Source organism: Bubalus bubalis, chromosome 12 (assembly GCF_019923935.1).
Source record: "Bubalus bubalis isolate 160015118507 breed Murrah chromosome 12, NDDB_SH_1, whole genome shotgun sequence".
NCBI classification, from domain to species: Eukaryota; Metazoa; Chordata; class Mammalia; order Artiodactyla; family Bovidae; genus Bubalus; species Bubalus bubalis.
In genome coordinates, this window is record NC_059168.1 from 102,892,167 (window position 1) to 103,032,709 (window position 140,543).

Consider the following 140,543-nt stretch of genomic DNA (forward strand, 5'->3'; position numbering starts at 1 on the left):
GTTAAGAGTTCTTGCTTCGTTTTCCCTCCAGAACATAACGTTTTGATGGTTATGCCAATCCTTCCCGTTGGTGAGTTAAACTGGGTGCCGCACCAATGTGCCTGCTGCCACCAGCCTGACTCAGCAGGTGACCGGCCTCCACCGCCATGCAGCTGTCTCGATTGACAATCTGGCTCCGTCTACAGGCACGCCTTGTTCGGTTGTGCCCTGGCTTTATTTTGCTTCTCGGACACTGGGCTTTTCACAAACTGAAGGTCTGTGGCAACCGTGTGTCCAACAAGTTCACTGGTACCATTTTTCCAGTGGCATTATTTTTTAATTAAGGTATTCCAGCCCTCAAAGGGCTCCTGTGCTGACCGGGTGGCACAGCATCTCAGAGAGGTTTGCACTGGGCAAGCAGCGAGCCTCGCTCTAATAGTCTGGACGCTCAGGGGGCTCCCAGCCTTCCCGCTGAGTGCTGTCATGGTGGTTTTTAGATCGTGAAATCACCCGTCACTGCGTCAGAAATAGAAACGGCCAAAACATAGCTGCCCAAGTGTGTGAGCCCACATCCCCCTCCTCCCTGACTCAAGACCAAGACGCTATTCACATCCAGGGTTTTCCGGAAGGGGACTCTGGCAACCAGAATGCTCTCTGGCATGCTTGCGACCATTACAGAACAACTCCGCAGAACCGTACTCCCAGAAGGACCCGACATCATTTTGCGGGAGTCACTAAAACAACAGCTGGAAGTCTGTCCTTGGAGACCACACTAGAAAGAGCCAGGGCTAGACTCTTGGTGGGCCCAGAACAAACGTGTGAGTCGATGGCATACAGGCACACTTTTTACATGAGGTGTGCAGTGAGAGGCTGTGGCTTCCTTTGTCCTAAATTCTGACATGGAGATACTAGACCGTGCAAAGGATAGAGTTTCCTGAGGCAGCCTGAGTCACACGGACAGATGTCTTGGCCTGCCTTACAGACTCGAGAAGCTTAAAGAGATAGGCAAAGACTAGCCCTCTGAGGAACCTACAAAGGGTGCTTCACCTCAACAAACTTTAAAAAATGGCCCTCTCCCCGACCTGCCCGCGTAATCCACGTAAAGGCCGAGGATAGCAAGGGGTGCATGGACCAGCTGGGCCAAGCCACACTATTTTAAGTGATTCCAACCACGGTGAGGGGGTGCGGGGGCGCACCAGTGGCCAGAGCCAGGCGCCGGCCCCCATGCCAGCCCCAGAAAAGGGCTCCAAGCAGCCGGCTCTGCAAGGTCAGGGGAAGGCGCTTCTCCCGGCGGGTCTCTCTCTACCTTCTTGGGCACTAACTCCCAGCTCCGGGAACCTCGCCGCGACAGCAAGCGCGGATGGATGGATTCTGGAACCGCAGGAGGCCCCGTTCCGGCGGCGACTTGGCCTCTCCCAGCCCGCGTCCCCGACGCGCCCCGGCCTCCCGGGATGTCTTGAGGGGAGTTAGACCAGAAGGTAGAGAATAAAGCGCCCGGTCCGGAGCCCCAGCGTCCAGCGGGAGTCGGGGGCGGCGGGAGAAAGAGGGAGGCCTGGAGCTGTGGCCGGCCTTACGTGCTTGAGGCAGCGCTCCTTGAGCTTCTCCACCGAGGTGTCCTCGGTCGCCTCCTCCAGCCACTCGGCGCCATCGGACGCGCAGACGTGCAGCCGCAGCACCTTGCCCGCAAAGATCTTCTCCTCCTGCACGAACATCTCGCCGCCGCCGCCGCCTTCGCCCGGGCCTGGGGCCTGCGCCCGCCGCCCGGTCCCTGAAGGTCACCAGGGCGGGCGGGCCGGGGGCGGGGCCAGGCCGCCCGCGCACTCCCTCGCTGGCCGCCGCCGCCCCGCCCCCGGCTCTCCCGTCGGCAGGCCGCCCGCCACTCGCCCCACCGCCAGCCCGCCCGAGCGGTCCCCCTCGCCCCGCCGCCGATCCACCGGGGGCGCGCTGTCGCCGCCGCGCCGGAAGTGCGTCACAGGGCATGACCCGGAGCACGCCGGGAGATGTGGTTCTCCTGCGGCTGCCTCGCCGTCGCTGTCGCCGCCGCGCCAAATGTGCGTCACTGGCCGCGACCCGAGCGCGCCGGGAGTTGTAGTTCTCGGGGGCCGCTTCCTTCGTCCCGTACCTGCCTGCGCTGTGGGTCGGGGGCCGCCGGCCACGCGGGAGCCGTGCATTTACGAGTCTGTTTTGAGATGGGTCTCAGTGTAAAATGCACACTGAATCTTAAAGAGTTGGCAGGAAAAGAGCACGAAAAATACCTCAACAATGTTTATATATTGACAGTGAGTCGGTGAAAGTCGCTCAGTCGTGTCCAACTCCTTGCGACCCCATGGACTATAGGGTCCATGGAATTCTCCAGGCCAGAATACTGGAGTGGGCAGCCTTTCCCTTCTCCAGGGGATCTTCCCAACCCAGGAATCTAACCCAGGTCTCCGGCATTGCAGGCGGATTCTTTACCAGCTGAGCCACCAGGGAAGCCCTTATATATTGACTACGTGTTGGAATAATAGAATGGATTATGTAAAATATGTTGGCACTGTTTATTTTTACTTTTTAAAGCTGTGGCTGCTAGATTTTAGGTTGTCTATGTGGCTGCTGTTGTTTCTTTAGGACCTTATTGCACTAAAGCAGAGTCTCTGCTTGTGGTTCCCAGACCAGCAGCACCTGGGAGCTTGTTAGAAGTGCAGTTTCTCCTGCCCTACCCCTATGCCCCTGTCAGGGACTCTGGGGTGGGGCCCAGCACTCAGGCTGCAGAGCCATAGAGGTGCCTTCAGACAGGCATGTGAGCACCACAGGGAAGAAACATGACCAGTGGACTCAGTACACTCATTTCCGTGGGGGTGACAGATATCAGTATGCACTCTGCAGTTCAGGCTAGACCTGGACCATGTGACTGACCTGCACTCTCCCATCTTGTCCATTCAAGGATCTTTGCTGAGCAGAGATGAATCCAATGCCGTCCCTATTCTCGGAGGCTGGTGATCTAAATGGGGAGGTGGTTCCAGCATCTCTCCCGTTTTAGACACATTGTTTCCCTCTGTGATCATTCTGCTTGTGTGTGAATTCCTTTTATTCAGTTTACCATTTACCAATAGCCTCCATGAGCCAGACCCTCCGCTGGGGTCTAGTCGCGGTTAAGGCATGAGACCGAACTATCGCCCCGGGAGTGGGCTCCTCATGCAGGCCGTGCAAGTGCCATCCACGGTGCAGACGCGGTCTCACGAGACAGGAGACAGCGGGGGCCAGCGGGGCCTGCGGGTAGCCCAGGGGAGCTTATGGGACACAGCGGCATCAGAGGGCTGAGGAGGCAAAGTGGAGGACACCAGGATGGGCTTCCCGGGAAGCATGCTGGAAGGGAAGGGATTGGTGGGGAGCGGCTGGGGCGGCACCTGGAACCAGGTCAGAAGAAGCCCCCCTGAAGCATCTGGTCTTTGTCCTGAGGCCCTGGGGAGCCGTGGTGCAGATGCTAGTGATTGAATGGCGGGAGGACAGACGAGGCCTGGAGGCAGGAGAAAGCCCAAAGCTCCCGCGTGTGGCAGAGGAGGGGCTGGGGACTCTGAACTGGGGTGGGAAGACAGGCAGGAGGCCTGGAGGCAGGAGAAAGCCCAAAGCTCCTGCGTGCTGGCAGAGGAGGGGCTGGGGGCTCTGAACCCGGCCGGGAAGACAGAGGCAGGAGGGGGTGAGGTGAGCCTCTGATCGGGGGGTGAGGCGGGGTGGGGTGTCAGCTGTGAGCGAGAACAGAATGAAGAATGACAGGAATCACTTCCAATTGGGTGACAGGGTGCACGGCCAAGGGCTCCCCTGGGGGCTCAGTTGTTAAAGAGCCCACACGCCGACTCAGGGGACGTAAGGGACGTGGGTGTGATCCCTGGTTCGGGAAGATGCCCTGGAGGCGGAACATCGCTATGCATTCCAGTCTTCTTGCCTGGAACATACCATAGACAGAGGAGCCTGGCGGGCTACAGTCCCTGCGGTCACAAAGAGTTGGGCACGACTGAGCGACCGAGCAGCAGCAGCTGCAGGGCCCGGCTGCACCCCCACCTGGAGGGGGCCAAGCAAGGGGCGGAGCTCAGGCCTGCACATGCTGACCCAGAGGTGCGGGGGCCTCCAGGTGCAGGTGGCCGGGGCAGTCGAGTGTGGAACTGGAGTCAGGGACAGCTGTCATTGTGGGGGCAGGGACTGAGACTGTGCTGCCGCCCGCCCCCACCTTGTCCCCACTTTACACAGAGGAGTCCACGGAGAAAACTGGAGGAAAAGGGTCCCACAGAGTTCTGAATGTAGCCCCATGGACTCCAGAGTGGGGATTTCCAGGAGAAAAATGAAAACCCGGAGGGGAACTGGAGCTGCCACTCGTGGGCTCGGAGAGACTGGAGTGGGTATAGCTATGACTCTGGGGGCGATGGGGGTGCCTCGGCAAGAGGGTGTCCCAGCCCTTACCAGAACAGCGGCCTCTGCGGCTCCAGAGTCATCCTTTGGGGTTTTTTGCCACGAGGGGCCGGGGAGCCCTCTCTGTGTCAGTAAAGAATGGTCTGGATCCAAAAGCGGCTCCTGATGCCTATGTCAGCCAAATCAGCCAGGCTTGCGTGCCCAGCCTCCTCCATCCACTGAATCTCCCCAACCCCGCTGCCTGTGCAAACCCAGACCCCTCCCCAGAATTCAGGACCTCCTCCTTCAGGAAGACCTCCCTGGCTGCGCCTCCTCGGATCAGTACTTAGCACACTGTGAGTTGCCCACCCTTCTCACCAGAGCAGACCCGTCAGGCTGGACCTCTTTAATGATGTATTGGCAAAATATTGCCACGGAGCCTGGATGTAAGTCAGTGGTCTCCCATTGGCGCCAGCTCCTCCTTAGAGCAGAGGCCAGTCAAGGATGATCCCCCACCCCGGGGTGCAGCCATGGGCCTGGGGCAAGGCTGCACTCCCCGGCTATGAGCAGTGATGGGTGATGTCCTAGGATTCCTGGAGTGCCCTCGGTGGGTCCTCCTTGTCTCAGCCTCTGTCTCCTCCAGGACATGGGGGCCAGGCTTCCATGCAGAGAGAGGGCCCCCTTCAAGGGAGGACCGGCTGCCCTGCTTTGGGGAGCGGTCAGCAGATGCTGGACCTTCAGCCTCTCCTGCAGCCTCAGCTGCAGGGAGCAACCTTGCGAGGTCCTCCCGGGTGGCTGGGCTAAGTGGGGTATGATGACCAACACGTTTCCAGTGATGGGGAGGACCTGGCCCGGAGCTGGCCAAACCACATGGCCTCCCCACCCCACCCGACAGGTGCTGCTCCCTAAAGCACACTGTGCAGCTGAGCTCAGCCTTGCTTTCCAGGACCCCGCCCAGCCCGCCCACCTGGCTGTCCGTGCCTGCTGTGCACTGGGTGCTCCTTTGAGGCTGGGGATGGTGGGGGGGAGGCTTGCAGCGGGAATAAGGCAGAGACAGAGCCTGCACTGTCACCCCTCCTGGGCGGTTCTCAAGATCACAGTCGCTCTCAGGAACAAGCCAGGCCGGGTGGTCTGAGCGGGTCCGGCCCAGGTGGGAGTCAGCAAGCACCAAGGGTTTCCCTGCAAGGGACAGAGCCAGCCTGGCTGCCAGGCCCGATTTGAGCTGGCAGGGCCCAGCCCGCTGCCCCAACCCAGCCCTGGCTCCCGCCCCAGCACTGACAGTCTCCGGGAGTGGCCCGAGCTGCCCTGGGTCGTGGCAGCCAAGCAGATGACCATCCCTCCCTGGTCTTCCTGCCCCTGCCAACTCCTGCCTGGACTCAGCCCCAGAGTCCCAAGCAGGTGTGGCTGGGCCACAAAGGCTGGGGAGGGTCTCCTGGCAAGCAAGGCTCCTCGTCTGGCCAAGAGGGGAGTCCACCTGGACCTTCCTCTCCCTGGAGGCCTCCCACCCTTCAGTTCAGTTGCTCAGTCGTGTCTGACTCTTTGCGACCCCATGGACTGCAGCACGCCAGGCTTCCCTGTCCATCACCAACTCCCGGAGTTTACTCAAACTCATGTCCATCGAGTCGGTGATGCCATCCAACCATCTCATCCTCTGTCGTCCCCTTCTCCTGCCTTCGATCTTTCCCAGAGTCAGGGCTGATAAAGAATCCACCCACCCTTGCGAGGCTCCAAACCTGCGGACTGGGCTGCCTGGCAGTACCTGCACACAGCCACTAGAGGGCGGGGTGAGCCGTGGTCCTGCAGGCAGGTGGACAGCAGGTTCCTGGCTGGGGGGTGGATCCCCCTCAAGGCCCCTGCAGAGAGCCTGAGGAGGTGAACTCTCCCCCACCCTGGGGTCGCTTATAGGAACAGGCTGTAAAAGATGACTAAGAGCTCTCCAGGCAGCAGGAGGGAGGGGGTGGTGCTGGTGGGGACCCTGAGGCACTCCAACTAGCGGAGGCAGCCCTCTGCACCCCGTGGCTGCAGGGGCCCCAGTCTGAAAAGCACAGCTCTGGCCCACCCCCTGCTGCGGTGAGAGACCCCAGGCCCAGAGAGAGGAGGGCCCCGAGTGGCCTGCTGCAAAGGCCATCACCAGCTCACCGCCTCTGCCCCGGCCCCGAGTGCACGTCTGTTCTTGGGCCATCTTAGCAGGGGAGGCAGGGGAGCCGCACGCAGCAACAGGAGCCCTGGAGCCACACGTGCGAGCCCAGGTGCCAGCCGGGCTCCCTCGGGGCTGTTCCAGGCCTCTCTCCAGCTTCCGGCATCACCAGAAATCCTCAGGCTCCTTTGCCTGGAGACACGCCCCTCTGGTCGCTGCCCCAGCCTGCCCGTGTGCCCTCGTCCCACCCCCACTTCCCTTTGCGCCTCTGTGCCTCTCCTCTGCTTGGAGGACGTGGGGCCTAAACCCGGGACTGAGGGGTCCCCCCTACGTCCTGGGCAATCCTTCGCTGATGATGTTTTTGTAAAGAGCTGATTTCCAGACAAAGTCATTCTGTGCTTCTGGGTAGATATGACTTTGGGGAGGACCCTACTCAACCCCCAACCATGAAGAGTGGGTGATTACTCCTGGGGAGTGAGTCCTGAGCCTGGAGCTGCCCACCTGCCTGCTTCCCCGGCCTTGGCTCGGGGGTGGTGGGAGGTCCATTCTGCGTCTCCGCCAGCTGGGGTAGGATCGGGCCTCGGCAGCCTGGGAAACGCGAGTGCTCCCAAGGTTAATTAATTAGTACATTAAAAATGCGCCTGTTAAGGGCCCCCGCAAACAGGAAAGAATTAATCACCGATTTCCTCAGAGTGACAAGTGCATTTCCCTAAATTCCTCGGCTGCTGACTTAACTGAACCGTCTTCTCCCAGCCCGCTGCCTTTCCCCATGAAGTCACCGCTCATGAATATTCCGGTGTCTCAATTTGCTTTCTAAAAGGACAGACTTATTATTTCATCTTTAAGTTTACTGTCATGAATAGTAATTTTCCAGGCCCTAAAATAATGAAATGGGGATGACAGTTCTGGTCAGCCAGACAGTTCCCGGGAGCTGGTCCTGGCCCCACGGGGGCTGCGGAGGGCAGGGGGGGAATGGGGGGAGGTACCAGGCTTCCCTGCCAGAGGCTCCAGACATGCAGTCGGCCCCATCGCTGAAGGCGTGAGTGTGCGGTGCTTCCACCCCTTCTGCTCAGCACCTTGCAGTTTCCCAGCAGGTCCACGTTTCCGCTCCTGTGTCTCTCAGCTGCTCCATGTGCTGCGGCCACATCACCATCTGAGAGCCAGGTGAGGGGGTGGGAAGCTTAGCTGTGGAGTCAGGCACGTGCCAGTGCAGACGCTGATGCTGTGTGCTCTCAGGCGAGTTACCTAACCTCTCTGGGCCTCAACTGCCTCATCTGTGAAATGAGAGTCTTGAGCTGGGATTTGGTCCCAGGCTAAGGCCGGAGCCGGACTTCCCTGGTGGCTCAGACGGTAAAGCGTCTGTCTACAATGCGGGAGACCTGGGTTCAATCCCTGGGTCGGGAAGATCCCCTGGAGAAGGAAATGGCAATCTACTCCAGTACTATTGCCTGGAAAATCCCATGGACAGAGGAGCCTGGTAGGCTACAGTCCATGGGGTCGCAAAGAGTCGGACACGACTGAGCGACTTCACTTTCACTTAAGGCCGGAGCCAGCATTCTCCCGTCCCCTCTCTACAGCCTCCAGTCTGGAGGGAGTGGGCCTGAAGCCTGGAGCTTCTGTCTGCCTGGAGCAGAGACGGGCCACAGTGCCGCTGGCAGCTTCCCCCGGAGCGTCCTCCCAGGGCGATCTCCATCGCTTGATGCAATTATAGGCCATTCCAAGTGCCCAATAAACCGTAGCAATTCACTAAGTACATGGTTAAGTGGAAAATCAGATGTCCTGACTGCCTTCAGTGATTGCGCGTGTGGAAGGAGCGCCTCTTCAGAGAAGGGGCGACAGCGGACGGGTGTGCTCTCCTCGGACCCAGCCTCCTCTGGTCACTTGTCACTGCTCCCTCACCAGCCCCCCTGCCCCCGGCCTGTCACCAGACAGACCCCAAAGGCCCCCATCACAGCCACCCCTGCAGATTGAGAGCCACCTCCTCCAGGCTGGCCACCTTGGCTGCTCCCCTGTCAGGCTGGGGTTTGGCCCTGGTTGCACACCCTCAACTCAGGTCCTCTGGGGTCAGAGCTCTGGTCTCTGGTGTCCCCATATTTTGCTTCCGCCCCTGCCCCCAGAGGACTGGTCGTCCCATTTCCTGTACCCCAGCCCCCAAAGCAGTGCTCCTATGAGAGCAGATAGTTGCCAATTTTCTGTTTGCTTTGAATGAATGAACGTGAATGTGTTTGTCACTCAGTCGTGTCCAACTCTCTGCAACCCCGTGGACTGCAGCCCGCCAGGCTCCTCTGTCCATGGGATTCTCCAGGCAAGAATCCTGGAGTGGGTAGCCATTCCCTTCTCCAGGGGATCTTTCTGACCCAGGAATTGAACCTGGGTCGGAAAGTACGGACTGGTTCAGAAAGTAACCTGGGTCTCCTGTATTGAAAGCAGATTCTTTACTGTCTGAGCCACCAGGGAAGCTGAATGAATGAAGTCACATTGGAGGGTTCACCCTGACAGAGGTAAACACTGTGGTTGCTGTGGCCGACTAAGAGAACGCCTGTCTCACAGAGAACTATCACGGTCGCCGCTCAGAACAGTGACACAGATGACGAGTAATGAAGTGGGGTTTGGGACTTCCCTGGTGGTCCGGTGGCTAAGACTCCACGCTCCCAAGGAGGGGACCTGGATTCAATCCCTGGTCAGGGAACCAGATCCCACACGCTTACATGCCTCACCTAAAACCTGATGCAGCCAAATGAATTAAAAAAAATTTTTTTAAGTGGGATTTGACCTCCAGAGGGACCCATGGTGCCCTCTGCTGGGGGTGGGGCCCCCAAGGGGCTCAGACAGTGGTCCTCACATAGGAAGCTCACCCCGCTCTGGGCCAGCACCAGCAGGTTGGTGGGCAGCTGTGCACACACACGGCATCAGTGACCCGCCATGAATACTACTGCATCTGAGCCGGAGGAGCTGTGCTGCAACCGGCTGTCTTTAACTATCCCCAGGAGTCTTGTCATAGAGAATCCGAGTGGCGAGTCCCCCCGACCCCCACCCCCACCCCAGGCTCAGTTTCTGGAAAGCTGTGTGCTCTATGCTGAAATGGCATTTGGAGGACTTGCAGCTGATTTTTCACATGGATACCATTGGCCCTGCAGGGAGGGATTGTCCTCAGCTGGCCGAGCTGGCTCACACATGTAGCCCTCGGGCACTAAGTCCCAATCGCACACTCCTTTGCCCCCTTGTGACAAGAGGAAAGAGCTCCCAGGGGCCCGGGGACCACTGCCTGCCTCCCCCCCCCCAAACTGAGAATGTTGGTGTAAGGACGTCTCAGGCCAGGCACAAACACAAAAGAAGCTAGCGCTTCCCTCCTCCCTGCCCTGCCCTCGGCATGGATGGGCACCCTGACTCCAGGAAGACCCGCTGGCTGTGGGTGGAATCAGGAGGCGTAGAGGTGGACGGGAGCCTCCCCAAGGTCACTGGGGTCAGGGCTGGGCAGGTGGAAGCCTGCCCCTGGGGGCCCTCTTCCAACACCGCTTTCCCCACAAGGAGTTGGAGCAGCCTTCCCCGGGGAGCTCTGTGGGGCCAGAGTTGCGAGGTCCTGGGGCGCCTCATCAAGCACCTGCCCATTCCCAGAGCGAGGAGCGGGCTGTCTTCAGAAAGGGCCCGGCCTCCTCCAGACGGTGCTTCCTGCGGGCCAGGTGCGGTGCCTCTCTCCAAGGTGCTGAAACACCCCCATGGCCCCAGACCACCCTCCTGGGGCCGCTGTTGCCCTTGGACCGCAAGCTGCATCTCGCCATCACTCCCAGGACACACCGGCCCCTTCATCCACACTCTCCACCCTCCTCATCTTCTTTTCATTTGTTTTTTAAATTGCAGCAAAAACCACGTAACATAAAATTTACCGCTTTAACCAGTTTTTAAGAGCACAGTTAAGTGGCATTGAGTACATTCACCATGCACCTCCAGGACTTTCTCAGCTTCCCAAACAGAAACTCTGTCCTCATTAAAGCCTCCCCAGCCCCTGGGCTCCCCATCTACTCCCTGTCTCTGTGGATCTGATTCCCTCAGGGCCCCCGCACGAGTGGAATCACACAGTGTGCATCCTCCTGTGTGGGGCTCATTTCACTGAGCATAATGTCCTCAAGGTTCACCCACATCACCGCCTGTGTCGGGAGTTCCTTCTTCTTAAGGCTGGATAACTTCCTTTGTATGCATGGACCACATTTCGCTTAACCATTCCTCCATCAGCGGAGGCTTGGGGTGTTTCCACTTTTGGCTACTGTGAGTAACAGTGCTCCGGACGTCAGTGTGCAAATCTCTCTCCAGTCCTAGCTTTGGAGTCTCTTGGTACACACCCGGAAGTGGGATTTCTGTGTGGTGAGGCTTCGTGCAATTGTTCGAGGACGTCCCGTGCTGCTTGCTTCTGCGCCATTTTCCATCCCCACTGAAAGTGCACAAGGACTCCAGCCTCTCTACATCCTCACCAGCCTTGCTGTCTTCTGTTTGTTTGACAGAAGCCATGCCGACGGGCACACCCTCGCCGTCTTCCCCGCCTGGTGTTTTCTGTGTGGCTTCATCTTGTGTTTTTGTAGCGGGAGCTGCTCAGAGACAGGCTGGATGATGGTGAAGTGAAAGTCGCTCAGATGTGTCCGACTCTTTGTGCCCCCATGGACGATACAGTCCATGGAATTCTCCAGGCCAGGATACTGCAGTGGGGAACCATTCCCTTCTCCGGGGGATCTTCCCAGCCCAGGGATTGAACCCAGGTCTCCCACATTGCAGGTGGATTCTTTACCAGCTGAGCCACAAGCGAAGCAAGAGCACCATTTTGGAGCCAAACAGAGCTGGATCCAAGTCCTCTCATCGACGCCCACCAGCTCAAGGTCTGAGACAGCGGTCAGGGTGGAATGAGAGACGGCCTGTACGGGGCCCAGCGAGTGTGCCAGTGTGGGGGCTCCTCTGTTGTCGGCATCGCTCGGGGCAAGACTGTGTGTCCTGGGAAGATGTCTAATATGGGGTGCTCACACAGGTGGCCGGGAGCCAGGAGGCCGTGGCCAGGGGTGCTCACGGCTCCACCAGCTGCCCGCCTCCTCTGATCACAGACTCGGGGGCCCAGGGGCCAGTCCCTCCATGTGAGCCAGGCCCCGGGGTGGCAGGCGGGAGCCCGGGAGTCGGAGCGCACATGGATGTGGCCGCTGCCCCGGGAGCAGCCTCCCTTCCCTCACCTGGCGTCCACCCCCAACGAGGCGATGATCTAACACTTCCCAGCCCTGAGCTAATGGCCTCTGAAGAGCTGACACTCAGGCGTCCCCGCTGCAGGAAGCATTCAGCACCGTTTCTGGGAACACGAGACGTTTCAGCGACTTCCTTGCTGAATATTTCATGATTTACATTAATGGCTTTCTGGTGTTTTTCATAACAAAACTGTCCACATGATGATGGGTTAAAATGTGGTTTTTCCGGCCACTCTGTCTCTGGATTCCCTCCTGAGCGCCGAACCCACTCCGACCCCCGTCTGCTTGACTCTTCTCCCTGAGGGTCCCCGAGCGCCATGCGTCCTAAACCCAGGCTCCCCTCACCCAGGACAGATATCACCCACCTGTTCATGGTCCTGAGGGCCTCAGACACGGAAACAGAAGCGTGCAAGGTGACTCTGGGGGGCATGGGGGGCATGGGGGGCAGGGGCAGCCCCATCTGCCAATTGCACAATGGCCTGGGGCCTGGGACCTGGGGTCTGCAGCTGGAGGGCCGTGTACAGGCCCTGGTCCAGGCGTTGTCTTTGAGGCCACGACTCCGACAAGGTCACATCTTACCTGAGGGCTGCCTGGCTGTCCCCAGGAAGACACTTTTAAAAAATTAACTGAACCCCATACTTTATCAGATCTCCTTAGTTTTTCCCTAAGGCCCTTTCCCGTCCCAGGACCCACTCAGCAGTCGGTGTGCACGTCTGCTGGGGCTCCGCTGGGTTGCGGTAGCTTCTCAGGCTCCCTGGCTTCTGATGACCTTGCCTCTTGGCAGGAGGACTAGCCAGGGATCTCACAGATGACCACTCTGCTGGGGTGGGTGGTGGGCTTGGGGGTGACCTCAGAGGCGAGGCGCCCTTCTCATACCATCAAACCAGGGGGGCAGGCCGTCACCCTGAGCTGTCCACTGCCGATGGCGACCCTGGTCCCTGGCTGAGGTTCGGTCCATTTCCCCTCTGCCATCAGTCCTTCCCTCCCTCTGCCTGTTTAATCCTCTGGAAGGAAGTCTGTGCATGGCCCACTCCTGGGGGGCTGTCCTGCCCCTGGGGTGTCTGCATGGGAGGGCTGCCCCTGCGCCCCCCTTGCTGCTGTTCAGCCATCTCTCCACGGCCGCGCGCTCACGTGAATGCTGGTTTCGTACTTTGGGACACACGCTGCCTCACCTTCAGGACTTTCTTCTGCTTTACTGCCCCAGCTTTGCCCCCTCCCCGCCCAGATGGGCCTTTCAGGGCTGAGGTGTCCCTTTAACACAGTCCACCAGTGTGGGTGCTTTTCTGTCCCCCCAGGAATTTAAAAAATATATTTGTAAAGATTTTTCAATGGTGGTAAAATACACCTAATAAAGGGCTTCCCAAGTGGTGCAAGTGGTAAAGAACCCACCTGCCAGTGCAGGGGATGTAAGAGACGTGGGTTTGCTCCCTGGGTGGGGAAGATCGCCTGGAGGAGGGCATGGCAACCCACTCCAGTATTCTTGCCTGAAGAATCCCCAGGGACAGAGGAGCCTGGTGGGCTACAGTCCATGGGGTCCCAAAGAGTCGGACACGCCTGAGCACACACGGATGCACACACAGGATTTACCATATCCACCACGTCTTAGTGTCCGGTTCTCTGGCATCAAGCACACTCACCGTTGTGCAACCATCACCACGTCCGTCCCCAGGATGTCGTCACCTCCCCAGACCAACCGCCCGTCCCCGCCAGTCACTGCTCCCCTCCCCTCCTCCAGCGCCGGGCCCCCACCTTCTACTTTCTGTCTCTGTGCGTTTGGCTCCTCAAGGGGCCTCGTTCAGGTGGAGCTGCAGGGTTTGCCCTGCTGTGCTGGGCTCATTTCACCGAGCACGACATCCCCCGGGTTCATCCGTGCTGTCTGGCGTCAGGACTCCCTTCCTTTTACGCAGGTGATCTTGCCCGCACTTTCACTGGCCAATACTGAAGCTGTCACCTCCTAGGATGGCCCCCTACCCTTGAGGGAGGTGGGCGAGTCCCAGATGCAGGCAGAAGGGGCTGTCTGGACCCTCTGACCCCTCAGGTGAAACTTGACTGACCTGCTTCCACACACAGCTGTCCTCAGCTCAGCACAGGTCTCAGTGAGGGGGACTAGGCATTGGGATGGGGGGCCCCGAGGAGAGTCCTGAATCCTCACTGAGGGCTGGGGGCGGAGTGGCAGGTACAGGTGGGCAGGGTCTCCTGGCCAGGCTCCAGGCCTCAGGCTCCAGGGGCCCCCACTTCAGCCTGGGCACCGTCCTCCACAGGTGCAGCCCGCAGCCCCCCGCCACCGTGCTGCCTTCAAGCCTCAGAATCTCCAAACCCCTTCTGTCAAGTCCCACCAACCAGAGCTGCCGAGTGCCCCCCCAGAGGGCCCCTGCAGATACACCTCCGGCAGGATTTGAACAAAGCAGAATCCATTTCATTTCAGGAATGAATGGCCTCTACCCAAGGGGTCTACCTGCAGGGGCTCACCCTCCCAGAGCTGCCCTGGGTCTCCCACAGCCTCCAGACTGAGTCCTCAGAGACCCCACCCCGGCCATGGACTCCTGGGGAGAAACAGAGGCTCGGAGGTCTAGCCCGAGGGCAGCTGAGAAGGGTCAGCATGCTGTGGTCATAGGGGCTTGACTCCCCTGCATATTCGAGGGCAACCCTACAGAAGTGCCCCCTCCGCACAGGGCTCACTGGTCACTGAGGCACCCGGACAGGAGGTGGCACGGCCAAGCCCCCCCAGGTGATGCCTGTCTCTACCCGCACCCATCCACCCAGCCGCCTGTCCTGGGGGTGGGGGCAGGGGCAGGGTCCCACAAGAAGAAGGACGCCCTTTGCACCTTGTCAAGGGCAGAACATCTCATGAGGGAAAATCAAAATCGAGAGCAGGCCCAGGGCACGAGCCCTGGCTCTCCTGCAGCAGAGCATTTGGGGTGACCCGGCACCCTGGCTGGGTGGGGCTTGATGTGAGGCCTGTCCTCCACCTTGCGCCCACGTGGCCTCCATGGTCTCTAGGGCCCTATGCTTGCTGGCAACCTCCCCGCATGTGGGGGCCCCTCTGGGAATGTGGGGTGTGAGAAAGGGGCAACTCTGTTCAGGACTAGGGCCCCCCACGTCCAGGTGGGGGGAGTGGGCTGGAAGCTCAGGGGTGGGGGGCAGAGTGTCGTGACCTGGGTCCCATCGGTCCTACCACGCACGTGGTCACAGTCCTGCCCCCCGAGGGGCCAGGCCCACTGAGAGGCAGGGTGCAGAGAGTGGCAGCTCCTTACAATGAATTGGCTCCCCTCTTACCCTACTTGCCACCCCCTTCCCCCAGCAAGACCAGAACTTCCAGGGAGCAGGCAGGATTCTGACCGGCCCCCCCTCCATCGGGCGACTCTGCTGTGGGGGCTGCCCCGCCCATTGGGACTGTCACGGAGGAGCCCGTGGCCTCCCCGTCTTCTCTCCCTTGCCCGAGCCTGGCATCACTGGCCTCCGGCCGGCCGCGGAGAGCACACGGGCTGCATTCAGAGCGGCCCATGAGGAGGAGGTGGTGGGAACGCGGCGTTCCCTTGGTGCCCCGCCAGGCCGCCCAGCCGCTCTCCCTCCCCTCCCCTAGGACGGCACTTCCAGCAGCAGCTGCCCGGCATTCGGGCACCGCCCACCTCCAGGCACATGCACCGCTTGCAGTCCAGGCCCTGAGCACCCCGGTCGGCCAGTAAGCCCAAGAGGTGATGGAGGTGCGTGCCCCCTGCCCTAGATGGTGGGGCGCCAAGAGCCCGCTGAGCCACCCGGGCTGGACTGGGCAGTGTTCAGGTCCCCTCTCCTTCCTCGGGGTCTGGCCAGTCTCGGGGCTCAGGCCTGACCCGGGTTTGGCACTGATTCTCTCTTCTGCGCGTCACAGGTTCTCGTGGGGACCCTGGACATTCGACTGTCCAGCGCTGGGCCCCCGCATGTAGCCATCCCCAGGCTGTGCTGGGTAAGCCTCTCGGGGCTGTTCCGGGCGGCGTGGGGGCCCCCTGGCAGCTGCAGGTGGCACAGCCCGCGTTCTGGGGTCTCCCTTCTACCCCTCATGGCGCAGCCCCCCATCTTCTTGCTACCACCCTCCCCCCACCCCCTGCATCCTCCTGCAGGCTTGCTCCTTCCCCGGCCCTGGCTCCTGCTGGACACAGGGCCTTTTCCATAGCACCTCCTCTGTGAAGCCTCCTTGGACTGCTCCTCCAGGATCACCTGGCCAGGGTGGACCTGGGTGGGGGGGGTCCTTCCAGGGCCTGGAGGACAGGGCTCCCTCCCAGAGGCTTGGCCCCACCTCCACTCACCAGGATCCCCTGCCGGGACCTAAGGTAAGCATGGGGTATGTTTGCCTGGGGCCACCAGACCCCGGTTGGCAGCATGAGTACTCGACCCAAGCCTTCCTAGGGCCCTGACTGTGGAGTCACGCCCCGACCTACACAGGGAGGACTCAGGGGCCAGAAACCGGAGAGCCCCTGGCTGGAGCCAGCCCAGGGGCCCAGAGAGGTGAGGGGCCACCAGGCCTTGGTCATTCCTGGATGCACTGGCAGGCTGGCAGGCTGGGGGGGGTGTGTTGGCGCGGAAGGGCCAGGTGTTGCGGAGAGTGGCCGTGTCTGCATCAGCCCGGGAGCTCTGGGCATGGTCACGAAGTCAGGGTTATGGTTGGGGTTAAGGCTCTCATCACTGTCTCCCCATGAGCCCACGTGCCCGTTCCTACGCTGGCCATTGGTGGGCCACCTGTCAATGTCCCTAGAGTCGCTTGAACACTCTCTTTAAGACTGGGAGATCCCTGGACTCCCCTCCAAGGCCCCAGCCTAGGTGCCACCCCTCACAGACACCCCCTGAGCTGGGACAGGCTAGATCTGTACCCCCCCAAGAGCAGACACCCCTAGGGATCCCCAGGAAGCATCCCTGCCATTGTGCGGTCATCAGAGCCTCACAAGTGACCATCCCCTGGGGAGCAAATGGGTCTGGGGGTGAAGGGTGGACATGCAGGGTGGGGGGCGGGGTGGGCGGGGTGGGGCACATAGCTGGGGGCCAAGGGACCACCACCTCCTACAGCTTTCCAGGGAGATGGCCCTCCCAGCTCTGGGTGGGTCCACCGCAGAGGCTGGAGAAACAAACTTGCCAGCAAGAAAGCGCCCCCACCGGTGACTGCAGCCTGTCCCCTCTCACCCATACCCCCACCATGGCAGGAGGACACGCCTCCCAAGAAGGAGGGGCCCCCCTGGAGCTGGCCCCACTGCTCCCGAGAGGACCCCACGCTGGCTGTCCCTACCTTAGGGACCAGGGTGCCCATTGCAGCCGACCCTCTTGCCTCCCCTCCACCTCGTGCCCACGTGGCCTCCGTGGTCTCTAGGGCTCCAAATGCTTGCTGGCAACTGCCCAGGGCCAAGGCCTCTCCCAGAGCCCCCGAGACCCCCCAGCCCCTGTCAGCCCCCAGGAGCCCCCAGCATGGGCCAAAAGGGCTCTCCTGTCCCGGTGGGCAGGTGACACCAGAGTAGCGGTTCCTAATTAAAAAGGCACAAAACGGAGGACTGTGGAGCGATTACCCAAACCGATCGGATTTTGAGGAACAAATACCCTCTTAGCACCACTTCTGCTGAGTACACATGGCCGCAACGCAGGAATGGAAGGCAGCCGGACCGTGAACACGGAACCCACAGCAGAGGCGGACAACGGCTCGCCGCCTGATTTACCGGCGACGGCGCTCTGCAGTCCTTCAGATTAGTAAGAATATTTAATAAAGAATCGAGACAGTTTATCTGTAATGCAAAGAGAATCACATTGCCTATATTTTTATTACTGAAAAATTGGGAGCAGGAAGAAATCATGATCTAAGCTACTGTATAAATGACAAAAACACCCATTCTGGTTATGCGCCTCGCTCCTCGGTCTCCCACTGCCCTATAAACATAATCTATTCGCTCGCCTCTTTCGCCTGATTCCGGAGTCTGCTCCGTGTTGGAGAGTTTAATATCACCCCGCTCTCAACAGCACAGGGAAGTGATTAAATAAGAAATAAATTTGGCTGTCGTTGCATTTAAAATCAAATCAAGGATCATTTGTTACCCCAAATGAACCAGTTCTCCTTTCGTGCCCATAAGTAGGCTGCTGTTTGCCGAACCATTTAGAAATGTATATATAGTCGACTCGGCACATAATGGCTTGTACTATAATATAATCTTTATGGGGCTGCCTCGCTGCACTGCCGGGAGAACCCATAACAGCACATGGCTTTTTTAATTTAAAGTTATAGGTATGAGACTGTGCGGGCTGCTCTCAGATCCATCTGAGTCTCGTTGGCGGAGGCCCACGGCGAGATGCGGGGGCCGCAGCCCCGGGACCGCCCCCCTGCCCTCACTACCTGCCCTGGGAGGGACGAGGGGTTAAAGCAGGTCCTGAGTATGCACAGCCCAACCGAACCCACCCTGGTGGGCAGGAGGGGCCCGGATCCTCAGGGAAGCGGGGCCTGGATGGCCCACACCCGGGAGGCTTTCTCAGTCTGAGAGGCCTCTGGCTCCAGCGCCCACCCTGGCTGAGAAGCAGGGGGTGCTGGGGGCGGCAGGACGCAGATGGAGGGGCAAGGAGCGGGAACTCACGCCCCACAGTGACCGTCCTGAGCAGGCAGGGCACCGGGGCAGCTTTAGAAGCGCTTCCAACAACAACAACAAAATGGTTCAACGGGGTCTACTATTTAAAGGGGCCACATTTCAGGAAATGCTGGAACCCCCGACGCTGCCCGCTCCAACCTGATGCTGGCAGGTGAGAACCACTTGAGGGCCACTGCGATGCTCCCCTGGGGAGGTGGGCACCGCCCCCCCAGGCCCTGTGTCCAAAGGCCCGGCCAGAGCAGGCCTGTCCCCTGGCCCAGACCACCAGCCCCGGGTTGCCCTCTTGGTCAGCCCATGGCCAACTGCGAACTCGAGGCCGCCTCCTGCATGGGTGTGAGGGTCTGAGATGCCACCACGTCTGTGGTGTCTTCTGTGTTCATGCTGCCCCGAGAGGCTCATTCATGCCCCTTCTCCTGCCACCCCAGCCCCCTCCGAGGGAAAGCGGGGCACAGACGCACGGAGCCTGCAGAGGGAACACCGGGCACCATCAAGGGGATGGGCTGGGGAAAGTTCCACGTGGCCCCCACCTTGGCCCCCGGGGCCCTGGAGCTGGGTTGGGAGCAGCATCCCTGCCCTGGAAGATGAGCGCAGCAGGCAAAGGTGGGCGAGGGGACCCCCTGGCGGGGGACTGAGGCCCCGAGACAGGCAAGAGAGCTGGCTTCGGGGTCAGACCAGACTGGAGCAGCGGCTGGTCTTGCCTGCTGTGACCCTGACCCCCACATGGCACCTTGACCTGACTCCCGAGTCCTGCCCTGGAAAGTAGGGACCTGGGAGGGAGAATTCCAAGGGCTCCCCCTGGGCACCAGGGCGTCAGCTGGGGAGGTCCCAGGGCCAGAAGCTGGGCAGGGGTCTCTGGGGTCCCAGAGGCCAGGGCTCTCAGACTCCGGGCCAGCAGGTTGGCCACAGGACCTCAGCAGGGGCCCCAGCCCTCCTCTGACCTCCGACCCAGCTCCAAACAGCCCTGACTTCTGACCCCTCCCCAGACTGAGTCCCGCGTCTCCCTGGACCCTCCCCTGTGTCTGCCAGCTGCCAGTCACGAGGTGGCAGGAGAGTCTGGCCGCTGCCCAACCCCCATCCCTCTTGGGGTGCCGGGCGGAGCCCTGCGCTGGGTCAGTCCGGCGAGCGTCCACGGCCATCTGCCAAGTGCAGGGAGGTTAATTCCGCCACCTTGTTAATGGCTCATGTGCTATAATGTTCAGCATAAACTTAAAAATTAATTGCCTCACCTTGTGAAGCAGCTTTAACTGCTCCTGAAAGGAAATATGGTTAATAACCATCGTTTTAAAGTCAATTCTTGTTAAAAGATGTTGTTGGACCAAATTTCTTTTGTTAGCTCATTATTTCACATCTTCTCCTCCCTCGCAAAAAAAAAAAATCTCTTTATGTGTGTTTTGGCCTAATTTTTTAAATGCTCAGAGGAAAACGGCCACGCACTGGGCCTGGGGCTGGACCAGCAGGTGTGGCGTGGGCCGTGGGCTCAGACTCCTGCTGACCTCGGCTCAGGTGAGCACGTGGCTGGGTCGGGGGGGACTGGTGTCAGCCCCCAGGGACCCCCCATTCCAGGGCCCCTAGGAGTCTGGAGTGATGTTGGGGCATGACCTCCTAGGTCACGGGGCTAGCTACCCCAACCTCTGTCTTGGTGCCCAAGTGGGGTCACCTGACTCCCCAGGATCTGAAAGCCATGTTCAGCTCCTCACCGCCCCCTACACAAATGAATGGGCATGCCCTCTCCTGGTTGGCAGTAGGGGGACTGTCCTGTGTTGGACACACAGGAGGCGTGGGCCTCAGTGGACCCTGTGGGGCAGCTCCCCAGTGATCTGGCTCACAAACCCAGGGCCCCGGGAGACAGGTGCCCAGACACACTCACGGAGGAACTGAGGGGCAGGAGAGGTGGCCCTGGCCCCCCGGTGCCCGGCCAGTGACCGGAAATGCCACAGGGTCCACTGGGGGTCACACCACTGGCTCCTCCCACCACCGGGCAGAAGTCCCTCTGTCCCTCCCCCAGGAGGTGGGAGGGGGTGAAGATCGTCACCCCTCTTCTGATGGTGGAGAAACTGAGACCCAAGCGGGGCTCCTAACGGAAGAGCCAAGACTAACAAGCCCAAGGCCCCCCGTCTGCACCCCCTGCAGCCCCTCGCCCAGCCCCAAGAGCCGCCCTTCCGTCACTCTGACCCATTCCCACGGCCGGGGCACACCCAGAGATGTGCACAGTCTCTCGTTGATCCCTGAGCCCCTGAAGTACCCCCCAACCCCTCGCTCTGCCCATCAGCCCCCCAAGGCCACCTCAGAACCAAGGTTGAGGGTCCCTCCTCAGGTGCAGGTTGGGGGGTGCAAGCTGCCCCAGGCCCCTGCCTGAAGCAGGTGATTTTTGTTACCCAGAGAACAACAAATCACTCTCAGACATAATCGGGATGAACAGGCACTTTATCGTGAGGCCGTGGGACGGTGTGATGATTAATTTTAAATCGTGCGATTCGGTCCTGAAGTCTGAGCCCGAGAGCTGCTGAGGGGCCCCTGGGGGCCTAGGAGCCGCTCAGAAACTGGGGGCTCCCTCTTGCCAGCCAAGGGCCTGGGAAGACCAGTTGGCAAGGCTGGGTGGAGTCTGGGCCGCAGCGGGGTGAGTGAGGCCCATTTTCTGAGCCCCGAGAGCCCAGCGTCTGACTAGGACTGAGGCCCAGCCAGCCCCTCTGGCCCATGGGGGCTGCACCCTCACCAAAAGGATGTGGAAAGGCCTTTGCCCGGGGGGCTCAGCCCAGGCTCCAGATGGGAAGGGTCCTGGGGCGGGGGTCCCTCCTCTGGCAGAGTGGGCGCTGGCATCAGCATCTGCCTGGGGACAGGGACACCCCAGAGAACCCCAGGAGCTCGTGACCCTGGCTGACCACCAGAGGCCAGTGGAGGGGACCCGAGGGCTGGCCAGGGCTGGGGGTGGGACTGGGGCCCTGGCACAGGGCGGACCTCAAGAGGCTGCTTGTCCCCAAGCCTCGGGGACACCTGCTTCCTGCTAGGGCTCCTCAACTCTCCCCAAACTCGCCTTGTCCCCCCAGCGTTCCGGAATTCCTCCTGAGGTGTCTCCCAGCGGTGGGCAGGGTGGGGGTGTCCTGGACTGCTCCTGGGACTGCAGCAGAGGCCACAGGGTGGGGGGCCCAGGATAGGAGACATGGGGGAGCTGGAGCCCTATTGTGAGACTGCCCGGCCCGGAGTTCAGCAGGAGACCACCCTCCCCTGCCAGCCTCCCTGGGAGCCCGGTGGGCGGGAGCCTGGTGCCAGGCTGGGCAGCTTGCGTGAGCCGACTGCGAGCCAAGCTGGCGGCTGGCAGCGCTTGGCAGGCGGCGCGACGGAGCGGGAAGGGATGTTTGCAGACTGCGGGCGACAGTTTCCCAGCTGAAACCTTGCTGGTTAAACACAAGAAGGGAGCAGTGCCCACGGCAGCTCCCCACAGGCAGAGCCGAGGGCGGGGCCCCTCCCAGCCGTCTTGGGCATCCACGTGGGCACCCGGGGGAGACCTGGGGGTCTGAGTCTCCATGTTGGGGTACCCCTGGGTGGGCTGCCAGACAGGGGACGGTGGAATCAGAGCAGACCCTTCAGCTCCCAGGACGTGCCGTCAGCACTCTCCACCGAGGATCCCATCACACCGCACGGTGGGTGGGTGAGTGTCCGCGGTGCCCCGCAGGGAGAGGGCCTCGGGGCTTCAGCCTCCCCAAGTGTTCGAGTCCGTGTGTGTGTGTCTGTGTGTGTCCAGCCGTGGAGTGGCCGCAGATTCTAGGAGCTGCCTGGGATTCTAGGAGCCTGTCTGAGCACCAATCTCATCGGTGTAGGAGGGACGGGGCACTCCATGAATCTTCCTGGGCAGCCCCGAGTGGGGGACGCTCTGGTCTGGGGTGCGGGGGGCGTGGAGCAGAGGAGGAGGGGGAGAAAGACAGAAAGCAGGGACTGGCCGCCCCTTCCGCCTCAGCTTCCCAATCTGCAGCTGGGTCAGCACCGGCCCCCGGCGGCCAGGCTTCCCGCTATCCCCATTCTCGAAGGACAGTCTACAGAGTCGCAGACCCTTTAAGCACTGTGTGCCCCCCACCTCCCGCCTCCTTTCCCACCCCCTGCCCCAGATCCCCTTAGACCCACAGGAACCCGGAACCCACACAGCTCAGGGACCCGGGGACGTGTTAGCTCAGGAGAGAGTGTGGGGTCCCTGGGGGGTTGTGTGGGGACCCTGGAGGATGAGAGAGCCCTGGGGTGGGGCTCCAGGAGTGTGTGAGAGCCCCCACAAGCAAAGCAGGTGCTTGCCCGTCCCTGGCGCAGCGAGGGCTCAAGGAACAACTCGTGTCATCATTAGCTGTCACTGTCTTTCATTAAAGAAAATAGAAATCAGACACCAGGACTTGCTTTGCAGGTAAGTGATGCTGCCACATACACGTCGGCCCTGGCCTGGCGGGGGGCGGGGGGTTCAGAGTGGAGTCCAAGGAGTCCAGCCCCGGGGCCTCCTCTGAGGTAGACGGGCTGCGCTCCCTCCTCCTGAAGGTCAGGCCGTCAGGGCGGCCACACGCTGACCCCTGCCCCTCTCCTCTGTCTTTCCAGTTTGGGGTGCCTGCTGTGTGCTGGGGACGTCTCTGGGGTGTGCATCTCTAGCTGGATGCAGGGCCCTTCCCTTTGCGCTCTCCCGGGGGCAGGGGACTGGCTCCCTGCAGCGTCTCCTCGGCCCCTCCCCGCCCCTTCCTCGTGGCTCCGCAGGTCCCGTGCTCCCCAGAAAAGCAGGCAGGTGACTTGTGCTACTGCTGCAGGAACCAGACGTCCCACCTTCACAAACGAGGAGAGGGGGCTGCGAAGGGCTAGGCCGTGGCCACGGTGGGCAGGGCACCCCTGGAACAGTGTGGGACCCCATCCGGGGCTGGACGCTCAAGGATGGTGGGAAGACAGGGACCCAAAGCACAAGTCCACATACACCATGCGAGAGCCGTCAGGAAGAAGAGACGCTAAGGAGGCCCTGGGGCAGAGGTGGAGGAGAGGCAGGGAGGCCAGAGCACAGACAGAGCCCCAGAGCCGTACAGAGCCCAGGTTCCAGGGAAGGAGGAGCCTGCAAGGGCAGGGGCTTGCCAGATAAAATACAGAAGACCCAGCTGAATCTGAATTTCAAACAATGATATGTCCCCAGACTGCATGGGAAGTCCTTGAACTAAAAAGTTATTCCTTACGAATGTGAAATTTGGTCTGAAGAAGGATGGGTGTCCCTGGTGGTCAGATGGTAAGGAATCCACCTGCAATGCGGGAGACCTGGGTCTGATCCCTGGGTCGGGAAGATCCCCTGGAGGAGGAAATAGGGACCCACGCCAGTATTCCTGGAGTGGAGAATGCCATGGACAGAGGAGTCTAGTGAGCTACAGTCCATGGGGTCGCAAAGAGTCGGACACGAGTGAGTGACTATCTTCACTTTCACTGTGTATCTTCAGTTGATGAATCTGGCCGCCTGGCCAGCGGTGCCCGCCTGGCTGAGGGCAGGCCCCCAGCCCACATCCCGCCCCCGATCAGGGGTCCTGGACCTAACTCTGGGGACAGAGGCTGGGTTCCAGGTGTCTCTCAGCAGACCTGGTGGGCCGGCTGTGACTCCAGGTAGGTCCCCACGCCCCCAGCCTCCTGCCAGGCTCCGGGCCACGTGCAGACCCCCTCCCTGCCAGGCCCCCACAGAGGCCTCTCTGCTCCCCCTGAAGCTTTTAGGGCCAACGGATTGATTATTAATAGCACGGCTGCCGGTTACAGGAACTGCCGCCATGGGCGGGCGTTCACCTGCTTGAGGTCGGGGAGCCAGTTTCCTCCGCCTGGAGGACGGGGGCCTCTCCGGAGGGACGAAGTGACCAGATTTACTGTGGCCACAAGAACTCATCAGGCACTTAGCAGCTTCCAGCCCCTGGTCTGAGGAGGCCTGGGGGGGCAGTGCTCCCGGAATCGCCCCTTCCCAGGGGCCCTCCCTCTCGCACTGGGGGGATAGGATGGTGGGGGAGGAGGAGGGCAGGGCTTGGGGAGGATGGTACTGAGGGTGAGCTGTTCCCCCCACCGTCCTTGCTCAGCAAAGCTTGGCTCATCAGGCTCCGTGTCCACCTGGCCACCTCCGGCAGGATCCCTCCCAGACCCCTGTGTGCCCCTCCCGCCCTGCCCCTCCCCCCACCTCCCCCCCGCCCCCGCAGAGAGTCCTGGAACAAGTCCCTTCCCCTCTCTGAGCCTCCAGCTTCTGGAGGATTCCATGAGAGCCCTCCACGCCAGCCTGAGGGTGGCACCCAGCCCTCGTTGGCCTCCAGCAAGGGAACTGCGGTCAGCTCCGGAGCAAGGCCAGGGGGACAGGGGTTCAGAAACTGAGGTCCGTGCGAGGCGGGGGTCCCTGGGGGGCTGATATGGGAAAGCCCTTCCCTGCTGCCCAGGCACACTCATGAGCCACCCTCGCAATCAAGGCGGGAAGAGATTGGACGAGGAGCTGCTGGACCTCGATACTCAGAGAAGAACCAATGGGCCTTCAATTTCCATACAATAACTGTCTTATTCAATCTAGATTTAATGTGCTTTTGGAATACTTAATTTAAAGTGTTACTGCACCACCATCTGCTCCACTCTGCGGACGAACACAGGGAGCATATGACTCAGAGCCGCGTCAGGAACCAACGTGCGGGATTGATGTACAGCTGTCTCTCCTGGGGCGGCCTCTCCTTCCACCCAGGGCTGTAGGTGGCCCAGGCCCAGAGCCGCAGAGAGGCCTGGTGGGGGCGAGGGACGGAGGGACGGAGGGATGTCACAGGCTGGGCCCTCGAGGCCGCAGGAGTATCCGCGCCCCATTGGGGCTGAGGCTCTGGGCCCGTCTTTGGCTCAGACTCTGCCTCTGCTCTCGCAGCTGCTCTGGGACACCTCAGCAGGAAGCCTTTCCCGACCCCTGACCACTGCCCAAAGTGCCCACTGACCCTGCCTCCCTTCCTTCTTTCCCCTCCCTCCCTCCCTCCCTCCCTCCCACATGCCCAGGTGTCCCTGGTCCTCGTCATGGTGCCTGTAAGCCCTGGACTCGGAGCCCTGGGTCGGGTCTTTGCTTCTCCTTGGTGGCTTAGACCACTCTGTAAGGGGACAAGAGACTCACCTCCCCGGTGGTTGAGGGGCTTGAGAGGATGGGGGCCCCTTCCTCTTACAATCTGGGGGGCTAAGCTTCATAGGGACACATGAGCTGGGGGTGAGGCTCTTCCCTCCCCTGCTGCCTTGCCTGCCTCCCAGGTTTCCAGAAGCTTCCCTTGGTCTGGAAGGGAGTCAGGCAGACCCTTCAGGGACCAGAGCACGCCCCGGGCCCAATCCAGGCTGCAGCACACGCCTCCTTCAGCCCTTTCTTTTGACCTTGAAGCTCTGGCAGGGGCAGACCACCCATCAGACAAGAGCTCAATTAGTGCAGAAACGCATCTCGCCCCCACCGGGGTACCCACTTGGGAGGCAAAGTAACCTGCTGCACCGCCTGCTCACAGCGCACAGCCTCCGGGGTGGTGGGACCCCAGCCACACACAGGAGGTGTCCTGCCTGAGAACTGGGCCCCTCTGCATCAAGCCGCTGTTCTGGGGTGCACTGGGTGGAGGGTGATGGCCCGGGCCGGCCTGACTCGGCTTCCCACTCAGCTCCAACACTCACTGGACATGAGGGTTTTGGGTTGTTTTTTTTTCACTGTGGTAAAATACATATAACATAAAATGTGCCATTCTGATCATTGTAAATTGAACAATTCAGTGGCATTAAGTACATTCCTCATGACATTGTGCAATTAACACCACTGTCTAGTTTCAAAACTAGTCTCCCCAGACTGAGACCCTCTACCCATCACTCTCATCCCTCCTTCCCTCCCCTGGCCCCTAGCAAACACCGACCTGCTTTGGACTGTTCTGGAATTTCATATAAATGGAATTGACCAATATGGTGTCTGGCTTCCTTTGCTCAGCATCGTGTTTTCAAGGTTCGTCCATGAGGCAGCCTGAGCCAGCCCTTCATTCTTCTTTAGGGTTGAATAGCACTTCCTCGTGTGGGTGGACCGCATCTTGGTGTCCTTCATCTGTTGATGGGCACAGGGTTGTTTCTGCTTTTGGTCACTGCGCACCTGCTGCAGAGAACATGGGTGTGCAATGTTGTTTAAACATCTGTCTTCAAGTCTTTGGGGTGCAAGCCTCTGAGTGGATGGCGATTCCGCATTCAGGTTTTTGAGAAACTGCCAGGCTGTTTTTCAACGAGGCTGCACCACTTCAGTGACATGGCCACGAGATTTGAGCCAGGCCCTGGCAGCCTTCGGAGAAGGCAATGGCACCCCACTCCAGTACTCTTGCCTGGAAAATCCCATGGACGGAGGAGCCTGGCAGGCTGCAGTCCATGGGGTCGCGAAGAGTCGGACACAACTGAGCGACTTCACTTTCACTTTTCACTTTCATGCATTGGAGAAGGAAATGGCAACCCGCTCCAGTGTTCTTGCCTGGAGAATCCCAGGGACGGGGGAGCCTGGTGGGCTGCTGTCTATGGGTTCGCACAGAGTCGGACACGACTGAAGCGACTTAGCAGCAGCAGCAGCAGCTGGCAGCCTTCGACTTTCTCGTGCATTACATGGGAACCATCGCCTCTCTCTCTAGGGTGTGTGAGGAAGGGAGAGGAAGGGAGGTGTGTTCACCGCCTGGAAGGCCCTCCGCACGTGGCCCTGATGCGGGGGCCACAGACCCTGTGCACCAGCAGCGTGCAAGCCTCTCCTTGAACCTGCCAGCCTGGTGCCCCCAGTGGATGCTGTGCCCCCCTTGGCCAATGAAACCATGAACATCAGAGCTCCTTTTGGGGGTGATGGCAATGCCTCAGTCACTGCATTTGGTGTATAGAGTAGATGCTCTAGAAACACTGACTTGAGGGGTGATCTCTGATTTCCATGACACCCCAGCAAGGTAGAAACTATTATCTGTATTTTACAAAATCTCACCCAGGTGACTTCAAAAGTCCCCCAGCCAGAGGACGGAGCTGGGACTCTGTCACAGGCCCACCTGACTCTTGAGTGCAGGGCTGAAGTGTTCCAGTCTGCAGGTGGCTCACTGCATGAGGGTGTCCAGCCAGGAGGGTGGAAGGGGTAAATCTCCAGTCCCCATTCTGTCCCCTCGACGGGCACCTTGAGTTCAGCACAGAGGTGCTGCGAGTTCTAGTGGAGGACTGGACAGGTCCTGGGGGCACCACCCCGCTCCAGTCCTACTCGAGGGGCTCCCACATTGGTGACATGACACAGCTTGTTTCTGATGCAGGAGTAGGTGGCGACCAGACTCAGGCCTGCCTCCCTGGTCAGGGCCCCCAGAGCGGTCCAGACACATGGTGGTCCAGCCTCTGCAGGAGGAATCTCGGGGAAAAGGCGGCAGAGAGGAGCCTCTCAGAGGGAGGGAAGCAAGGGTGCAGGCCTGCTCCACCCACCTCGCCCCTTCCGGTCCGTCCGCCCCGCCCACCATGGTTTGCCCCGCCCCGTCCCCGCCCACACCAGGCCTTCCCGTCCCGCCCACACCGGGTCTGCCCCGCCCCCGCCCGCGCGGAGCAAGCTGGCATTTCCTCGGAAAGTGGCCTGTGTTTTGCGGAGGTGGACGGCAGCCTGGTCCTCACGGTAATTGACTGCTCTCTAATCAAATTGATTTCCATTCCAAGGCAGCCTGCGGCCCCTCCGTTCCAGGAACAGTATTTTGAGCACAGATGTATAATCAAACGGCAGAAGCAGAGGGCACCCCGGGCCTCGCTGCCAATCGAATAAAAGCTAAATGGCCCGAGCTTTTAGGCCTAATCACTTCTGTGTTCCCGCTTGGGGTGGGTCTGCCGCAAAGCCGGCTGGATCACGCGCCCGGCTTATCTGAATTTCAGCACCACCGGTCGGGCGGGTTGGAGTGATCCGCTTTTTCTCGCAGGCGGGTCGCCTTGCAGAGGCCCCGTCCTCCCTCTGCGCTGCCAGCTGCCGGGCACTCGCTTCCACACCGCTGGCCAGCTTCCCCGCCGCTTCTGCGTCTCAGAGGCGCCTCTCTAGGCCCTACACCAGGGTAGATGTGGAGCAATCTGGGGAAGGAGGCCAGGGGGGTGAGAGCTCCCTGCAGGAGCCCTGGATGGGGCAGGTGGGGGTCCTGACGCCCAGTGACTGCCCAGGCCCTGACATGGACCCCCAGCACAGAGCTCTGCTCACCTCTGCAGTCCCGGGACCCCTGCAGCCAGTCTTTGAGCTCAGAGGGAGCCTTATCAGCAATGCCCCAGGGTGTGTGTGTTGGGGGGGGTCTGGCTTCACCTTCCTGCCTCCCACCCGTCCTCTTCCTCACCTTGTGCCTTCAAGGGTCTGATTTCACCCCCACTTGGGTGGCAAGCCCGTCCAAGGCCCAGAACCCCTCCCCCACACAAGATTAGAGTCTGCTTTGGCCTGGGGGCGCCCCTCCTGCCCAGCTCCTCACCCCATGCTCCTCAGCAGGGATGGGTGCTCTTGAGTTAGGCACCTCCTGGAACTGATGGGGCCCTGGGGGCAGGATGCCGGGGGTCTTGGGCTCCTGTCCTTCCCTGCCCCGCCAGAGGGAGCCTCAGGGTCCACTGTTCTGTAACGGAGGCTGTGTTGCCTCCAAACACCCCTGCCCACCACACTTCCTCCATCCTGACCCTTGGCCGAGGGAGGCCCCAGGTGCCTTCCCCGGGGCTTCAGCTCCAATTCCAGATGGCTGAGGACCCCCTTTGTGGTGGGGGTGAGGTTCGGGCCATGCATGCCTCTGACTGATTGGAGAGGTGGATGGATGGATAGGGGGCACCTGGTGGTGGGAAGAGCCGGACCACCCTTTGTGAGTCCTGGCTGAGCCCATGCAAACTTTGAGCCCAGGGACACTCCCTCTACTCCGCCAGGGGAGCTGCCCCAGTGGCAGGGGCAGGGAGGCCAGCGCCAGGCAGGTGCCTGGTTCATATCCTGCCAGCTGTGCCCAGGTGACTTCCTAAACTTCTCTGCGCCTCGGTTTCCCCATCTGAAAAATGGGGCTGTAGTTGGATCGCCTCCCAAGACCATGGTGGGATTCCTGTGAGGCCCTGGGTGGACACTGGCTGGCAGAGGTCAGCTGGGGTCAGTGAGGCATTCTGGACAGACAGCTCAGGAAGGCGACCCAGACCGCAGGTCCCTGGGGGTCAAGAGCCCCACCCCTGCACTGTCCCCAGGGAGGCTGCCCAGGAACTCCTGCCCAGAGGCCGACTTGAGCACCTGCCACTGAGGTGACCTCCTCCCCCCACCCCAAGAGCAGCCTCCCAGCTGGGCACATGACCTTTGCCCCTGCCCCTCCTCCGGAGAAGGGCTGCCAGGGGTCTGAGTGGGGTGAGGGCCACAGAGCCAGATGCCCCTAGTTGAGGGGTGGGCGGGGCTTCCAGCAGGCGTGGCCTGTTTGGGGCACTGGTGCGGGGCACCCCAGAACTTCCTGGGTCAGGAGAGCTGCCTCCTGGCGCCCCAGCTGCCCTTCTTGTGGGGCCCAGTGTAGTCTGGACACTGCCCGCCCTCAGGAAGCCAGAGGGGCAGACGTGGCTCCTCCCCAGGGCCGCCCTCTCCTTACCCGATGGAACCAGGACAGAGCTACACACCTGGGGGCTCCCCTCATGGAGCAGGGGGATGAGGCCCAGGGCAGGCAGGCTCTGCCCCGGGCCCTCGTCAAGGCCTCCCTCTCAACCTCCCCACTCCTGACACCGCCCTCCCCTCCCCCAGAATCAGCCCGCTTTTCCTGGAAATCGGGGCCTCTCCGCCCTCCCTGAGAGGCAATGTGCCATCCGCCTCCCAGCTCCCAGTCTGTCTGGGGCTGTTAGTCAGTTAGGGTCCCGGGAGGCCGGGCAGCTCCTCTGCTGGGCGAGGCCTGCGTCCTGAGGGCGGGGTGGGCGTCCCGAGCCAGTGCCCATGGCCACTCCCCCGCCCTGCCCTCAATCCCCTCGGTGCGCCCCAATCTCAAACTTGCAGGGGGGCCCCGCCTTTGCAAGGGGCCCTGGGGCTGGCGGGGCGGGGACCTCCGATCAAGAAGAGCCTACCCACCCTGGGCCACCCAGAACAGCCTCCTTCAGCCTCCGCTATCACTGAGCCCCTCCCCCAGGCCGAGCCCGGAGGGACGGACAGACCAGGGCGGAGGTCCGTCCAGCTCTGGCCTTGTGGGGCCACCTGGAGTGAAGGTCATCCCCACCTCGACCCCAGACTCCTCAGGCCCCCTCCCAGCCCCAGCTCTGAGGCTGGCTACAGACACCCCAGGGAAGCCCCAGGGGAGATGGTCCTGTGGTCTGAACGCCCACCCCCCGCCACAGCAGGAGTACTGTCTGCACCGTGTCCCCAGACCCGCCTTCCGCTTGTCCCCCAGCCCCGTGTGCCCGACCTGTGTGGCACAAAAGATCTCGGAGCTGGGTGCCCCCCTGGGCAGCCCGGGAGGGGGGCAGTGTCCCCCCTGCCCTGCCCGACCTCCCTTCCAGGCCTGGGCCCTAACCCTCTACCATCTGCCCGCCCCGTTCTCCTTCCCTTGACAGGCAAATACCCCCAGCGGCCCCTTGACAGCCATCTGCGTCCACTTCCCAGTGGACCCTCCTGGCCAGATGGAATGGACCCAACACAGAACCACAACTGACCACCCAGGCCTCCTCTGCCGCAGCAGACAGGCCTGGACACCCTCCCGCACCACTGGGATGCCTTGAGGGAGCGGTGATGCTCTTTCAGGGCCAGGAAGGACACACCCACAGTGTCCACCCGGATCCAGAGCGGGCTGGTCACCCCTGCGCAGCAGCATGGACCACGGCGCCCCTCCCCCATGGCTTAGCACCCCCCCACCCCCAACCCCAGGCTCCGACCCTTTGTTCCGGAGGACAAAGGACTCCTGGCCGAGCTCTGGGTCCTGCTGACACCGCACCCCCTTCCAGGACAGGACAAAGGGGTGGGATGCAAAGGTTCTGATGCCTCAGCCAGTTTCTGTGGAGGCTGCAAGGGCAGGGAGGCCGGTTGAAGGACGGAGGCTGGGGAGGACAGAGCCCGGCCGGTAGATGCTGGATCCCATCCTGCAGGGAACCCAGAGGCTCACCCGGGGCGGGGGCTGGGCTGGGCAGCTCAAACCAGAACGTGGCAGGACTCCTGGGTTCAGAGCAGAGCCCTTCCTCACAGTACCGCCCCCAGCCCTGGCCTCAGCAGTCCCTGCCACCGGGGGCATGGGGCTGCCTGAGTGGGGGCCTTCGAGGGGTGCAGTCTGTGGCCCAGAGATCAGGTGTCTCCGTCAGCCCAGGTGGGTGACCTGGAATTTGCCGATCCCGCAGTTTTGAGGTCCCGGGCAGGAGGGGCAAGGGCTTGTGGCCGCCAAGCTGATGGGTGAGCAGAGCTGAAAACCAGATCCCACGGAAGTGCTCACCCACCAGGGCTGGGTGCAGGGTGGGGCAGGCACGCTGGGCTCCTCCTGGGCCTGTCTCTGACCAGGCTCACAGGCATTGATGAGGACTGCGGGGTAGCCCCTCCGAGAGGCCCATCTGGAAACCACGTCCACCCACGTTAGACCTTGTGCCTGCTCCACCCTGGCCATGGCTCCAGGGGACCCCGCCCCCTTTGGGGAATGTCACTCCAAGCAGACTTACAGACCCCTGCCTTCTCCAGACCCCTCCTCTCTGTACCTCCCCACCCCGTGTTGGGGGGCAGTTTCAAGATAAACAGATGAGTAAATAAATCCATCCATGGCAGGGTTTCCCAGGTGGCTCAGTGGTAAAGAATCTGCCTGCAATGCAAGAGAAGCAGGTTTAATCAGTGGAGAAGATCCCCTGGAGAAGGAAATGGCAACTCACTCCAGTATTCTTGCCTAGGGAAATCCTGTGGGCAGAGGAGCCTGGGGGGCTACAGTCCATGGGGTTGAAAAGAGTTGGACACGACTGAGTGGCTAAACAAGAGCAGCTTGGGCAGAACAATTGCTACAAAGCCTGAGAAAGGGGAGAGACCAGGGGTGCCTTTAGAAAGTCAGCCGTGGCCCCTCTGGACAAGACCCTCCAAGGACAGAGGAAGTGAGGAGCCCACCACCTAGATGTCTGAGCATGAGTCGCACGTGAGAACCTGAGAACTGACTGAAGTCCGTGGGACAAACCCGCTGGAGCCCAAAAAAGTCCTTGTGGGTATAGCAGTGGAGTGAAGGACAGACAGAGCTGCCACGCCTGAATCTGCGAACCAGCCCTGGGGAACCTGGAGGGATGGCTCCAGAGATGCTCAGGGAATGGAGCCTGGGGCTCTCAGACCAGCGACCCGCTCCGCCCACTTGTAATTCCCGCTTCGTCCACCTGGGGGCAGACCTGGCCCAGGAGCAGAGGAGGGGAAGGGCCGGGTGGGAGGCAGCTGCACGCCTGGAGGGGCAGGCAGGTGAGCCAGGTGCCCCAGTTTGCAGACAATGAAAGGGAGAGCCCCCTCAATTCACCGGGAGCTCAGGCGCACCCCCCCTCCCCGCCCCAGGCACGGGACCGCCCCCCACCGACATCCTGCCCACCAGTCCCCTTCCCTTCTAAGACACTGGGGGCAGGGAGAAGGGGACCAGGTGTGGACAATGGGCAGCGAGCCTGGGGATGGGCCCTTCTCCCACCCAGGGCTCCCGGGTCCTGAGGGTGCCCCTCCTGGGATGGCTGACCGCCCTGCCTCCAACAAACCCATGCCCTCCCTGGCTTCTCCCAACCCCACAGAGGAGCCAAGTGCAGGCAACCTGGGTTTGAACTGACTTTATTATTCTGTAAATGTGAATTTTACAAAGCGCTTTACAATGAACGATCACATCCTTTTGTTTGTAACGGATTTCCACTTCCTGGATCGGCTCTGAGCACACTGCAAGCCCTCTGGGTCCTGGTCGCTGGCGGACATCGTGTCCTCTGAGTTATGATAGGGTGTCAGCCGTGGCGAAAAAGCAACAGTCTGAATTCTGCCAAGTAGCAGCACGAAAAAGAGGGAGGCGCAGGAGGAACAAACAGAGGTTTCCTCCTTCTTTAAAAAAAAAAAAAGAAGAAAAAAAAAAAAAAGCCAGTCTCTTCTGAGGCTGAAATGGAACTCAGTGTTACTGTGAAACAGGCCTCCTATACAGCACAGGACAATTTATTTATTGATTTTTAACAGTCGTGAGTTACAGTACTACTTAACCCCCCCACGGACTCTTTAACAACAACCGTCTCCTTTTCAAAAGTCTCTTTCTTTTCCCCAAACAGTCCGTCCAAAGGATGAATGGTCTATTTGCACCCAATGCCATTCAAATGTTCAAGTCAAAAATATTTATACGGTTTATATTTAGTTTTTATTATTTTTTGTCTGCTAAAAATAGTATTGCAAGTTTTGGCTTCTTTTGACATAAAAATGACAACCATGTGCAAAACGCTAACGAAGAAGCACTGATCAGAATCCAAGCGGGGTGTCCAATCTGAATGCTTTAGACAGATGCTGCATCAGATTCCTTCTCGTTTTTCTCAAAGAAACAGAACAAAACAAACGAACAAAAACCAAAAACCCTTGCCAGGTTAGAAACACCTTGTACCGAGCCCCCCCCCCACCCCCGCCCCCACCACGGTCTCTGGCCGCTGGCGGGTGACGCGCCCGGAGCTGGCTGGCTGACAAAATGACAGACGTATGCAGCAGCAACATTCAGAAACAGTAGTTAAAGCTCAAGACAGCTCTGAGCTCTCAGTTCTGTGTTTAGGATTTACTGCTGGCAGAGAGGCAGGCAGAGGTTTTCTCTGAGTTTTCAGGTGGTTAATGGGCCATAGGCCTTTTTTGACTTGCAGCAGAGTGTTTCCATAAAGATAACCCGGTGGAGGGGAATCTAAGCCGTCCACGGCTGGAGGTGGCACGCACCCAACCCACGCTGGGAGGTTCCGGCCATCACATGGGGACAGAGTCAGGGCCAGAATCGAGCAGGCCGCTCCCAGGCTGAGCCCCTGCTTTCCTCCTTCCTCCCAGCAGAAAGGCCGCCGAGGAATGAGTTTTCATGGAGGAGAAACACGCCCGGTTCCTGGGGCCCCAGCACCCGGACAGCGGTTTTGGGGCCGCAGGCCGCACGCCCAGAGGCCTCTCCCCTTGCCTCTGGTCCACATTCAAGGGCAGGGTAAGACGATCGCATCAAGTGCAAGGCTAAGCAACCACAGAGAACTCTGGGTGAGACCAGACAGTGCAGAAAGCAAGACAGGTTTCAAGTACCGAGGCCGCCGGCCGGCCGGGCGGGCAGGCAGGCAGCCCCACCGAGCTCACAGTATCTGTCACATCACGGTCCCTTCTCCTGGACCTTTGCACTCGTCCCAGCTGCCTCCCAGGGCCCAGCCCGGCCACCGGGGAGGGCAGGGGTGGGGGGCGGTCGCGGAGCCCAGGCGGGCTGCCCACCACGGCCGCTGGGACTGGCCCAGTCCTTCTCTCTCCGAAAGGCGCTGATAGACTTAGCTCTATGTAGACTCTATGTAGTATATGCGTATTGCTAATAGTCAAGCTTAGGGATAAAGGTGCGGTTATCTCATAAATACTGAGTGGCTTGTCTCTCGGTCTACAGGGGTCGGGTGTGGAGGGTCACACTCACGGGACAGGAATTAGTCGTCTTGTAAACAGAGGAGGGAAGGGTCCGGTTCTCCTAATTGGTTTTCCTTGGGAAAAATGATCAAAAGATGCTAAGGCACTCTGGAAGGCCCCCCCGAGCCCAGGCCCGCCGCCGCCACCCGCCCCGCGGAACATTCCGGACGCAGCGGGGGGAGCACCCCGGCAGATACAATCATCAGCCACGTCCGTCTGCAAACGCTCCGCCCCACGTCCACCGCGGGACACATTAGTGCAAAACGCTCGGCCTGGCCCGTCCGGAGCGCAGGAAGAGTTCAGCAGCCATTCACATTAGATTCTTATTACAGTTTCACCTGCAGCTCTAGCCTTCCTTACCCAGAACAACGAAACAGACGGCGACTCTAACAATTAAAGAACAGAGGTCACGGGACATTGTGCTGGCCTGAGCAGCGCCGTCAGGCCTTCTCTGGGAGGCTGGCGCCCCTCCCTGTCCTGACCTCGGGGCCGGGGGGCGGGGGATGGCCGCCGGGCGCACGTTGGAGTGGGGGTCAAGAGGAGAGAGCAAAGCCCTTCTGTCCACAGCCAGGGCAGCCGGCCCCCGAGGGTCCCCAGGGGCTAGTTGGATAAAAGTGCAAACATGGGGTGTTGGCCGACGAGGGGGGCTCCGGTGGGGTGCTGGAGTCCGCCTCACCCGCCCCACCCCACCCCCACCTAGGGGCTGTGGCCTCCTCCCAACTCCAGGAGGACTTGGTCCTGGGTCCCTGGTGGGCTGTGGGCTGTGCCAGCTCGCCATCCCCCCTCCCCGGGCCTCAGACGGAAGAGGCCCACCTCTGGGCCACGTGGTCAGCCTGAAGCCCCAGCAGGAAGGAGCCGCAGCCCCTGGGGCAGAGACAGGCAGGCGAAGGGGCTGAGGTCAGCGCCCATGTGCCCACCCCGGGTCCTCCTAGCCCAGCCCATGGCCATCAGACCTCTGCAGAGGGCACGCCACATGTCTGGCCTGGCTGGAAGAAGCACCCCTCGCTCCCCCCACACCAAGGTCTCCTCCAAGGGCCCTCCACGAGGGAGCGCGGCAGTCAGCAGGACGAGGAGCCTGGGGTTGGGGCAGGGGGCAGTGCCGAAGCCCCCCTCCCATGATGCCCCCCTCCCAGCTGGGACATGCAAGAGGCTGGGGGTGGCTCAGCTTTGTGGGCTGGCGGGGGTGGGGGGGGTGGGTCACACCTGCCTGGCAGGGGTGGGGGGAAAGGGAAGGCAGAGTGCAGGGAGTAGGGCTGGGGTGGGGGGCCTCTGGCCATGCCTGGGGGCCACCTGGGACTAGGTGGGGGGCGGCCCCTTGGTGTCTGGATGGGAGCACTTGGGACAGCCTGTGCCCCTTCCCTCAGACAGCAACGAAACTTCACAGTGAGCTTTCCAGCCTCAAACCAACAAAGCCCTTGCCCCCCAACCCCCGTCAACACCCCCTGCCCTGAAGCATTCCAGAACCTCTGCGCCTGCAAACCGCCTCCGCTCAGGCCTGTGCCCAGTGCCCACCTACCCACAGCCTCGGAGGTCCGCGCATCCTGGGGCTCCGAGCACATGTGGGGAGCCCAGCGCCCGCCTGGCCCCCAGTTCCCTTCCTGCTCACCCTGGCTGCCCTTCCACAGGGGTGAGTGGGGCCCAGCCTGGGGTCTGGGACACGGACCCCCCAGAGCTGAGGTGGGTCGGGGCAGGGACACCCCAGCCTCTCTTAATTTTTTTTTGTTCTTTTGGGTCTGAAAGTTTCCAAACCAAATATGAAATAGATCTGAATTAAGACAAAAACGAACAAACAAGCAAACATAAACCCAACGTGGCTGAGGGCTGCGAGGGCTGTACCAGGGGCGGTGGCCCCACCCCACGGGGCAGCGGGCGGCCAGGCGGGAGCCAGGGGGTGCTGGGCGGCCCGGGCCCTGGGTCCCAGGTGGACTGAGGGTCCGTGGAGCCGCGGGGGTCGGGCGCTGGGGCGCGGGGCAGGAGAGCAGGCACAGCCAAGATCACTTCCTCTCACACACACGGACTAGCACGGCCCACCGCCGAGCCGTCACCACCGCCCTTGCACACACACACACACACACGCACGCACGCACGCTCTGCACACACACACCCATACCCCACACGCACAGCGGACCTGGCAGGCCTGCTCCCCCAGTCTCAGGAAGAAGGTAAAACGGGGATTTGGCCCCTGGGGGCCTAGCCCTGGCCCGTGGCCCCAGAGGGGTGGGGGGGTCCCCGTCCCCAGGCGTGAGGACCGAGGACCCCAAAGCGCGTGTTCCCGCCCCACTGGCCCCTGGCCTCATCCCGGGCAGGGGGAGTGAGGAGGGGGTGGGAGGCCGGCAGAGCCAGGCACCAGGGCCTGGGGGCCTCTCGCCCCCTCCCCACGCGGGGAAGGAGGAGCTACAACTTGGAGACTAACCTCTCGAATATCAAAAAGGAGCCCCTGGGACCTTTCTCGCAACTAGGTCGCCAGTGGCCTAATCGGTTTACAGTATAACGAATGCATTTGTTTCCTTCATAAATTTTAAATACAAGCAGAATAAAAATCACATTTTTTTCAGGCAACAGTAGCAGTTCAGTAGGTAAGTGGCTTGATCACATTTGTCTGTATTAGTAACGCATGCAAGCAGCTTCCGTACCCGCCTGGGCGCCGGTCCGCCTGGGGCTCCTCCCTACAAGGGCCCCGCGTACGGGCCTTCCGGTCTCCTCCCCGGGGCCGGCGTGGCGGGCCGGCTGCTGCTGGCGCTGCCCTGCTCGAAGGGCTGCGGGGGGCTCTGGCCGTCGGCGGGCAGCGGCTCGGGCGCGGCCACCTCCTGGATGACCGAGCCGGCCCCGTCGGCCTCCTCGCCGGCCTCGAAGGCGGGGTTGGCGGAGGCGGCCAGGTCGACGTTCACGGCGTCAGTTCTCAGGGCCACGATGGCGGCGGCCTCGCCCCGCCGCTCGGCGTAGATGCGCTGCTCGAACGCCTGCGCGGCGGCGGGCGGGAACTCGGGGTCCAGGGCCGCGCCGGCCGCCGAGGAGCCCATGACCGTGCGGTACATCTCCACGCCCTCGGGCAGCATGGACTTGATCTTGGGCAGCCAGCGCTTGCGCACGCGGCGGGCGTTGGTACACATGTCCGCGGCGATGACGTTCATCTCGCTCTCCTTGAAGCTGGGGGCGAAGTTCTGACAGTACACTGCAAGGACAGGGCGGGCAGCGTGAGCGGCCACCGCCGCAGGAGCCCCAGGGCCCCGCTCCCCACCCACCGCAGGAGCCCCAGGGCCCCGCCCTCCGCCTCCCCAGGGGGTGGGCCGAGACCCGCCTTGGGGCGGGGCGTGCTCTGGGCTGGAGCAGCCACTCTGGGGCCAGTGGAGGGGGGGGATCCTTCTCCACCCTGCGTGCCTCTGGCAAAGGAGGCCACGTGGCCACTCAGGCCTCTCCTGGGGCAGTTTGAAGACCAGCGGTCGGTCACCCTTCTCCCTGCTGGAGGCCCCGTCCCACTCCTCTGGGGGTGGGTCTCTCTGGGCCCGAGATGGACTGAAGGGCCAGCAAGGAGTGATGAGGGTGCTGGCTCATGTCTGCCTTCAGCCCAGCCCGCGGCAGCGGCATTGTGTTTGACAATAATGACCCACCCTCTCCTTTCTGTTCCAGAAGCCAGGAGACCCAGCTCTCCACAAACAGCAGGGAACTCGGAGGCGGGTCCCCCAGAGTGAGCCCCCCGCCACTGTGAGCCCTGCTTCGGGGCGGGCCAGCCCCACCCCGCCTGCCTCCTCTCAGAGCCCTGCCAGCGCCGCACACTCTGGGATGCAATTACCTGCTGCAAAGGCCCCTCTTTGCTCTAAACAGAACTAGCCTCATGGGAGAGATTCTTTTAAGCAAGAAAACTAAGACAGTGTTTCAGGAAGACGAGATCAGCTGGTCTGGCTCGGGCCGGGCACGGGTGGCTTCTTCCTTGTCCCAGGGCAGGGGTGACTGGGTGGGTGGGGGGTTTCGGGGATGGGGGGGCAGCGGTCTGCCACCAAGATGGACCCGGTTCCGCCCCCACGCACCCAGGAGCGGGAGGCAGAAGCAGGCCGAGCAGATGGCAAAGGCTCAAAATAACCCCCAAATGTAAATAAGGGGTTTTGTTCAAAAAGGAAAATTAGATCTATTTCACATATTAAAATAGTTTCGCAGCTGAATTCATCACGCTTGGAAACCTACCAAGAACGTTCACACCTCGAGCCTGGGCTCCCGCGAGCTGTTCTTTTCTCCCCGTCGACCCCAAGACCGGCTCCCTCTGGGAGAAGCCGCCTTTCCCAGGCTGAGATCCAGGGGTCTGGTGCCTCCTGGAAATGTCCCCCACCCCCTCCAGTGGCCCCCCAGCCCTCCTCTTACGTTTCACAGCGTTCAGGACGCGGCTGTCCAGCGGCTTGCGGCTCGGGTCGCTGGTGGACGAACGGATGCCTGTGCCACAGCTGTTGGCCAGCGTGTTCCTGGCGGAGGGGCGGGCAGGGGAGGCAGCGTGAGGCGGCGGCGGGAGGGGATGCCCGCCCACCTGCGTGCGCGCCCCACCCACAGCTTGCTGCTTATCTGCCCGGGGGGTCGGGGTGAGGGGCAGGCCCCCCACTCCCCGTGACGTGCAGCCAGCATGCTTCTTCACTTGGGGGGTGAAGCCCTCCCCGGGCCCCGGGCTGACACAGGCGTGGAGCTGGGAAGGTGCAGGCCCTAAACGCACAGCCTCGCCTAGAGGGGACGAGGCTTCTGCGCCCGCCTGCCCGCGGGGACCTACCTGTCGAAGAAGGTGGCGAGGAGGCGGCGCAGGAGCACCTTGTGCTTCACGCCCGCACACAGGTGGCAGTTCATCAGCTGCCCACGCGTGATGTAGACGCCAGAGCCTGCGGCCGTCGGACACAGAGAGACAGAGAGGCCCTCAGGCCCAGACCCAGGGCTGCTGGGCCCAGGACGGGCAGACCGCAGGCGAGGGGGAGGCAGGGGGCAGGCGGGGCCTTCCCGACTCTGACAGCACCCCTACTCCAGGCCCGGGGACCCCAGGGTGCCCCAGGCCGTCCTTGCTCCCTCGGGGTCCTGTCTCCAGGAGGAGGCTACCTTGGTCACTCGCTTCCATGGGGCAGTCCCCAAACTGCCTTCCGGCCCTTGGGGGAACTGCCCTGGGTGTGGGTTTGGGTAAACCCCTGTCTCGCCTCTCAGCTGCTCCCTGATCAAAGAGCTGCGGGCAGGGGTGGGAGGTGGAGTCATGGAGCTCAGGGAGGGGCTCCCCGGCCCAGCACTGACCCTCCCTCCAGCCCAGCGCAGAGGCAGGACCGCGCACCCTGCAGTGCTGTTCGCCCCAGGGAGACCGGTCAGACTGGGCCCGCCCAGGGCTCAGCCAACGAAGGGCAGGGATGACCACAGGCTCGGGCTGCTGGAGCCCTGGTTCACCCCAGATGCTGCCCATGGAGAAAGGAGCTTAGGCCAGAGGCAGTGTCCCCAGCTGGTAGCCGCGGGTGTGAAGAACGCAGAAGGGCAGGGAAGCGCTGGGCGCGGGTGCAGGGAGCCTCCAGGGCCTCTTTGGGCCTTTGTCTACGATCTGACTTTGTTACAGAGTACGTACTGAAGCATCTTAGTGAAAAGCAGGAACGAAGCAGCGCTCCCTTCTGCAGAGGCAGAGCAGAAGGCGGGAGGACACCCTGGGAAGACCTGACTTGCCAGCTCGGGGGTGGGGGGGCCTTCCCTGGCTTCACGCTTTGTCCCTCCCATGAGCCAGGTCTCCAGGGACACCCGTAGCCACGGGGCCAAGAAGCATGTGGCTGATGCTGGATGCAGACCTCCATCGGATGCCCTGGCCAAGACACACCGAGTGTCGCCAAGGGCCTCACCCCGCAAGGTCTGCAGAGCCTCAAACCCAACAGAGAGACAGGTCACCCTGAGCCACATGGGCCGGACAGCCGCCTCGCAGTGGGGAGATCTGCAAAGGGGGACCAGCAGGAGGCTTGGGGCTGGGGCGGGACCCAGCCAAGGAAGGTGGCTGGCCCACACCCCTCCCCAGCCCAAACAGGCCTCCCCGGGGACCATGCCCACCCACCCCCAGGGCTCCAAGGAACCTGCCCACTCTCAGAATCCATCCCAGTCCAATGCTGACAGTCCTGGAACTCAGGAGCTGGGCCCTTGCTGGAACGGTAACAGCTGGCATGGAGGCAGGGCGCGTGGGGTATGGCCGGGGGCACCCTCACCCCACCCAGGCCCGTCCAGACCAGCTAACACCGCCTGGCGACTCTCCTGTCGGCTAAAAAGGCCAGGTGGCCCGCTGAGGCGTGGTTCGAGCAGCAAGGACGTCTCGGGCAGAAAAACCCCACGAAGCTGCGCAGGAGCGGCAGGCGGGGTGCTGGACAGGAGTGGGGGCCCAGTGGCCCATGAATTCTCATCTCACTGCTGGACAGCCTTAAACATCTGCAAGGAGGGACGTCCCTGGCCGTCCACTGGTTAGGACTCTGCGCTCTCACTGCCAGGCCATGGTCAGGAAACTAAGATCCCACAAGACTTGTGGCTTGGCCGAGGGGGTGGGGGGGTTGGAATCCACAAGGAGCCGTGAGGCCCAATGAATTCCAACACTGAGAAGATAAATGTTTCCAACAGGCACCAGCCCTAATGGGCTTTGGATCCCACTGCGTTGTCTGTTTTTATAGAAGAAGCGGGTCCATCTAGGAGCCGCTGTGTGGAAGCTGGCGACACTGGCCCTTGAATGTGGCCTCTGGACACTCGGGGGAGCTGGGGGGGGGCGGGGGCGGGGGGGTGGGGGCAGCAAACTGTACAGGACTTGGTTTTAGCCACGACCTAAATTAAAACACAATCGTGATTGCGGCCCCTGCCAATCAGAAGCTCGACCAGCCCAGGGGATTCAATTAAAATGCTAAATTAATTCAATTGAATAACTCCTCTTCGTGACACATTCTTCTAAAAGGAAATTAAGAGGAAATTTAAGATGTTCTTTTTTTTCGTTTGTTTGACTGATTGGTGATGAGTAACGCTGTTCACAGCCCCAAAGGAAAAACAAAAGGGGAGGGCTTCTGCAGACAGCAGACACGGTGGGGCGGGGCCTCACCTGCCACCAGCTCCAGCTTCTCGCCAGGGTCCCCCTCGGAGTAGAGCTTGGGGTGGCAGCGGTACCCGATCTGGCTGATGAGGCTGGCGGGCAGGGCCACCAGGTCGCGGCGGATCAGGACGCAGGAGCGGCTCTCCAGCGGCACCGGCTCCGGCTTCTCTTGCACTGTGGACACAGGGCGGCCCGGTCAGGGGCATCCCAGCCAAGCCCCGGGGCCACAGACGGGGAGATCGGCCCTCCTCCACCCAGGCCAGAGTGAGGGCTGCTCTGCGCCCGCCCTCCCTGCCCACCAGCTGCTGCCCCTGCAGAACCCGAGAGAGTAGATAGGACAGGTGGGGGGATGTCCAGTCCGGTCCAGGAGGCTCCCGGGGCGGGGCGGTGTCCACCAGGCCTCGGAGGACAGCCCGGTAGAGGCGGAGCAGCCACCTCTGCTGGGGGAGCGAAGGCTCGGGGAGGGGACAGACCTCGTCTTGTCAGCCCCCCACCCAGCTGCTCCTCACAGCAGCCCCTTGCCACACAGCCCCTCTGCCAGTGGGCGCTGCGCCCTCTGCTCCTGGCCAAAAGTGGCTCCATCAATACCATCCAGCAGTGAAGCCGGGGGGGTGGCAGAGCCAGGCAGGGCAGATACCGTGTCTCCAGGGCCAGCTCCAAGCCTCTGAGCCTTCAGGGAATGTTCCTGACAGATCACCACTTGGGGAGCACTCAGGGACCCCCAAGCGTGCCAGAACTGCAGCTGTGATGGGGAGGCAGGCGTGGGGGAGGCCCCCTGACGCTCCCCTGACCGAACCCCACCCTGAGCTCAAGCACACCCCGCCCCCATGCCAGGCCAGCCTCCCAACCACCCCCTTCTCTCCCACCCCCTGCAGGGTCTCTTGAGGCCTGGTTGGGGTTTCCTCTAGTGCTCGGGATGGAGGGGTGGGTCCTTTGGGCACTTGGTGGGCACCCAGCACACCCCTGTGCCTCACCAGGTGTTGGGAGGCTGAAGGGGAAGCCGAGGGCCTGCCCCCTGCCCACAGGAGTGCCCAGCCAGCAGCCAAGGCAGGGTGAGGGCAGAGGCCGCATGGAGGACTCCACCATGGACAGGACCCCCACTCGCCAGGCTCTATCCCCCAGCACCCTTCAAGCAGGCCCCCGGTTCTTGCCCCTGCCTGTCCCCCTCTCCCCCATCTCCCCAATGCCCCTGCCCTGTTTTCCTGCCTGGCACCAATTCCCCCCAGTGCTGTGTGCCCAGGCCTCTCAGCAGGATCAGCAAGAGGCCCGCACCCAGCAAGCCTCCACGCAGACCTGCAGGCTGGCACCTTCACCCTGGTTCATGCTCACACTCGGCCATCAGCATACCCTCTTCACCCTGCTGCCGCGGCCAGAAGGCAGGGCCAGTGCCTGCCTCGTCTGTGTCCCCAGCACACGGGCACACCTGGTCATTCCTGGGAGGGCCGCTGCCCCGGAAACTGTGTGGGTGAGAACCCCAGCTGCTCTGGGCGGGCCGCCGCACATCTGGCAGAGCAGCACGGCCTGCAGGGGAGCCCAGGGCCCGACCCCTCCCTTACCCACCCGGCACCCAGGCAATGTCTACAGCTTGGATAGGGCCCCAGGCTGCTCCGATGGACACCAGGTGGGCCTTCCCTGCTGAGAGCAGTGGCTCTTGTCAGCAGCCTTGATGAGCCCTGGGCAGGGCAGGAGGGCACAGCTGTCGGACCCACCAGGACTTGGACAGCTGGGGGGTGGGGGTCAAGGACACTAGGGGGCGAGGCCTGGCTGGACGGTCTCCTCCGGGCAGGGGCTCAGGGGCGGAGTCTGTTGGGGAGGTGCCATGACCACTCCCAGAGGGTCAGAGGCAGCCCCTTGGGCTGGCCAGTGCCCCCTGCCCTCTGTACTGTGACACCCTGTTGGGCTCACAGGGCAATTCAGCAGGGACACCTGAGCCTGGGGAGGGGGGAGACCAGGTGGGGCTGGGAGAAGGACCTGGAAGCCACACGGGGGCTGCTGTAAAGGGGCTTTGGGAGGGGTGGTGGCAAGGAAGGGTTGCAGCCCCAGAGCGGAAGCAGGTGAGCATGCATTAGCCCCAGGTTATCTCTGCACCAATCTCTCGTGGGGGAAGGGTCAAGGCGACCCAGGCCCTGGGGAACCAGCATTTTGTAAACCACAGGGCGAGTCCCACGGGGTAAGGTAGGGTGGTCAGTCCCATCCCTGAGGATGGGTTGGGGACCCACCTGCTGCTCTTGCTGCCTCACCCAGGGTCTGGGATCACTCACGCTGGAGTCACCCTCAATTCCCAGCAGGGTCCCCCAGGGCCCCCTCTACCCTGTCCCCACAGAGCTCAGCCCTTCCTGGGGAGGCGCCTGCCAACATGCATAGGGTGAGCATGGTACCCGGTGCCTTTGGCCCGGAAGGGGTCAACTCCAGGGCGAAGGAGGGAGCCTCCCGGGAGCTCAGATCAGGGCAGAAGCCGGAAGGGTGGCCGCTCTGGGGGTCGGGCAGCATCTCCCACCTGGCATGTTTGGGGAATGCTGGGCGGGGCGGGTTGGGGGGTGTGTGGGGCAGAATGGCAGAGAGCCGGCAGAATCTTCCAAACCCGGAATTACCCAGGGGCTCGGGGAGCACAGGAAAAACAACCCGGATGATATTTTAAAACATAATTACCGAGCCCGCCACCCCCCCACCCCAGCCCGCTGTGATTACGCTCACAGACTCGGAGCAGAGCGCCAACGCTGGCGCCGTGGCATTTACATAAAGAGCGCTCGCCAGCAGAAATAATCCCATGCACAACCCTCGGCCTCGATGTTTCTCCAAACAGCAGAAGTTGTTTGTGCTCCGCACGCTCCCCCCACCCACCCCAGCCCGGCTCCCCGAGAGCCAGAGGCTGTCAGATCCAGAACAACCAAAAGAGCCTCTTCTATTTCTGCTCCGGCACGTGCCGGATACTGCGCCAGCTAAAAATACCCCCCTGAGCGGCAGCGCATCTGGAAAGGTGCTCCGATTGCTCCGCACACCCCCAGCCCTAAACTACCCTCTGCCAGGTCGGAGCTGAGCCTCTAGCAGCCTCCGTTCTGGGAGGGGTTGTCGAGTCACAGACAGGCTCCAGAAACCCAGGAAAGCCTGTGCACTGGAGCTCAGTGACGGGGACCCTCAAGCACCCCTGGTGGCCTTTGGCAGGTCATCAGGCCTTTGACAGTGCCTGATGGCAAGGGCAGTGGGAGATGCCTCATTGGGCTGTGTGCAGGGGTCACACCCAGGCCCCCCCTGCACTGGGGTGGGGGAACCTGCTGGCCTCCTGCTGCCCCAAGACCCGGGCAGCCGCCTGCAGCGTCAGTGGCCCCGTTTCCACCCCTTTATGATGCTGGTTTCTAGGGTCATGGGCTCCAAATATTTAGCCCTGTGAAATCTGGTGGGAAGCATGTGAAAGCCATTAGCCACTTGCATGGGGAGGTGAGCATCCGCCCTGCATGAGGGTGGGTGAGTCATGGTCATAAAGGTCCCAATGGAAGGTTCTGGAACAGAAGCTCAGCTGGACAAATGGGCAGCAGAATCGAGGCCTTGGGGCTGGAGAGAACACCAGTGCGTCCACGGGGCAGGCGGTGGACCCTGCAGGGGGAAGAGGGGTCCCTGCGGTGCCTTCAAGACTCTGCTGCCCACCTGCCCAGGACACTGCCTGAACCCAGAGGGGAGAGATGCCACGCGAGCGAGGTGACACGGATGCCACAGCCTGCATGACGCACTCACGTGAGGGCCTGGGGCTGAGGGAGGGGAAGGGGTGAGTGTCCAATGGGGACAGAGCTTCGGCCTGCGAAGAAGACGGTGGTGATGGTTCCACGCGTGAACCCACTTGGTTCTGTGCTCTTAAAAGTGGTTCTAACAGTAGATCTTCTACCAGGCACCCTCTGCCACCATAAAGACACTTTTTCAAAGGAACGAATGGAAGGAGGGAAACTGGGAGCATCACGCTGCCCGCAGCCCAAAACGTCCTCAACCTCCTGAGGGTCACGGGCAGGGAATCTGAAGAACGTGCTGGACCTTCTGCACGGGCAGCGCACACCACGACGCCCAGCCCCAGCCAGGGTGCCATCACGTCCAGGAGGCTCAGCGGGGCCTGTTCTTGTCCCCAAGTGCAGGTGCGTCTGGGCATTGCCATCGGAGCCCTGCCAACGCCGTGACCACCCGCAGGTGCCCAGGCTGCCCTGGTCCAGCCACTGGGGGGCCCTGTTGAGGTGGGGCAGGGCGGGGAAGGGGCAGAGAGGTGATGTCCGCTCCACAAAAGTGTACGCCATTTGTTCAGATGGCAGAATAAGAAACCGAGCCCCTAGTCCTTCATGATACAGAAAAACACAACTGAAAAGCAAACGGAAAGAAGAACACGGCTGCACGCGACCCGATGCTGGCGGTGACCAAGCCTGCCAGACACAGCGCACGGCCCAGAGCCAGACCCACGCGAGTGAGCTCGGCCAATCCGTGACAAAGGTGCACAGGGGCCCGGCGGGGGAGGTGACAGGCTCCCAACAAGGATCACACACGAGTCACACGCAGGCGAAGCCAAGCCGAACACCCGCAAGCCCAGCCAGCACCTTGTGTGAAGACGAACCCAAGTGGGCTGCAGAGCTGAATGTAAACACAAACCCAGAGAACTTTCGGCAGCAAATCTGCAACCTTGGGTTTAGCTAAAAACCTAGACAGAACCCCAAAAGCACAATCACTAAGTTAAATAAGAAACTAAACATCATCACAATGAAAAAAAACTCGTTGTCTACAAAAGATGACCAAGGCAAGATCTACAAAGCATGTGCCTAACAGAGGAAAACCCTAGGGAAGACAAGGGAAACTCAACCGGAGCAGAACGAACAATCCAACTTTAAAAACGGGCAGAAGAGCTGACCAGATACATTAGCAGAGAACACACAGACAGCGAATCAGCACAAGATGCTCATCACAAGCCCTTGCTGCTAAGTCACTTCAGTCATGTCCGACTCTGTGCGACCCCGTAGACAGCAGCCCACCAGGCTCCCCCGTCCCTGGGATTCTCCAGGCAAGAACACTGGAGTGGGTTACCATTTTCTTCTCCAATGCATGAAAGTGAAAAGTGAAAAGTGAAGTCGCTCAGTCGTGTCCGACTCTTAGCGACCCCATGGACTGCAGCCCACCAGGCTCCTCCATCCATGGGATTTTCCAGGCAAGAGTACTGGAGTGGGGTGCCATTGCCTTCTCCATACAAGCCCTTAGAAAAATGGAAATTAAAGCCACACTGAGACAACACTCCTCGAGGTTAGGACAGCTCGGTGGGACCCAAGCACAGCGAGGACCCGGGGCCCCTGGAACAGTCACCCACCCGCCTGCCCGGCCACGAGAACGAGATGGCACAGGCTGCTGGGAACCACGAGGCCATTTGTTACGAAGTTAGATGTGTGCTGTGCTGAGCCAGCACTCGGCTTCCAGGTGTTTACCCAGGAGAAGAGAGAGAGATGAGCGCTGGACGCCCGGAAGCCTGTGCAGAAATGCCCGCACGGCTCTGTTCACAGACGCCAGCTGGAAACACCCAACATCCCGCATCAGGGGAAGGGACAGCCAGGGAGCCGTCCACACGACGGTCACCACGGGGCCACGAGGCACAAATGGTTGGTGACAGTTTGGATGGACCCCAGGCTCACGCGGCCAGTGGATGAGCGGTGTCCAGGGTCACCTCCAGGGCGGGTCCACATGGAGGGCACGGCCAAAGACACAGCCAGCACCCGGGGGACAGAGGAGAGGGGCTGCCAGGGCGGGGGGTGGGGGTGGCCATCAGAGCAGCGTGGGCGAGTCCCGGGGCCCTGGAGGCTGGTTGACGGAGCTCTTCTGGGTGGTGGATGCTCAGGTCACACCACCTGGTGCCCGGGAGGCTGCCCAGCCCCTTTCTGCTCAGCTCCAGGTGGCTTCCACTCACGACAAACACACCACAGGTGGGCAATCTGGCTCGTCCCTGCAGCTGCCAGCTCGGTGCCAACTAGACCCGCAGTTTTTAAAGGGCCACACCTGTGATGGACATCCGTGTGCTGGACACCCCCGTCAGCCTCCCAGGAACAGGGCAGGTGGGTTTCCTGCAGGTGCACGCAGGCCCAGGTGGGAGGGACGGGGTGAGCATCCACAGCCATCGTCCCGCCTTTCCGTGCCTCCTACGTAACCGTGATGCACCACAGACAGTAAGATGCATCTCGTTTCTTGGATTTAAAACGTTGGGGGGAGGATGCATCCAAGAACCAGTGCAATTTGGCACATGGGGTAAAACAAGTAGCAAAAGTCTGGAAAGGAAGAAAAATAAAGGTGGAAACAGAAATTCAAGGCCAAGGCTGCGGAGGACCTATGTGCAAACCCTGGCCAGCAGACCCCCAGAAGCGGGGTCACGAAGGGACCCATGTGGGTCTCGGGGGCCCCACACTCGGGAAGTTCCGAGCTCAGCTGCTAGAGAGACGTGGGGGTTGCAGAGGCCTGTCCCTGGACGGTGCCCCAGCCAGACCTGGTGACTGGCCCCTCTGGGACAGCTTGGAATCCTGACACTCCCCCTGGGCAGCTCCACACCCTACTTGGCCCGCCCCACTCAGACCTGGGTTCTATTTGTTGTTTTTTGCCTCCTGTGTCCTAGTCTGGCCCTGGGAGACCCCACCAGTCCCGTCTGGCCTCCCACCCCCCAGAGAGAGCCCAGCAGCTTCTCCCGTCGCCACTCTGACTATGTGCCTCTTCTGTTCCCCATCCTTCCGTCCTTAGAGACGCTCGCAGGCCTGCTGCCCACCCGTGGACGCCAGGCCGACCGGGGACGCTGCTGGAGACCAGAGTGAGAGGCGAGGGGCCATGAGGGTGGGTGGCTTTCCATGCATAATCGTTCTGTACTCTAATAGAGCGAGCACAAGGACTTCCCCAGTGGTCCAGCGGCTCCCTATGCTGGGGGCCCGGGTTCGATCCCTGATTGGGAACTAAGATTCTGCATGCTGCACAGCATGGCCAAAAAAAAGGACACAGGGGAAGCTGCCTGGTAGAGATGGTCATACTAAGTAAGTCAGACAAAGACAGATATCAGATGACATCATTTATATGCAGAATCTTAAAAAAAACACACAAATGGACTTATGGACACACATTAACAGACTCACAGACACAGAAAACAAGCTTATGGTTACAAAGGGGAAGGGAAGGGAGGGATAAATTAGGCATTTGGGATCAACATATATACGGTTCTATATATAAAACATAAACCACAAGGACCTACTACACAGGAGAGGGAACTCTACTCAGAATTCTGTAATGAGCTAAAGTGGGAAAAGCATTTGAAAAAGAACAGACACCCGCATGTTGTGTAACGAACCACTCAGCTGCGCACGCCTGAAACTAACACAACATTACAAATCGGACGGAGACCAGTGGCTGCCCCATGGGGTGGGGTGGGGGGTGACCGCTGGGAGCAGCAAGCCCAAGGAGAGGGGCCAGCAGCTGGGGGCCGGGCAGACAGACAGAGGGGTCGAGAGCCCGCAGAGACTCTGGGGGTCCCTGCCGGGAGCCGGCACCTGGACACAGCTTCCCAAGTTCTCTTCAGTGTATCTGCCGACCGCTAAGTAGCATGCGTGCAGGACCAGAGGCAGAAAAGCCATTGCCAAGAAATGGAAAAACAACTTAAGTCAGGAATGTGGTGTCCCACGTGTGAGCTAAACAAGAATCAGATTTGAGGGCCTGCAGAGGAGGCGGTGCTCAGGGGAACACCAAGGACTTCATCAAGACCCGGGAACAGCCAGGGCCCACGAGCAGGGCGGCCAGGAGCGCCCCACCTGACTTACTCCAGCAGGTCACATCGCTTTCTGACAAACCCGAGGGTCTCTCGCGAAGGACTCTAAAGACAGGTCCCAGACCCTGTGAGAAGCAGCTCTGCTTAGAGCTTCCAAAATGTATTCACACGTCGTGAAGCGTTCAATAAAAAAATCACCAGGGGGACTTCACGGTGGTCCACTGGTTAAGATCCCGCCTGCCAACACAGGGAACACAGGTTCAATCCCTGATCCGAGAAGATCCCACGCGCTGCAGGGCCACAACTACTGAAGCCCCGAGAAGCCACCACTGCGGCTAGAGGGAGCCCACAAGCGGCGACAAAGACCCAGCGCACTCAGAAATGAGTGATGAAGAAAGAAGCTCACAATCCACAAAAAGACATTCGATCGGACCCACAGGCGATCTGGAACAGAATATAGGCAGAGTCTGTCTTTCAAATAACCTCTCTTCATGTGTGCAAGGAATGTACAAGATGGAGAATTTCACCAGAAAACCAGAATCAGTAAAAAATCAAACGCTAGGAAGATGATTGGTTCAGGAGTAAATTAAACAGAGCAGATGAGAAGATTGGTGAACCGGAAAATAACTCAGTCCAAAACGTCCAGACGGAAGCTGCAGAAGAAAAAAGAAAAGTCGTGAAACAGAACAGAGCTTACGGGGAATTCGCAGGACGTGGTGAACGCACAACACTCGTGCCCCGGGAGCCCCGGCAGGAGCGTGGGTGCACGTGGGGAGCTGTCGTGACCGAGAATTCCGAGCTGATCAAAGACATGAAGTCACGAGAAGACAGTGACCCCAGGGACTTCCCCAGGGGTCCCGTGGTTGACTTCACCCTCCAGGGCAGGCAGCGGGGGTTCAAGCCCTGGCAGGGGAGCTGGGATCTCACGTGCCTCACAGTTGGAAAACCAAAACACAGAACTGAAGCACTGTTGTAACAGATTCAACAAAGACTTGAAAAACGGTCCACGTTAAACAACAACAAAAAACTGATCCCAGACAGAGGGTAACACAGGAAGACACGGAAAAAATAAATGTGCAGGTAAGTATAAACACAGGTGTTTAAAACAACGATGAGAAAGGCTGCAGCTGAAAACACGCCAACGCCCTCACCCCTACCCAGGATGGCAGGGGGCAGAAAGGGGCTCAAGTCGTGGCGGTCTTGGCAAGCAGCAGAGGGGGAAGGTCCCTGAAGGAAGGCTGGGAGTCAAGATGACCTCCAACCCTTAAGAGACCAGCTGTTGTTTATGTGCTAAGTTGCGCCTCACTCTTTGTGACCCCATGGGCTGCAGTTTGTCTGCTGATCTCTAAGGACTTCCCAGATGTTCAGTTCAGTTCAGTCGCTCAGTTGTGTCTGACCATGGACTGCAGCACACCAGGCTTCCGCGTCCATCACCAACTCCCAGAGCTTACTCAAACTCAGATCCATCGAGTCAGTGATGCCATCCAACCATCTCATGCTCTGTCGTCTCCTTCTCCTTCTGCCCTCAATCTTTCCCAGCATCAGGGTCTTTTCCAGTGAGTTAGTTCTTTACATCAGGTGGCCAAAGTATTGGAGCTTCAGCTTCAGCATCAGTCCTTCCAATGAATATTCAGGACTGATTTCCTCTAGGATTGACTGGTTCGATCTCCTTGTAGTCCAAGGGACTCTCAAGAGTTTTCTCCAACACCACAGTTCAAAAGCATCAATTCTTCAGCGCTCAGATTTCTTCATGGTCCAACTCTCATATCCATACATGACCACTGGAAAAACCATAGCTTTGATCAGACATACCTTTGTCAACAAAGTAATGTCTCTGCCTTTTAATATGCTGTCTAGGTTGGTCACAGCTTTTCTTCCAAGGAGCAAATATCTTTTAATTTCATGGCTGCAGTCACCATCTGCAGTGATTCTGGAGCCCAAGAAAAGAAAGCCTGTCACTGTTTCCATTGTTCCCCCATCTATTTACCATGAAGAGATGGCACTTCCCAGGTGGCTCAGTGGTAAAGAACCGCCTGCCAATGCAGGACATGTGGCAGGAGCTATTGGTTGAATCCCAGAGTTGGGAAAGTGCCTTGAAAGAGGAAATGGCAACCCACTCCAGTATTCTTGCCTGGAGAATCCCATGGACAGAGGAGCCTGGCAGGCTACAGTTCACAGGATTGCAAAGAGTCGGACACGGCTGAGCACGCATGAGAGGACTGCAGCCCACCAGACGCCTGTGTCCACAGGCATTCTCCAGGCAGAATACTGGAGTGGGTAGTCATTTCCTTCTCCAGGGGATCTTTCCGACCCAGGGATCATACCTCTGTTTCCTGCATTGGCAGGAAGATTCTTTACACTGAGCCACCAGGGAAGCCCTAAAGAGACCAGTAGGCAAATTTAAAACAGGCATAGAAAAGCAAATAAACAGATTAAAGTACCTGATTAGCCTGAAAGAAAGAGGAAAAATGGAGAAGCCACAGTAGATCAGGGGAAAAAAAGTAGATGAAACCCCCAAATACCAGCAGTTCATGAAATGTAGGTGGACTAAACACTCCAATGAAGAATTGTTCAAGACTGTGTAAACAAACAAACAAACAAAAACAGGAGACACTCTTACACAAAAGGACAAGGAAAGTCTGAAAGCAAAAGGTTGGGGACAAGATGCAGCAGGTGAACATCAAAGAGAAGGGCGCGGGGCAGCTCCGCTGACGTAAGACCATGCAGACTTCAAAGCAAGGGCCCTTCCTGGTGCCGTGGGATATTTCCAAGAAGACCAGCTCGCCAAGAAGATAAAGCAAGCCAGTGACAAGATAGAGCAGGGGCCCAGATCACAACTTCACCACAACTGGCAGAGCTGCAAGGAGAAATGGCGCATCTACCGTACACCCGGAGACGCGAACATCCCCTCTGGGGAGCCAACCAGTATAAGAAGAAAACAACACGTCAGAAAGCCTACGCAAGACTCCATGTCATTACCGGTGCAGTTTATCAGGCTGAACAATGCAGTTTTCTCCAGTGCACGCAGAACATGTCCCGGGGTACAGAGTGAGTCTCAGCAGATGCCAGCGCAATGGAGCGCGTGGAGGCAGCTCTGAGACCGCGGGAAACAACAAATCAGAGATCACGACAAAAGGATGACCAGAAATCCAAAACAGGTTTGAAATTTTAAACCCATATAACACCCTTAGATAACCCAAGGGTCAAGGGAAAACAACCACAAAAGCACTGGGAATTATTTTTAACTGAATAATAATGGAAATAACAACATATCAAAATGTGTTGGGTAGAATGAAGCCATGATGAGCAGGAAATGGATAGTCCTTGAGTGAGTATCTTTGAAAAGGCTGAGAAATCAACTGACCACAAAAACTCGGGAAAGAATAGCAGGTTAACTCAGAGAAAGTAGAAATAAACTGAAATTAAATATATATATATTTAATTTAAAATAATTGAATATATAAAAACATATAATTTTTTCATATATAATAAATTAAAATTTCATATACAATTATATATTTTATATATAATTATATATGTTTTTATATATATATATATATAAGGCACAGTTGACCCTTATACAATGTGAGGGTTGGGGCAACCACCTCCCTGAGCAGCTGAAAATCTATGTAAAACTTTTGTCTCCCCGAAACCTAACTACTAATAATTTCCTGTTGACCAGAGCCTTACATATGTAGTCAGTTCACACAGATTTTGCATGTTATATATATTTATACTGTATTCTTAAAGTCAGCTAAAGAAAAGAAAATGTTATGAACAAAACCGTAAGGAAGAGAGTATATTTACAGTACTGGACTGTATTTACTGACGTCCTTGTTTCCGCTGCCTGTTTTCAAGGTGAATCACCCATCCGTCAGCACCTACATTAATACTGTCCTACATGACACGAAGCACTGCAGGTATTAACATGTCAGTGGTCCAACACATCAAAAAAGGAAAGACAGTGTGGAAAAGAAATGCATATTATTTACAAGTACTGCATTTATTGCAAAGAACCTGTATATAAGTGGACCCATGCAGTTAGCAGGTCAACCGTATACATAAGAGAGAAAAAGCCAAAAGTTGGTTCTTCGAAAAGACTAGTACGTCGGAACTTTCCTGGAGATCCAGGGGTTAAGACCTCACCGTCCAGGGCAAGGGGTACAGGTTTGATTCCTGCTTGAGGAACAAGATCCCACATGCCCTGGGGCCAAAAACCCAAAGCATAGAACGGCAGCAGTACTGCAACGCATTCAATAAAGACTTAAAAAATGATTCACATAGATTTTTTTCATGACTAATATGTTGGAAAATCCCCAGCAAGCCTAAATGAAGGCTAATGAGGTGAAAAGACCCTCATTAACAATATGAAATGCCACTGCTGTATGAACATGACACAGCAGATTCTATAGAACGGAGGTTGGCAGACTTACTGTAAAGGGTCAGAGGGTGTCTTTGGGCTGCGTTCTGTTGCACACCCTTCTTTGTTTCCCGCTTTTTTCCTTCTAAACTTCTCTTTGAAACTATAAGCAGCATCCTTCGTGTGCGGCGCTGCCCACACCAGCCAGGGGGGCGGAACTGTCTGTGTCAGTTTTCCACTTTCTTCCACAAACATTAGGAAGCTTTTAAGAGGATATTAGTAGTAGATTCATGCCAATAAATGTGAAAATTAGATGAGGCCCATAAGCTTCTACAGAAATGTAACTTAACCAACATCGACGCAAGAAGAGACAGAAATCTGAACCGGGACCTAGCAAACATAAATCTGAAAAACATCATCCGGCAAAAAACTCTTGGCCTGCATGGCTTCACCTGTGTATTACTTCAAATATTTAAGAAGGAAGTCAGCTAATCTTATACAGACTCGGCCAGGTCATTTTATAAAAGGGGCGGCGGTGATTCTCAATTCATTTTATGAGGCCAGATGATTCCGCCAGCAAAAAGGGAAACGTGACCTTAAAGGAAAATTAGAGGGCCCCCTCTCTTGTCCATATGTTACAAAACTCCTAAAGGAAATATGAGCCCATGTGAAAAGCATGGACTTGTCCACATGGCTGGCGATCAGGCACTGGGTCCACCCTCTCGCCTCCTCTGAGGTGGCTTTGAGGAACCTGTGCTGGCACCAGGGCTTCCCAGGTGGCTCAGATGGTAAAAAAATCCGCCTCCAATGCAAGAGACAGGGGTTCAATCCCTGGGTCAGGAAGAGCCCCTGGAGGAGGGCATGGCAACCTACTCCAGTATTCTTGCCTGGAGGATCCCATGGACAGAGGAGACTGGAGGGCTACGGTTCATGGGGTCACACAGAGTCTGAAGCAACTGAGCACACGTGCGCACTCACGCACACACACACACACACACACAGACACACACACACACCCCAGCACCCACAGTGCTTGTGCTGTGTGTGGGTGGGGGGGGGTATGCGTTTAATAGGATTCCCAATGCTCCAGGCTGGAGCTCTGGACAACTGTAGGGGGCAGGGGGCACTCTCTACAGAGCCAGGGGCTCCACGCGCAGAGTCTGGCTGGAGAGGGGTGGCTCCCTTGATTTAGCAACTGCTAGACACCTGTCGGAAAAGGCAATGGCACCCCACTCCAGTACTCTTGCCTGGAAAATCCCATGTATGGAGGAGCCTGGTGGGCTGCAGTCCATGGGGTCACGAAGAGTCAGACACGACTGAGCAACTTCACTTTCACGCACTGGAGAAGAAAATGGCAACCCACTCCAGTGTTCTTGCCTGGAGAATCCCAGGGATGGGGGAGCCTGGTAGGCTGCCGTCTATGGGGTCGCACAGAGTTGGAAACGACTGAAGTGACTTAGCAGCAGCAGCAGCAGACACCTGACATCTCACCTGTCTCTCCCACCTGCGGCCTCCTTCTAGGAAATGAACACTGAGGAGGGTGTCTCAGCTCTGGAAAACCTCTCTCAAAAGGGCAAAAATATCAGGCACTTGAATCCAGGGGTAATAAAAAAGGATCCTATGTCACAAGGTTGAACTTATTCCAGGAACACAAGGTCTTTTAATATTCAAAAGCAAGTTATAACATTAACAAAGCAGAAGAGGAAAACTATATGACCATTTCAATATTTAAACAAAAGGCTTTTTAAATCTTTTTTTTTTTTTTTTGGCCATGCAGCACAGCATGTGGGATCTTAGTTCCCGGACCAGGAATCGAACGTGCATCCCCTGCAGCAGAAGCACAGAGTCTCAATAACTGGGCCACCAGGGAAGTCTGAAAAAGCTTTTGTTCAAATATAACACTTATTTATGGGAAAAAAATACTCAATCTAAGAAAGAAAACTTCCTTCATCTGATAAACTGTATCATACACACACAAAAGCCTTGAGCAAATATCCTACTTAAAGATGAAATATTGATAGCTTCTCCAGAGTTTGGAAAGGAGACAAGTATGAATGAGAAACCCTGGCCAGTACAGTCAGGCAAGAAAGAAAATTAAAAGGGGAAGAACAGGAATAAATAAATAAAGTGGTCATTTTTAGCAGATGACATGACTGTACACAGAGAAAATCCAAAAGAATCTGCAAGCAAACTGTTAGAATAAATAAGTGAATTTAGCTAGGTGGCCAGATTTTTTTTTAAAAAAACAATTTGTTTCTAGATACTAGTAACAAATAATGAAAAAGAGAGAGAGAGAGAGACTTAAATACCATGTGGATTAAGACCAAGAAAATGAATTTCTAGGAATAAATCTAATGAAGGATGGACTGTAAAACTACAAAATATTCCCAAGAAAAATGGAAAAAGATGTAGATAAATGGAGGGACACATCCAATCTTATAGACAGCGGTTCACCTTAGACTAATCTGGAAGGTCAATGAAATCCACCAGCTTCCAAGTGGAATTGTGTGACATTTGACAAACTGGTCCTGAAAGGATACACAAATGCAAAAAAGAGCCAAAGCAAGGGAGCAGTAAGGAGCAAAAACCTGGAAGATTTACACTATATAGACATCAGGAGACTGGGGGCTGGCAGAGACAGATGGAACAGACCCAAGCTCAGAGAGAATTCGTACATTTTACAGACATCTGGGGTCAATACAGGGGAACTGTCTCATTGGTGCAGAAAAGGTGGTCTTCTCAATAGAAAGTGGTAGACTGGCTGGTCATATGAGAAAAAAGTAAATCTTCAGCCCCATGTCACCCACATTAAAAACAACCACACAATTCCAGATATACTACAATGTTGAGACAACTGACTTAGCATGGACAGGTGAGCACATAGCAGCGCTACGTCAAAATTGAATTTCCTGAGTTTTGAACACTGTGTTGTGTTTATGCAAGAGAATATCCCCTGGATAAACAACGCTCAGTATTTTGGAGTAAAAGAGCATAGGATCTTCAACTGTTCTGAAATAGTTCAGGAAAAAAAAAAAAAAGAAAAACAACTACACACGAAAAGTGAAACATGAACAGGATGAAAAGGCAAAAACGACACTGAAAGATGAACCCCCGGGTCAGCAGGTGCCCAACAGGCTACTGGAGAAGAGAGGAGAAATCACTCCAGGAAGAAGAGATGGGGCCAATGCAAAAACAACGCCCAGCTGCAGATGTGACCGGTGATGGGAGTCAAGTCCAACGCTGCAAAGAACAATACTGCACAGGAACCTGGAATGTCAGGTCCGTGAATCAAGGCAAACTGGAAGTGGTCAAACAGGAGATGGCAAGAGTGAACAGACATTTTAGGAATCAGTGAGCTAAAATGGACCAGAACGGGAGAATTTAATTCAGATGACCATCATATCTACTACTGTAGGCAAGATTCCCTTAGAAGAAATGGAGTAGCCATAATAGTCAACAAAAGAGTCCAAAATGCAGTACTTTGGTGCAATCTCAAAAATGACAGAATGAGCTCTGTTCATTTCCACGGCAAACCACTCAATTATCACAGTAATCCAAGTCTATGCCCAGACCACTAATACCAAAGAAGCTCAAGCTGAATGGTTCTATGATGACCTACAAGATCTTCTAGAACTAACACCAAAAAAGATGTCCTTTTCATTATAGGGGACTGGAATGCAAAAGCAGGAAGTCAAGAAACACCTGGAGTAACAGGCAAGTTTGGCCTTGGAGTACAGAATGAAGCAGGGCAAAGGCTAACAGTTGTGCCAAGAGAACGCACTGGTCATAGTAAACACCCTCTTCCAACAACACAAGAGAAGACTCTATACATGGACATCACCAGATGGTCGACACTGAAATCAGATTGATTATATTCTTTGCAGCCAAAGATGGAGAAGCTCTATACAGTCAGCAAAAACAAGATCAGGAGCTGACTGTGGCTCAGACCATGAACTCCTTATTGCCAAATTCAGACTGAAATTGAAGAAAGTAGGGAAAACCACTAGACCATTCAGGTATGACCTAAATCAAATCCCTTACGATTATACAGTGGAAGTGACAAATAGATTCAAGGGACTAGATCTGATAGACAGAGCGCCTGAAGAACTATGGATGGAAGTTCTTGACACTGTACAGGAGGCAGTGATCAAGACCATCCCCAAGAAAAAGAAATGCAAAAAGGCAAAATGATTGTCTGACGAGGCCTTACAAATAGCTGAGAAAAGAAGAGAAGCTAAAGGCAAAGGCGAAAAGGAAAGATATAACCATCTGAATGCAGAGTTCCAAAAAATAGCAAGGAGAGATAAGAAAGTCTTCCTCAGTGATCAATGCAAAGAAATAGAGGAAAACAAGAATGGGAAAGACTAGAGATCTCATCAAGAAAATTAGAGATACCAAGGGAACTTTTCATGCAAGATGGGCTCAATAAAGGACAGAAATGGTATGTATCTAACAGAAGCAGAAGCTATTAAGAAGAGGTGACAAGAATACACAGAAGAACTGTACAAAAAAGATCTTCACGACCCAGATAATCACGATGGTGTGATAACTCACCCAGAGCCAGACATCCTGGAATGTGAAGTCAAGTGGGCCTTAGGAAGCATCACTATGAACAAAGCTAGTGGAGGTGATGGAATTCTAGTTGAGCTATTTCAAATCCTGAAAGATGATGCTGTGAAAGTGCTTCACTCAATATGCCAGCAAGTTTGGAAAAATCAGCAGTGGCCATAGGACTGGAAAAGGTCAGTTTTGATTCCAATCCCAAAGAAAGGCAATGCCAAAGAATGTTCAAACTACTGTACAATTGCACTCATCTCAGTTCAGTTCAGTTCAGTCCAGTTCAGTTGCTCAGTCATGTCTGACTCTTTGTGATCCCATGGACCACATCACGCCAGGCCTCCCTGTCCATTACCAACTCCTGGAGTATCTCACACGCTTGCAAAGTCATGCTGAAAATTCTCCAAGCAAGGCTTCAACAGTACGTGAACCAAGAATTTCCAGATGTTCAAGCTGGATTTAGAAAAGGCAGAAGAACCAGAGATCAAATTGCCAACATCCACTGGATCATCGAAAAAGCAAGAGAGTTCCAGAAAAACATCTACTTCTGCTTTAATGACTACACCAAAGCCTTTGACTGTGTGGATCACAACAAACTGTGGAACATTCTGAAAGAGATGGGAATACCAGACCACCTTACCTGCCTCATGAGAAATCTGTATGCAGGTCAAGAAACAATAGTTAGAACCAGACATGGAACAATGGACTGGTTCCAAATTGGGAAGGGAGTACTGTCAAGGCTATATATCGTCACCCTGCTTATTTAACTTATATGTAGAATACATCATGAGAAATGCCGGGCTGGATGAAGCACAAGCTGGAATCAAGATTGATGGGAGAAATATCAATACTCAGATATGCAGATGACACCACCCTTATGGCAGAAAATGTAGAAGAACTAAAGAGCTTGATGAAAGTGAAAGAGGAGAGTGAAAAAGTTGACTTAAAACTCAACATTCAGAAAACTAAGATCATGGCATCCGGTCCCATCACTTCATGACAAATAGATGGGGAAATAAGGGAAACAGTGACAGACTTTCTTTTCTTGGGCTCCAAAATCACTGCAGATGGTGACTGCAGCCATGAAATTAAAAGCTGTTTGCTCCTTGGAAGAAAAGCTATGACAAATATAGATAGCATATTAAAAAGTAGAGACATTGCTTTGCCAACAAAGGTCTGTCTAGTCAGTTATGGTTTTTCCAGTGGTCATGAATGGATGTGAGAGTTGGACCATAAATAAAGCTGAGTGCTGAAGAACTGATGCTTTTGAACTGCTGTGTTGGAGAAGACTCTTGAGAGTCCCTTGGACTGCAAGGAGATCCAACCAGTCCATCCTAAAGGAAATCAGTCCTGAATATTCATTGGAAGGACTGATGCTGAAGCTAAAGCTCCAATACTTTGGCCACCTGATGTGAAAAACTGACTCAGTGGAAAAGACCCTCATGCTGGGAAAGACTGAAGGCAGGAGGAGAAGGGGGTGACAGAGGATGAGATGGTTGGATGGCATCACCAACTCAATGAATGTGAGTTTGAGCAAGCTCTGGGAGTTGGTGATGGATAAGGAAGCCTGGCGTTCTGCAGTCCATGGGGTTGCAAAGAGTCGGACAGGACTGAGTGACTGAACTGAACTGAAAAAGTCAGAAAGAATGATAAAGCAAATATGGCAAATTCTTAACAGCTAATGAGTCTGAGGAAAATGTATACAGGAGTTCTTTGTACTTTTCTTGAAATATCTCTGTTAAATTTAAAATGATTTCAAATCAGAAAAAAAAAAATTTAAGGGTACATAGAGAATATCACAATGACCATGAGGTAAAGGAAGACTTCTTTAAACATGATATCAAAATTGCCATTGAAAAATAAAAAAAAATAATAAACTTACTACATCAAAATTATATTAAGAAGATGACAAGTTGTAGAGCAGGAGGGAGAAGCTATTTAAAACTTTTAAACTGACAAAAGAGGCCTATCCAAAGTAGACAGAGCTCCCGAGAAGCTGTGAGAAAAGAACAGACAACTCGCTCTACAAATGTGTGGGAAAGGTTTAAATGGGCACTTCACAAAGGAAGGACTTCCCTGGTGGCTCAGATGGTATAGCGTCTGCCTACAGTGTGGGAGACCTGGGTTCGATCCCTGGGTCAGGAAGATCCACTGGAGAAGGAAATGGCAACCCACTCCAGTACTCTTGCCTGGAAAATCTCATGGACGGAAGAGCGTAGTAGGCCACAGTCCATGGGGTCGCAAAGAGTCGGACACCACTGAGCGACTTCACTTCACTTCACATCACAAAGGAAGACGGCCAAACTGCCCAAAGTATGAAAAAGTGCTCAAAGTCATCATTCATTATGGAAATTCCACTTCACTATAAGAGATTCGGGACAACAGATTGCCTGCCAGTGCTCAACATTCATGATGTCCAGCATCTGTTACAAAATTAACAGATACATCAAGAATCACAAAAAAGGGACTTGCCTGGTGGTGCAGAGGCTAAGACTCCACACTCCCAATGCAGGGTGACCAGGTTTGATCTCTTCAGGGAACTAGATTCCACATGCTGCAACTAAGACCCAGCACAGCCAAATTAAAAAAGAGAGAAAGAAAAACAAACCACAGAAAGGAGATCCTAAGGAGGAGAAAAATCAGTAGGCAGAAACAGACTAAGAAATGACAAAGAGGAGGGCATTAACAGGCAAAGACTTTAAACCAGCTAGAAACAATCAGAAAATATTTTTAAAATGTCAAAGCCCAAACTCATGAGGGGAGAAATGTAACATACAAATAAGAACAAAATGGAACCATGAAAAAGATCAGTGACCATGAGGAAATAGCAATGGAAACCCCTCCATCTAAAGCCTAAAGAGAAAAAAGGCTCTACACTAATAAATAAACAAAGCCTAGGGATCTCAGGGGCAAAAGCATGTATAATTGGAGTTATGCGGGGAGAGGCACAAGATAATTGAAGAAATTATGGTATAAGTGCACGTGCCCAAAAAGCTCAACAAACTGTAAGCAGAGATAAAAGCAGCCTAAAAAGAAAAGACACAACTTGTAAAGAGACACACAGAGAAAAATGACTTTGATTTCCTGAGGGGGGAAAAAATGCATTTCAGAAAACAAGAGAATGTCTACTGAAAGCAGAAAGTAATAGTCAACCTAGAATTCTACATCCAGCAAAAATGCCCTTTAAAAATGAAGGTGGCAAGTGTACAGTGAAAGCTAATTTCACTGCATATAAATTATACTCAATAAGGCAGATTTTTAAAAAGGTGATATAAAAACCTCTTTGTAATTTTTTGGGATTCATCACTAGTCCATCACTAGGACTGGAAGAAATGTTAAAGGAAATTCTTTAAGCAGAAGGAAAATGACACCAGATAGAAAGCAATCTATATGAAGTGTAAAGAACTGGATAAGGTAAATATGTGGGCAAATATAATAGTTTTTTTCGTATTTTAAATTTCTTCAAAAGTAAATGAGACATCCACATGAAAAAAATATTCAGAACCTTGACCATATCTCTCACTTTATACAAAAATTAACTCAAAATTGGCCACAGACTAAATGTAAAACCCAAAGCCATAAAACATCTAGAAGAAACTATAGCGGGAACATTTTTTATAATTTTGTTAGGTAAAGACTCAAATACAACACCAAAAGCATGATCTGTAAGATAAATGATTAACCACTTGAACGTCATCAAAAATTTTAAATGTCTATGAAAGACATTATTAAGAGGAAGAAAAGACAAACTACGGTCTGGTGGAAAATGTTTAGAAATCACATATCCAACACAGGATTTTCCTCTGGCAGGTATAAAGAATACACAATATCAACGATACTCAATATTCAAACCACCCAATAAAAAGAGGACAAAGACTCAAAAAGGCACTTGAGCAGAATGGGTATACAGATGGCAAACAAATACACAAACGATGATCCACATCATTAGACATTAGAGAAATACAAATTAAACCTGCAGGGAGACACCATTACAGACCTTGAGGACGGCTTTAAAAAAAAAAGACAAGACAAAACCAAGTGCCGATGAGAACATGGAGCAACAGGAACTCTTGCTCTGCTGGGTGTGATGCAAAGTGACAGAACGATTTCAGACACGTGTTTGGGCAGTTTCTTACAAAGGTAAATGCGTCTTACCATACCACCTATGACCTCACTGCTAGGCTAATTTACCAAATAGAACTGAAAACTGAAGTGTGTGCACAAACCTTTTTCTTTTTGCACGTTTGCAGCAGCTCAATTCATAACCACTAAAAAACAGAAAAAAACCACAGGTCCTTCGACTGGCAAATATTGGGTTGGCAAAAAGTTCATTTGCCAAAAAGTTCATTCCTTCTGTAAGATGTTAAACCCACTGTGGGAGACCTACTCAGCAGTCAAAAAACAAATCAACCAAGAACGCACACAAAAGGAATGAATCTCAAGTGCGTTCTGACTCAGAACACCATACACTGTGTGATTCTACTCATGGGACAAAACCAGACCAGTGGCTGCAGGAGGTGGGGGAGAGGAAGAACAGGCTACAATGGGGGCCTCACAGGGATGAGGATATGTGTGAGGGACACTGCTCTGGGTCTTGATTATGGAGGTGATCACATGACTATATGCATTTGTTTAAACTCAGAGAATAATGTGCCCAAGAGAAGAAATTCTACTCTAAATTGTAAAAGTGACTAAAAGTAGAAAAAAACACAACTGGTCGTTTCAAGTAAAAACAGTAACATTAATAAAGCTTCCCTGATGGCTCAGCAGGTAAAGAATTCCCCTGCAGTACAGGAGACACAGGAGACTAGGGTTCGATTCTTGGGTCAGGAAGATCCCCTGGAGGAGGGCATGGCAACCCACTTCAGTACCCTTACCTGAAAAATCCCATGGACAGAGAAGCCTGGCAGGCTACAGTCCAAAAGGGCGCAAAGAGTCAGACACGACTGAGCACAAGATTCAAAACCGCCTATGAAGAAGTAAAATATTTTACAATTTCTCAAAGAACTAGAGCAGGTAAAAACACACTGACAGGCTGAGCTCCATGGGAGGGGGCAATATACCTGAGAAGGTTGACGGGATAAGTCAAAGATTTGTGCATCGGCTCTAGACAACAAAAGCGTGGTGGGAGTGGAAGGTGACGGCACCTAACGGTAGAGCTAAAGAGGAACTCCAGGAAAATTCCATCAGGAAGTGGTGAAAAGAGGAAAAAAGAAAATATGACTAATAAAAAACTAATGAGATAACAGATCTGACCTTAACCCCCTTGAAAATTACATTAAATGTAAATGGTCTAAAGACGCCCAATAAAAGATGCTAAGACTGGATAAAAAAGCAGATCTCAACCGTGTGCTCGTATATCATGTGAAATAACTGGGCTGGGTGAATCACAAGCTGGAATCAAGATTGCCAGGAGAAATATCAACAACCTCAGATGTGTAGTCGATACCACTCTAAGGGCAGAAAGTGAAGAGGAACTAAAGAGCCTCTTGATGAGGAGGAAAGAGAAGAGTGAAAAAGCTGGCTTGAAAGTCAACATTAGAAAAACTAAAATAATGCCATCCAGTCCCATCACTTCATATCAAATAGAAGGGGAAAAAGAGGAAGCAGTGCCAGATTTTATTTTCGTGGCTCCAAAATCACTGCAGATGATGACTGCAGCCATGAAATTAAAAGACACTTGCTCCTTGGAAGAAAAGCTATCACAAATCTAGACAGCATATTAAAAAGCAGAGACATTACTTTGCTGATAAAGGTCCATCTAGTCAAAGCTATGGTTTTTCTAGTAATCATGTGTAGATGTGAAAGCTGGACTATAAAGAAAGCTGAGCGCCAAAGAATTGATGCTTTTGAACTGTGGTGTTGGAGAAGACTCTTGAGAGTCCCTTGGACTGTACGATCAAACCAGTCAATCCTAAAGGAGATCAACCTTGAATATTTATTGGAAGGACTGATGCCGAAGCTGAAGTTTCTCAATACTTTGGCCACCTGATATGAAGAACCAACTCACTTGAAAAGATCCTGATTCTGGGAAAGATTGAAGGCAAGAGGAAAAGGAGGTGGCAGAGGATGAGACGGTTAAATGGCGTCACTGACCAACAGACATGAGTGAGCAAACTCTGGGAGAAAATGAAGGACAGGAAGGGCTGGTGTGCATGGGGTCACACCCAGACACGACTCAGTGACTGAACAACCACCACCACAGCCATGTGCTGCCCACATGAAATGAGTAAGACACAGGGAGATTAACAGTGTCCTGTCTTGTTGCCTTTTCATCCTGTTCATGGGGCTCTCAAGGCAAGAATACAGAAGTGGTTTACCATTCTCTTCTCCAGTGGACCACGCTCCCTCAGAACTCTCCACCATGACCCGTCCGCCTTGGGTGGTCCTGCACGGCATGGTTCATAGTCTCACTTGAGTTACTGAGATAGTGATGGAAAGGGAAGCCTGGCGTGCTGCAGTCCATGGGGTCTTAAAGAGTCGGATATGACTTAGCAACTGAATAACAACAACAGATTAACAGGAAAAAGATGAAAAGAGCCAACAGCAGGACTAAACATAAGAGGTCTGGCGTGGCTATTTTAACATTTACATAGATCAGAAATGGATAAGTTCCATGAAAGATACAAATTACCGTGGCTTGAAGGGGAGGAAAGAGAAATCTGGATGGTTCTATACCTCAACTAACAGAAGTGAAGTGAAAGTAAAAGTTGCTCAGTGGTGTTCGACTCTTTGCAACCCCATGGACTATACAGTCCATGGAATTCTCCAGGCCAGGATACTGGAGTGGGTGGCCTTTCCCTTCTCCAGGGGATCTTCCCAACCCAGCAATCGAAGCAGGGTCTCCTGCATTGCGGGCAGATTCTTTACCAACTGAGTAGGAAAACTGCAGGCCCAAGTGGGTTCACTGGGGAAAGAGCGCTTAGGACAGAAATAACGTCAAACTTGAACTCTTACAGAAAATAAATGAGAAAGAACCTTAGTGTATCATCCTACAAAACCAGCAAAGACACTACAGGCAGACTATGGATAATTAGCCTTCATAAATGCAAAATTCCTTAAGAAAATACTAGCAAATTAAATACAGCAATATACAAAATGATAACACATAAAATATCAATAACCTCAGATATGCAGATGATACCACCCTTATGGCAGAAAGTGAAGAGGAACTAAAAAGCCTCTTGATGAAAGTGAAAGAGGAGAGTGAAAAAGTTGGCTTAAAACTCAACATTCAGAAAACGAAGATCATGGCATCCGGTCCCATCACATCATGGGAAATAGATGGGGAAACAGTGGAAACAGTGTCAGACTTCATTTTTGGGGGCTCCAAAATCACTGCAGGTGGTGACTGCAGCCATGAAATTAAAAGACGCTTACTCCTTGGAAAGAAAGTTATGACCAACCTAGATAGCATATTCAAAAGCAGAGACATTACTTTGCCACAAAGGTCTGTCTAGTCAAGGCTATGGTTTTTCCAGTGGTCATGTATGGATGTGAGAGTTGGACTGTGAAGAAGGCTGAGCGCCGAAGAATTGATGCTTTTGAAGTGTGGTGTTGGAGAAGACTCTTGAGAGTCCCTTGGACTGCAAGGAGATCCAACCAGTCCATTCTGAAGGAGATCAGCCCTGGGATTTCTTTGGAAGGAATGATGCTAAAGCTGAAACTCCAGTACTTGGGCCACCTCATGCAAAGAGTTGACTCATTGGAAAAGACTCTGATGCTGGGAGGGATTGGGGGAAGGAGAAGAAGCGGACGACAGAGGATGAGATGGCTGGATGGCATCACTGACTCGATGGATGTGAGTGTGAGTGAAGTCCAGGAGTTGGTGATGGACAGGGAGGCCTGGCGTGCTGTGATTCATGGGGTCGCAAAGAGTCAGACACGACTGAGCGACTGAACTGACTGAATGAATGACCAAGTGGGGTTTATCCCAGGAATACAGGGGTGGTTCAACATTTAAAAACTAACTGATGCAATACACCACATCAATAAATTAACGAGAAAACCCAACCATTTCAACAGACGGACAAAAACGTAGTCCCACTTATACAAGGATGTCCACGGCAGCCTGATGAGAAAAGCCGCACACAACCGCCCTTGGTGGCAGGTCCATGGCGTGGGAGAACGACCCAGCAGCTACGAGGCCCAGGCACCCACACTCGGAACCACAGGGATGAATGGATCTCAACATACAGTAAGTGAAAGAAGTCAAGAGTAAGAGATTCCGTTCTGTGCGATCCCCCTTGCGCAGCGGCGACAGTGAGGGGAGCTGCTGTGTGGTGGCCGGGCTGGGGTAGGGGCGACCTGGGTCCACTTTGAGGGGAGCAAACTGTTGCATAGACTTGACTGCGCTGCTTGTCGAATCACAGTGACCAGCCTCATCATCTGTACGCTGGAAACTGGCACATTTTATCTCGTGTAAACACTGACATAAACAGAAGGTGGGAAGGGCAAGGCAGTCTCAGAGTCTTTCTGCTGATGCTACATCTAGACTGGAGTGCGGACAGCCTGACGGTTTAGGTGACGGACAAACGTCCCCAGAGGACAGAAAACAGATCCCAGGCTGCCTGCAGCTGGCGGGGGGTGGGGTGCAGTACCCGCAAAGAGGTGTGAGCGTCCCCAGAGTGACGGACACGTCCTCTCTGATTGTGGTAACGGCCCCACAGCAGGTCTCAAATGGGTACATTTCATACCTGTGTCACTGGGGTACGTAAGTCACATCTCAATAAAACTGGTTTAAGAAGAAATCTCAGGGCATTGGGTGGTGAGGGTTAAACGGGACACCGCAGGGGGCCAGGGAGGCCACCCCTGGAAGCCCTCAGGGGCCAGTCCCAGATGACACTGGGATGGTGGCCGGCCCTCGGGGCAGCCTTTGGGGGCCAGTCCCAGATGACACCGGGGTGCTGGCTGGCCCTCGGGGCAGCCTTTGGGGCGCACAATGGGACAGCCATCTGGTGCTAGCCTCTCTCTCACCTGAGCTGCCAGGATGTTACCTCCAAAGAGAGAGGACCCCAGACCCGGGCAGGGCCCCCCACCCTAGACAGGCTGGGGCGTTTGCTGCACTCTCACGGGGTGATACCCCGCCCCCAGGCCAGGAGGCAGTGTGGGGGCTTGGCAGGGGGCCTGCAGAACCAACCCCGTCTCTCCCTTCTCAGTGGGACCCCCAAGCGAGCGCCTGTGGGTTCTGAGCTGCAGGTGGGAGCAGTGATCACCAGGCAGCCGGGGGTCCTGCTGCAGGGAGGCCCCTCTGTGTAGAGAGGTGGATATCGCAGGCTTGGCCCCCTCAGCCGTAAGATGGGTCAGCGGTCACACTGACCTCCGGAACCTGGGAACAGACATGGAGCCGCGTGCCAGCACCCGCTCCTGAGCGCCGCCGTGTCCACCCTGTGTCCAGGTATGGGGACGGCGGGCAGACCCGGAGGAGGAGCAGAGCCACGCTGGCCCACCAGCAGCGTCCACACGCATCCGCAGGCGGTTCCTGCCCGGAAAAGGGTTAATGTGGAAGCACGTGGCCAGTGCATAAATACCCAGGTGCCCGGGTCTCAATGCCCACAGGGAGCACCCCTGCCTGCTGACTCAACACCTGCGCAGTGAGGGTGGGGTGGGCCTGCAGGCCAGAAGGTGGTCAGACCGCAGAGAACAGGGGAGGGGCCCAGGGTGGCCTGGGTCCCCATCTGTGGCTCATCCCCCACCTCTCTGTGTCCCCCGACGGGGATGTGGATGAACCAACCAGGGCATCTCCCTGACAGACAGCGGTGCAGGACCTGCCCGGGATGGAGGAGACACACGGGCTGGGAACAGGAACCTAGAGGGGGCTGCTGGAGAACTGAGATGCTTTTGCTCATCTGTAACGCTCCATTCCTCGACTTCTACAAGCAGGGGGCCCAGCGAGCAGGGGCTGCCAGTGGCTCTTCATGGGGATGAGGCTGGGGCTTCAGTCTCTGGCTCCTTCACGGCCCTGCATGCAGGGTGCTGGTCAGAAGACCCCTGAAGGTCACTCAGACCACCCTCTCCCTTGGCCAGGAGGGAGAAGGGACTCCAGAGAGCCCGAAAGCTCCAAGAGTTCACCTTTGAACACTCCAGATTCCACCAGCTCGGAGCCCTGCCTGCCTTTGTCCGGGTGCCAGGAGAGGGGCATCTGGCTATCGAGCAGCCCATAGTGGGTGTGAGGACATCGCCCGCCCAGACTCGGCCAGTGCACAACGGGAGCCTGGGGTCCAGGAAGCCAGCACCCAAGGAGCAGCCTGCCACTGGGGATGGGCCCTCTCCGCCTGCCCGGCCCCCGTGGACCCTCCCCCACAACCCTCTTCCCAGTGTGCCTGGCACCCAGCGATGCCAGCCACGTCACTGCCGATAACCTAGATTTTAACCAAGAAATCACACCCCCACCCTCCCTGCCCCACTTATGGGCTCATCGAGGAGAACACCCAGACCGGAGCCTCGCAGGTCAGCTGGAGGCAGGGCCGCTCCCAGGCCCACTGTCCCTCCAGTCTCCCAGCTTGCCATCACCACCCTGTCCACCTTCAACACCCCCAGGGGCGTGGGGTAAGGGGCTCCAGGGGCTGCGGAACACAGGCACACAGGACTTGCTGAGCCGTGCCCACCCCGGAGGACTTGGCATGTGGTCTTGGTGGGAGAGGGGCTGGGGAGAGGGCCCTGGCACAGTCAAGGCCGTGGGGCAGCTCGGTCTCCCAAGCCCTCCCCGGGCTGTCCACAGCCACTGTCCCTTGCCCTCTTGGAAAATCCCAGATCACAGGAGACGGCCAGGCTTGTGCACCCAGAGCAGCAGGTGCCCCCAGACGAGCTACCGCCCTGCCCGCACACCAGCACCACCCTCAGCACCCTGTCCCGCCTCTCCCTGTCTCCGACTCATCAATGCCTGAGGCTGCACGGCGGGATGGACTGGCGGGGAAGACCCTGGGGAGGCAGCTGTACCAGGGCCCCTCTTGGTTTGGCACCGCACCTCCAAGGACCACAGGCAGGCAGCCCCGCCCTGGGCCCTCGGCAGGCTTGGCCCTGACCCCTCCGCTGCGCCCTGTCCTGCAGCCAGCATTTGTGGTGGGGGGCGGTCATTAGAGGCTGCACATCCCGGGGAAGGGGCTTGGGAGCCACCCCAGCTCCCTCTGGGCACCGCCTGGGGCCTGCTGGGGCGGGAGTGGGCAGAGGGAGCCTGAGCCTGTGGGTTTCCTGGGGTCAGGAGCACCAAGCCCTACCCTCCACCACGAAGAGGAAAACCCTGTCCAGACAGAGGCGGTCTGTGTGCTAACATCCTGCAGGACTCACACAAACATGACAAAAACGTGTTCAAATAAAGTACTGCACTCCAGGGAAGACGACACCCCAGCCCACGGGAGCGGTCCAGGGGCACCGCCACCCCTGCAGCTCTGAAAGAGACCCCGGGAGGCGCCCAGGTGGGCCAGACCAGAGCCGAGACCCAGCCACCCCGTCCTCGGCCGCTGGGGACCGGCTGTCCCAAGGGCCTGAGTTGGCCGGTGCTCCCGGCTCCCTGTCCCCGTTCCCCTAGGACGGATGGACCTGTGCCTGCCTGGAGGTGGAGGAGTGGAAGGCGGCGGGCGAGGGGGAGGGGGAGCGGACAGTGTCGGCCCCATTGGGGCGTGAGGGCACGGCAGTCTCAGGGGAGGAGAGAGTCTCCGAAGTGCCTCTGGGCCCGGCTCTGGGAGGTCACTCCCCACTGGCACCAAGCTTCCGGCCAGCCAGTCACTGGACTCTGGCCCCGCATGCAAATCAGGCCAGGCGGCGGGCCAGGCACATAGCCGGTCTTCGGGGAACGTGGAGGGCAGAGGGGGACACACAGCCTGGGGCCTCGATGGCGGGACCCTCCACCCACGAGTCCTGAAGCCTCTCTGGGGGCCGTGAGGCAGCTTACAGGCAGCACCAGGCGTCTCAAGTCAGGGTGTGCCGGCTTTATGATCCCAAAGGCGGGAGCCCTTCCAAAACAAGAGCGGGGAGGCACTCGTTGCACTCAGGAGGCACTTTGTGAGCTGCCCTGGGGTGCTGGCCGGGACTGGGAGGCTCCGAGGACGCTCTGGCCTCGAGGCGAAAGCACATGGGAGGGGCAAAGGGCAGAGGTCAAAGGTGACAGAGATGGCTCTGAGGGGGCAACCTCACTGACAGGGCCACTGAGGCCTCAAGCAGGCGAGGGGCCAGCCGGGGCTGCACGGTGCCCTGTGAGCCCTTGGGTAGGTCCCTGGTCCACCAAGGCCCACAGTCTTTTTCATCTGTCCAGAGAGTCCAGGTCCTGGCCCAGGCGCTCCGCTGCAGCTGAACTTTTCCAGGGCCTCCCTGCACCCAGGGTCGACTTTATATAAAGTCCTCAGCTAAGGCCTTGCAAGAGGGACCCGATTCCTGCTTGTGCCTCAGGGTCAGCTCCTCCCAGCTCGTCTGGTCTGAGCTGGGACTGACCCCTGCACGTCTCCGGCACAGTGGCCACCCTGAGCTGTCCCAGCCCTGGGACGTGCCCATCTCCCCACCAGGCTGTGAGGCCACGGGGAAGGCCCGGTCAGCCTCAGTGCCCACACGGGAGGTGCCTGGAGGGCCCCGGCCATGCCCGTGGGCGGGAGGCCACAGTGGTGGCGGGGGCCGGGCCCGCCACGCGTTACCTGCATAGCTGCCCGTGGCTTTGATGTACATCTGGCCGTACTGCTCCTCCACCATGGTGTCGTAGGCCTCGTCGTCCTCCTCATCCTCCTCGTTGTGGTAGGAGGTGGGGCTGTCCGTAGTGGGCAGGCTGCTGGCCCCGGGGCTGGTCCGCTCCCCCTGGGAGTACGGTGCCTGCTGGATGCTGGGGATGAGGGTGGCCAGGCTGGGCACCCCGTAGTAGGAGACGCGGGGCAGCTTGAGAGGGGCCGTGCCCGCGGCCACTGCCGAGCCGGTGGCCACCGCTGCGCCATCCCGGGGCCCCGTCTCCAGAGGGCGCTTGGGGGCCAGGCCCGGGCCGGCGGCCAGAGGCAGCTCCAGGGCTTCGTGCTTGACGCGGGTCAGCAGCGGGATGGGCACGGAGGGGGACACGACGTAGGGGGGCGCGGCGGCCGGCTGCAGCTGGTTGCAGGGGCTCTGGGGCTCGGAGCTGGCGTCCTCGATCATGGTTGTCTGCGAGTCGCAGTGGGGTGAGCTCACCTTGAACATGAGGTCGGTGCCGCGCTCCACGATGTGCTGGATCTGCAGGAAGCCGGCCGTGTACATGACCACGAGCTGCTCGCTGGCCGCCATGGTCAGCCTGCCCGTGTAGCAGAAAGACAGGATCTGCTGGAAGCAGGCAGGCGGCACCGTGCCCGGCAGCTCGAAGGCGCTCTTGCTGTTGCCGCTGAACAGGTCGCGGAAGTAGAGGCTGCTGGCGGCCAGGACGGCCCGGTGGGCCTTGAAGGCCTGGCCCTTGACCACGATGGAAACATCGCAGTAGAGGCCCAGCAGACGCTGCTCGTTGAGGCAGCCGAGCACAGTGTTCCCGAAGTTGGGGATCTCGATGTGCAGCATCTGCGACATGGCGGGAGGCGAGGGGGCCGGCCTCAGACTCTCAGCGGGGGAGCCGCCGGGTGGGGCGCATCTGCGGGAGACAGGGCGTGTACACGGGGGTCAGGGTTGGGCTCCTGGACGTCCAGCGGCCGGGCCGTGCTCCGCACCACCCCACTCTGCCCCAGCGCCCTCCTCCCCTGCCCCCCGCCCAGGGTACCCCAGCCTTGCCCCAGCCATGACGCACCAGACCAGGTCTGGCCGCAGACCCACCAGCAGCGGGACCCCGGCAGAGCTCTCGGCACTGCCCAGGAGCCCCAGCTGGGTTCCCAGCCAGGTGTGTGTGTGGGTGCCCCTATGCCACCCCAGGGCAGAGCGCAGAGCCCCTGAGGTCCGGAGACACCCCTTCCTGGCGGGGCCAGGAGGAGAGGCCTGGAGACCGAAGACGGGGCACACAGAAGGGCAGGACAGGCCGGCCAGCCACAGTGCTGGAGGGGCAAGGGCCTCTGTCTGTCTGCACAACTCTTCTCCCAGGAAAGTTAGCAGCAAAGGGAGGGGCCAGAACCCAGAGCTCGGCACTGGCACCACGGCGAAGGGGTGGGGGGCGGGGGGGGGGGTCCTCTCGGAGGCTTTGGTTTCGGTTTGCTTTTTCCCTTTTCTCTTAGAGCAGCTATGCAGAGAGCCCGCCAGGGGTGGGGGGGGGAGTCCTGCCCCTGCAGGGTGAGAAGCAGCCCCCCCTAGCCCCCTGGAGAGGCGGGCAGGGGTGGGGGGGGGCCGCCCAGAGAAGGGAGCTGGGGCAGAGAGAACTCAGTCGCTCCTCTGTCTCTGCTTCCCTCCGAGCAAAGGAGACTGCGGACTCCCCCGACCCGAGCTGCAAGTCCGACTCTGGGACCCAGCTCCCCCCTACTCGAGTTGCCTGGGGATCGGCGGCCAGTGCAGGAGTTGGGAGCCTGTCGCAGCCCCACCTGCGTGCCCTCCCGGCCCCCCACCCCCACCCCGCCGGTTCCTGCTGCCAGCCAATCCCTGCTGGCTCGCTCCCAGCCCAGGTGACTAGAGGGGTCCTGGGGGAGACAGGGGAGGGCCCCGGCCAGGGCTCAGATGCTGCCAGGGGTGTGCTGCCGGCCCCTGGGGTCTGGGGCCAGACTCCCCCGGGCCTGATGGGCCGGAGAAGGGCTGGCCCAACTCCGCGCAGTCAGAGCCCGTACAAAGGGCCGCTCTGTCCCGCGGGAGGAAAGTGCGGGCATCCGGCGAAGGAGGGCGGAGCGCGGAGACAGGAGTTGGGCAGGTGGGCGGCTGCTGGGGGGGCAGCGGGGAGAGCCCGCAGTACCCCTCCCCGCCCCCACCGCACCCCCCGGCTGCGGAGAAGTTGCTGGCCCGGCCGGTGGCACCGGCGGCGGGGAAGACCTACCTTTGGCCGCTGCCGCCGTGGCCCCGGCACTGCCCACTCAGCCTGGCAGGGGCAGGCTCGCCCGCACGCCCGGCCGGCCGCCCGCAGCCACCAGCTGCTCCGGGAATGCAGCAAACGGAGCGGGAGCCCTTGGGGTGGGGAGGGCGAGAAGAGCCGGGAGAGGAGGAGGAGGAGGGGGGCGGGGGGGCGCGAGTCTCGGCGCGGGGCTGGGCCGCGGCTCAGCTGCACCCAGCCCGGCTCTCCGGGGCAGCGCACAGCATCCAAATGAAGAGGCCGGATGCAGACGGACATTCAGGCAGCTCTCGGGAATGAATAGCCGCCTTTGATTTGGGAGCCGAAGTAAATGCCAGCTCCCAGCCCCGGCTTTAAAAAACAGTGGAGTGTTGGTGCCAGAGGAATGCACGGCTCCGGGTGTTGGTACAAGACAGACTTTTGATGACTCACTGCAATGCAAACAAAGATGGCAGAAATACTGTACTGTACGCGGGGAGACGCTTCGTGGTGCCACGGCAACTGAGACAGCCTGGAAATTTATAGTGCAGTTTTGCATATGAATTACCCAGTAAACTGCCACCCTGCCACCCAGTACAGCCAGAGTGTCAAAGCATTTAAACTATTCCAAACAGTCTGCTGGGCTGGCAGAGCCGCCTGACTCCTGGGAAGGGGTGGGGGGTGGCTGGGGCGGGTGAGGGGGCAGGGAGGCCAGGGGGTCCGAGAGAGCAGAAGCTGGTGAGAGAGGGGAGCCCAGAGGGGAGGGAAAGAAGGGAAACGAAGCAGAAAGAGGGGAGAGAGAGAGAGGAGCCAGGAGGAGGAAGAGGCGGCGGAGGCCCAGGGCCCCGCCCCCCAGTGCCCTGCAGGGCCCCACTGCCCCCCTCCCCACTTCCTGGGGTCTCGGGAGCCATGAGCCGTATGGTCCAGCCCCAACACCCCCATCCCACTCGCCCACCCAGCAAGCCACTCTGCACCCCAACTCCCGGCGCCTTGGCCAGGACAGCTCTCTTAGAGGAGTGCAACTCTGTGATGGTAGCTGGGGCCAGGCCCGCGGTGGCCAGCAGGCAGGGGCCCCCTGAAGAGCCAGCCCTGGTCCCCGGTGGACTTGGCATGGGGAGGCGGTAGGTCACCCGTGTGGCCCCACACTGTCCACGGACCGCTGAGCCTGTCCCTGGCACGCTGCCTGCCCTGCTGAAGAGAGGACAGTGCCCCCCAGCCTGCCCCGCCGCCCGGCTTCGTGGGCCCATGGGCAGACCGCTGGCCTGCCCACCCATGGGGCGTCCACCTGCAGGGAGGGGCTGGGCTGAGACGGGAGATGGCCAAGGCAGGCCTGGTCCCTGCAGCGCCCAGCATCATGGCCATCAGGGCGGCATCCCGCATGGTCCCCTCCGCGGCATCCGGAGAGAAGGAAACGGCCATCTGGAGCCTTCCCATTCACACCCCATGGGGCTCGGCTTCCGAGAGAGAGAGAGACCGTAGGAAAAGCCACCGAATAGAGAGCGGGAGGAAGTCCAGGTGTGGGAAGACCGCCCAGGGAGCAGCGGCCGCAGAGGTGGCTTTGTGCGTCCTGTATGGGGCCCATGACAACTCCGGGGTGAGGGCGACGCAGGCATGTGTGAGCAGCGTTCACAGAAACAGCACCTGCTCGGCACTCTGGGGACCTGGGGGCCACATGGGCTGAGGACAGCGGGGTCTGGCTGGGCCTCCCCCAGCTCGAGGCTCACGTGGGGCGGCCGCATCTCAGCGAGGCACTGAGGACCCTTCTTCCCTGTGCAGTCGGCCCCCCCTGGCGGCCTCTGCATCTGGAGCGCGGCCACACCACGGGTCCACGCAGATACCCATATCTGCACACCTCCGCTCGCGTGTCCCCCGCCCATAGCATCACCAGGCCCCCCCGGACTGGGCTCCCGGTATCCTCCTGGTGGTCCCCCTTCGCTGGAGCCTAGGTGAAGCCCACCAGCCCCAAGATGCGGGGTTGGGGCCTTGGGTGAGGAGTCGCAGGCATGGGCCCCTGCGCCCACTCAGCCACAGAAAGCAGGGCAGACTGGACACAGAGGAAGCCAACCTGGGGCAACAGGGGGACACTCAGGTCAAAGAACAGCAGGACCCGTGATGGGCAGGGAAGCACAGAGAGCCACGCCCTCCATGAGCTCTCCCCTGCCTGTGCTGCGCCGGGCCCTTCCTCGAGCAGACCTGCCACCTCCACAGGGAAGTCCTCCAGGTGCCACACGGGAACTTGGTGAGGCTGGGGTGGGTCTGCCCGACACCTGATGGGCATTAACCCCGTGCTGGGCATGGCCAGGGAGGGCTAAGTAAGGGACGGGCTGTGCTGCCCAGGAACACACACCACAGTGGGGACAGGCCCCCGACATGGCCCCCTGCACCCACTGCTGGGAGACTCCCAAAGACCATGGTGAGGTCTCCTGAGCCAGATGGGGCTCTTGTGCCGTGAGAGGGGAGGGGTGACCTAGCCTTGCAGGGGTAGGCAGAGGCTGTGAAGGCACAGTGGGCACTAGCCCCAGAGGGCCTCAACTGCCCAGGGCTGGGCAGGGAGCAGCCAGATCCCTAGCTGAGAGCAGGGGACAGCCTATGGAGCTGTCCCCTTCAAGAGCACATCCTGGTTCCACTGGGCACTGCCCCATGTGCCTGGCCACCTCGAACGCAGGTCCCGTGGCCTCTATCTAGCAAAGGATGCCCGCCAGGGATGGGGGTGAGGGTCACCTTCCTAAGGCGGCCGCGGAGTCAAGGGAGACGACGTTATTAGCAAAGTGCCCAGCTGGAGCCTGGCACAAGCGACGTGTAAAATCCATCTGGAGACGCTCCCTGCTGGGACCGCCCCCACCACTCCAGCCCTGCTGCACGGGCCTCCCCCCGGGGCTGCAGCCAGACCGTTCGCCCAGAGAAGGGCCACCGCTCTCCCCTGCGAGGTGACAGGCCGACCGGTCCCCAGGGACGGGGACGGCCAGCCCTGCTGTCACTGTGTCCTCAGGCCACCTGTGAGGGTGAGGCGGCCGCCCCAGCTGCCCAGCCCGGGACAGACAGCCCGGCCGAGCAGGTTTCAGGTTGCTTTCTTAGAAGCCTCAGCCGGAGCGAGAACAAAGCTGAACTTTAGGAGAAAAGAATAAAATAAAGGCTTGGTTTACACACCCAGGGCCATGAAAGCAGGATGAGCCCAGGGCCAACCCGCGGGCAGGGGCAGAGAAGAGAGAGGCGGGGGACGAGCCCAGGGCCAGCCCGCGGGCAGGGGCAGAGAACAGAGAGGCGGGGGACCTGGGCGGGACTTCCCCTTCCCACCCCTACGCGACTGCCTCTTCCTTCTGTGCCTCAGTTTCCCCTCCTGTTCTCTTCCCTTCGCAGCAGGACTCCTGGGCTGGCTACTTACAGAAGGTTCTGAAGACGTGGAGGGAACATCCGAGACCCCTAACTTCGCTCATCCCGGCCATCCTCAAAGCCACTGCAGCACGGAGCCCTCCCCTTCATAAGGCCCTTCAGAACGGAACTCACTTTGGGAAACCGCAGCTGATGCCACAAAGCCAGAGTCCAGCCCATGCAGCTGTGCCAGCCTTGGTGGGGGTGGGGTCCCACTCCACACGGACTCCAAGAGCTCCCAAGGAAGAAGCGGGGGGCAGGGGGGATTCTCTTCTGTGGGCCCTCCCTCAGGGATGGCTGAGAGCTGGGCCTGGGATGACGGCTCGTCCACCAGAGCACGACCAGGCGCCTTGCAGGCAGCATGGCCCCAGGTGGACGAGAGAAGGACGCAGGGGTACGGGCCCCAAGAGTGCAGACGCACACGGGGGCTGAAGGGGCATCCGGGGCAGGGGTGTCGGAGTCCACCCACCCTGACCCCAGAGAGCCTCCCGCAGCAGGGGCACGGCGGAGGAATGCAATGGGTCATTTCTGCAGGATCGTTACCGGTGAGGGAAAGGGAGGCGAGATAAATTACATTAAATAAAAATTATTTTGCAGGATTTAATTTTACCAATCTAATCAGAGGTCTGGACCTTGGCAAATGCACAGCCATTAAAGGCACCCACTGCAGGGGAAGGGGGGGGCAGGTGTGCCAGGAACATTCTGGAAGCAGTAAAAGGAGCACCTCCGGCCCCCAGCCCAGGGCCCATCCCCTTGGCAGCCCCACTGCCCAGCCTCCAGGCCCTGCACCTCAGGACCTCGGCGGAGGGGTCGGGGGGCAGCCGGCCTGGTGACAAGAAGGCAGGGCACTGCAGAGTCAGGGCCAGGCCCCAGTGGTCATGTCCACCAGGACCACGTCCGTCCTGCAGGGCAGCGGGCAGGTTCCTGAGTCAGCACGAACACACGTGGGCACATCAGGGCCCCAGGAATACACTCAGGCCTCCACCCGGAGGCCACAGGAGAGCATGGGGGGCGGGGGAGGGCTCCCCCTGGCCAGCTACCAGTGGAACAATGGCCTGGCTTCCCCGTTGCAGCCCAGTCTCCAGTTAGCTGGCTCTCTGACACTCCAGCTCCAGTCCCTGGCTGATGCTCTGCTTCTCAGAGGGGCAAGGGGGAAGCGGCCTGGGAGCTGACCCTCGGGAGGCCCAGGTGCCTGGGTGAAGCAAGGCTGCCCAGTCGGGCATGCCAGCCCCCCGAGAGGTGGGCGAGGTCCCACTCAGTGTGAGCCTCAGGTTTGCATTAAACTTTTAATACCTCCCCAGGCAGGGCTGGGCCGCCACGGGGCTGCTAATGGAAGGGCCGGGGCAGGGCAGCAAAGCTCTGGGTGGGGTGTCAGCTGCCAGGAGCCTCTCCCCCTGGTCCCCACCTGTGTGCTTGGCTCCCAGCCCTATTTCCTCCAGGTGGGTGCGGATGAGGAAGCCGGGGCACCCAGAGGGTGAGCTTCCTGCCCAGGCCTCCGGCCGGGACTACACTTGATCACCCACTCCCCCACCAGCTGCCTGCTTTCAAAACCCCTCATCCTGGGCAACTTAGGTCATTGGGCGGGGGTGGGAAGGGGCTGACCCTGCCAGGCAGAGATGGCACCGAGGCCTGGACTTGCCCGTGGTCCCCAGGACTCTGCTGTGGAGAAGCGACTCTGACCTCAGCCTCTGTGCCTGGCAGTCCGAGAGTCCCTGGTGCCCAGGGGAGGGGATGCACAGGCTTCCAAAACCTCAGGGTCACGTGGGTCCCCAGCTGTGGCCCCACCTCCAACACACCCCCACCCCAGGTCACTGCACCCCAGCCTGATAGGCAGAGGCGAGAGGCCTCTTGGGTTCCGCCAGGCACCTGGGCAGCCTCCGCCCAGACCACAGCCTGGACCGGCATCAAGCATAAAAGCCGGTTTTAACTGCACTAACAAATGTTTGCCTGGAAGCTTTTTTTTTCTCAAACAGAGAAGGGCAGCCTGCCAGAATCCGCAAATTCAGAAATGTGCTTCCCAGCCCTTCCCCTGCCGCCCCAGGAGGCAGGGCCGGCCCTCCAGAATGATCCCTAGCCCCCTGGGGGCCCAGGGCACTGGACTGGGCACCCACAGCCGGGGCTGGGTGGACGCACCATCGGGTGGGCTGCAGGGCCCTGCGCCACACAGCTCGTGGCCTATGTGGTGGGCTCTGACCAGGGTCCAGACTAGGGGTCTGGTGGTCCAGCTCCATCCTACATGCCACTGCGAGGGTGACTTCCTGCCACCAACAGGCCAACCTCTGACCCTCCGCTCGGACATTTCGACTTTGGTGCCGGTCGGGGGTCGGGAGCCAAATAAACAGGGCATGAACCTAAAGAAACAGCAACGGCCGGCCCCGCGGGAGGACAGTGGCCACCCCCACCAGGAGCCTGCCTAGACACCCTGTGTCCCACCGAGTGCACAGACTGGCCACTGACGGGTCCAGAAGGCTTGTGAAGAATTAAGCAGTGTTTAGAACAGAACTGACAATCTCTCCCACCTGTATTTGTAATTTAAATAACGTAAGCTTGAAGAGTGTCCCCCTAGGGCATCGTTTAATAACTTAGAAAGCCGGCTCTGCGCCTGCAGATGGCACCTTCTCCTCCCTCATGGGCTGAAGCAGGGTCTCCCCAGGTGCCCAGGCTCGAGGGCACGGGGCAGGGTCGGGTCGGGGGGCGGGGGGGCGGCGCGGACTGAGAGCAAGGGCTGCCCAGGATGGGGAGCTGGGCCTCAGGCGCTGGCTGCCCCCCCCGTGGTCCCCACAGCACCTCGACGTCCCCTCTGAGGGCCAGCAGGGGTCTTGGAAGCAGCCAGGTCTGGGTGGCGGGCGGGTGGGGGGCGAGTGTGCCAGGCCGGCCGGTCACCCAGCTCATTAACAACAGCGCCTCCATACACACTCCAGTCTTTAATATTCATAGCTCTCTTCATCTGCATATCATGCCATAAATAGTCGAGGTAAGACACAAAGCTCCCCTGCATTTCTAATTATGCTTAAAAATCTAATGTAAATCAGACCGACACAGAAATACTAAATCAGCCACTGGCGGGGCGGGGGGGCAGGGGGCAGCAGTTACACAGAGATGGGGGCCACGGCGCAGGCACCCCACCCCCACCCTCCCGGCTGGGTGGCTGCGGGGTAGCAGGGGTCCAGGCACCCCCCCGGCTTGGAGCTAGGCAGCGGCATCCCAGGCCACTCCTGAGCCAGGCTCACCCACGTGGCCCTAAAGCAGAGAGACAGCGAGGGGGCCGGGGACATGCGCGTGGCACCTCAGGGACCCCCCAGCCCTGCCCCAAGGCCGGCCAGCCTGTCCCACTGAGGGGTTCTGGTAACGGGCCTCCCTGCACCCCCGCACCTGGGGCCCCCTGGCCCGACGTCCCACACAGGGCCCCAATCCCAGGCTCCCCCTGCCTCCACACCCAACCAGCTCTACAGAAGAACCTGACTCCACAGCAGAGGAGAGTCAGAGCCCGTGTGCCCCGGCCCCAGGGCAATGCCTGCTCGGGGGAACAGAACTGGGCAGCCGGGAATCACAGGCAGAGCATCAAGCCACGGAAGGGCGTGGGGACAGGACTGGAGGGGAGAGCGGGTTCCCTGAGCCCCGGGGGGCTCCAGCCCTGCATGGGCAGGAGAGGCCTGGGGCGGCCTTGGTGCTGCCCCCCTGGGCCCAGTCCCGTCTGCAGGAGACGCAGAGCAGGGTTTCGGAGCAGATGCCCAGGGCCATTCAGAGCCTGTCAGCCCCTGTCACCACGAGTGGGCACCAGAGGGGCGTCTGGGACCCCCATGGGTGGCCCTGACACCAGATCTCAGGGGCTCTGCAACTGGGACAGTAGGCTTACCTGGACGGGGGAGCCCAGGAAGAGCAGGGCCAGAGGCAGGTGACCCGGCCTCCATCAGGGCAGGCGTCTGCCTCCCACCCCTCATCCTGGCCCCCAGCTTCCTGGGCAGCCCCAGGGGACAGACTGCTGCTCAGCACAACTTCAGCCCAGTCCCGGGCCCCCAAAAGGCAGCCTGGAGTCAGGGCCCCGGGCTGCGCACCCCTGCCCATCCTGCGGCATGGTGGGAAGGCCCCCCGAGGAGCCTGCAGGACGCCCAGGCGCGGGTGACACGGGGGTTACCCCACTGCCTTTAGCAAGATGCAGAGACGCCTGCTGCCCGCATCTGCCTGGCATCATGCCCAGACCTATTTTTAAGCCCATTTACTAGAAATCCCACAAATTAAAGGAAATACAGATAATGCAGTCAGAATCCTGGGGGGCAAATAAAAGCTGAACACAGTCATCCTCCTGCTCCAGCGTGAGAATCTCAACCACAAACCAGATCTCCCCAAAGTGCCCCGGGGAGGCAGGTGCGCCCTGCGTGAGGAGGACGGTCCAGCGCACCTGGGCCGCGGCCCACGGCGGGGCTGAGAAAGGCAATCACCTCTACGAAAAATGAAGGCCGCAAATACACACACCCGACTTTACGGCCCGGGAACACAGATCACCAGTCGCTGCCGAGAGCACGTTAAGACGGCACGTTCTCTCCCTGAGCTGAGGCCAGGCCCCCAGGACAAGCTGGCTGGCCGAGGTGAGGGGAGGAGAGGCCCAGGCCTGCTGGCCTCCAAGGTCGAGGGTCGTCCTGAAGGCTCACCGGCTCATCCGCACCTAACGTCGTCAGGACACACAGCCGGACTGCTCCTGAGGAAAACGCATCGAAGGCACAGCTGGGCACCAAGCCCTGCAGATCTTCAGGAGCCCCGGGGCCTGTCCTCCCAGCCCTCGGGCCTCCGGGGCCCCTCCCCTGCTCGCTCCACCGGCCAGGCGGCCAGGCGGCCAGGCGTCTGCTCTCCAGCCACCCCTCCACCAGAGCCTCCCCTTCTGCATCCTGACACACTGGGTGCCAAGAGACTGGGGGTTGGGGGTCTGCACAGGTGGAAGGGGAACCGCGGATGGGGAGGTGTGTGCCTGTGCATGTGCGTGTATGTGTGTGTGTGTATGTGTGCACGTGTGTGCGTGCATGTGAGTATGTGTGTGAGCAAGTGTGTGTTTGTATGTGTGCAAGTACATGTATGTGTGTGAGCGAGAATGTGCATGTGTGTTGTGTACGTGTGTGCATGTGTGTGAGTACATGCATGTGTGTATGCACGTGTGAGTATGTGTGCGCAGGCATGTAAGTACATATGTGTGTGTGCGTGTATGAGCATGTGTGTGAGTATGTGTGCATCTGTGTGAGTGACAGGCAGAAAGACACAGAGACATCCCCAGATGCCCCGGCCTGAGGTCACCCTGTGCATTCTGAGCTATCACACGGTAGGGACAAGGCCTGCCGGTCCCACCACATTCCGGGATGGAACAGACACTCCCCTGGGGGCCAGGGGGACGAAGCGGCCCCAGTGGTTCGGCCCTGCCCCAGCCCCGCCTGCCCCCGATGGCCCTGGAAGCCACGGCCATGCTCACATCCTGCCGGACGCCAGGCGGTCTCCTGCTGCAGGGGTGGGGCCGGGCGGCTGGAACTGGAGTGGGCCGCAAGTGCGCCCCCCCCATCTCTGGGACCACAGAAGGGCCTGCAACTGACATCCCCAGGTACTGGGAGCCCGCCTCACTTGATCTTATTCCGCCCTACAGAGCAAGAGGCTGATATTCATAGGGGGTGGGCAGGCCATGGAGGCGTCACCTCAGCCTGCACGAGAGGCTGGAGGTAGCAGGAAGGGCAGAGCCCCTGCCGCATCTGCTCCTGTGAGACCACCCCAGACCCCGGCCCCAATGCCACCCGGTCAGGAAAGGCCAGATAGGGAGGCTGTGCCAGCCCCGTGACGGGCAGGCAGCCGGGTGAGGGGCGAGCCCACAGGGACACGTGAACATCAATTTCAGGTGGACGGCAGACTGTTCAGAGAATTATCAAAAGCTTGGAAATTAAGCACAATGTCGAATGCTTGACCCTTCTTCATCACAGGGGCCACCCAGGGAATTGTCCCAGGACAAGGACCCCCGCTGTCCAGGAGACTCACTCGCCTGCTTGCATTCCGCCCAGGCTGTGCCCAGCTATGTGCACACTTGTTCATTTTTTTGTCCAGGAAAGATTTCAAAGACTTTTCTCCATAGAAAAGATACCCCTGGGCTTCCCTGGTGGCTCAGTGGCAAAGAATCCGCCTGCTGATGCAGGACACACGGGTTCTATCCCTGATCCAGGAGGATCCCACATACTGTGAAGCAACTCAGCATCTGTACAAGCATCCTGTCTACCATCTTTAAACACTACACGTGACAGGTGCCGGGTGGACTCACCTGCAGAAGCAGGTCGAGCGGGTTGCTGGCAAAGTCCCTGAGTCTGCCGGTGCCCTAATGTGTGGTTTGGGCCACGTCCCTTTTCTGCGTCGAGGACAGTGTTTACTTCTGACCTGTGGCTGAAGCAGTGGCCTCCCCAGTCTCGAGGGAAGCCTGTCCTCACACTGAAGGCAGAACTTTTTCTTACCTCTGAAAGGTGTCCAAGAATTACAGACTCTCTTAAAGAGCTGTATCCTTATTTGCTAATAGAGCATGAGCAGTTTTATAAGCCAAATGTTTTCAGAATTCCTGGAACATAAAGAAACTTCTAATATTTTAAAGAGGCTAGCGTGTAAGGGGGAGGGGACACTTTTCAGAGAAACCACTAGCTCAAAAAGCATCTCCATGTAATACCCCAAATTTCTGCAATCAAGGGGAATCCTGGGCAAATGAGACTGCTTTGATAATGGGTTAAAAAGACGACACGATGTCGTTGCCCTGATTTATAAATCCAGCGCATATTTCACTTTCACGACCTGGATGTGTTTTTTCACCAGGGAAGCAGTTATTCTGAATTTCCTAAACTCCATATACTGTTTCAACCAGAGAAGCTAGCATCACTTCTACGTGATGCGCAAGATCACGAAAATCATAAAGTGATAAAGTCAACTACCCTACGGAATTCTGACAAACGGGCATCAAAGTTAGTTTTGAATATGCAATACTGGAATGCTGCAGTGTTGCTTTAAAACCTCTGACAGATAAAAACAATAACAACACAAAACCAAAACAAAAAAGAAACCCTCTGTCAGACAATTCTAACATCTGTCATCTGAAAACTTGTAAGAGATAAACAACACATAAAAACACTCTGCACCTAAAAAATATTCAACCAGCTAGGAAGGGGGACACACTCAATCTGCTGGAGCACATCCGGGAAAAACCCAAAAGTGACGCCACACCCCAAGGTGAGACACTGCATTCTCCCCCCTAACATAAGGAACAAGGGGAGGAGGCCAACACTGTAGAAGCTGCATGTCCACCTGAGAGAAGTCAGGCCAGACAATGAAATGACAGAATGTAGTTAGAAAGGGGAAAGAAAACCTATCTCAGTTCACAGACGACATGATCTTCTACAAAGAAAATGCTAAGGAATCAACCAAAAGACTATTAGAACTGATAAACAGGTTCAGCAAGCTCTCAGCATACAAAAAAGATCTTCACGACTCAGATAATCACGATGGTGTGATCAGTGACCTAGAGCCAGACATCCTGGAATGTGAAGTCAAGTGGGCCTTAGAAAGCATCACTACGAACAAAGCTAGTGGAGGTGATGAAATTCCAGTTGCGCTATTTCAAATCCTGAAAGATGATGCTGTGAAAATGCTGCACTCAATATGCCGGCAAATTTGGAAAACTCAGCAGTGGCCACAGGACTGGAAAATGTCAGTTTTCATTCCAATCCCAAAGCAAGGCAATGCCAAAGAATGCTCAAACTAGTGTACAATTGCACTCATCTCACACGCTAGTAAAGTAATGCTCAAAATTCTCCAAGTCAGGCTTCAGCAATACGTGAACCGTGAACTTCCAGATGTTCAAGCTGGTTTTAGAAAAGGCAGACGAACCAGAGACCAAATTGCCAACATTCACTGGATCACTGAAAAAGCAAGAGAGTTCCAGAAAAACATCTTTTTCTGCTTTATTGACTATGCCAAAGCCTTTGACTGTGTGGATCACAATAAACTGTGGAAAATTCTGAAAGAGATGGGAGTACCAGACCACCTGACCTGCCTCTTGAGAAACCTGTATGCAGGTCAGGAAGCAACAGTTAGAACTGGACATGGAACAACAGGCTGGTTCCAAATAGGAAAAGGAGTACATCAAGGCTGTATATTGTCACCCTGCTTATTTAACTGCTATGCAGAGTACATCATGAGAAACACTGGGCTGGAAGAAGCACAAGCTGGAATCAAGATTGCCGGGAGAAATATCAATAACCTCAGATATGCAGATGACACCACCCTTATGGCAGAAAGTGAAGAGGAACTAAAAAGCCTCTTGATGAAGGTGAAAGAGGAGAGTGAAAAAGTTGGATTAAAGCTCAACATTCAGAAAACGAAGATCATGGCATCTGGTCCCATCACTTCATGGGAAATAGATGGGGAAACAGTGGAAACAGTGTCAGACTTAATTTTTTGGGGCTCCAAAATCACTGCAGATGGTGATCGAAGCCATGAAATTAAAAGACGCTTACTCCTTGGAAGGAAAGTTATAACCAACCTAGATAGCATATTCAAAAGCAGAGACATTACTTTGCCAACAAAGGTCCATCTAGTTAAGGCTATGTTTTTTCCTGTGGTCATGTATGGATGTGAGAGTTGGACTGTGAAGAAAGCTGAACACCAAAGAATTGATGCTTTTGAATTGTGGTGTCGGAGAAGACTCTTGAGAGTCCCTTGGACTGCAAGGAGATCCAACCAGTCCATTCTGAAGGAGATCAGCCCTGGGATTTCTTTGGAAGGAATGATGCTAAAGCTGAAACTCCAATACTTTGGCCACCTCATGCGAAGAGTTGACTCATTGGAAAAGACTCTGATGCTGAGAGGGATTGGGGGCAGGAGGAGAAGGGGACGACAGAGGATGAGATGGCTGGATGGCATCACTGACTTGATGGACGTGACTTTGAGTGAACTCCAGGAGTTGGTGATGGACAGGGAGGCCTGGCGTGCTGCAATTCATTGGGTCGCAAAGAGTCAGACACGACTGAGAGACTGAACTGAAGGTCACAGCATATAAGGTCAATAGATGAAAAAATCAAATGCATTTGTATATACCTACAGTGAACAATCTGAAAATGAAATTCAGTAAGAAATGCCATACATAATGATATCAAAAGCGTAAAATACTTAAGAATAAATTCAACAGAAGTAGTACAAAACTTCTCTCATAGCTCAGTTGGTAAAGAATCTGCCTGCCTGGCAGGGTCAGCCCCTTCCCACCCCCGCCCAATGACCTAAGTTGCCCAGGATGAGGGGTTTTGAAAGCAGGCAGCTGGTGGGGGAGTGGGTGATCAAGTGTAGTCCCGGCCAGAGCCTGGGCAGGAAGCTCACCCTCTGGGTGCCCCGGCTTCCTCATCCGCACCCACCTGGAGGAAATAGGGCTGGGAGCCAAGCACACAGGTGGGGACCAGGGGGAGAGGCTCCTGGCAGCTGACACCCCACCCAGAGCTTTGCTGCCCTGCCCCGGCCCTTCCATTAGCAGCCCCGTGGCGGCCCAGCCCTGCCTGGGGAGGTATTAAAAGTTTAATGCAAACCTGAGGCTCACACTGAGTGGGACCTCGCCCACCTCTCGGGGGGCTGGCATGCCCGACTGGGCAGCCTTGCTTCACCCAGGCACCTGGGCCTCCCGAGGGTCAGCTCCCAGGCCGCTTCCCCCTTGCCCCTCTGAGAAGCAGAGCATCAGCCAGGGACTGGAGCTGGAGTGTCAGAGAGCCAGCTAACTGGAGACTGGGCTGCAACGGGGAAGCCAGGCCATTGTTCCACTGGTAGCTGGCCAGGGGGAGCCCTCCCCCGCCCCCCCATGCTCTCCTGTGGCCTCCGGGTGGAGGCCTGAGTGTATTCCTGGGGCCCTGATGTGCCCACGTGTGTTCGTGCTGACTCAGGAACCTGCCCACCCCGGTTCAATTCTTATGTCAGGAAGATCCGCTGGAGAAGGGATAGGCTACTCACTCCAGTATTCTTGGGCTTCCTTCGTAGCTCAGCTGGCAAAGAATCCGCCTGGATTTGGGGAGACCTGGGTTCAATCCCTGGGTTGGAAAGATCCCCCAGAGAAGGGAAAAGCAACCCACTCTGGTATTCTGGCCTAGAGAATTCCATGGACTGTATGGTCCATGGGGTTGCAAAGAGTTGGACATAACTGAGCAACTTTCACTTCACTTCACCTCAGTATAAAACTTAAACTTTGAAAACGGCAAAACTTGGAAAGAAACTACAGATTTAAATAAATAGAAAAGTATTCATGTTCATGGATTAGATGTAACATTGCTAAGATGGGAATACTCCCCTAATTGATCGACAAAGTCAATGCACTCCTAATCAAAATCCCAGCTGACATCTCTGCAGAAACTGACAAGTTAATTCTAAAATTGATATGGAAAGGCAAGGGACTCAGAACAGCCAAAACAATTCGTAAAGGAGGAACAAAGTTAGAGCACTCATACCTCCCAATTTAAAACTTACTACAAAGCTATAGTGTGTTATTGGTTCAGTTCAGTCGCTCAGTCGTGTCCGACTCTTTGTGACCCCATGAACCACAGCACGCCAGGCCTCCCTGTCCATCACCAACTCCCGAAGTCCACCCAAACCCATGTCCATTGAGTTGGTGATGCCATCCAACCATCTCATCCTCTGTCGTCCCCTTCTCCTCCTGCCTTCAATCTTGCCCAGCATCAGGGTCTTTTCCAGTGAGTCAACACTTCGCATGAAGTGAGTGGCCAAAGTATTGGAGTTTCACCTTCAATATCAGTCCTTCCCATGAACACCCAGGACTGATCTCCTTTAGGGTGGACTGGTCGGATCTCCTTGAAGTCCAAGGGACTCTCAAGAGTCTTCTCCAATACCACAGTTCAAAAGCATCAATTCTTCGGTGCTCAGCTTTCTTCACAGTCCAACTCTCACATCCACCACTGGAAAAACCATAGCCTTGACTAGATGAACCTTTGTTGGCAAAGTAATGTCTCTGCTTTTTAATATGCTGTCTAGCCTGGTCATAACTTTCCTTTCAAGGAGTAAGCGTCTTTTAATTTCATGGCTGCAATCACCATCGGCAGTGATTTTGGAGCCCAGAAAAATAAAGTCAGCCAGTTTCCACTGTTTCCCCATCTATTTGCCATGAAGTGATAGGACTGGATGCTATGATCTTAGTTTTCTGAATGGTGAGCTTTAAGCCAACTTTTTCACTCTCCTCTTTCACTTTCATCAAGAGGCTTTTTAGTTCCTCTTCACTTTCTGCCATAAGGGTGGTGTCATCTGTATATCTGAGGTTATAGATATTTCTCCCGGCAATCTTGATTCCAGCTTGTGCTTCCTCCAGCCCAGCGTTTTTCATGATGTACTCTGCATAGAAGTTAAATAAGCAGGGTGACAATATACAGCCTTGATGTACTCCTTTTCCTATTTGGAACCAGCCTGTTGTTCCATGTCCAGTTCTAACTGTTGCTTCCTGACCTGCATACAGGTTTCTCAAGAGGCAGGTCAGGTGGTCTGGTACTCCCATCTCTTTCAGAATTTTCCACAGTTTATTGTGATCCACACAGTCAAAGGCTTTGGCATAGTCAATAAAGCAGAAATAGATGTTTTTCTGGAACTCACTTGCTTTTTTGATGATCCAGTGGATGTTGGCAATTTGGTCTCTGGTTCGTCTGCCTTTTCTAAAACCAGCTTGAACATCTGGAAGTTCACAGTTCATGTATTGGTACTGACATACAGATCAATGGAACAGAACTGAGAGTCTAGAAATAAACCCATGCATCTATGGTCAACTGATTTTCCAGCAAGGGTGCCAATGCGGTGGTGGGGGGAGAACTGTTTCACAATATAATGCGAGGCCCATGGATAGTCAAATGTAAAAGAATGAAGTTGGACCCTTACCTCACACCATATACAAAACTTAACTTAAAATGAGTCAAAGACCTACATGTAAGAGTATAGCGAAAACTATAAAACACTTCAGAAAATACAGGGGTAAACATTTGTGACAGTGGAATCTTAGATATGACATAAAAAGCCCAAGGAAACAAAGAGATAAATTAGATTTCATAAAAATTAAAAAATTCTGTGGTTCAAGGAATACCATCAAGAAAGTGAAAAGACAAAGAATGGGAAGGGATATCAGTAAGTCATATTTCTGACCAGAGACTTGTATCTAGAATATATAGAGAACTGATAACTCCACAATTAAAAGACAAATAACTGAATTTTAAAATGGGCAAAGCATCTAAAGAGACACTTCTCCAAAGAAATACATAAACGTCCAATATGCACATGAAACGATACAGAACATGACTAGCCATCACAGAAATGCAAATTAAACCCACAATGAACGAGCACTGCACACTCACTGGAATGGCTATAATAAAAAAGGCAGATTGAAATTGTTGGTGATGACGTGGTGGAACTGTAAAATGGCACAGCCATTTTCAGAAAACAGTCTGCCAGTTCTTCAAAAGGCTGAACACAGAGTTAACACATGACCAAGCAATTCCACGCCTAGGTATCTTACCCAGAAGAAGTGAACACATATGTTCATGCAGAAACTTGTGCATGAATGCTTACCACTATTCATAACGGCCAAAAACTGGAAACAACACAAAATGTCCATCAACGGGCAAATGGATAAACAAAATGTGGTCTCTCAACACGGTAATATATTGCTCACCATGAAAAAGAATGAAGTACTGATTCATGCTACAACATGCTGCTGCTGCTGCTGCTAAGTCGCTTCAGTCGTGTCCGACTCTGCGCGACCCCATAGACGGCAGCCCACCAGGCTCCCCCGTCCCTGGGATTCTCCAGGCAGGAACACTGGAGTGGGTGGCCATTTCCTTCTCCAATGCATGAAACATTGGTGAACCTCAAAAAGATGATGGTAAGTGAGAAAACCAGACAAACAAGGCCGCATGTTGTATGATTCCATTTATAGGAAATGTCCAGAACAGGCCATTTATGGAGACATAAAGGAGACCAGTGTTTGCCAAGAACTAGGAGCAGCGAAGGTTAGGGAGGGATGGAGGAAATGAGAGTGACTGATGAAAGCACGGGGCTTCTTTCTGGAGCGATGAAAATGTTCTAAAATTGATCGTGGTGATGGTTACACAGCTCTTAACAGACTAGAAGCCACTGACGTTTACATGGCATGGAATCATATCTCAATAGAGGTGTTACTAAAACACAGACACATCAAAATAAAATTTTATAAAACATTCAAGTGACCCACTGGAAGGCAAGAGAAAAAAAACAGAGAAATAATCAAGAAACAAACAGGATCAAACAGAGAAACAAACAGAATCAAAAAATAAAATAGTAGATTTAAGCCCTGACATATCAATAATTCCATTAAATGTAAATGACCTAAACAGACCAATTAAAAGACAGAGATTGAGCAGATTTTTTTTTTAGATTCAATAATATGCTGTCAACAAGAAAGTCACTTCAAGTATAATGATAAAGGCAAGTTTAAAAAGTATATATAGGGACTTCCCTGGTGGTCCAGCGGTTAGGAATTCGCCTGCCAATGCAGAGGGTCAATCCCCAGTTCAGGAGGATCCCACGTGTCTGGGGCAAGTAACCCCATGTGCCGGGACTGCTGAGCCCGCGCCTGAGAGCCTGAGCTCCACGAGAGAAACCACCGCAGTGAGGAGCCCGTGCACCGCAATTAGAAAGTACTGCATACACAGCAACCAAGACCCAGAGCCACCAAGAATGAGCCAGTAAGTTTGCTGTATTCCTGAAACCAGGCCAGCACTGATGACCCACTCATTTCCATAAAACCTCAAAATATTAAAAATAAAAAGGGATAGAAAAAGACAAATCATGCAAACATAAAAGAGAACAAAGATTAGGAATTCCCTGGTGGTCCAGGGGTTAAGACGCTGCGCTTCCCCGGCAGGGGGCACGAGTCTGATCCCTGATTGGAGAACTAAGAGCCCACACACTTTGTGGCACGCCCCCCCTTGCACCTCCCAAAAAGAAAAGAAAACAAAGGTGCTGTATTGATAGCCAATAAAACAGATTTCAGAACAACGAAAATTATCAGAGACATAGAGGGACATTTCACAGTGGTCGAGGGATTGTTAATCTCTGAGACCACATAGCAGTCTTATGTGTGTGCCAGACAACACAACAGCAAAATATGTGAAGCGCAAACAGGTAGAGCTGGGGCAAAAAAAAAGACAAATCCACTATTAGAGTTGAGGACTTCAAAACTCGCTTGAACAACTGATCATCAGATCAGCAGAGTCGCTCCGTCGTGTCCGACTCTTTGCAACCCCATGGACTGTAGCCTGCCAGGTTCCTCCATGATAGACCTAGATAATTAATCCACAAAGATACAGAGAACTGAACATCAACTAATAGGATCTAAGCAACATTTACAGAACTATCCACCCCAAAACAGCAGAAGACACATTCTCTTCAAGTACCTATGAAACTTACACCGAGATAGTCCATATTCTGGGCCAGGAAAAAAAACTGCAAGAAACCGAAAAGAACCAGAACCATACAGACTGTGCTCTCCAAGCGCAACGGGCTCAAACAGGAAATCAGTAACAGAAAAGCAACAGGAAAATCTCCAAACACCTGGAAACAAGCAACACTCCTCTAAGTCATCCGACGTCAGAGAGGAAGTCTCAAGAAAATCACATTAAAAGAAAATGAAAATATAATATACCAAAACCTGTGGGACACCACTTAAGAGCTATGAGGAGAATTTATAGCACTGAGTTCATGTACTAGAAAGAAGGAAAAGTTTGAAATCAATAAGCTCTCATCTCAAGAACTCAAAAAAAGAACAAAACAAACCCAAAACAAGCAGAAGGAAGAAAAAATAATGATAAAAATAGAAATCAATGAAACTGAAAACAGAAAATCAATAGAGGGGAGAAAAAAAATCAATGAAATGAAGAGCTGGTTCTCTGAAAAGATCAATCAAATTGGAAAGCCTCTAGCAAAACTGACAAAGAAAAAAGAGAAAAAAGACAAATCACCAATATAAGAAATGTTTCAGGTGATACCATTACAGACCGTGGAGCCCAGGGGTTGAAACCAGGTCTCCTACACTGCAGACGGATTCTTTACCGGCTGAGCTGCCAGGGAAGCCCAAGACACTGCAGTGGTTAGTGTATCCCTTCTCCAGTGGGTCTCCCTGACCCAAGAATAGAACTGGGGTCTCCTGAGTTGCAGGTGGATTCTTTACCAACTGAGCTATGAGGGAAGCCCTCCTCAACAAAGTATTAACAAATAGAAACTAGCAACATGTAAGATGAATTATATATCCCAACCAAGTGGGATTTATTCCAGGGATGCAAGCTGGTCCAATATCTGAAAATCAGTGAAACCACATGAAAATATCATTCCATGCATAAGAAAGCTGTGAAAATACTCAACATCTATCCATGATAAAAAATCTCTCAGAGAACTTCCTGAACTCGATATAGGGCATCTACAAAAATCTCACAGTTAACGCTTTCTCCTCAAGATGGGGAACACAGCAAGGATGCCTGCTCACCACTCTTACTCAACACAGTGAGATGAGGCAAGAAAATGCACACAGATTGGAAGGAAGAAATAACCTTGGCCCTGTTTGCAGATGACAGGGATGTCTTGGTAAACAATCCCAGGGAATCTACCAAAAACTACTAGAACAAATAAGTGACTGTCAAGGTCACAGAATATAAGATAAATTGCCATTCCATGTACTAGCAACTACTAAAATTAAGAATGCAATACCACCTACAATCACACACAGAAAAATATACCTACATGTACATCTAACAAAACACGTACAGGACTTACATGCTGAAAACTACAAATTCCTGATGAAAGAAATCTAGGTCTACATAAACGGAGAGACATACCATCTTCACAGATTGAAAGACTCAATGCAGCAAAGATGTCAGCTCTCCCCAAACTGATACACAGGTTTAACACAATTCCCTTCAAAATCCAAGCAACATTTTTTGTAACCATAGACAAGATAATTCTAAAATTCATATAGAAAGGTCACAGAAGTGGAATAGCTAGGACCCTTTTGGAAAAGAATTACGTGGGAGGAATCAGTCTACCTGATTTTAAGACTTACTATATGGCTACAGTAATCAAGACTGTATGAGGAGAGACAGGCCAACAAACAGAATATGGAACCCCAAGACAGACCCACAGACATGCCCCACTGATGTTTTACAAAGACGCAGACCAATCAGTGAAGGACAGACAACCTCTCAGCAAGCGGTGGTGGAGCAACACCATACCCAGAGGCCAAAAAAAAAAAAGAAGTGACCCTCAACGTAAACGTCATACTGACACAAAAATTAATCCAGAACGGATCAGAGCCTAAATGTATGACTTAAAACTAGAAGAGAGCACAGGGGAGCCTCTCTGGGATCCAGGACAAAGCAAATACTTTTTCTGTAACGAAAAACCGATAAACTTGACTACTTGACCCAAATTTAAAGCTTCTGCTTGGAACCCCTCATTGCAAGAATGTTAAAAAAAAAAAAACCAATATGGACCGAGACAAGGGTGCACGCTCTCACTCCTGCTATTCAACACAGTATTGCAGGTCCTCGCCACAGCAGGCAGGACAAGAGAAATAAATAGAAGGCATCAAGACTGGAAGGAAGGAGGCGGGACTGGCACTATGCACAGATAACATCACACTACACATGGATTTCCATACAGAAAACCCTAAGACGCCACACAAAAAGTGCTAGAAACAATCAACAAATTCAGCAAGGTAGCAGGATATAAGATTAAAATACAGAAATCTCTTGCATTTCTTTATACTGACAATGTAATATCAGAAAGTTAAAAAAAAACGCTTTAAAAATTTTATCCAAAAAATAATACTTAAGAATAAACCTGACCAAGAAAGTCAAACCCTTACACGCTAAGAACTGTAAAACACTGATAAAGGAAATCAAAGATGACTCAAAAAAATGGAGAAATATCCCACGCTCTTGGATTGGAAGAATTAATACTGTTAAAATGGCCATACTATCCAATCTACGGACTTCATGTGAGTCCTATCAAATCACCCATGATATTTTTCAAAAAACTAGAAGAAACAATCCTACAATTTATATGGAACCATAAAAGACCCAGAATTGCCAAAGCAGTCCTGAGGAAAAAGAACAAAGCTGGAGGCATAACCCTTGCAGACTTCAAACAATGCTACAAAGCAACAGTAATCAAGTAAGCTCAAACAGTAATCAAATAATCAGTAAGCTCAGTTGGTAAAGAATCTGTCTGCAACGCAGGAGACCCAGGTTCGACTCCTGGGTCCAGAAGACTCCCCTGGAGAGGGAAATGGCAACCCACTCCAGTATTCTTGCCTGGAGCACCTTATGGAAAGAGAAGCCTGGTGGGCTACAGTCCATGGGGTGGCAAAGAGTCTGACATAACCTAGTGATTGAGCTTGCAAGCACATCCAGCTTTCCCAGCATCTTTTATTGAAGAGACTGTCTTTTTCCCATTTTACATTCTTTTTTTTTCCTATTGTCCACTCTTGTCTCCTTTGTCATAGGTTAACTGACTATGGTGGTTTAGTTGCTAAGTCATGTCCGACTCTTGCAACCCCATGGACTGTAGCCCACCAGGCTCCTCTGTCCATGTGATTTTCCAGGCAAGAATACTGGAGTGGGTTGTCCTTTTCTCCTCCAGGGGATCTTCCCGATCCAGGGATTGAACTCAGGTGTCCTGCGTTTTCTGCACTGCAGGAGGATCCTTTACCGCTGAGCCACTTGGGAAGCCCAGAAAGCTGGACAGCCACATGTAAATCAATGAGGTTAGAACACACTCACACCATGTACAAAAATACAAGACACAGAGGAGGACATAGGCAAAACATTCTCTGACATAAATCACAGCCATATTTTATGATGTCAGTCTCTCCATAAAAGCAAAAATAAGCAAATGGGGCCTAACCAAATTCAAAAGCTTTTGCACAGCAAAAGAAACCATAAACAAAATGAAAAGACAACCTACAGAATGGGAGAAAAACATCTGCCAATGATGCTACCCACAAGGGGTTAAGTTCCAAAATATACAAACAGTTCACACAACTCAGTAGCAACAACAAAAAGGAACAATCGAAACGTGGGCAGAGGACCTAAGCAGACATTTTCCAAAGAAGACATATAGATGGCGAAGAGACGCATGAAAAGATGCCCAACATCACTAACTGTGAGCGGTGCAAGTCAAAGCCTCAAGGAGGGACCACCTCACACCAGTCAGAATCAGTTCAGTTCAGCTGCTCAGCCGTGTCTGACTCTTTGCAACCCCATGGGCTGGAGCACGTCAGGCCTCCCTGTCCATCACCAACTCCTGGAGCTCACTCAAACTTATGTCCATCGAGTCGGTGATGCCATCCAACCATCTCATCCTCTGTCACCCCCTTCTCCTCCTGCCCTCAATCTTTCCCAGCATCAGGGTCTTTTCCAATGAGTCGGCTCTTCGCATCCGGTGGCCAGAGCTTTGGAGTTTCAGCTTCAGCATCAGTCCTTCCAATGAATATTCAGGACTGATTTCCTTTAGGGTGGACTGGTTTGATCTCCTTGCACTCCACTAGTCTCCAGCAAGAATGGCTATCATCAAAAAATCTACACACAAATCTGGAGAGGGTGTGGAGAAAAGGAAACCCCCTTACACCGTTGGTGTGAATATAAACTGGTATAGCCAATGATGGAAAGCAGTATGGAGGTTTCTTAAAAAACTAGAAACAGAGTTTCCACACGATCCAGCAAGCCCACTCCTGGGCTTACACCCAGACAGAATCCTAACTCGAAAAGACACGTGCACCCCAGTCTCACAACAGCCAAGACACGGAAGCGACCTAAACGTCCATCAACAGAGGAGCGGATGAAGAGAGGTGCTACACGTACTCGACGGAATACCACTCAGCCACAAGGAGAAAGAACGCATGTTATCTGCAGCCACACGGATGGACCTGGAGCTCATCAGACAGAGTGACGCGAGTCACTCAGAAACAGACACTGTTATATGATATCACTTGTGAAATCTAAAATATGACACTTATTTTCAAAATAAATAAACTTATTTTCAAAACAGAAGCAGACTCACAAAGAAAAGACTTGTGGATGCCGAGGCAGGGGGGGTCTGGGGAGGGCTGGGCCGGGAGCATGGAACCAGCAAACACAAACTACTGTATACAAGACAGACAGACAGCAAGCAAGTTCCTAGTGCATAGCACAGGGACTACATCCAGTATCTCATAATAAACCGTGATGGAAAAGAATATGACAAAAGAATATATTAAAATGTCTTACAATAAACCACAATGGAAAAATAATATATGTAACACTGTGCTGTACATCAGGAACTAACACAATATCATAAATCAACTTATACGTCAATTAAAGAAAAATCACAGAAGAATATTGACAACATGAAAGAAAACTGTAACATGTTATGTGAAGACATCAAAGTGTAAAACCAAATGTATGCTCAGAACCCAGTTTTTAAAATAAATGGTATACATATACACACCCTTGGACAGCTAGGAGATCAAACCAGTCCACCCTAAAGGAAATCAGTCCTGAATATTCATTGGAAGGACTGATGCTGAAGCTGAAACTCCAAAACTTTGGCCACCTGAGGTGAAGAGCTGACTCACTGGAAAAGACCCTGATGCTGGGAAAGACTGAGTGCAGAAGGAGAAGGGGGTGACAGAGAATGAGATGGTTGGATGGCGTCACCGACTCAATGGACATGAGTTTGAGCAAGCTCTCGGAGGTAGTGAAGGACCGGGAAGCCTGCCATGTTGCAGTCCATGGGGTCACAAAGAGTCAGACGTGACTTAGCGACTGAACAACAATACATACACATGTACTGGAAAAAAAAATAAAAATTGGCCTAAGTCATGGATGAAAGTGAAAGTGTTAGTCGCTCAGGCAAGTCTATTTCTCTGCGACCCCATGAACTGCAGTCTGCCAGGCTCCTCTGTCCATGGAATTCTCCAGACAAGAATACTGGAGTGGGTTGCCATTCCCTTCTCCAGGGGATCTTCCCGACCCGGGGATCAACCCTGAGTCTCCTGCACTGCAGGCAGATTCTTTACTGTCTGGGCCTCCAGGGATGGCCACACTCATGAAAGAGGGCACACAGATGAAAATCAGCCCATGAGAGATGTCCACCGCCTTAGCCATCCAGGAAATGCAAATCACTACGAGACGCACTGCAGGCCTATCAGAATGACTGAAATGAAAAACAGACACACCAAATGCTGGCAAGGCGGGGGGAGAGAAGGACCACTTTTTGAAACAGACGGGAGTAGCTGGTGGCTGCCACAGCCCAGGAGGGCTGGGAGGCAGGAGGCGTGGGGGGCTACGAAACGGCAGCCCAGGCGTCCCCACAAAGGGTCCGCTGCGTCTCTCAGTTGCCTTTCTTGATGCCAGCTTTATCAAGACACCACTCACACACTAAGATTCGCCCATTTCAAGGGGACTGCACTCCTTTCCTCGGTCAAATAAGACTCCATCACAGGGATGGGCCACTTCCGTTCATCCATCCATTCTGTACTATTCACAACAGCATGTGAATCTATAATCTCAAAATACAAAGCTAAAAAGAAAGCAGGAACTGAGTGGTCTACCAACTTAAAATTCCCCAGATCCTCGTTCGTCCTAACACCCTAAGCGAGTGTGCTACGTCCAACTCTTTGAGACCCCATGGACTGTAGCCCGCCAGGCTCCTCTGTCCATGGGATTCTCTAGGCAAGAATTCTGGAGTGAGCTGCCATGCCCTCCTCCAGAGGATCTTCCCGACCTAGGGACTGAACACATGTCTCCTGTGGCTCCTGCATTGCAGGTGGATTCTTTACTGCCGAGCCAGCAGCAAACACCCCATACTGACATTAAATTGAATTAACTACTGATGTTTAAATAGTTGGATAATTTGTAAGCACAGGATCCAAACCCTCAATAAGCCGGGATTTCAGACACACTCCGCTTCTTACATGTGTTCACCAGATCCCACGCCCACGTATCTGGCCATTCTAACACGGTGTGAGCCCACAGGCCACACCTAAGAGTTTGCATGCAGCAATTAAGACCCAGGGCAGTGAAATAAGTAAATAATTAAACACTTTTGTTTTTTAAGGGGGCTACTAGTAGGCACTTACTTGGTGGCTCAGATGGTAAAGCGTCTGCCTGCAATGCGGGAGACCCGGGTTCGATCCCTGGGTTGGGAAGATCCCCTAACCCACTCCAGTACTCTTGCCTGAAAAACCCCGTGGACGGAGGAGCCTGGTAGGCTACAGTCCATGGGGTCGCAAAGAGTCGGACACGACCGAGCGACCTCGTTAGCAGGCACTGCAGTGGCCAAGAAGCTGGGGGCATATTGAAGGGTGTGTCATTCTGCCCGAAAGTGAAATGTCTGATTGCTCCAGCAAGTGAAAAGGGACAGATAAAAACGAGGATGAGTACAGGGAGCGCTGTGGGAGGTCCACAGAGAATAGCATTTCCCTGCGTTTATAATGCCCAGGTGGCTCAGATGGTAAAGAATCTGCCTGTGATGGCAGGAGACCTGGGTTTGATCTCTGGGTCCAGAAGACCCCCTGGAGAAGGAAATGGCAACCCTCCAGCATTCTTGCCTGGGAAATCCCATGGACAGAGGAGCTTGGCGGGCTATAGTCCATGGGGTCGCAAAGAGCTGGACACGACTGGCCGACTAACACACACATAATACCTGGACAGGATAAGTCTGAAAAGAAGCCATGAAATGTTAAAATCTGGGCATGATTTGCTTGGCTTTGACAGGCTTGTTCCTAGGTGTTGAGTGAAGATGGCAGCTGGTGCTGGTGTTAGGTAGGGTCCACCACCCTGCAAGACAAGGTGACCGGGAAAGGGGGTTCACCGCTGCCCCAACGGCTGGTCCAAGTCGCCCCATCGTAACTGCCAGTACTTTGCACCAGCCACGACATTTAAAAAAAATTAACAATCTCCACTCCCAAAGCAGTTAGGGATCCTTATAAAGGTGTTACTCATTTCTAACATTATTTTTCTAAATGTACCATCCTTCCAACTAACAGGCACCCAAGCTAAAGCCATGCCTTGTCCCACTTGATCGAATATCCATGTCTCTCCTCATAACAAAACTGACTTCATTTCCCCCAAATCAGACCCTGAAATAAACGAAGTCAGATTTTACGTCTGCAGTTTCCCAGAGTCCATAACAAGCATGTTTTCAGCCGATGAACAGGGAAATGTTTGACATGGTTTGCCCTGTGATTCTCAACCCACAGGAAAAAGTGCACAGAAGAGGCATCGAATCCAGAGCAATCATCCTGGGCTCAGCTTGGCCCAACCGCTGCACCTACAGGAACAGAATCCTCACGCTCCCTTCCAGGAGCTCCACGCCAGTATCTGTCCTCACCGTCCACTTACGCTCTTACTCAGGGAAACAGCGATCAAAGCCTCATACTAGGGTTCTGCTCAGTGGTCATGCAGAGTGTCCCGTCCCCCAGGCTGACCCTGCTGGCTGCCCCGTGAGAGGAGCTGATCCCATCCGGTCATCCACAGGTAGCTTCTGCCCCCTGGAAGCTGCAGGACAGAAGAGGGTTGTCCACAAAATGATGCTTGCCCGCGGTCATCTCCCACGGAGGCGCCCTGCACCAGCTCGCCCTTAGACAGCCATCACCCCACCAGTGAAGCAGGAGGTTTCCAGGCACCATGAGGTCCACAAGGGACGGGCTGCTGACCAAGATCCACAGTGAGCGAGACCTAATGCGGGGCTGGTCTGGGAATGCTGGGGAAGAAAGCCCTCCTCTTCTGCCCCGATGCGGCTGGGGCCCTCCATGCAGCAGATTCACTTCTATAGACTACACAAAACGTTCTGGACACTGTGTGCCCTCTACCCGAGGCTTCAGAGTTCAGAAACAAATACTTTTCCAGAGTCCCTTTACCTTTCATGGCAATGTAGCTATTGGCAGCGGTTCCCTGGGAATCTGGCCTCTTTCACTCCCTGAGAGCTGGGCGGCTGAGCCTAACCCGAAAGCCACACTGGCAAAATGCATGGGCTCCCGAGCTCCAGGACGGGGGCAGGGGGTGGCGATCACAAGAACAGAAACCCACCTCTGCAGTGAGCGAGGTTCCTGAAAATGGATCAGAGCTCCCTTGTGAAATGCAGAGAAACCGAGCAGCTTCAGTGGGTGCCCAGAGCCCAACTGCTCTGGGGCTCCTCTTAACCACGGCGTATTATGAATCAGAACACGAAACCTACTTCTAAAAACTATACTTGGAAATTATGATCACAAAGGGAAGCTGAACAATTGTCAAAAACTTGGGCATGCGGTAAAGAGTGGCTGTGACCTTTCCATGTCCCAGGAGGGACTGCCTGATGAGGCCACCAGGCTTGTTTCATTCTCCAGGGGCCCGAGGTCCCTCTGCTGGGATACTGTCTCACATTGCCTGCATCCCAGACCCTGTGACGTGCTAACTCTTCAACAAGGTGGTGCCCCAGAGACACACAGCTGGTGATCTCTGCCCAGGAGCAGACAGAGTCCCAAAGGGGCGGGTGTCCTTGTCTGGGGGACCCTCAGCAATTGTGTAACTAACTGAAAGAGTGCAACACTCTTTCCTCAGGGACTATAAATACACACAGTTCCTCAAATGCTCTTTGAGCAAGCTTTCCTGCGCAAACCATGAAAAAATATTACTCCGCCTTAAGGGGACCCAGGTTCGATCCTTGGGTCGGGAAGATCCTCTGGAGAAGGGAATGGCTACCCACTCCAGTATTCTTGCCTGGACAATTCCATGGACAGAGGAGCCTGGCGGGCTATAGTCCACGGGGTCGCAAAGAGTCAGACATGACTGAGCAACTGACACTTCACTTTCACTTAAAAAGGAAGGGAATCTGTTGATAAACAAAAAGTCCACCATTGAGAGTGAAAAGGCCGCAGGGAGGAGGTATTTGCAATGCTTTTAACACAGAGGCTGTGTGCTCAGAATATCTAAAAATTCTGTAAGTCAATCAAAGAAAGGGAGGCTCAGGAAGGGGGAGGAGGGCAAAGACCTGAATGGGGCTAACCAAGAGAAGACCACAGCAGGCAGGCAGGGCACCTGTCACAGGGATGCAAATAGACCCAGGCAGTGCTGCGCACCTGTCCTGGGCGGGGTCAGCCACAAACACCTGTGTCCTGGCACCTCCCCTCTCCCCCAGGTGTTCACCCAGCACTCACACCTGGGACCTCCCTAGCAGAGGGTGTCCATAAAAGCCCAGAGGCGAAAAAGATGCCGGGTCCTCAGGAGATTAGATACTGAAATTGTGGACGAGCCCTCTGCAACATCATCTACCAGGAACCCTCCAGACTCGTGCCCGCGGAACACGTCTCAGTCTCCGCAGAAGCCCGGCCCTCTCTCTACAGGAGATTCAAGAACAGTGAGTTCTACCATCAAGTGATGCAAAGAGTTGACTCCTTGGAAAAGACCCTGATGCTGGGAAAGACTGAAGGCAAGAGGAGAAGGGGGCGGCAGAGGATGAGATGGCTGGATGGCATCACCGACTCGATGGACATGAATCTGAGCAAACTCCAGAAGACACTGGACGACAGAGGGGCCTAGAGTGTTCAGTCCATGGGTCACAAAGAATCAGGCAGGACTCAGCAGCTGAACATCAAACAAAGCTCTTCCGAGCGCTAGAGGTTCGAGGTCTGGGTGGGGCTGGGAGCTGAGCCTTCACCGTCGCCACCGTCACACAGGTGTGCTGGCTGCAGAAAACAACAACGCCGTGCACTTGAGATCACTGTGCTTTCTTAGGCGGCCTGGCCAAGCGTGCGTAAAACAGCCACGTAAACGGTAGTAAAAGACGAGCGGAAGCAGTTTGAGAACTGAACAAGGAGCTTCAACATTGCTTTGTACTCATTACACAAAGGTGTGCTTTCTAAAGGAGAAAATCAGATAAATACAATCACTCTATTAACAATTTTTTGCTCATAAAGCTTTCAGCGTTGCATATAAAGAAAAACCCATGTACAACTTTCAAACAATATAGCACTGGGGAGGGGTCAATGCCTGCCCACAGACAATGTGTCCACAGGCCCACGGACCAGGCACACCCCCACCCTGCAGTGGGGCAGCCCGGGGCCCCCCAGGACCCTCGCTCCCACAAGCCCTAATCCAGAAAACCTCAGGCCCTTTGAGCTCAGTACCCCGTTTCCACGAGAAAAGCAGACCATGTCTGTGTGTGCAAGAGGCTCCCTCAACCACCCCAGGCTTTGTTTCAACAGCCTAAATTCCCAGGTCCTATGTCCTCTTTGAATTTAAGGTTAGGAGAAATACCATCACCCCATTTTACAGATGGGGAAACTGTGGCTCTGGGTGGGGAAGGAACTTGCTCACTTGGCCTGAGACCTGGACCCTGGATCCTGGGAGTGGACAGGAGGCCTCTGCATCCACAGACAAGACTCAGGACAAAATGCTCCTGGGCCGAAAGCCGAGGCCAAAGAGAGGAGGACGAAGGCCTAGGCTCAGGCCCTGGGTGTTGGCCACAGGGGCTGGGCAAAGCCCAGGGGAAAGAGCCGCCAAGCTGGGTGGGTGAGTGGGTCATGAGTCCTCGGGGAATAGCACAGCCCACTGCCCAGTCTCCTCTGCCTGCTCCAGGGAGAAGCCCCCACCCCCGCCCAAGGCCCCTGCACGGGTCGGGGGAGGTGCAGGGGAGGCTGGGGGCCAGCGCTCACGAGGCCCGCCTGCCCCGGGAGGTCCCGAGAGCTGAGTGCCGCCCCCCAACAGCCGTCACGTCACCACACACGGAAGCCACCACCCCACCTCTGCGAGTCTCTCACGCGTCCCCTGGGAGCACTGAAGGTAAATATGTTAATTTGACTTCAATCATGGCTTTTTAAAACGAAGTGCACGCTATATTAATTTAGGGCACAGAACCTGAAAACTACTCATGCGTGTGTCTGAGCCTCCCATGCTGGGCAAGAGGGACCTGGCACATGAAGGGGCCGAGGGGGCAGGAGGGAGGCCCACCCGTCGAATCTCCAAATGTGAGCTGCAGCGGGGACCCAAGACCTGGAGGCCCAGCCTGGCAGCACTGGCTGCGGGCGCTGCCCCTCGGCTTCGAGGCAGAGGACGCTCCCTCTGCAAGGGGCCTGAGGCAGGTGGGGCAGGGTCTGCAGGCCCACGGTGGCCCAGGACCCTTGGGAAAGCCCGGCTCCCTGGTTCCTCGGTCCATGAGCACATCTAGGCACAGCCTGGAGGCAGGACCCAGCCGGTGACTGTGGGACCCCAGGTCCGCCCCTCCTCGCCTCTGTCTCCAGCCTTGTAGGCTCTTTACAGGGGCCCGTGGGTCAGCCCACTGACTGGGGCCTTAGTGAAAGTGTTCGTCGCTCAGTCGTATCTGACTCTTCGTGACCCGCATGGACCATAGCCCACTGTAGCTGCCCTGTCTGTGGAATTCTCTAGGCAAGAATACTGGAGTGGGTTGCCATTCCCTTCTCCAGGGCATCTTCCCAACCCGGGGACTGAACCTGGGTCTCCCGCATCGTGGGCAGACCCTTTACCGACTGAGTTACCAGGGAAGTGATGTTAATGCCAGACAGCATAGAAAGCCCAGCCCAGACTGCATGCGATCAGCCAACAAAGGATACTGGTGCCCTGCTCATCCTATTTAGGGAGGTGCTGCAGGTGGCCGCGGGCTGGGGGGAATCTCCTCTCCAGACACCTGGTAGCGGGGGAACATCAATACCCCAAGCAGAAAGGACCAGGAAAAGGTTCCCAGCCCGCCGTCCGAGCAGGTGGCCTGTGGGCGTTACAGACTCAGGCCAGCCCCACCTGGGACCCGCCAAGCCACCCCCACACACTGGAGGTGGGGGGGGGTGCGTGTCACGCTTTTCCACACGGTGCACTTTGGCGTGACGGGGCTGCCAGTGAGTGAGAGAAACAGACCAGCTCCCAGCACGAGTGTTAAGATGACTTTACATTTAAGAATAAGTAAGGAACCACACCTGTGCTATTCATCACCGTGACGACAGCACCAGAGGACCCGCTGGTCTGTCTCCATCACGAGCAGCCCTGACCGCGGTCCCAGGAAGGCGCCCCCTCCACACAAACCGGGGCAGGAGCCTGCCCACTGTCCCTCCAGCCGCCGCCCAGGGACCACCAGCTGCACCCCCCAAAGGAGACAGGGGGCCTGAGGAAGAAGCCAATCCAGAAACACAGCAGCCCAGGGCCAAGGATCTCCCCTAGTCTCGGGGAGAAGAAACAGTGTTCGTATAAAGTGAACTTCAGATGTTTTGGAACCGAGGAGGAGGGACGTGGGGATGAGTTCCCAAGCAGAAAGACCAAACCAAACTCGGAACCGGGAGGGCCACCATGGGACCGGCCAGGCTCCCAGGCCGCTGCAAACACCCAGAGGGAAGGGCAGCTGGGTGGACACAGGCCGGCCAGCTGCTCATGGGCTAACCTGGCCCACCGCGTGAACCAACGCCCGGCACGCACCATTCCCCAGGGAGCCTGGGCCGGCCACCACGGCGCCAGGCCAGCCCCGGCCCCTCCTCTCGCCAGGCCAGGCAGGCACTCCCCCTGCGCCAGGCCACGCAGGGAGGCGGTGCCCGGCGCCCGCTTCCACTGTGGCTCTAACGAATTCCCTCGTGAGGTTTCTTGGAAATCAGTGGCTGCGATGTAATCACAGCTGCCGGGGTTCGGAACACGCCCGCTCGGGGGCTCCGTGCAGTTATAATTATTACGAAATCGCAGTTAAGAAATAGTGAGGAGGAACCGAAACCTTGAGGAATATCCGAGAGCCAGGGGGTGGCAGTCCCACCCCCGCCAGGACAAGGACATGCTTGCCCCTTCCTACTGGTCCCGTGCAGCCATCCTGACCCACGATCAGTCCACTGATGACCTGGGCCACGTAGCCACTGCTGCCCTGGGGAATCCAGGTGTCTTTATCTTGCCCTGCCTGCCCAGGGCAGCACCTGGACCCCAAAGAATCCCAAGAGTGGGCAGAGCTTTCCACCCCTGGGTCTGCTCTGACTCACCCCTGGGTCCATTTCCTTTCATGAAACAAGCAGGCACGAGACACTCTCCAAAGACCCCTCGGCCCTGATGTGACCTGACAGCTGCTCTGGGCAGCTCATCACCCAGGCAAGACCATGACTGCCAGGGGCTCCCTGCAGGGCGTGGGGTGTGGTTCCCCCAAGAGGGGAGTGGTGGTGGGCTGGGGGTGGGGTCTGATGAAAGAGAACAGCCAGCAGGTCACCCCAAGCCTCTACCTCGGGGTCTTGAGCCAGCGGCTGGACCTGCCTCTTCCTGGGTGGCAGAGGGGTGCCCTTGCTCATAAATCACGGGGCAGGCCTTCGAGGTCACGCCCAGCAACACAGAAGGGAGCCTGCAAAGCAACCCTTCTGTGCGTGCCGAAACCCCACCTGCTGCCCAGACAGTGCCCCCCACCGCCCCCTGCTGCAGCCCCACGTGGGAGGAAGGTCTGGCCCTGCCCAGAGCGCCAGAGACAGGTGGGCGGGCAGTCCTGAGCTGCCACATCCAACCAACACCCATCAGCAGCCAACCAGCCACCGCAGGTGAGGCCGTCTCACCCCCAGAACAGCCCCACTGGCCACGCCCAAGCTCTGGGGTTCACTCCCATCCTTCTCCCCAAAATGAAAAAGACATGCTTTCCATAAGAAGTGCCTTTTTTTTGCTAACGTAACCTTCCCGTGTGGACCACTTCTGATTAGGGTTTCATGCCAACAGCCTCAGTTCTGTCAAACTCTGGAGTGAGAGGGGTGATTCGGTGTGTTTTGAGGCTGCAGGAACTCCTAATCCATCAGATATATGCGCTGACATGAAAGCCATCAGACCAACCCTCCCACCCCCCTCTCTGATGGAGACCTCTGTGCGGGCAAGGAACCACTCTGGCCCCCGGCTGGAAACCTCACGAGCCTCTCAGCTGTAGAAAGGGGGCCATCCTGCCAGACCAGAGGCCTCTCAGGTAGGCACCCCAACTGCCCCCAAAAGAGAGGAGCCAGAGACCAAAACAGCCGGGCTGGGGGTTCTAGAGGCGCCTGGACAGGAGGTCAGAGGGCCAGGGTGGAATCTACGATCAGGAGACATGGGGACAAGATGGCTATTCCTTCCAAGATTGGGGTACAGAGGTGGGCACAGAGGCAGGTGGACAATTTGACTTTGACTCCTCTACGGGGCTGAACAGGGTCCCCCAAATTCACGTCTGCCTGGAACCTCAGAATGTGACCGTAAGCAAACCAAGGTCTCCGCAGATGCAACTGGTCAAATGAGGTCTTGGGCACCCAGGATGGGCCCTGAGGCCAATGACTGGTGTCCCAGGAAGAGAGGAATCTGGACACAGAGGAGAAGCCATGTGGCCCAGAGTTGCGAGAGGCAGCAGGGAGTCCCGCCCTGCCGCGCCAGCACCAGGGGCTTCTGGCACCAGGGGCTTTTGGCCTCTGAAGGCTCAGGGGGCCAGGTCTGTGGCGCTGAGGTTCAGGAGCCCGACAAGGAAACTCACAACCCCTAGGCCCCCCAACAAGGACCTGGCCCCGGGACCTGAGGGAACGGGACCTGCAGGTTTTGGACAGATCTGCTCAACCGGGACAAGGTCTACCAAGGACCAGGGCATCCCCGGAGCAGCTCCGGGTCAGGAGGCGGAGGCGGCGCGGTGAGCTGGGCTGGGGAGCTGCTCGTCCTGACCCGGCTCGAGGTGCACAGGAGGAGACCAGCGGGGGTGCACCTCTACCCTCTCCTTGCAGAGCCCATGGCCCGGAGGAAGAGCGGGCCGGGCTGAGACAGCAGCTGCCCAGCGCCCGGCTCAGAGCTCCTCCACAGGGGACACTGGGCGGATGGGACTTGCCTTTCCAGGAGCAGCTGGTGCTGAGTGGACCTGGCACCCTTCCGCGCTCAAGAGCCTCCGAAGACCCAGCTCCATTCCCCCACCCATCCCCTTCTCCCTCCCCCAGCACACAGGGTCCCGCGAGTGGCCAGCCACTCACCCCTGCCCCTAACACACCCCTGGCCACGACCCCCATCCCTGCACACTGGGGTTGCTTTAGAAACATACACACCAGACAAATTCCCTGAGGGACCGGACAAAATCTGCCACCGTGCCTCCAGCTGGCAGGGCAGCGGCGCGGCCCCACTGAACATGATCTGAGATGCACCCAGACTGGGGGCGATTCTGCAGAACTGGCCTGGACTCTGGGGTCAAGGTCACGAGAAGCCAAGAGAAGACCTCAGGTTTTCTGGACCAAAGGAGCCTGAGAGACACAGCAAGCCTCGGACAGACACGAGCACACCCGCGATCACACGTTCACAACTGGAGACCGTGGAGACAGCCACGCGTCCTCGGAGAAACCAAGGATAAACCCAGGGAGGGCCATCCGCACAGTGGACCACGCTCAGCCTTAAAAAGGAAGGGGGTCCCGACACAGGCCCCACAGACGAGCCTTGAGGACACGATGCTGACCGAAGGCCTGACGCGGAGGACAAAGGCCGTTGGCATTCCACCCATGGGAGGCCCCGGAGCAGTCAAACCCAGAGGCAGGAAGTGCACGGTGGGGCCTGAGGCTGGGAGAGAGAGGGTTTGATGGGGACAGAGTGTCAGTTTGGGAAGATGAGAAAGTTCTGGAAATGGACGTGGTGATGGTTGTTACAGCAATGTGAATGGACTTAATGCCCCGAGCTGCGCACTCGAAAGTGGTTACGATGGTAGATTTTATGTGTAAGTAACTAGAATGCTTTGAATTAAAATTTTAAAAGCAGACCTGACAGGTGCCTGGAACACGATTTCACAGAGACCCTCTGGCTGTAAAGGGGTCAGGGCTGGGGGCCGGTGGGGCTCTCCAGTGGCCCTGGGGCTTTGGCCAGGCGGTGGCGGGCCACTCTCGTATCAGTGGGTCGCACCGCAGCAGGGGTCGCTGACTCAGAAACAGTTCTGCGTTCAGTACGTGCAACTTCTCGTGGAGTTTAATACTGTTCACCCTCCACCCCTTCCTGAGTCACCAGGACCAGCGTCCTCCGCGGCCGGTGCTGAGTGGGGGAAGGGGGCCCTCCCCGACCGTGCTCAGACCTGAGACAGGGACAGCGGGGCCAGGAGGCCGGGGGAGGCCAAGTCAGCACGCCCCCGCCCCAGAGAAGGGGCGCCCGGTCCTGGGAGCCCCCACGCTCCGGGGTCCACCCCAGGTCCTGGCCAGACATCCTAAAACCCCTCAGAAGAGCACCTCTGACCGTGGCCAGAAGCCTCCTTCTGAGCTTGAGCTGAGGAAGCATGCAGCGTGTCCTCCCAGGAGAGAAGTCCCCCACCCCACCGCCAGGCAGCTGGGGGTAGGGTGGGGAAGGGACAGGAGCCCCCAGATACCTCCCAAGTAGAGCTGGTGGCTGATGCCTATGGATGCAGGGGGTGGGGGGGTACTTCCCACTTTCCTGGGTTATCAGGAATCACACGAAAGGCCCAGCACAAACTGCCTGCAGCCTCCCAGCCTCCCAGGCCCTCACCTGGCCAGGCGGTCACCTGCACTGGAACAAAGCCTGGGGCTCTGGACTTGGAGAGGGAGGCAGGAAGAGGAGCTGAGGCCCTGTCACAGACCCCCGCATCGCGTGTCCACTCCCAGGCCTTCCACGGTCACCTGACGGCATGGTCGAGGCCCAGAAAGCTCAGGGCCCCCGAGGTCTGGGCTCATCTGGACCCAAAGTCCCAGGTCCCCCCCCACCACCTGGACACCAGGGTCCCCTCTAGGCCCATCCAGGGCCACCTCCTCAGGGCATCTCTGCTCTTACTTTGCCTGTCTGCCTCGACTTCTCCACTATTTCACTCCCACTTCACGACCTTGGTTTTCTTCCGAGGGATGGAAGAGATGCAGGAAGGAAGGGATGGGAGGGTCTCAGGGGCCCGAGTCTGCACTGCAGCTCGGGGTCCAGCCCCGAGGGCTCCACGGAGACCTCCCTCCCTCTCCTTTCCAGGCCGCTTCCCGGGACAAGGACTGGCCGACTAAACTGGGTTATGACAATTAACACAAATTCTGCCTCCTGTCCCCAAACTTACATAACCGTAGACACTGTCTCAGGAAAACCCTCCTCCATCGGTGGCCCCATTTCCCGCCCTCGACTAGGGCTTAGCTCCTGAACCAAAGGTCCTTCAAGACTTCCTAGTCTGCATGTGTTGGCCCTTCCCACCCAACGTCCAGCGGCTCACGGGAGCGGTGGCTACTGTCTGTGTGTCCGGCCGGCTGCCTGCCCTCCTGGGCAAGTGCAACACTGAGCCACTGGGCTGGCCAGACCCTCCCCTTTCCTCTAGGCACTAAAGGGTTTCTGCAGCCAGCCTACCACACTGGTTGACTAGGGTCCATCCAGAATCTCAGAATGTGACCTTGTCTGCAAACAGGGTCTTTGCTGGCATAATTAGTAAGATCCTGAGATGGAAGGGATGTGTCCATAGGCCCAAGGATCGTCAGCGCCCCTGGCCCTGGAAGAGGCAAGGACTCTCCCCAGAGCCCCAGGAGGAACCAGCCCTGGCAGCTCCCTGATCCTGCTGCTGTGTCTCTAGACTGTGACAGAGTAAGTCTCTGCTGCTTTAAGCCCCCAAATTTATGATCATTTGCTACCTGGGCTCAGGAAAGTGACCCTACCCCCCCGCCAGTGACCCCCATTACCCTCCAGGGTGACCACGAGGCTCACGTCCCTTCCGACCTGCCCTCTCCACAGGCAAACAAGCAGCACTGCCCTCCCGGAGCTGGGAGACCCCACAGGGATCCCCCACAGCAGCATTCACAAAGTCGGGGGGGGATGCTCTGGCCCTGGTAAGGCAGGGGGCCACCTTCAGACTCGAGGAGCGGGCAGGTGTGAGGGGACAGTCAGAGCCACACGCCAAGCCCCCCACCGCCTTCCCCTGGGGAACACCAAGTGCAGTGCTGAGTCAGGCGACAGGAAGGGGTCCGGCACCCAGGGGTGGGGTGCCCCATCTGCGACTCCAATCCCTTCAGGAGCGACAAGCACTTGGGGTTCGTGGGCCCCCAGGTCCAGCTGCTGCCAGAGCCAGTCACAGGCCACCATAACCACTGGACAAACTGGCCACTTCATGAAGGCCGCCAGGTGCCACCCAGGGCCTGACACAGAGAAAACACTCGCTGCACAGACAGCAGAGTCCGGGGGTGAGCCTGGGGGCGTGAGCATCAGCCTTCACCCTGCCCACCCCTCCACGTGCCCCCACAGACAAGGAGCCAGGCCGGGTATGGAGAAAGGGGACAGGCCCTGCCCGGCGTCCGCAGACACAGCCAGGAAACCAACGGCTAGGAGGCCCGGGATGCGGGCTGTCGCCTCTCCCTACCCCGGAAAGGGACCTGCCCTCTCCCCACCCGCTCCCCACGCGCATCTCCATCCTGGGGGGACGGCTCCCGGAGGAGCCAGAGGGCAATTTGCATAATATTCTTTGCAAGTTAATATCAGCCTCTGATAATGATCTCGGCATAGCGTGGAGCGCTAAGGCGGCTGTTACAACACTAAGTAATCATATTTTAAATTATGTTTCCCTTTATAGAAAGGTGTTGCAAAAACACACAGACACGAAATCTGTCTGTTGCAGCCCCCTGCCAACCACCTGACCAGCTTCCCAGAGCCACGGCTGTGACTACCTACTGCTCAGGGCTGGCTAGACCCAGGCGCCCCAGGCTAGGCCCATGTCCCCACCCGGCCTGAGCCTCACCCCGGTCAGGGGTGCTATCTGGACGGGAACCACCACAGGCTCCAGCCACAGTCAAGGGTGAGTCTGTGCAGACAAGTTCACAGAGCACCTGGCGGAGCCCACTCTCAGCAGGGGCGGGGGGGTCCCAGCTCCCCTGGGCGTAGGCAGTGGGGGAGCTCCTCGCCCCCCAACTCCAGCCCTGCCTTGTGCTGGATCCCCCAGTGCCCAGGACACCAGACTTCCAGGCACGCATCTCCTGGGGGACGAGGGATGCTGAAAACTCAAAACCAAAACCATTGGTCCTTCCGGAACATCCCCCTGCAGTCACTCACCCAGCGCCCGGACTTGGGGACCCACCCCCGGAAGGTGAGATCCTTGAGCCCTGGACACCCGCACCATGACTGCAGCCACGGAACACCCTCCCGTCACAGGTGAGCTGGGCCTGGCGAGGACGCGGGTCTGAGCACATGGCCACGCCGGGTCCCCTGGGGGAGCAGCAGGGGCTGGGCCCGAGTGTCCAGAACTGCTGGCCATCCATGGGGCAGGAAAGAGGGCTGACGGCCTGGGAGGGGCCCACGGCCGCCCCCAAAGGGAGACCCTTCCCTCCCTTTCTCTTCATGCTGGAGCCGGGGCCACCACTCAATCTCTATTTTCTTAAAAGCTTTCTTTTCTTTTTTATTAAGAAAAAAAAAAAAAATCCAATTATAGCACAAATCTCTCAGCAGGGGTCAGTGTGGAATAAGAATAGCCAAAGTTAATGGACATGACACAGGCAAGATTAATGCCTAAAGGGTTTCAAAAGTTGTATGATGCAGATTTCATTAACATTTTAATTGTAATGTATCTTTTTAATCTTCTCTCACCCTAATGGCTTTATATCCCCCCCAAAAAAGAAAAAAAAAGCTGCTGACAACAACAAAAAGCATTAATATACAAAATTTAACAAAGGCGCTCAGCAGCGCAATGGAAACTACATTAAAGGAGCATTCTGTGTTAACACTGTGATTTTTTAACAGCGCTCAAGTCGGAACGCAGCAGAGGCGGGCTGCTTCTCCCTTCTTGGCGCAGAGACCTCGAAACAGATGCCGAGGGTGAGGGTGGGCTGGCCCCGAGGGGTCCAGGAGCCGACTTCCCGCAAAGACCACCAGCAGCCAGAGGGCAGCGCTGCCCCTTCCCCACCAGCTGAACTCCAGGCAGCGTCCAGGAGGTGGGAGGGGGTGGGGGCCGGGGGGCGGCAGGGAGGGGACGCATCTTCTGGAAAATGCCATCCATCAGAGCAGAAGCTCCTGGTACCATGCGGATGGGGTAGGGACAACTAGGGGTGTCACCAGAATGAAGGGGGGCACCCCGCCCCCAGCCCACAGCCAGGGGCCCTTGGGTGGCTCAGGCCAAGAGGGCAGCCAGGTTACAGCCTCCAACTTTCAGAAGTGGTGTCTCAGGAAATACACTCGGCCCTGACTACTGAGTGCCCCCGAGACTTTTGCTGTCAATCAACAAACACTCCTAGAGCACCAAGCCTGTGCCTGCTGCTATATATGATGCTTTGCTCCAAATCCAGCTGCTCTCAGTGCACAAGCCCCTCCTCCTGCTGCTCCAGGGCCAGCCCACCCTCAAGGACCTGGGGGGCTGGGCCTGATGCTGGACCTGGCAGGCCAGGCCAGCCCTGGGCCTGGGATGCAGCCCCACTGGCCAGGCTCACTGCTCACCCCGGTGACTATATATGGGCACTTTTGGGCCCCAGCGGTCCCCGCCCCCGGCCCTGCCTGCTTCCCCCAGCTCACAGGCAGGCATGGGGCGGGGCACCCCCCCCCCCCTCCCCGAGAGCTCGGGCCCATCCATGGCCATGTGCCCTCCTGGACGCCAGGGCCCAGGGCCAAGGGGGAGGGAGAGGGAGAAGATTCCTTCAAAGCCCCAGAGGAGCCAGCCTCTCCTCCCCGTGGGACAGAGACCAACACCTTAGAGAAAAGTACACCTCCACCCTCCTCCAGCCTCCCCTAAGACGCAGACGCAGATGGAGAAGCAGGCTTTCCTTAAAGGGGCATGAACCACCACCAGCCCCCGCCCCCGCCCTGCTGGCTCTAGGGAGGGGGCATTTCCAGATGGCCCCCAGGCTGGGCCTGCTCACCTGCAGCCTCCCAGCAGTAGCATCACTACACACAGGCCTGGGCGGGGCTCAGAGAGGGCAAGTGACGCACCCCAGGTCACACACCCTGGGACTGAGAGAGACCCAAGAGGTCCTGCTCCTACGCGCCTCCTTGCTTGGACTCAGGTCCACACAACGGAAGTTGGGGGCAGCTCCAGAGAGCCCAGGGCCACATCAGATCCCCTCTCGCTTCCTCCTGCTCAGACTCGCTCCCAAACCGGGCAGGGGGGAGTGCTCCCCACCATCCTTGTCCTCAGGGCGAGCTCTGAGGATGCCAACCCCAAAGGCGGCCACCAGGGAGCCCGGCTTGCTCCACGCCTGCCCCGCCAGAGGTCCGCTGAGATCCTCACCCACAAGACCCTCGGCCACGGTAGGGGGGCGCCTGCTTCCAAAACCTGCACTTTAAATGACAAAGGCCAGAGGCCAGGGCACAGGAAGCTCAGCTCTCAGCTCCGAGCAGCTGCAGGTGACAGAGTGGAGCCCCGGCCAGCCAGCCGGGAAGCATATTTTGCAAATGATCTCATTGAGAGCCAGGCCTGGTGAGAGCAAGGATTTGCTAAAAGAGAAACAGAGGTCGCCAGGATCCCTGCCTGCTCAGGAGGCAGGGCGGGTGGCAGTGAATGCTTCCCGGAGAGGGGGCCCGGGTGAGGAGGGGTGCAGGGCAGGGGAGGACACACGGGCCACAGCCAGAGGTACAGGGTGAGGAGACGTTCGTGTCTTGAATCGGGGTGCAGACATGAATGGAAATGCTGCCTCTAATTCTAAATTCAGGCCCCACCTGGAAGTACCTGAGGGCCAGACAGCTCGCCTCGGGGAGGACCAAGGGGCTGTCCAGGAAAGTGAGCCAGACTCGAATGAGGCACCGGCGGAAGCCGGGGCAGCGCCCAGACCACGGAGTGGTCAGCAGCGCTCCCTGCACACGTGCAGGCCGGCCTGACTGGGGCCAGCGAGAGGCCCTGAAGCCCCTCCCCAGCCCCCAGTCAGACCCCAGGCCCAACCAGACTTTCCCAGCTCCCAAACTGGGGCTGCCCACAGCCAGAAACAGCTCTGGGTCCAGCCAGGGACCGAGGGCCCCCTTCCTGTGCAGGGAAGTGCCCCCCAACTCTACCACACCGCAAGCAAAAGACTGGACCGAAAGACCAAGTTCCTGGGCCTGGGGCATCCCTTGGGGACCCTGGCCGCGCGAAAGAGCCAGGCCCCAGTCAGCTAACACGACAGATCCTCAGCTGGAAGGCGGCTTGTCTTATCCCAAGAACCCAGCCTGGGTCAAGCTCCCAAGTGTGCCTGTACTGGGGGGTCTGCAGGAGGCACTGGGTCTTGGGAGAACCAGGCCGGAGAAGTGGGAGCTAGGGGCTGTCATCTGGGCTGCAGTTTATGCTCGAAAGGCTCAGCAGACGTTCACCACGCTGCCCCTAGCTAGGGGGCTCACCCGACCCCCACACCCCAGCAGGACAAGAGAACATGGGGCGGGGTGGCAGGGGCGGGGGGAACCAGGCTGGAGCAGAGCCCAGGCGAGACAGGACAGGGTGACACGGAAGGGGGCAGATGGGCTGCGGGGGCCGGGCTCGCATCCCCAGGTGGAAGGAATGAGGCCTCAGGTGGCTGAGGCTTCCGGCTGTACGGATGGTGAGTGCCGGGGGCCGCACCAGGAGGCCCCAGGGCCAGGAGGGAGACCCCGTCTGCTGCAGCCCGTTCAGGCTCTGCATTCCTGGGAGCACAGTGCTCAGAGGAGGGGCGTGGGGTGGAGCCCTGGGAACACCCTTGAAAGGGTCTAAGTCACAGTGCCTACCTTCTGTCCTGGAAGGGGTACCAGGCCCACCCTGGCCCAGGCCGCAAGTCAGGCCCGCAGAGCCCTAGCTAGAGGTGCCAGAGGAGCCCCGGCTGCGAATGCCAGCTCAGCACTTGCCATCACCACTGTCTGTCTTCCATGAATAATGCAGCTCACGTTTCAGTTGGAAAACAGAGGGACGCTTTAAGGGTTCTGTAAAAAATCACCCACGAGCCCACCTCCCGGGAAAGGCCCCTCTGAGTGCCCCACCACGCCCCTGACAAGGAACCCAGAGGCACTCCAGGGCAGCCAGGGTGGCCGCTGTCACTCTCTGAAAACACACAAGCGTTTTCTCCTGGGCCAAGATTCTGCAGGCGCCTCGAACGGCTGCAGAGCAGGGGCCAGACGGAGCCGGCTCGGAGTCACCGGCCTATCAGACGCCACGGCCGGCGCCCACCCCGCCAGGTGACCACCGAGCACCCACCTCTGCCACTGCGAGTGGAGAAGTGACACGGTCCCCCTGCAGTGCCCCTTCCCACCAGCTCACCGAAGCAGCGGGGGCCAGCCACCCTAGGCCTCGCCCCCCCAGCTCCTTCACTCAGGCTCCAGCTGAGGTGCCACCCAACGGTGGCATGACCAACGGGAGGATGCCAGTGGGCCTCCTGGGAGGGGTGGGCACCACAGAGGGCCACGGGGAGGAGGGGAACGGGAGTGTTGGAAGGTGGACGGCAGTGCTGGCTGCTGACCCTTCACTCCTCGCCTCTAAAATGGAGCCGATCCTCAGAGACGCCTCCGCTAGGGTTCTAAGGGGGCTTAGACGACACTCCGCATGGAGTGCTGAGAAGCACCTGTGCTGAATACCAGACCCACATCCTTTGTCGAGGGGGCAGGGGTAGGGGGGTGGGGGAGGGGGTGGTTAGAGGGGCCCAGAGTTCATCGGGGAAGAGGAGGGGAAGGTGGGGAAGTGGAGACCTGGAGAGACCCAGATCAGACCAGACCAGACCAGACCCAGCGAGCACAGCTCGGTGTGTGTTCAGAGTGCTCAGAAGACCAGCTCTGCCAGATGGCCAGCCCATACAGCCTGTTCCCCCCACCAGCCCGCCCCCCCGACACACAGGACAGGCTCAGCTAGAACCTGTGGCCAGGGGACTCACAGCTGGGTGCCCAACCGGTCCTCAGAAAAACCACTAGAAAGAAAGAGCCCAACTGCTCCCGTGGGCAAAACCTTTCAGACCCAGGTCTGGAGAAGGAGGAAGATTCCATCATAGTGGGCATCTGCCCAGATCCAGGACCGACCCACCGCAAATCCACAGGTTTAAGGGCCACCAGCAGAGAGCTGGCCATCAAAAGCGCCAAGACAAACTTCTGAGAAGCCCGGAAGAGGGGACCCGGAGGTGACCTCTGACCTCATGACCACCCCCCCCACCAACTAGGTCGACGTCGGAAGGGCTTGAGTACCGCACACCACCACCCCCAACCCCGCCCCGCGCCCGACCCTGGCGGGGGTGGGGAAGGGCAGCAAGCTCAGAGCTCACCTCTGAGCTTCTTGGAGAAGGGGGAAACGCAGCAAGACAGGTGGGATCCCCCGCCCCAGTGCAGCCGTCCCCCAGGCTCTCCCAGGTAGGGGGTGCACGAGGGCGCCCAGAGGGCAGTGATGCCCCGTAGGGCGGGGGGATCCAGTGGGACTGGGGAGGCGGGGAAGGGAGACGCGGGGAAGGGAGACGCAGGGCGGGCTGATGCGCAGCCGCGCGGCCGGCCTCGGACCCCGGCCCCGGAGGGAGGGGCGTGTCCCCAGGACCGTATCCCCAGGACCGTATCCCCCCGCCGAGCCCGCGCGCATTCTCCGCCCCGAAGGGCTGAGATCCGTCCGTCCGGTCGGGGGAGGCCGAGTGTCCCGAGAAGCCCGGCGGGAGAGGAGACGCCCAGAACCCGGGTCCCGCCTCGGCGGGGCGGGCGGGGTGCGGCCCGGCCGGGGCGAGCGCCTCCCCAGGCCCGGGCGCCGCCGGCCAGCTCGGCGGGCGGCGCGCGGCGCGAACTTGGGCACTGCGGCAGGCGAGGGCGGGCGCGCCGCGGAGTTCGCGGGAAGTGCGGCGGAGGGGCCCGCGGGCGGCGGGAAGTTGGGGTACCTGCGGGCGCCGGCCCGGTCCGGCCTGCGGCAGGAAGTGCTCCGGCGGCCCGGCGCTCCGGCTCACATGGACTTTCTCCGGCCGCGCCCAGCACCGGGCCGCACCGCGGCGGGCGGGGCGCGCGGGGGAGGCGCCGCGGGCCGTTTAAAGGGACAGCGCGCCGACCGCGTGCGCGCACTCGCCGCCCCGGGGCGCGCCCCCCCGCGCCAGGTGGGCGCCCGGGAAGGGGCGAGGACGGAGAGGGTGCGGATCCCGGGGCGGGGGGCGGCCGGTCCGCGCCCCCTCCGCGCGCCTCCTCCCCGACTCCTGGCGTGGGACCCTGCGCGGGGCCCGAAGCCGGGGCTGGACGCGGGCAGGACCGGGGCGCCGACCCACACACTCTGGAGGTGTGGAACCCCCGGTCCTGGGGCGCCCCCTCCCCGCGGCGGCCGCGCCAGCACCGGGATGCCGCGCTGTGTGGGGCCGCCGGCGGGAGCAGGTGCGCGGCCTTGGCTGCTACGGACGCCCGGAGGCCGGAGAGCCGGGCTGCGGAAGAAGCGGCGGTGGCCGGCGCCTCCTGCGCTGAGCCGGCTAAGGGCTAGCTGCGTGAACGCGGCCGGGTCTGCTTTCAGGCCCGGCGTGATCTGGGCGCACTGGCTGTTAGTGACTCCTCCCGACCCCAGCGGCTCCCGGTTTTTTGCTCGAGGCCCCCCTCCTGTGGACAGAGGTGATGTTTTAAAACAAGGGCGGACAAATAAAATTAGCTACAAACCGGAAAGGACCCTCAAAAGTCCCCCTCAGTCGCCCCCACCCTAACCTGAGGCCTGGGGTCAGGACAGGCTGCAGTAATCCTGCTAGGCCAGAGGCCTCCTGGCTCGCTCAGCGCCGCGGGGTCCTTGCAGGAAAATGGGGCGGCGCTGGGTCAGTGGTCCTGAGCAGAGGGTCACTGGGAGGAGGGGCTTGGTGTGAAGAACAGGGTTCCCACCTTCACTTTCACCCCCAGAGTACCTTCTGGGCCCCTTGGGGGTCAGAGGCTGGGGCTAAAGCCCTGCAGAACAGTTAGCCAAGGTCATTCCTAGGACAGTGGTCAGAAGCTGGTCTGAGTACTCCTGTCCCCAGTCTCATGATAAGTCCTTGACTTCGGTCATGGACTGACCCACGACCCCATCTCGAGGTCTGCAGAGAAAGCCTCCCCCTACCAGCTCACTCCTGCCTTGCCTCGGGGGGATGGGTATGAAGCCTTAAGGATGCTCTGGGTACACCCCCAGAGCCCCACTTAGACCTAAGCTTGTCCCAGGCCCCACATCCTCCCAGCCCAGCACATGCCTGCAGGGCAGTCTGACTGTCCTGAGGGTACTCTTAAAAGTTGGAGACACAGTCACGTGGCTTGGCATGTGGTCCTTACAGGTAACTGCCTCCTGCTCAGCACAGGACCGGTTGAGGCTGCGGGGGAGGGGGGGTGGGGGTGGGGTACGGCAGGGGAGGGAAGCCATGCCCTGGCCTAGAGCAGCTTTGCAGCCCCAGCTTGACACTGGCTCCTCAGTGTTATTAGAACCTCAGCTGTGCAAACGCCCCAGGGCCCTGGGAAACTGGGGCTTCTGCAGACACCTCTGAGCCCAGAGGGACCTCTCTAGCCACTTTCAGGCAAGGGGTCAGGATGCGAAAAGCCATCCACAAGGCTCCAAAGCCCCCCACCTCGTGCCGGTGGCTCGGGTCACTGTGTGGATGGGGTCTACAGGTGTGGCCACCTCACGGGCACCAGGTAACAATGGGGTGGGGTGCTGGCTGTTTCATGCACTCACCTGGGGAGCTGGTCACACCTTCGAACATTCCAGTTGTTTTTATCACTTGTGTTTTCTAAACATGAAAGAGATTCTTCTTTAACAAAGGACATTTGGAAAATATTGAAAAGTTTTTAGAAGACAACAGATAACCCACAAGCCTGTCTCCAGGGCTGAGGAGCGGCTTCGGTGCAGCTTCTGTGTGCGTGGGGGGGGGGGGGGGGGGGGGTGTGTGTGTGTGTGTGTGCAAACCACACCTGCACATTTTAAACACTACGGCTGAACACCTGTGAGAATCCAGGCCTGCGCTACATGCCCTGCGAGTTGTCTAACTCGATTTTCACAGCAGTTCCATCAAGTTGGTTCTCTGTTCCTGTTTCACTTAGGAGAAAAAGGCAGCTTAGGAAGAAAATGCAGCCAGCCTGGGATTCCTCCTCACTCCCGGTCCCCCAGCAGGCAGGGCGGGGTGTGGTCCCTCTGTCTGATCACTAGGACGTTAAGAAGGGTCAAACTGTGTTGGCTGATATGCAGGCTGGGCAGCCGCAGTCCTCTCGTGAGGGATCTGATTAGCACCGCAGTCCGTCTGAGATGCCAGCAAGGGGTTTCTCAGCTCAGGGAGGCCTGGCGTGGCCTCCCATCCTGAGCTTTCTGGGTCTATAACTTCACTTCCCACCTTTTATCCAGAGAGTGTCAGGCTGGGGAGAGAGAATAGTCACAGAGGTGACCCTACAGACAGACTGATGAGCAGGGTGTCAGGGGTGGGGGCTCTGGGCGCACTAGGGGGCAAGGCTTGCCTGCTATCTGTCCTTCCCTGGACAGTGGACATGTTTGGGAGCCGGCCAGGTGCTGCTCCGGTGGTCCTGAAGGTGGCCGAATGCTGGGCGGCGGGGTGGAGCCGGCTCCCGTGGTGGACAGACGCCTCCCGCCTCGGTGCTCCCCGAGTCCAGCCCAGTTAGCTGAGGCCTCCTCCCACTCTGCTGTTGTCCTGGGCCCCATGCAGCCCGGGGCTCCCCACCTGGGGACCCCTGAAAGCCAATACTAATGGGCGGATCTGCAGACATTGCCACATCAGCTCTGGGAAGAGGCCCCTGTCCTCCATCGAGGCTCATCTCAAAGATTAAGGTCCATCAAGCACACCAAGCCCGAGACTGACTTAGCCAGGCGCCTCCCTGCCCTGTCCCCTCGGGTGGCCGATGGACGTCTCAGTGTGACGTGGCCTGACCGTGCCCATCTCTGTGCCCCATCCCCCCCACCTCAGCATGTGGCAGCGCTTCCTTCCAGAAGCTCCATCTGTCCAGAGCCCAGGCCCAGCACGGAATCCCCGTCCCACCCTCCTCACACCCCAGTGCTTACAGCTCTGCCGCCAGGCTGTGTCAGGGCTCCAACCCACCCCTCCTGCTCCAGCTCCCCACCCTACGTCTACCCCGCGCCCCCCACCCCCCGTCTACTCCCCTCCCCACCCACCCCCGCGTCTCAGGTCCCTGCAGCAGCCCCCTCGTCCACCCCTCAAGCCCCTGCCTCTACATGACAGCACAGAGATGCTTCTGTACATGTCAGATCACGGCGCCCCCCTACTCAGCTCCCTCTGTGCCCGCATCTCACTTCTCACTCAGAACGCAAGCCTGAGTCCTTGCAGTGGCCAGGACCTGGCTCCTCACCCCACGCCCCCTCCACTCGGTCGCGCTCGGCTTCTAGCCACGCTGGCTCCTTCATGGGGCTTCCTCATGTTGGCGCCCTCCTGCCCCAGGGCCTTTGCACCTGCTGTTCCCACTGCCTGGACCTTCTTCCCCCAGTGTCTCTGAGGCTTGACCTGTGGCTCCTTTTGGGTCTCTGCCTGGATTCCCTGGACCATGGGCCCTCCTGACCCTCCTGTATGAAACAGCCATTTGGGCCTTTGCCAGCCAGCTCTCCCTGACCCGACCCTGTATGAATCCACTCTGAGGTTCAGAGCCCCTGTCTCCCCTTTTGGGCACAGGCTCCTGTCTTGTCCACGGCCCTGGCCCTGACCTGCGGGGTACCCAGCACAGACCAGATGCCCATGGCCATCTGTGGGGTGTGGGAGCCTGAGGGGTGCTATGTGCTCGCTGACGAGGGACTGGACACTCCCCTCCCCCCACCTGCCTGAGTTCTTGGTGCCGCTTTCCTGTCCTCAGAGGGTCCTGGGCACCCCGTCAGCAGAAAGGGAAGCAGCAGCCGGGGACGCCAGGTCAGACCCGTGGCTGGGAACAGACTCCAGCATCGTGATCAGCAGAGTGAGGGAGCAGGTCCTGCCGGCTGCCTTGCGTGGGAGCCGCAGCCGTGACAGCGCCCCGTCCGGGCTGGGCGGGGAGCAGAAAAAGGCCTGTCTGCCTCCTGCCTGACCTTTGCCAGCAGGACACAGAGGAGCCCAGGCTGGCACGGCCAGTGCGTGCCTTCTCAGGGGAGCCTCCAGGTCTGTGGCAGGGGGGCCACCTGACTTCCTGTCCAGTCCCTCCTCGGAAGCTGCCCCCACGTAGGGGCTTCCCAGGCCTTCGTGGGGAGGGGCCCGTGGAGGGTTTTCCTGCAACTCTCAGAGCAGTGTTCCCAGCAGAGGCACAGGCAGCAAAGACCCCTCCGCAGACCAGGAGGCTGTCAGGACAGCCGTGTGGCTCCCTTTCCGGCTCTGAGCGGGGCCCTGGCCGCCCCGTTAGCGGCCGCATGCCAGCAGTCCACAAGTGCCTCTTTGTTAGGCCCCTGCTCCGTGCCAACCAGGCCAGCCACTCGCAGGCCGGCTTTGAGCAGGGTCCCCACCCTCCCCCAGACCCACGGAAGTCAGGCCTTCCAGTTTAGCTGGGTTTGTGCCCACCTTGTCCCCAGCTCGGGGTTCATTGAGTTCACCCCCACTTTTAATACTGGAACAGTCCCCTCCCAATCCTATGGCCTACCCGACACATCCCCCACCCCCTGGGAAGTCTGCCAGCCCCCCAGGGTGGCTCCCGCCCAGGCCTGGAGAGCAACAGGGGGCTGCTCACTGTCACGGCCTCTCTGGGCGACGACAGCCTAGGACAGTGGGCAGGCACCTCCCCGGCCACCCAGGGCCCAGGCCACCCTCCAGCCAAAGCCCAGCACGGGCCCTCCGGGCTGGCACCTCTCCCAGGAGGCCCCAGCCTGCCCTCCAAGGAGACTACCTCTGCCTTTGTTCCTGGCAGAGCCTGGAGTTCCCCTTTGCCTATCAGGGTGCATTGCCTGCAGCTTCCGGGCACTGGGCAGGATGGTGGGGAGATGAGTCTGCAAGGTCCACCCACCCCAGATCCTCCCACAAAGGGGCTGGCAGCCAACCCGGAGACAAGACCCTCCTGGTCCCTTGGCCGCCTCCTCCCACTGCCACTGCTATTTTCGTGGTGGTATTCTCACCGGAGAATTAGCGAGACACCCTCCCCCCAGGGAAGGGCCACCCCTCCGCCCTCCAGATGACCTCACGGTCATCTCGAGGGTTATGCTGGGCCACGGGGCACTCCAGTGGGCACTCCCGACTCTTTCTGGGGTCATGGCTGAGCTTGCTCTGAAGCCCACCATGACCTGCAGGGCCCAGTGACACCTGGCTCTGCATGGCAGGTGCCCGTCACCCCCGAAGGGCCTGCCCAGGGGGTGTCCCCCTACCCCAGACCCAGGATCAAGCTTGTCCTGCAGTGAATCTGGGGGCAGACTGCAGGGCTCCAGCCCTCCAGCCAGCCCATGTTCCGCTGTGAGTAGCAGCTGGACCCCATGTTGGGGGGACTGTGAAACTTCTGAGCATCTGATGGGAAAGCCTGGCCATCCTGTAGCCATGCGAGCTGGGGACTAGGGTGATGCCCAAGGGCACGGTGCAGGGAGTAGGGGAAAGACAGGTGGAGTGGGGGAGGGGTGGGTGGCATGGGGGAGGGGTCGGTGGTGTGCCCAGAAGGGCTGGCAGGGCCTCACTCAGTGACATCCCCCCAGGCCTGAGCGGCTGGCCTCAGTCCTTTCCCCACCCACCCATGCTGTTCTTGAAGCACCCAAGCTGCCTGTCTGTGCTGGCCACGTCCCCGTCCCTGCTGCCACAGGGCCTTTGCACCTGCTATTCCCCTGCCTCCTCTTCTGTGCTGGCAAGTGAGCTCCGGTTGGTTCACCCTTCAGCCCAGGGTCGTCCACTTGGGCCCTCAGGGAAGCCATCCTGACCCCTCCCCACGCTGGCTCTCACACTGCTGGGCCCCTCCTATTGGCTCACATACAACTGAGCTCTACACTTGTGAGCAGATGGTTTAATCAAGCCCCAGGAAGAGGAGACAGGTCTTGCTCAGAAGCGGGGACTGCGGACAGAGGCTGCAACAGCCTGGGGAGTCTGCAGGTAAGGCGGTCCCCATGCTCGGCGGGGGGAGCAGGCAGCATGCTCGCCTATAGACATCAGGTCCTCCTGGAAGTCCTGCTCTGTGCCAGGCCTGGGACTCCGCCCCGGAGGTCAATGGAGAACACGACAGGCCAGGGCTGCTCCCCTGGGGCTGATGTCCCAGACAGATGGTTACCAAAAAAATCACGGACTGAAAAGTGCCATGCACACAAGGAGATACCACTTCATCCCTTAGGATGATGAGAAGAATATAAGCAAAACAAAATGAAAAACAGGAAATAACCAGTGCTGTGGAGGATGTGGGGAAATTGGAACCCTCGTGCAATGCTGGTAGAAATGTAAACGGTGAGGCGCCGTGGAGAACAGTGTGCTGTCCATCAAAATATTAAACACAGAGCTGCCGTGCGATCCGGCAATCGCAGTCCTGGGTGCACACTTCAAAAAACTGAAAACGGGGTCTACCAGAAGTGTGTGCACCTGTTCATAACAGTCACACCTCAGAACAGCCCAGGTGTCTGCACAGGGTTGAACAGTATGTAGCGAACACGTTCAACAGTATGTTGTTCAGCCTTAAAAAGGAAGGAAACTCTGACACAGGCTGCAGCGTGGATGAGCCTGGAGGACGTTGTGCTTGGTGAAATGAGCCCAAGACAGCAGGACAAACCCGGTAGGGTCCACTTACAGGAGGTCCCTCGAGGAGCCAGACGCATAGAGACAGAAAATAGAAGGGGAGGGCCCGGTGCTGGAGGAGGGGCGTGAGCGACTAGTGGGGACAGAGGGGCGGCTGGGAAGGCGGCAGCTTCCTGGAGATGGGCGTGCTGATGCTTGCACAGCGATGTGAGTGTGCTTGATGCCCTTGCCCTGTGTTTTTGTTAAGATGGGGCTCCCCTGGTGGTCCAGTGGATAAGAGTCCCCCTGCCAATGCGGGGGACACGGGTTCAATCTCTGGTCTGGGAAGATCCCACGTGCCACGGGGCAACTAAGCCTGTGCACCACAGCTACTGAGCCCACGTGCCCTAGAGCCTGCACTCTGCAACAAGAGAAGCCACCGCAGTGAGACGCCCAGGCACCGCAGCAAAGGGTAGTCCCCGCTTGCTGCAGCTCGAGAAAGCCCGTGCAGCGACCAAGACCCGGCACTGCTGCGCTGTGCTTAGTTGCTCAGTCGCGTCTGACTCTTTGCGGCCCAGTGGACTGTAGCCCACTGGGCTCTTCTGTCCACGGGGATTCTCCAGGCAAGAAAACTGGAGTGGGTTGCCATGCCCTCCTCCAGGGGATCTTCCCAACCCAGGGATCGAACCCAGGTCACCTGCAATGCAGGAGGATTCTTTACCATCTGAGCCACCAGGGAAGCCCATGAATGGCTGTTGTGGGTTGCCATGCCCTTCTCCAGGGGATCTTCCTGACCCAGGAATCGAACTGGGGTCTCCTGCTTTGCAGGCGGATTTTTTCTTTTACCAGCTGAGCCCACTTGCTGCAACTAGAGAAAGCCTGTGCAGCGACAAAGACCCAGCACAGCCAACCACAAATAAAAGATTAAGATGGTGGATTTTATGTTATTCATATTTTCTGCAAGAAAAAACGAAGTAACATGCCGGGCACTGAGAGGAGGAGGCTGTTGGCCAAGAGGAGACCTAGGGCTGAAGAAGGGGCACGTGGGCAGGGCTGAGGGAGCAGGGACCCTGGAGCCAGGAGGACCCTGGAGCCAGGAGGAGCAGGCTCGGGGGTGGGGCCCGTGGCAAGGGGCGGGGCCAGGGCTGCCTTGTTCTGACCCCACGTGGAGGTGAAGAGGAGAATGTTCTGTTAGACATCTGGGGCCTCTCCTGGGGCCCAGGGAGGGCTGAGGGGCATGGACTGGGTCCGGATGGGGAGCCCAGAGGATGAAAGGGTCAGGGATGCAGCATTCGGACTGTCACTAGGATGGTGGCCCATGAGGGCCGTTTCCTCAGACGGGGCTGTGGGAGCACAGTTGGGGGCTCAGGCCCCCCTGGGAAATGACAAGCGGCACTTGCTGCTCCAGGGTCAAGGCCCTGGGGAGTCAGACCAGACTCGGCTGGGGTTAGAGGCTCGGGGGTAGCAGGCTCGCTGTCAGCAGCGGTCACACGGTCTGTCCTGGTCTCGTCCTCCCCTCTCGGCATCTGGCCACACAGCCAACCCTCTGTCCTCCAAACGCCTTCCAGTGGCTCTCCCGAGCCACACTGCCGTCCCGGGACCCTTACGCTCCACACCACCCATTCTGACCCACCCCCAGGCTCTGAGGCATGACTTGCAGAGTGCAGATCCCCAGGTGACCGGTGCGCTGGTCCACACTGGGATCTGCGGGGAGTGTCCTCAGGCCCGGACCAGCCTGCGCTCTGCCTGCAAGACCCAGGCTCCTGCCTGAGACTCGCAGGCCCTGCCAGCTGGGGGCCCGGGGGACCCTGGGGATGGATGTCGGGGCGTGGTGAGGAGATGCTCTGGCAGCTCAGGAGATGCGCGGGCAGGGACACCGAGTCTGGGGTCTGCACGCAGGGCAGCAGCTCACAGCCTGGGGGCCTCCACTGAGGCCAGCAGAAGGGCCCCACAGACTCAGACCCGGGTCTGGTCCCGCGAGGAGCAACAGGTGCCTGGGGTCCACGGCACCCAGAACTAAAGACCATCCCTTCCGCAGGGGTGGCGGGGTCCACATGGTGACCCGAGGGAGGCCCGCAGGGCGCGGCCCTCAGCAGAGCCCTGCCCACGCGGCAGTGGCGGGGCTCACACCCCAGGAGCTCAGGCATCAGCCCTCACCTGGCCAGCTCCCTGGGGGCTGCTCCAGGCCGGGGCCTCCTTGGGGGACGAGTGGCGTGTTCCCTCTGCCCCCTTGGCCTCCAGCCCTGCTGGACCGTCACTCCCGTGCCTGGGGCTACAGGTGGGCCTGGCACCTCCTGGGCCTCCCCAAGGGCACCCTTACCTTCTCCATAGGGAGTCGTCAGGTTTGATAACAGATGAAGGCCACATGGCTGTCTCCGGCCACAGAAGGGTCCCCCCACCCCCAGTGTGGTGGCTTCACTGGCTCCTAATACCCCCCCGTGGCTCCAGCAGTCCACACCCGGGGCTCTGGGGCGGCAGTGCGGACCGAATCCAGCCCTGCCGTTTGCTGCCGCAGCCCCGGTCCCTGCTGGCCATGGCCATCACCTTGTCATCTTTCTTTTGCCTGGAAGTTCTGAGCAGGGAACTGGTGGCTCAGATCCAGACTGCCCCAGTGAGGCATCCAGCCCGGGAGGGACGGGGTGGGCCTTAGCTCAGGCCTGGGCTTTGTGCTAACGTCTATGTCCCCATCCATCTGCGGTCCCATAGCCTCTGGAGGCCAACCCTCACCAGGGGGCTCCCGCCTCAGGACTGGGGATCTCCGGGTCCAGGACATGGGTCCTCTGGGCACTTCTGTACAGGAAGAGCCCATCCAGGGAATTAGGTGCCTGCAAACTATGGGAGGGTTTGAACCGTGGTGCTGGGGAAGACTCTTGAGAATCCCTTGAGCAGCAGGGAGGTCAAATCAGTCCTAAAACAAATCAGTTCTGAATGTTCATTGGAAGTGAAGGACTGATGCTGAAGCTGAAACTCCAATACTTTGGCCACCTGATGCGAAGGGCCAAGTCATTGGAAAAAAAAAAAAAAAACCCTGATGCTGGGGAAGATTAAAGGCAGGAGGAGAAGGGGACGACAGAGGATGAGATGGTTGGATGGCATCACCAACTCAATAGACATGAGTTTGAGCAAACTCTGGGAGATAGTGGAGGACAGGGAAGCCTGGCGTGCTGCAGTCCCTGGGGTCACAGAGAGTCAGACTTGACTTAACAACTGAACAATAAACGATGAGAGGGGCATCGGGGAGGGAGGAGCTGGACTGACTGTGGGTGCCACAAGCAGGCGGAGGCTGAGGGTGCAGGGCGTGGCTGCTGCGCCCCGTGTCCACAGGGGACCTGCCGTGCTCCTCTCACCACCCCCACCCACCTGAGTGGGCCACGGGCTTCTCCTGGGTGGGGGCTCACCTGCCTCTGGGCGGGCAGCAGCAGACCCCAACACCTGGAGATGGCGTCTCTCTTCCTGACGACCGACCAGGCCACCCTGTCTTTCATCTCCACCAGGGAGGGATCCTGCCCCGGGCACGTTGCTTGCAGCTGGAGGACTGAACAGGTGCTGGGTGCAGGACCTTTTATCACAGAATCCATTTCCCTTCCAAACCCCGGCAGAGCGTGTTGATTTCCTGGTGTTCCTTCACCTTAGGCACCAGGCTGGAACGCCTGCCCCTTTGGGCTCCCACTCCTGGCTCCCGACCCAGGCACGCACTGGCTTTGAGAACTGGAGGCTCCTGAGCTCGGGGCTGGGTGCCCGGGGGCAAGGGGGCCTGAGGCCCACCCCTGCCCACACGCTCTCATACAGATCAAACCCCCACCCCCGCCGCCCACCCCGCAGCCACTGAGCGGTTTCGCCAAGGGCGGGGCCTCATTCGTGGGGGTTGATGGTTGATGAGAGCAGCTTTGGGATTGAGGCTTACTCCCTTGGCCCCAGACCCCTCCCAGAAGCCCTTCACTGGGGGCAGCCCCCACGTCCACTGAAGCACCTTCTCCAGCTGGGAGCTGGGTCCGAGAGCACACCCACCGCTGGGGTGTGAGGTGCCGTCTCCTGGGCCCCGAGTGGCCTTGGGCTGGAGCTGGCCTGGGGTAGCTGTCTGTGCTTCTGACTCCTCACCCGCCCCTCCTGGCCTCAGCCTGCCCTGCAGGGCAGACACACTGGTCAGCACGAGGGGCCTGCAGTGCTGAGGCAGGGGCCATCTGCAGGCGCCTGTCTGGCAAGTTTGGATCCCTTGCACAGAAGGAAACTGGGTGAGCCTTTCAGTTTCTTGTCAGAGGCTGCAAACCCATGGCTCGCTCTGCACGTGAATTAGGGCAGCGCAGTTTTGGTTTCTGGATACCTCCCCTCGGTTTAAATTGGATGCTCAATCTGCTTCCTCTTTTGTCCTAAATTTCCCTCCAACATCTAGTGCAGCTGTTAAGCAGCTGCTTCTGCCTGCTCCTGAGAAGGCCAAGGGGCCAGGCAGCCGCGTGACTCACCTTCTCCCAGGAGGGATAGTAGGGTCTGGGCAGGGTGGATATGGCAGCGTAGGGGACAGTCAGTGCCTCTGGGGGATGCAGGAGAGAGCTGGGCCCAGGTTCCCCAGGGAGGAGACAGACAGGATGCAGACAGGACTTGGGAAACGTTTTGACAGCTGCAGCTAGAGACATGCAGGTGAGACGAGCAGAAGGACTTCCGGGGGGCCAGGTCCTAAAGACCAGGGCTGATTTTCCAGGGATAACTCAGCAAAAGTCAAGCACCAATGCCCATGGGCACTTCTGGTGGGAGACCTCCTGACCCTGAGACCCAGCTGACAGAGGCCTTGAGTGACCCTGGACACAGTCATTAAGAAAGTGGAGGGACTACTGAGTGCCAGCCCCAGGGACATGGGGCATCTATGGTGAGTGTGTGCCTGTCCCCTAGTTTACATGTTAAATCCTAGACTCCAGGAGAAGGTATTAGGAGGTGGGGGCTTTGGGGAGCCCCACCCTCAAGAATGGGATTATAGACGAATCTATAAAGAATCTATAAAGAGAGCACATGCCCTTTCCACCCTTTCCATGGTGTCTGGGATCCTGGAAGCTGCCCTTGCCAGATACCCACTCTGCTGGCCCCGGGACCTTGGACTTTCAGCCCCAACTAGGAGAAACAGACAGGAAGATCCCCTGGAGAAGGGAATAGCTACCCACTCCAGTATTCTTGCCTAGAAAATCCCATGAACAGAGGAGCCTGGCGGGCTACAGCCCACAGGGTCACAGAGTCGGACACGACTGAGTGACTAGCACTTCCACTTTTCGGGAGACGCAGATGTTTGCTGTTTATGGGCCACCAGATCTGTGATGTTCTGTCTTGAAAGGGCTGAGATAGGACAGTCCTGTTCATTCACTCACTCATCATTCAACAGAGGGCCAGGTCTCCTTGAGAAGGTCCTTCTAGAGGTTGTTCCCTCAGGTCGTGTCCCTGAGGTCAAGACCAGGGCGGCTGATCTGCCCCCAGGCAGGCCCTGCAGCCGTCGCCCTGGTTGCTGGCACCTTCCTGGAGCAGGGGGGCCAGAAAGGCTGGGCCCTGGTCCCTCTGGGTTGCAGGGGCCACTGGAGCCTGCTGCGCCCTCCTCCCTGCAGCCCCCGTCCAGAAGGAAATGCTGGCCTTGAGCTGCGCTCCCCAGAACCCCTCCCAGCCCCTGGGAGGAGCTGTGTTCAGCAGACCGGTCCACTCTGGGCGGTGAGTCCAGACTGCCCCCCACCCATTTCCTCTCCCCTCTCTAGCAGGAGGAGCTGGTGGTGGAGAGAAGCGACCCCCCCTCCCCAGCACAGGGTCGGGAATAAGACCCATCCCCACGAGAACCAGCTCTGAAGACAGCAGCCAGAGGACCACGTGCAGGAAGCCAGAAAGGGAAACGGAGCTGGTACAATTGCCTCCCAGCTTGGAGCTGCCCCTGCTCTAAACCGAGGACACTTGTGTGCACACGTGTCTGCATAGTGTGCACACGTGCACACACATGCGTGTGCTGCTCAGCCGCATGGCAAGGGGGAGGGGTGAGGGGGTCACACAGGGCTGCAGCCGCTCTGAAATGCTCCTCAGTGACCCATCCGCTCAGGACACCGGTGGGTGTCCAGCGCAGGCTGAGTCAGCCCCAGGGTGTGGATTAAGGAGGATAATCATGTTCATTGGGGCACTTTCATGCACGGAGCTGGGGAAACAGGGTCATCGAAGTACAATTTGAAAAGCATACAAATAATTCATGATCCCATTATGTCACAGTGTTGTTGTAAATGATGAATTCACACTTAAAACCCAGGGGCATATCATCAAAGAGCAGCTACCCACCACCCTCCCCACAGGCAGCAGAGGCCCCCTTAGTTCTGCAAAGTCCACAGGTGGGCACTGGGCAGCACCGCAGGCCTGGAGGAGCCCAGGGCTGAGCAGTGGGCAGAGGGGGCAAGGATCCTCCAGGTCGGAGAGACACCCAGTGCCACCAGCCCAGGGGGCAGCACAGCAAAGAGAGGGGAGAGGGTGCTGGGGGCCGCTGGAAAGATCTGGAAACCCGTTCTCTGGTCACGTGAGCCCCATTCACGGGGGCGGCCAGCGGTCAGGGTGAACAGCACCATTCCTACCAGCTGGGGCCCCAGGTTGTATGGGGGGGGGGTGCTCCCCACACACCTGGGTATGCCCGGCCCTGGGCCAGACCATCAGTCTCCCCATCTCGGCCTCAGACAGCTGGTGCCGGGCTCCTGAGCCCAGTGAGGGCAGGAAGGTCACTGCTTGCTGCCTGGGGAGGGGGCCGCCACAGCAGGACAGCTGACTCCGCTCGGTAGCCCCGCCCTGGCCTCCTGGGCTCCCGGCCGATGTCACCGTCCCCTCCCCTGGCCACCTCTGCTGGACCATTGATTCTGTATGAATATTCATGCAGCATTTCAGCCAGGGCTAGTCATTAATATTCCAAGAAAGCAGAATGGAGCCGCGTTGGGTTCTCCTGTGTGAACGGGGCTCACGCGCGCTGATGGGGACGTGGCCTGGGCCTCTCCGACACTTGCATCAGCCGCCGGGGCTTCTGTCTGAAGACACTGGTCAACCCACTGACCGACCGCAGGCAGGCAGGTAGCACAGAAGTACAGGGTGAAGAGGGCAACGGGTGGGGGCTGCCCCAGGCCCCTCCCACTCTGACCACATGGCCCTCCAGACCTCACATCCCCGCTTCCCAGGACGCTCGCCCTGCATCCATGGCCCTCTCTGTACTGAGGATACTGAGGAAGGCCCGGCATCTTTGGTCTCACTCTTGGGACCCCCAGAGCAACACCTGCCTGCCCCAGCATCTAGCCAGGCCGCCTGGCACTCTGGGCCCTTGGGGGTCCTGGCTTAAGTCCTGCCCCACTCTGGCCCGGGGCCAGTCCCCACGGGTGGCAGTACCCGCCCCTTTCAGCTTGTGCCTGCCCCACGGCTCTAGGTCACAAGGGCCAGGGTGGCAGGTGCCCACAGTTGGACCAGCCGGGGCGGGAGAGCTCTGCCCAACCGGGGCTCCTGTGAGCTTGCCTGTGGCCAGGGTGGTGCACTCGCCATCTCTTGGCTTAGGAGGACGAACTGACTCTGGGGCCGGGGCGGCGGTGCCTGAGCACCCTCCTCTTCTGCCTCAGGCCGTGGACGTGCCTGGACTGGGGGCGCCTGGCAGCCTGCCCGCTCAGGCCCTCCCGGCATCCGTCTGCCACCCCCTCAGGCGCAGTGCGGGCCACACAGCGAGAGCCACAGCAAGCCTGCCGGAGGCCCCGTGTGACACAGCTGCCAGCCTGCCTGGGCATGCTGCCCGGCGGGGCTGGGGGAGGGGCAGGCCCACGGGCGCTGAGTCAGCTGCCCCCGCGTGGTCCCGTCCCCACCCGGGCAGGGATGCTGGTGAGGTTGGGGGTGGAGGGGGCGCAGCTCCCATTTTGGGGGGAGCTGTCAGATGGCTGGAGATTTTCTGGAAAGTGGCTCCTGCAGGAGCCAGGCCTGGAGGGGCGGCGGGGGCGGGTGGGGTGGGGTGGGAATGAGAGGAAGGGCCTTCCCGGAAGACAGGCCCTTTCCAAACAACACCAAAAAGGGAGAAGGGAGAGGACCGACCAGCCTGAGCGGAGGGAAGGAAGCGCTGAGTCAGCACCGAGCCGGCCTCCCTCTGCCAATCAGGCGCCGGAGGGGACAGGGACTCTCAAGGTCAGCAGACGTCAATACCCGCGGGCGTCCCAGTGGACCGCCCTTCCTCCGCCGCAGTGGGGGGCACGGTCCCCCAGAGCAGGGGGGCGGGGTGGGGGGCGGCTGCCTGCCCCGGCCATCCTCCCGGCGGGGGCTGTGTCCCTCCCCCAGGCTGTGCACTCAGGAGGTCAGGGTGGTGGGAGGACACGGCGGTCTGAGTGTGGTCTCCCTCCCAGGGCCAGCAGAAGCGACTCTGGAGCCAAGAGGGTATCTCTGAGGACGCCTAGTCCACGCCCTTGCCCCGGGGGCTGACTTCCTCAGATAAACCTCTGGTTTCTAGAAATTCCCTTCTTGCCATGACCCCTCTCCCACGGTTGCCTCACTTCCCACGGGCAGCCCCTCCCACCCTGCGGGCCAGGGGTACTCCCCAGAGGGAGGGCTCCATGGGTGGCCGGCCAAAAGAGCCCCAGTGCCTGGCCAGGGAGGCCACCACCCAGCCCTCGGGCCCTGCTCTGTGTTCCAGGGGAGTGCCTCTCCAGGCTTCTGCCCCAGCCTTGACCTGCTGCCCTCCCTGCCCAGAGATCACTGCCCCCGAATCTGACTGTCCTCTCTTCGCAGGCCACAGGCCCCCGGTGCCCCGAGTCTCCCACGCTTGGGTGCTGACCGCTGCCGCCTCCCAGGCCTTGCCCCCAGCCCCCAACCCCCCCCAGCTCGCCCTCGGGCACTGCTCCTCCCCTCCCCTGGCCAGCTTCCTTCTTCGTGGTCACTGTGCCTGCCTGCCCCCCTCAGGCCTCCCTGAGTCCCACAATCAAGGCCCACCGTCTCCACCACCAACACACTAACTCACCCAGAAAGCGGGTAGGGAGGCCAGGCCTAGCGGCCTGTGGGAGCCACGGAAGGTGGGCCTCCCTGAGGCTCGGGCGTGGTAAGGACGAACCTGGGATGGTGCTGCCCGCTGGCACTGGCTCCCCTTGAAGCTGGCACGCCCAAGAGGGGTCTCCCTCCTGGCCGGAGAGCATCGCCCCACCCGAGCCTCGGCCAGGCTGTAGCCAACAAACCTCACCTCCCGAGGGTCCTCCAGCATGTCTCGAGGACCAAGGCTTCTGTGAAGAGTCTACCAACTCTGCCATCAGAAGCAGCTAAACCCCGAGAGGACTCGGCTTGGTTTCCACTGATACATCAAGCCCCACACAATTCCAGGGTTGGCAGCAAGGCCGCCCTGTTGCAGACCCACAGCTCTCCTTCCAGGGCCGCTTTCCGGCCACCCCAGCTGCGGGAGAGGATGTGACCCTCCTCATCACGGGAGTCAGGGAAGCCTTCACTCAATAAAGATAAATAAGAACGTGTGTCTCATTTTTCCAATTGCTTTTTGGCTAAACAAGAACTGTACTTGGGTTTTCTGCCAGTATCTCTCCTGCGGGTGTCTTCTCTGAAACTCAGTGCACACTGCACGCGCACGGCCATTCCGGCCCGAGAGGGTATGTCCTGTCTTACAAGGACCGTACGTACTCAGTTGTTGAATTCAGCCTCACGACCCTCACCAGGCCCTCCTCGCCCAGCACTGACCAAGTCTCGCGGCCGCCCCCGCCAAGCCCCAAGGACAAGTGCCAGAGGTGGAACCCCTGGCCTCCGGGCACGGAGGGCCCGCTGCAGTCCAGCGCAGTGACTCCTTCTCCAGCTTGGTAATGGCTGCTTTTAAGTTTCCCACTGTACTTATGAAAAAAAAACCAGCATCTGTGGTGTTTCGGGCTTGTTATATCCTCTTAAAAAAGGTATAAGCCTTTTGAGCTTTAAACAGTCACGCCATCAACATGTTAAAAAAATAAGTTTAATGCAGGTGGCTCATTTCATAAAGAATTTCACAGGCACTGAGGAAACCGAGCAGCGTGTCCGCACCACTGCGACCCCCAGCCCCACAGGCACACGCCCACCTGGGGGGGCCTCAGAGTACCAGGAGTCAACTAACACAAAACAAAGCTTTCAGGAAACAGCATGATTTAGTGCAAAAGATTCTCTGCAGCGCTGAGAATTGGGGTCCACACGGATCGGCTCCTCGCCTGCCATCCAGGTAACTCGGACAGACTCGCTCCCCACTCCCTCCAAGGAGCCCACCGCTGACCTTGAGTGGACAATCGCCTGACAGAAGCTGACTACGAATAAAAAAACACGGCTTGCAGCCAAGTTATTTTTTGCTTTCTTTACCTGATTTGGGTCTTTCTTCCAGCGGCACACAACTGCCCTGACAGCCGCTCTGGCCACTAGGCAGCCTGGCCAGACGGGCCGAAGGGGCCGCTGCCCGTGCCTGGGGCTGTGGGACAGCTTGGGGTGGAGCAGCATTAGCCTGCCTGTTGCCCTCCCCTCTGAGGCCCTAAGCCCTGCCTCTGGCTGTTGTCCCAGCTGAATCATTCAGGGTGCCCCTCGCTTGCCTACGAGGCCCAAGGCCACCCTGGCCTCATCTGATGGAGGCGGGGGAGGGGCAGGGCAAGACTCTAGCCCCTCGGTATGTTCTCTCTGCAATCGGAACCGCCCTGGCCCACATTCACTCTTGCTTTGTACTCCCAGCTGCTCCAACAGCTGCTGAGGCAGGAACAAGAGCCACCGAGTCACTCACTTGGCGGTCCCATCTGCTGTGCCCATGACTCCAAGAGGTGTTTCTTAACGTGCAGCACTCGGGCCACCTCTGATATCTGCTCCTGACACACACATCTTAATTCTGGACGTTCCCTCCAGGGAAGAGGCTGAACCCCCCACCCCCACCCCGACCAGCCCCCAAAGCCAGAAATACACTGAGTTGCCTGCCTCAGAAAGTCACACTTGAAGAGATGATGTCATCTGGCCGACATGCTCAGCAAACCTGCCTGGGAGGAAGACAGGCGTGCCCTGGAACCAGCACACCCCCTCCTGATCTAGCAACCTGCCAAGTGAACCCAGGTGACATGGAAGCCCAGTCTGGGACTCAGGACACCTCGCAGGGTAACATATGGAGGACAGTGTATGGGTTGAGCCAGGACTTGGTGGCCCAGGGCAGAGTGAAGAGCTTGGTGGCAGTGCGGGGCGTCAGCTGGTGGAGCCCGACGCTTCCCTAAGGCTGGCGCGGGGGCTGGGGGCGCACAGGAGGGGACAGGACAGCTGGGAGAGACCCTCCAGGTCTGCACCGGCGCACCATACCCTTCCCAGGGGTCTCACACAAACACTGGCGATGCCGGTGTCCTGGAGAGGGGACAGGGACCCGGGCTCTCCAAGTACAGACTGGACCGATGGGTCCCCTCTGGAACTGCTGGGAAAGTGCAGGCGGAACCACAAGCAGGTGGCCCGGGGGGTGTTGCACCGGAAGCACACAGAGAAGGGCTGAAGCAAAGACCAGCAGGAGCGAGGCCGCCAGCGTCCCCTTCACAGGAAGTCTCTGCTCTTTCCGGTCCCGAGCCTGAGACCCCAGCGCGCAGGGAGATCGTTCCTCTGGGACGGGGCAGAAGGGGCCCTGATCAATCCCGGCAAGAAGAGCACCCCTCGCAGGTGCAGCTACAGCCAGGTCGCCATCAGCCGCCCCAAGAGGAGCCCGCGGCACCCTCACATGTCCACGAAGACCATGAAGCACCAGCCCAGGCCCCCGACCAGCAGCATGGTCACGTGGATGCCGTAGACCAGCAGCTCGTTGAGGAGGCGGAAGTCCACGCGCCGGCGGCCCAGCAGCAGCAGCAGCGCCGACAGCTTGAGCTGGAAGCGCAGCAGGACGCGGACGCCCAGGTACTGCAGGCAGAAGAGGGCGGCCAGCGCGCCCCACAGCGCGGCCGTGAAGAGGCTGCAGCTGAAGTACAGCAGGAAGCGGATGAAGCCGTAGAGCCAGCGCGCCCGGACGTACACGTCGAAGTTGTTGTACTTGGTGCGGGCCGGGCGGGAGGCGCGCGCCGGGCCACAGGCGGCGTGCAAGCAGGTGGTGTGCGGGCCGTGGAAGGAGCGCACCCGCCGGGGGATGGGCATGACCGGCATCGGGTCCGGGCGGCGGCGGCGCTAGCTCGAGGCGGTGGCGGAGTCCCGGCGGCGGTCAGCATAGGCGTCGTGGGCGCCTGGGCCTGGGTGGCCGAGGCTGAGCACCGGGGGAGGCGGGGGTCTGCAGGGAGAGGGACACGAAGAGGAGCCGGGTCAGCCAGGACACAGCCAGGGCTGCCGGGAGACAGAGTCTGGGACTGGAGAGCCACTAAATCATCATTTTCAAAAAGCTGAGGACACTCCGAAGGGACCCACAATCACGTGGGAACCAAAATTCCACCAGTGACACCAGGACGAAGGGTCAAGACAGAGGGCGCAGACACCCGCCCCCCACCCCAGTGCGGTCAATGCTAAAAGGAGAGAAAGGGCCTCCCCCTCCCCAAAGGCTAGGCGAGTCCCCTGCAGTGGACTCAGCGTCTGGCTTTTAACTGGGATGCCCAAGGCTGCCTGCACTTCTGTGGCTGCTTTATCCAGGAAGAATAAGCCCCTGGGTGGCAACCAGCACAGGGCAGGAAGAGGGAGAGGGTGCCCACTGAGCTGACTGGGTCACTCTCTTTAGCAACTTGACAGGCCAAGTGCTGGGGATCAGGCAGCTGGCGCAGGCTCTGGGCTCCCTCCGCGGCGCCTGAACCCCGGTGCTGTCCTTCACTAGGAGGGTAACCTTGGGCAGGTCACTTCACCCTCTGAGACCATTCCTGCTCTGCACCATGGGGATGCCAGCAGCACTGGGCTCCCAGGGGTGCTGTAGGAAGCAAGCATTACTGGGCAAAGGCTGCCCATGCCTGGCAGAGGAGGAGATGGCAGCCCAGGGCTGGCCAGTGGTGTCATCGCAGGTCATGGGACTGGACCACCAGAGAGGAGAAAATAGCAAGTGGCTCTCTGGCTTTGCCTAGCAACTGCCGTTTATAGCTGTGCCTGGGTCGTGGATAGAAAACACAGAACTGGAAGTACAGGATGCGTAAAATCAGAGCGGCAAAGTTGACGACAGGCCCTGGGGAGGCGCTGCCTAGGGCATCGGCCTCCCGTCACGTGGCGTGCAGCCTGCAGAGGGGCTGGTGCTAGCTAGCTCCCTCTCCGGCCGCCCACGTGCTGCTCTGGCCAGAGCGGGAGGAAAGGGGAGGCCGGGCGCGTCCACCCTCCCCTGCTCACAGGCCCAGCCCTGCCCGCAGGCTGCGGCCAGAACCAGGTCTGACAGCATCTGATGGCACTTAGACGTCGGTGCTCCTGCGGGGTCGCAGCCGGGTACGGGCTGCTAGCTATCCTCCCGTTGCCCATCTGCCCGCGGGCAACGGGTCTGCGCCACGGGCTTCCAGGTGGGGGGGCCGGGGCTACACCCACGCGTCTCCCCAACCCCCGCCCGCTCAGTGCTAGGCCCTCGACCCCCAGAGGCAGGGCCGACCCGTGGCACCCCTGGGAGCCGCCCCCGCCCCGCCCCGCCCGGGCACCCCCGCCTGCTCACCGGGTGCCCTCTCCGCGCCGGCGTCCCGAGCCGCGAGCCCCCCTGTCCCTCGGGGCTCCAGGAGCAGGGCGGCCGCATGGTGCCGACGGCGCGGCCCGGACCCTCAAGCGTCCCGGCCCGGGGCCGCCCCGAAGGGACAGGGGCTCCCGCGCCCGGCGGCCGGCGACGTTTGGCCCAGCGTGGGAGCCGTAGCGCCGTCCCTCTGCGGCCACCGTAGGACTTTCCTCACACCGCCCCCACCCCCGCCCCGCTCCGCCCGCGCCGAAACGGACAGCGCCTCCCTTCCCCCTTTTCGGCGTCGACCCCGAGCGCCCGGAACTCGGCGCTTGCCCCCTGAGCGTAAGTGCGTGCGTGCGTGCGTACGCGCCCGACGCGCGGCCCGTGACGTACCCCCGGACAACACCGCCCCAGGTACCCGGTCTGCGCCTCGGCCCGTCCTGCGCAGGCGCAGATAGGGGATCTGCGCATCGGTGCCCCCTACCTGCCCCCGGCAGCTCCTCTGCGCATGCGCCTCTGTGCCCCAGGCTGTGGGCAGTGCGCAGGCGCGCGCCCTTGGGTCAGTGACGGTCTTGCGGTTTGTAACGAGCCCTCGGTCGTGGTGTTGCTGGTGTCGGTCCCGGCCCTGCGTGTTTGCCGTCCGGCGAGTCTGGAGCGGACTGGGGACATCACCCAAGGTCCCCAAATGTAGGGAGTAAGGACGGACTGGTTGACACCACCCACAGATGTCAAGGTCCCATGTAGGGACCCTGGGAGAGAGAGGATGTCGGTGTGGACGTGTTTATAAGTGTTTTGATCCGGTCGAGGTCAGGGTAGGGGAAACAACGCTCCTTGGATGTAGTTGGCAAGTTCCACCTACCTGAGTTCTGTCGGGTGTGGAGAATCCGTTTCCACACGTGGAAGAAGCTGGTTGCACCCCCAGTGCCTGGGGTCCTGGTCTTGGTCGTTGTTTTTGCCACCGGTTGCTCTCCTAGAGGCCAGGTCCTCAGGCATCCTTTACAGAAGACAGTTGGGTGTTGACCTGCTCTTGGCTGACCCTCCAGGGCTGGAGCCCCTACCTGCCAGCACCTTCACCAGGCGTGCACGTCCTGACCCCAGCCAGCCCTCACCCCGCCCTGTCCTAGGGGTGGAGCATGGTGCCTGGGGACACGCATGGTGATTCTGTCCCTTCAGCTGCCGCTCTGCTGGTGAGGAGAGTCTGAGCTGGTCATGGTGGAAAGGGGAGGAAGGGGCCCAGATCAGGTCAGGGGGCAGCAGGAGAGGATGGGAGAAAAGAAGGGATTCTTAAACTGCGTCTTCTCTGTGGCTGGGCCTCTGCAGTTGATCCCTGCTTTGTACCCTAACCCAGGGTGCTGGTTTTCTTCCCCAGACCTGGGTCCAGCCCTGTCCCTTGGAGACGCCCTATCCAGGCCCCCTCCTCAGCCCTGTGAGGAGGCCCCATTGCTCCTGTCCTTGTCCCTTCACACTAGCTTTTTCTGTCCCTCTGCCTGTCCTCCACCCCGTGAGCTCCTATTCACCCTTTAAAACCCCAGTCACTATCCCCACTTCTGGGAGACCGCCTCCAACTGTGTGCCACCCCTTCCCTGGCCACCCCCTCCCCTTGGTGGGAATTAGTGGTTCTGACTAATCTCAACCATACCCTTTCTCCACCTCAAAAGCTCAAAGATCCGTTGACGGATCGGCCTTTCCCACTGGCTCAGTTTCCTTACCACAGGCCACACGATAAGATAGATGTCTCTCTACGTCATGATCTAGTCCACACACTCACACGATTAAACAACTCCAGAAGCTTCACAAACTGCACTTCTCCTGACCACACGCTCTGCTACGTTCTGTTGTTAATTCATTCAGTAGACGGGCTGGAAGCTGCCGTATCTGCAGCCTGACCACCGCCAGGTCTGGAGCCACGAGGATGAAGATGAGGCTGTGTCCTCAGGGCCAGCTCAGTGACAGGGCCGGGGGAGACCCCCGACGTGTGCTGTGGGTTTTCGCAGGCTGCCCCTGGCGGGGTAGGGGGATCCGGCCAGCGGGGGCTCCCTCATGTAGCTATCCTCTCAGGCACCCCGCTCCCCCGCCCCCACGTCAGGAGGACATCTGTGATGTGGGCGGTGGCCGGGCGCCACCTGCTGGAACAGTGCACGAGGTGTCACAGAGCCAGGCCTGAGACCGAGTGAAGGGTCCGAGAAGGGCCTGAGTCCATCGGGGCTTTGGGCCGTAAACCAGGGCCGAGTCCCAGCAGCTCCCAGTTGTCTGTGGAGCTACGGTGGAGCTGAGTAGCCTCGTGCCGCAGAGGCCCGTTGGCCTACCCTCCACTCTCTGCCTTTGCAAAAACCTAGTTCGCCTCTGCTTTAAACAAGCGTTTGTCACACGGCTCACAGAGATGGTAAACGGGCAGACCGCCAGGTTGGGACGGTCTTAGCCACCCCCACCCTCCACTGTCCCTGTACTTGCTGGGGAGCAAGGATCCAGTCACTCCAGGGGCCAGACATGGAATGACTCTTTGCCACCCAGGACAGTAGAGGCTGAGTGACCCCTGACATCAGGCTGCCCTGCAGGTTTGGGTGTGGGGAGGGACCGACCTCTCTGCAGTCATGTTCTAACTGTCCAGTCCTCAGGCAGGGCTGGTGTGACCTCCCACCCCGGGACGGTGGGTTTAATCCTCACGAGGGCCCCAACAGCGTAGCCTTCAGCGATTGCGGGGTCCTCGTGAGCAGTCCTACAGTCACCTCGCCATCAAGAGACGGACCAGCATGTGACCCAGGAGCGCCACTCCTGGACATATGGGCGGACAAAACTCTAATTCAGAAAGATACCTGCATGCCAATGTTCATGGCAGCACTACTCACAATAGCCGGGACATGGAGTCAACTGAATGTCCATCGACAGAGGAATGGATACAGAACACGTGGTGTGTACATACTCGGTCACAGAAAAGAGTGACGTGCCATGTGCAGCAACATGGACGGACCTAGAGATGATCATACCAAAGGTCAGACAGAGAAAGACAAATACCATAAGATGTGGAATCTAAAATACGACACAAACGAACCTGTCTGTGAAACAGAAGCAGACTCAGGAGCACAGGGAACAGACTGGCGGTTGCCCGGGGGAGGGCGTTGGGAGAGGGCTGGAGGGGGCGGTTGGGGTCAGCAGATGGAAGGTCCTATAGAGAGTGGCTAGACAGTAAGGTCCTCCTGTACAAAACAGGGATCTGTAGTCAGTATCCAATGATAAATCATCATGGAAAAGAATATTTTAAAAAAGGATAGTTAGAAAAAAAAGAATGTGTGAAAATGATTTTGTGCTCAAGGGAGTAAAACTAAAAACCACCACCACCAAAAAAAAGAGTTGGAGTCGATGAATTCCCTCCCCTCGGCTCTGGGCTGCCTTAGTGACCAGATCCTGAGGCCAAGTGACACTGTGTGATTCCAGGCTGTGCAGCCTCGTCCTCAGCCTCGGGGACGCTCTTGGAAGCCCCAGTCATGGTGCCCTGAGATGCAGGCCCACGTGGGGCACCAGGCCAGCCCATCACAGGCGGCCCCGCCAAGCTCAGCCTTGGGGCATCCCCGCGCAGGCATCAGACCCGTGAGTGGGTGACTCTCTGGGGGATTTTGACCCCAGCCTTCTGGGTCACTCGTCCGCTTGAGACTGTCCGGCTGAGCCCCCAGGTGGCGCAGAGCAGGGAAGCCCTATCTGGGCCCTGTGAGCGCAACGAAACGGGTACTGTTTTACCGCACCAGGGTGGGGAGGTTGCTCACATCCCCCAGTGGTTTGAGCTAACGTGTCATTTCAAATCCTCATCACCG

The 140,543-nt window shown here is 57.6% G+C and overlaps 3 protein-coding genes across 9 annotated transcripts in view; all 3 read right to left on the reverse strand.

The window, feature by feature from the left end:
* Positions 1–1,943, reverse strand: part of UBAC1 (UBA domain containing 1) — a 19,684-nt gene extending 17,741 nt beyond the window's left edge. For 2 of the 5 annotated variants that reach the window (XM_045162394.1, XM_045162391.1), the window contains exon 1: positions 1,554–1,811. In XM_045162394.1, coding sequence (XP_045018329.1) covers positions 1,554–1,691 — 138 coding nt within the window. In that variant the 5' untranslated portion in view covers positions 1,692–1,811. Of the gene's footprint in view, positions 1–1,553; positions 1,812–1,845 lie in introns of those variants that run through there. The other 3 variants (XM_045162392.1, XM_045162395.1, XM_045162393.1) reach the window with 3 other exon arrangements.
* A 31,032-nt stretch (positions 1,944–32,975) lies between these two features.
* NACC2 (NACC family member 2) lies at positions 32,976–116,609 on the reverse strand. Of its 2 annotated transcripts, none has more exons than XM_045162396.1 (6): positions 116,481–116,609; positions 71,142–72,085; positions 41,867–42,031; positions 39,557–39,662; positions 39,163–39,260; positions 32,976–37,981 (listed from the first exon to the last, which is right to left on the reverse strand). In XM_045162396.1, exons 2-6 carry the CDS (start codon positions 72,022–72,024, stop codon positions 37,476–37,478), a joined length of 1,758 nt encoding a protein of 585 aa, XP_045018331.1. In that variant the 5' UTR covers positions 72,025–72,085; positions 116,481–116,609; the 3' UTR covers positions 32,976–37,475. The 2 variants fall into 2 exon arrangements, with proteins under 2 accessions (XP_045018331.1, XP_025117773.3); XM_025261988.3 differs by lacking the exon at positions 116,481–116,609 and adding an exon at positions 73,400–74,048.
* A 16,493-nt stretch (positions 116,610–133,102) lies between these two features.
* Positions 133,103–137,248, reverse strand: TMEM250 (transmembrane protein 250). 2 transcript variants are annotated; one of them, XM_045162398.1, is made up of 2 exons: positions 137,131–137,248; positions 133,103–135,402 (listed from the first exon to the last, which is right to left on the reverse strand). In XM_045162398.1, exon 2 carries the CDS (start codon positions 135,279–135,281, stop codon positions 134,862–134,864), a length of 420 nt encoding a protein of 139 aa, XP_045018333.1. In that variant the 5' UTR covers positions 135,282–135,402; positions 137,131–137,248; the 3' UTR covers positions 133,103–134,861. The 2 variants fall into 2 exon arrangements, with proteins under 2 accessions (XP_045018333.1, XP_045018332.1); XM_045162397.1 differs by lacking the exon at positions 137,131–137,248 and adding an exon at positions 136,741–137,067.
* Positions 137,249–140,543: the final 3,295 nt, after the last annotated feature.

Bases quoted from the DNA above. Each gene is read 5' to 3' on its own strand.
- TMEM250 (XM_045162398.1), bottom strand. From the start codon at position 135,281: ATGCCGGTCATGCCCATCCCCCGGCGGGTGCGCTCCTTCCACGGCCCG.
- NACC2 (XM_045162396.1), bottom strand. From the start codon at position 72,024: ATGTCGCAGATGCTGCACATCGAGATCCCCAACTTCGGGAACACTGTG. The intron at 39,261-39,556 runs GTAGGTCCCCGC...CCCCTCCGCCAG, and splicing joins CTCGCCACCTTCTTCGACAG to GAACACGCTGGCCAACAGCT. The intron at 37,982-39,162 runs GTAAGAGGAGGG...CTGTCCTTGCAG, and splicing joins CGTCCTGAACGCTGTGAAAC to TGTACTGTCAGAACTTCGCC.